We start from the raw sequence: 144,179 nt of genomic DNA, 5'->3' as shown, positions 1-144,179 counted from the left end.
CATAACGTTGGTCATTATGGCCAAACTGTTCTATTTTTGTTTCATCAGACCAGAGGATATTTACGATCTTTGTCCCCATGTGCAGATGCAAACCGTAGTCTGGCTTTTTATGGCGGGTTTGGAGCAGTGGCTTCTTCCTTGCTGAGCTGCCTTTCAGGTTATGTTGAAATAGGATTCGTTTTACTCTGGATATATATACTTTTGTACCTGTTTCCTCCATCATCTTCACAAGGGACTTTGCTGTTGTTCTGGGATTGATTTGCACTTTTCGCACCAAAGTAAGTTCATCTCTAGGACACAGAACATGTGTGTTTATACTTGCGTACTATTGTTTATACAGATAAACGTGATACCTTCAGGCGTTTGGAAATTGCTACCAAGGATGAACCAGACTTGTGGAGGTCTACAATTGGCTGATTTCTTTTGATGTCAAGCAAAGAGGCACTGAGTTTGAAGGTAGGCCTTGAAATACATCCACAGGTACACCTCCAATTGACTCGAATGATGTTAATTAGCCCATCAGAAGCTTCTAAAGCCATTTTTCCAAGCTGTTTAAAGGCCAAGTCAATTTAATGTTTGTCAACTTCTGACCCACTGGAATTGTGATACAGTGAATTATATGTTAAATAATCTGTCTGTAAACAATTGTTGGAACAATTACTTGTGTCATGCACAAAGTAGATGTCCTAACCGACTTGCCAAAACTATAGTTTGTTAACAAGAAATTTGCGGAGTGGTTGAAAAACAAGTTTTAATGACTCCAACCTATGTGTATGTAAACTTCCGACTTCAACTGTATACGTAGCTGTCTTATTTGTATTTGTTCAATGCCTCAATTGATTTCATAAGCTATATTGGATATATGGCTCTACTGGTTCGAATCCACCCAAGATGATGAACCCTGAAGATGGGACAAAGGACATGACAAGGTGGCCCAGAGGAAGACAGCTGTTCTCAACCCTCACTGAGTTTGATTGAAGACGTCTAGTGAGGTAAGTACACACACACACACACACACACACACACACACACACACACACACACACACACACACACACACACACACACACACACACACACACACACACACACACACACACACACACACACACACACACACACACACACACACACAACACCTGCTTGATATGTCCCTTGTCACCTATCTTTTTACCCACAGACTAACAGCCCTGGTGCTCTCTGTCTCTCGTTCAGTTCTTTCTTTTTCTCTGCCTGTCTTAGGGGTGAGAAGAGCTGACAAATCAAAACTGAGGATTGTTACAGCGCCCCATGAGGAACACCCGCTGACTTCTCTCTCCTGGATGCTCTCCTGCACAAACTGTCCCGTTGTGTTTCACTGCCTCTAAACACCGTTACACCAAATAGTTGCCCTGATTACCATAGATCTAGGATTGTACCCCACACCCCACACAAAATATAGTTTTTTAAACACCCCACACAAAATATAGTTTTTTAAACACCCCACACAAAATATAGTTTTTTAAACACCCCACACAAAATATAGTTTTTTAAACACCCCACACAAAATATAGTTTTATAAACACCCCACACAAAATATAGTTTTTTTGGTGTGTTTTAATTGTGCTCTTACTTGTTTAAATATGTGTTAACTGTTCTTACTTCTGTTGTCAATTCTGTTAATGTTGTTACCAGTTTGAATAAATGTATTTTATGCACAAATGTATTGTTTTTCTTACATTTATTGTAGCTTTCAGGGAGATTTTCACTGTACATTTACACCAGAGTTGTCAGCTTAATACTGCAATTTTGCTGACATTTATTTGACTGTACTATTTTCCTTACTGTAAAACATTACATCATCCCCTTACAGAAGGGATGCTGTAATATGTTTTACGGTAAGGAAAATAGTACCGTCAAATATCACAGCATCACGGCTGTAAAGCAAAATTACAGTATTCATCTGGCAACTCTGGTGCCAGTAAAATGCTGTACATTTACAGGGGAAAGTTTTACTGTCTATCACTTTAATAAGTGCTTCGTAATTACCTAGTAAGGGAGTTTTTTGTTATTTGACATCTTCCTATTTCCACCTGTCTGACAATAAAAACTGCTTAACAACAGGTGTCAAAATGTGTAATTACAGAAAAATGATCAAAACTATCAGAACATGTTAATACAATGTTACTAGGGTAATTGCAGCATTACTTACTATACAAGTTTAGAGCAAGTTAACGTAAAGTGTTAGCCCGCTTCGTAGTCCAAACAGTGATATTACCGCAGGAAAATAAATACTCTGTGGTTGTTAATATGATGACGCACGAATCATGTGTGACGCACAAACGCTTCAAAGGCCATGTCTGATTACGCTAGTGTGTTCAAGTGAGTGAAAACAGATGGTGGAGAGTTCATTTGCAGATGAATGTGTCATCCATGCGCTACATCTGTTGCACACACCCAGTAGTGTCGAATTCCTCATTAAAACATGCTGGGGAAAACGACTGAGTTTATTCTACCACATAAAAAAAAAAAAAACACTTTAGAAGTTGAAATATAGCATGCTGACATCTCAAGAATTGCCAACTTGATAAAAGTATGTTTTATGTATTATTCAGAAAATACTGTATCCGATTAAAGGTACACTCCATGATGTGACGTAGATGCAGAAAGTAAACAGCATAGTGGGTCAATTTCCTCAACAACGAAGAGCGTTGATGTGCGAGGCTCAGCTTCTCTGCTCTTTTGGTCCCGTGGCTACTGTGTGAGAGCGAAGTGTTGCATCTCGCCCATCTCAATATCTGTGGTGCTGCTTGTGGCAACGTCATTTCGCTGAGACTACCTTTAAATACATTGGATTAAGAATGACTAATGTGACAAATCAATCAACTCTCAATAATCTGACGAAAATATAGGATTGGGGATTATATTTTAAGAAGCAGGCCGTGGCCTATCGGTAGGTGTGGTGAATTGATGATCGCAATGGGGATGGGTAAGAGGCTTATTAGGCAGTGTCCTTGAGAAATCTGTTACCTTCTCCTGGTTTTTCCTCACTGACCCTCAATTCAGGAACTGTTGGATTAGTTGAGGATTTATACCTACTCTTAGAATTGTTTTGCAGTCAGGTGGTTTGATGGATGTCAATCTCTGACTACACATTACAAATGACATAAACATGAACTCTAACAAGGCTAATTGTTAAATGCTGTTCCCCAGATTTAAAAAAAGGTTATTTCCCATTACTGTACTTTGTACACCTCCTCAATAACACGAGGACTATTTGTGTCTCTTTCAATATATTTTATTTTGGTGTCTCAGACAACTGTTCCCGTTGTTCCAGTATGAATAACCTCCTAACCCTGCATAGTAAACTGCCTGTCGGTCCACATGAAAATGAAAACCATCATTCATTAACTGCATCCTGCTGGCTGCCTTGTAATCGAATTACACTGCCCAGGGGGGTTCTCAGCTGTTGGCGTCATTCACTCCAAGCCATTGCTGGCTCGTTGAAAACCAATAGCGGTGACTGATTGACTACATCATTGTAGTTGAATTGCTTATGATCCTAGCTCCATTACTCCCCACCGCTGCTGTGATCGTGTCCTGTCATCGCCATCCTATTGCACTGTACTGTTCAGTGAATCAATGTCTGATCATGCCCTCGCATATTGCTGTTGTTGTCTATTCACCGAAGTGATAGCATAAGGTTTAAAATCATTCGTATTTCCCAAGACTTAGTATTTCCAATGAATGACTTATCGCCTTTGTCTTTTCCTTCCAGATGAGATGGATGGATAGAAGACGGCTAGAAACAGATTCGTTTGGCTGCCGATCACAAGAGGCCCGCTGTGCCAAAAGGGATCACCGGGAGGTGGACACCTCGACAGCTATTTGTCCCGTTATGGAGCCAACGTGTATTGTTTGATACAGCGACACGGCGATGAAGCACTAACAGCTTTAGCAGAGAGACAAGGTCCTGCGCGCTGTAATAATTCTCTAAGAAATTGACCCTGTTGTACAGGGGATTTGGGGATTTTTTTTGCCATGTGTCAAATCAGCTTGCCAGCCGCCCCACGTGACAGACTCCCTTGACAGGAGAGAAGCGAGACGTCGACCAAAGATGGCCGACAACGCCATCCCACCCCTGATGCTTTTGTCTACAAGGCAAACGCGTTGGGGTGGAGTACTTCCAGGTTTCATCCTACCCTCTTTCCCTCTTTTTTCTCTACTCCTCTATACTCTCATATCTTCCTCAATGGCTGCTGTTAGTTTGCCGGGATTAGACTATGACTATGGAGCCCAGCCCAAGTTTGTTTGCACCCCAATTCCAGCGGACACAGACCCCAGCTGCTTCACACCAGGCGGGGCAGCACACGGACCTGTCCACGACAGACCCAGCAGTAATGGGCATCATGGACCTGCTGCAGGGGCGCCCAATGGTAACGGCAGGAGGCCGATGGGAATGGGGATGGGGATAGGAATATCAGACGAGGCCAAATCCACCATCCTGCACCTTCGCGAGAGCCTGGTGCGGCAAAAGGAGACCATCTTAGACCAACGGGAGACGATCAGGGAACTGACTGCCAAGCTGACCCTCTGTGAGGGCTTTGGCCGGGGAGTGGGTCATCACGATGACCATCACGACGACCACCATGGAAACGCGCGTCACAACTCCCATCACCCGAGCTCGCATCACTCCTACCATGACGCTGACCACCACGGGGACCCACACTACCCACTGAACAATGGGCACCGATCAGACCCACACCACCGAGGGAAGGATAACTCTGGGAGCAAGCATGGGGCCTTCTCCCCTGAGCAGACTAGGAAAACGCTACAGACACTCAAGGAGAGGCTGGAGAACTTGCAGGTGAGTGGGAACCGGATCAAAGGATGAGTAGGAAAAGGGATAGGAAGCTTATTTGCCCTATGTGTGGATAGAGGTCATCTTGTGCATCACTACGGGGCACTGTTTTTCTCGCTACTGACCTGAAATGAAGCACAACAAAGGGCGTTCCGGCTTTCTCCCACGCCGTGAGGATATAAGTGGCCTACAGCCCAAGTTCCATCCACGTGTGTGCGTATGAAGACCTAAATTGATTAGTTAATTATCCTGACTCTCACCATAGAGCCGTCTTGCACTAATGCAATGGGAATTCATGAAGCCTAGGAGAGGGTCCTGTTGAGTGATTGTATGACATATGACTGTTGAGACTAACAACCAACCGAACACAGTTTGTTTATTTTATTGCGTGAAGGAAGTTCCTTTATAGATACAAAAATCAAACTTAATTGACCACTATTTTGGGGGGGATTATGAAAGATGATTTTTTTTATTCTAATGAATTCTTTCTCATTATGAACCAGCTGTGTTATCAATCCGCTTAAAGTGATTCTAACACTCCATAATGAATTGTAAGACCTGCTATAAGACTTGGTATACAGTCTAAGACAAAAAGGTGCTATCTAGAACTTCAAAGCGTTCTTCGGCTGGCCCCATATGAGAACCCTTTGAATAACTATTTTTGGTTCCAGGTAGATCCCTTTTGAGTTCCATGTAGAACCCTTTACACAGAGGGTTCTACATGAACAAAAAGGGTTCTCCAATGGGGGCAGCCGAAGAGCCCTTTTGGAACCCTTTACTCTAAGAGTGTCGGCATTAATAACACTTATTAATACTGGTGGTTCATTGAAAGTAGATGCCGACCGATATAGTGTTTTACAGCAGGGAGAATTAAAAGTGAACATTTTTCACACTGAGTTCTCTTAGATTGCCAACCAAAAGAGCAGTTGTCCCCAAAAATTTCTTCAAATGTTGCTTGCTTACATTGTGACAATAATGACCATGAGAATGGCCGTAAGTGTTCAGATAACACTGAGATTCACTTTCTTCATCCTATTTATTGAATATCGGTTATCGGTGGATTTATCGGCCTATATCGAAACATCGGTTAAAGGCCAATATTGGCCAATAATATAGATGAAACGATATATTTGTCAGGCTCTAAAAATATACTGTTATCAAATATTCTTGCTATAAGACATCAGATAGGCTTCTAGTCTATGCGCGCATTAATAACACATAATAACACTGGTGGTTCATAGAGAAAGGGTTACACAGAAACCTTTGCCTTGAGGGTGTTAGACAAAGACAGTACAGCTGAGATTGGAGCTCCGTCACATAACAGGGACGTCTATGCCGCAAACCGGTTTCCAAGTGTTGCAGGGTTCTAGACACCTTCAATGCCAATTAGCATCATCCATGGTGATGAGCTAATAATCTTGGTGTGCTCTGGCACTGACTAAAGCCGGATTTGATCAGAGACACTGACAGAAGTAGAGGGAGGGAAGGAAGGAAGGTTTTCCAGGGAGGGAGGAGCCGACTTTAGTATTATTTCATTTATCTGCCCACTTGGAGAGATTAGCGGCAGCACAATATGGCCGAAGGAAGCAACCCAGAATGGGCTGAAGTAGAAGAGGTGTCTAAAGAACAAACAAAAAAATAGCTCTTTAAAAGTCATATTATGGAAATAAATTACCATGGATATGCTCCAGAAAGTGTTAATTACCAAGCACATGGACTAATAATAAGGTATGCAAACATTTCCTATCATAACTATTATTAATTCTCTCTCTTTCTCCAGGCCAGGAATTCCTCCAGCTCCTATTCAAGCTCACTGAGAGACCTCCTGCAACGTAAAATCAATGCACTTGAGAAGCAGCTCAACAATCACTACGGTGGGCATCATGATTATGGTCACCATGATGACCACCACGATGACCACCATGACGACCACCACGATGACCATCCGGACGACCACCACGACGACCATCATGAACCTGGTCACCGCGATGACCACCACGATGATCATCATGATGCCCAACATGGACCGGGTCACCGCGACGACCACCATGATGACTATCACGACACCCACACCCCCACCCCCACCCGCTACAACAACCGCCCCAACAACCGTCAAAACAGTCACCATGATGACCATCACTATGACCGACACTATGACCGCCATTATGATCGTAGCCACGGCCGCCATGACACACACCATAACGACCACCATGACGACCATCCTGATGATCATCACGACGACCACCACGATGATCTTCACGATGACCACCGTGAAAACGGTGATGACCACCAAGGCAATGACGACCATGGCCATCGTCCTCGTCCAGCCTATAACAGCAAGCCACCACCTCCATTACCTCTTGGCCGTGGACACAACAAGCTGGAAACTGTGCTGAGCCACCTTAACCACAGGAACTCTAACCCTGGTATTGAAACTCTCTGATAAATAACCCACTTTGCCATTGTATACTCTTGTCCGATTTATATCATGCATTCCAAGTTGTAGCTGTAGGTACAGAAATAGTCAGTGCAAGAGGCGCCACTACAGTCCCTGGTTTAAATCCAGTCCGTATCACATTCGGCCATGATTGGGAGTCCCATAGGGTGGCGCACAATTGGCCAAGCATCGTCTGAGTTTGGCCGGGGTAGGCCGTCATTGTAAATAAGAATTTGTTCTTAACTGACTTGCCTGGTTAAATAAAGGTTAAAAAAAAAAAAACATATACGCTACCGTTCAAAAGTTTGGGGTCACTTAGAAATGTCCTTGTTTTTGAAAGAAAAGCACCTTTTTTTGTCTATTAATTAAAATAACATCAAATTGATGAGAAATACAGTGTGGACATTGTTCATGTTGTAAATGACTCTTGTAGCTGGAAAAGGCAGATTTTTAATGGAATATCTACATAGGCGTACAGAGGCCCATTATCAGCAACCATCACTCCTGTGTTCCAATGGCACCTTGTGTTAGCTAATCCAAGTTTATAATTTTGAAAGGCTAATTGATCATTAGAAAACCCTTTTGCAATTATGTTAGCACAGCTGGAAACTGTTGTACTGATTAAAGAAGCAATACAACTGGCCTTCTTTAGACTAGTTGAGATCTGGAGCATCAGCATTTGTGGGTTCGAATACAGGCTCAAAATGGCCAGAAACAAAGAACTTTCTTCTGAAACTCAGTCTATTCTTGTTCTGAGAAATGAAGGCTATTCCATGTGAGAAATTGCCAAGAATCTGAAGATCTCGTACAATGCTGTGTACTACTCCCTTCACAGAACAGCGCAAACTAGCTCTAACCAGAATAGAAAGAGGAGTGGGAGGCCCCGGTGCACAACTGAGCAAGAGGACAAAAACATTAGAGAGTCTAGTCTGAGAAACAGACGCCTCACAAGTCCTCAATTGGCAGCTTCATTAAATAGTACCCGCAAAACACCAGTCTCAAAGTCAACAGTGTAGAGGCGACACCGGGATGCTGGCCTTTGAAGAACACAGACACTGGCAAATTACTTTAATTTCACTTCCTCAGCTGTTCGTTGCTCATATTTTGCTGTTTTGTATTCCAACAGGTACCCGGAAAAAGCCAAAGAGTCCGGATGCTTTCCAGATTGGCTTCCCTATGCGCACTAACTACATGTATGGAAGGATAAAAAAGACCCTACTCATTGAAATCTTCACCCTCACTGTCTGCCTCTGGATAAAAGGGGGTTCAGGGCCTGGCCTCGGCACGCCCTTCTCCTACTCTGTCCCGGGACAGGCCAACGAACTGGTTCTGATCGAATGGGGCAACAATCCCATGGAACTACTGGTTAACGACAATGTAAGAGCATGATTGCATATTTTGCATATTTTCACATTGTGCCCCTAGTGACCAATTTGTGAAGATATACTGTACATTCTCACTTCTTACACATATACAGTGCATTCGGAAAGTATTCAGACCCCTTGATTTTTTCCACATTTTGTTACGTTACAGCCTTATTCTAAAATTGATTAAATCGTTTCTCCCCCCTCATCAATCTACACACAATATCCCATAATAACAAAGCAAAAACAGGTTCTGACAAGGAGTGTTTGAACATTTTTATCAACATTTTAAGTAAGCATATGTTATCAGTCGGTTGTCCCATTGGCAGCACAAGTGGAAAATCAATCACCTCAAGGCAAGCAAGCTTACACTTCAGTGGCAGGTGACTCCATTCTCATCCAATCAGGCACCAGATTTCGATTTATCTCCTGTCCTCAAGGAACGAGGCAGGGGGCAGTTGTGACAGTTACAGTTCACCTGGATCCTGCTATCACCCCGTCTTTCCCCCTTAGAGACAGTGGCCCTATCCTCATCTATCATCCTCCCTAATGGCATAAGACCTCAGAGGGCAAAGGGCAAGCAGCTTACCTAGCACAGTCATGTGGAGAGGCGTCCCATGACAGGGTGGACGCGGGGATAGACACATGGTCCGGGCCCATACTATAACTGTGCATGAGTCAGGGTTTCTCTCAGACAAGAGGGGATTTGGTGGTTCAACCTGGGAGATGCCTAGCTATGGCACCTGAAGGCTATGTTGTTATGAGCTGACACAAAAGGAAAAAAATGACATTACTTGAGATGCGATGGCTATTTGTACCTATTCACAAAACCGGACAAATCTTTCATAAAATATCTCCCTAAAAAACAATATTTGTGTTGAATTTTTTTTAAATGTCCACGACAATGACACTACAGTCAGCCAATGAACCAATCAATTAACCTAGTAATAATCTCTTTCTCCGAACAGAACTTTGCCCTTTTCTCTCACGGAAATATTTTGTTTGGACTCTTTGGCTTGAGCCAATTAATCAATCAATCAGCCAATCATGCAATTATTTAATCAAGCCAGTGACTCTATTTCTCTGCACAGGCAGTGACATTGCCCATGGCTATGACGGATGGGAAGTGGCACCACCTGTGCATGACATGGTCGTCACACGATGGGCATTGGGAAGCCTTCCAGGATGGCGTCAAAAGGGGGTCTGGAGAGAACCTATCTGCATGGCATCCCATCAAGCCTGGTGGAGTCTTTATTCTGGGCCAGGAACAGGTACGACTATACGTTTTCTCGCTATGATTTTGCATTCTCAAAGTTCTGAAGAACATATAAAACGCTGGGATAGGAACTGAAATTTCAAACAGCAATACTGGATCCCACTGCTGCCCCCAAATGTTACCAGCAGGGAATTGCCTGTCACAATTGCCAATTTTGGGCTTTGCAGAATACAAAAAGTGGTTAATACAATCATGTTAAAGATGATTATCATTTAGCTGTGTCCTGAGAAGACACAGGCTATTGCCAAAAACTAAGCTTAGAAATCAACTTTAGCATTAATAAGCAACTACTTACTAGTTTTTCCCTACTTTGCAACTACTAGCATGTTAGCTAACCCTTCCCCTAACCCTAACCCATAGCCTAGCTAATGTTAGCCACCTAGCTGACGTTAGCTTTAGCCACCTAGCTAACATTAGCCACAACATATCATATGAATTGAAATTCATAACATTTCAAACTAAATGGATGATGGACATCCACAAATGAATTCATACCATATGAAATGTAACATATCAAACTAAATGCAGTGTCCCAGATTTACATTCACTATGTTACGTCTACCCCTGAGTCCAGGTTGGAGCATCTGCTAAATGACTCAAATGTAAATATAAAATGACTGATCCCTCTGAAACATATTACAGCTTAAACTGTTGCTAATGCTTCAAATTCATCACTCAGTTTGGTCTTCCTTGGGAGATCCACTCTGACCGGGGCTCTAATGTCATGTCTAGTGAGTTCCAGGAAGTGACTGATGATTTAGGCCACAAATAAAAAGTTACCATAAGACTAGGCCATGAAATGGTTTTAAGTACGAGGGTTGATTGATATGAACGGCCTAGTTTTAGAACGTAGTTGGCGGGTTAACCAACCTTGCTTTGAAGGGGTAAAAAGGTGGAAAACTCAAAGGCGAGACAAGTCTGTTGAAATAATTGTGTATTGATCTTTTATTGTGGTATATCTAGTACTTTTACATATTTTGTAAAAAATCCTGTGTTTTCCTAACAGGATACCCTAGGTGGCCGATTTGACGCCACCCAGTCCTTCGTCGGCGAGATGTCAGACCTCCAGTTGTGGTCCCGCGTTCTCACACCCAATGAAATCTATAGCCAGGCTTCCTGCGGAGGTCACCTGGCGGGTGACCTCATCTCCTGGACAGAGGCAGTGGTCGAGCTTCACGGCGGGGTCACCAAATACCCCTTTGACCCCTGCCACTAAGGACTACCCCACCCTGATGTTATTTAACGAGCTGTCTGGTGTGGCAGCAGGGCTCTGTGCACTACGCTGGAGACACATGACAGGCCCTTAGCAACAAACCAGGCTGGCCCTTAGCCATTCTGCAATTTTGCCATCCCTTTCCTCTCTGTTCTGCCTTCCCCCTCGCTGGGCCGAGGAACTGGGAAGACTTTAAAAGAGCAAAGGCTGGATTTAACTGAATGGCCATGACCGCTGCTGCTCCCGGGATCCAATACCGGTAATAGGATTCCCTGTCTTTAAATGGGTCCACCCATGTTTGCCTCGGGCCTTAGTAAAAGCCCTTCATCAGTCAGGTGTTCAAAGAATCATAACATTTTACTGGGACATATTATGCCGGGATATGGTTCTCAAAATCCTAACACTCCAGATGTTATTTGTTCGTCTTTCTGGGTTTTTTTTTGCTGGCGAGCAGGACGATACCAGTGACTAAAAGGAACGCACTGAGGCAGAATGCTCATAAACCAACTGTGGACAATATGGAATGAACAAACTAAAGGCACTCAAAACAGCCACATCGATGGCAAGTGTATGAGTTGGAAGACAATGATAATGATTTGATGATTGAATGTGATGAATGTGAGGTACTACATTGTATTTTTTTGTACATGAAGATGGAGGATCTCATCTATGGTTTTAGTTTTTTTTGGGGGGGGGGTTAGCCTGTCTCAACTCTACCTTTCACGCAAAAAATGTTAGAGAACTATTTTATACTACTGTGTTGTACACACGTGCAACTGATAAACGTTTCATTTTATTTTTCAGATGAATTTAGCTCTACCAATATCAACTGATCAACACTCAACTGGATTGTAATTTCTATCAGTGTGTCTGAAATGGCTGCCAGGTTTTATGAAACACCCGAGTTGAAGTTGTGGATATGAGCCCGCATAAATACAGGTTAACTGCCTGTCAAGAGGTCCTAAGCTAATGCTGACATCTCCATTGTAATCTTGTGGTTTTACAGGCAGATTTGCCTGACAAATAGAGCTCGGATCTAGATCCAGACTATTTCCGCGTTGTCATAGCAGACACATGCTCTTAAATACATTCACGCATGAATGCACATGCACTCAAAACAGCTTGGGGAAGACAAACAATTCTGTAATGCTCTAAAAGGCTTATATTCAAAGTCAATCCAATGTTGGTTTTTATTAATTGGGTCCTGTGTTTTTTATGCATGTAAAATGCTTATAAAAATAGGTTTAAAAAAAATATAGCCTGTCTTGAATATCAACTGTCAAAATCATAAACAAATACAAACCATTCATTTTTTTGTAAATATAAGGCATTTTACACAACAACACATCCTTTCCTTGTCTATCCTTTCACTGTGGTCATCCCTTTTCTGTCTGTAAAAGCATTCAAATTAGGAATTGATTTAGTTGTATTTGCTTACTCACCCCCATTTCACTGTGGGCTATTAAGTTCGGAATGTCTATGTCTCATTGAATCACATGAACACTGATCGTGAAAGGGTCATCTGTTGTTGCCATGGTGATAGTATAGAGCTTAGCTGGACATGCCCCCCTGACCACTAATAGTCATTACAACCATTACAGTACACAACAAATACAGTGGGTGACATTTTGTAGATATTTGTTAATGCACCTTTGTGAGAGGACATAGTGGTCTGTATTGTTGTGTAAGAGTTTATAATGCCAAGTTGAGCATTATAAAAACCCATGCTCCCATTTTCCTGTTAGTGGGCCAAATGTATGTGAAGTTTTTAAAAAACACAAAAAAAAACAATTATGTTTCTCAATTGTTACAAATAAAAAAAATACTATTGATTCATTAATGAATGCTAATATAACTGGATATAATTCAGGTTAAACAGCATTGAATGCAGTTGTATAATCTGAATCTATGTTGCTTCCATAACGTTTGCTTAATCTCGCCTTTGGTATACATTTTAATCTGTATATAAAGACACACTCAATAGTTTTTTTTCATTCTTGTCTGTAAATATTGAACAACCTTTTATTTATTCATTCTTGTGTGTTTGGTCAAAAGTCCCTTTCCTTTGTGTGTAAGCCAAAAAAAAAGTCAAATGAATTGTAAAACTTAAATGAGGAATACATGAATAAAACTCTGTTAAATATGTTTTAATAAAATCAAGATTTTGAATAAAACGACTGCGTATCTCATGAATGGATATTTCATGTCATTTCTTTCATTGCTGGTCAGTCTTACACTGCAAAGGCTGGTGCTGATCCAAGCTTGTGCTCCACTCAAGCAGTAACACTTCTAATTAAAACATTGAATAAAGACTGTTAATATTTGTTAAAACTGTGATTAAGTAGAATCAGATGTGTTACTGCTTTGATGGAGCAAAAGCTTGCGCCCACACCAGCCCTGTCAAGGTAAGATTTCCAAACACAGAGCATGCTGGGAAGGGCAGCTACTGCTATATTGCTTACACATATCCAGCCCCTTTACAGATCTGTGAACACCAAACAGGTAAAGGATGGGAGGCCTAAATACAAAGGAAGCAGAGGCATTGATGACCAATCGGAGTCCACCTTGTTGGCCACAAGAGGGTGTGAGTTGCCTTTGGAAGGTGTTCTGTATGTTCAGTAGCCTATATCAACATGACGGCTTAAAGACCAATAAAAGTCCAAGTTAGAATGCTTCAGCTTTGTTTTGTATGCTTTAAAGAGGCAAGCAGCACAACAACAAAGATCATATATCATATATAATCAACAAGATTAGAAGAACAAAGTATACGAAATACATTTACTTTTGGCAAGGCACAATATAGGCTAGGTTTGGAATATCCGCCAGCAATAAGGTCCTCATCTTTTTCAGGAATGAACTGTAGCCTATTTTAACTCACACTATTAGCTGTAGCCTCAGCTCTGTACGGTATGTTTGTCTTTCTTCGTATAGCACTTTCAAACCCCCAGGGATGTCCTATGCCTTGATATTTGCCTTGTGTCGAGAACCCGAGAGCTGATAAGTGTGCAGAGGGTGCGTGCTGTTGGAAGAATTCAAATCCTGTGGCTGCCGGTCTCAACTGGCTGGTGATTATCAGTTGGCAAAACAACTCTCGCACAGCCTACAAAATTGGTCCGCTTAAAAGCATAACCTAGCACCTAAGCCGCGTCAGTTGAAACAGATATGATTATGGATTATTGAGTTGTTGTTTTTTTAAATACAAGACTCTAGGTGTCGAAATATAGATAAGCTCTGCATTTTAAAACAATAGCAGTTATCGAAGCACGGAGGGCATTTGAATTAGAAGTCTTGTGGCTGGACATTGCATTCTGTTATGGCCTACATACTGATTGCTGACATCTTTATTTTGGGCGCCATGTTGAATTGACCGAGACAACACCTAGAGACCAGGGGCCAGGGTTTCCCAAAAGCATCTTACGGCTAAATTCAGCTTAGAACCATAGGATCCTTAAGATGTTTTGGGAAACGGGCCCTGGAGAACCACAGATATTCTTAACAGAAACGTTACAACAAGCTATGTAGAGTTTTTACAAGTTGTCCACAAACATCACAACAGAATAATGGTGTTTGACCATAATCAAAACTTTTCCTGCCTAACAGGTTTGCTATCAAATGTACTTTGCATGAAGCTAAGGGTGACATACCTCCTCAACGCTCATTTGGGAGGTGGAGCTCAGCAGAGCTGGATCTATTTTCAGTTTCCAGCAGTGTCCTACTGCTTCGGGGGAATGGGAGTCATAAGACCAGGGGAGAATGGGACATCTGGACCAGGCTTGCTACATCCTAAAAAGACGGAGTGGTCAACAGAGAGAGGTGATGCCATTATCATAAAGGGATAGAACATTTTTATCCATAGACAAAAGCTCAGCTCAAATTCAAGTCTGGATAATTGCCTGTTTGATGTCTAAAAGACATAATGCTGTACTTTTTTGTGTGTGAAATATGTCTATAGTGACGTTAATGTCTGTGGCTGAACTATTCCCCCTCTCAGATTGGTGGTACACCCAGTACAGACAGTTATCACATTACCTGGCCCTGCTCTGTTTTCTACTGACCATGGCCACACTCCTACAGGCATTTTACTGTGAGTTTTATTTGGTCATCATTTTGAAATGAACAGGTCCAAGGATCAGAAATAGGAGTCCACTGATTTACATTGTTATTGAAGGTCAAGACTTAAGGTTTTAACCCTAACTTGACCATTTAATTATAATTGTCTCCTGATGCTACCTCATCCTCACATTGCCCTTTCACTGTTTTGTGTCCATCGCAATGGGGTCGCGGTGGTGGGGGGTGCATGATGCAGTGGTGCAGATCACCTTGGTCTTCCAATCCCAGTCCGCCTTGCAGGAGGTCAGACTCAAAGACCTGACTCAGAAGCTGAACACCCTGAACCACTCCTACCTCCTCCTCTTCCACAAGTACCCAGCACTCAACCAGTACTGTCCCATCACCAATAGCAGCACCAATGGTGAGCACACGTTCAGGTTGATCAAACTCTTGTTATGAAGGCATTAATTATGAAGAGTTTTGCTTGAGTTTGCATAGTTCTGCGAGCTTTTAGCTGGGACATGGATGATGGCCTACTGGAAATACTCTCATCCAATGGCCTGTTTAATATATGGACAGGCAGACAAAAGATGATGAAGGATCACCAGGATCAACCTAAAATTCCAAAATGGCCGACACTGACAAGAGTGGTGCAAATGGTATACTATCACACTTAACAGCATTGCTTTAGCAGCATAACAGCATTGCTTTAGCTATTATTAGATCATATTGTAACATAATATATAATCACCACTTGATGGTTTTAAGAGTATTTCTATTGATGTATTTAGGAAATATTTTATTTATACAAGTGATCCTATAGAGATGTAAAAACATGTTACATGGGGGACCTGTTTCACCCCTGTTCATCTTTACCCCTATGACATTGACTGACCTTCCACCTGTTTCGCAGAGCGTGAGTGCAGGCCGTGCCCAGAGGGATGGGAGTCTTTTGGGGAGAGATGCTACCTCTACACCCATGACAGACTGGATTGGATTTCCAGTCAGTACCACTGCCTATCTGTAGGGGGCAACCTTGCCATGGTGAAGAGTGAGGAGGAGCAAGTATGACAGCCATGAACCCCATCACCCAATGATATGATACAGATTTAGGTTTCTTTGGAGGAATGCATTGTAGCCTATTTCTCAATTCTGTAATATCAAATTTGGATCTCATTTGAATCAAGAGATTATTGAGAACCTAAATCATGATAAATCAAAATCTTCACAAAAATCCTGTGCTTTGGCAGTAAATGGAGAACTGAGATTTACTTAGAATTACCTGGAACTATTGCCAATAAATAGGCTGCTTCGTCAACCAAAGCTGTGGTATTCCTTTATGCAGTAGGCCTAATACAGACACAAACCTAATCTAAGGTCAGTCATTCATGTTTAGACATTCACTGTGCAATTCAGTACATTTGACCCTCTCAGTTAAAGTTAAGAATAGATTTAGGAGTTATACGAAAGTGTGGGGCCGTGTCTATTTGAGGCATGCGTCTGAGTGTTGCATTTCTCTCAGATTTTTCTGTGGAAGAGAGCCAAGGAGTTGAGCCAGGGAGACTCCTACTGGATCGGCTTGAGGAATGGTAACCCAGGCGGGGCCTGGCACTGGGTGGACGACTCCCCGGTGGAGAAGGGGTAACTTAGAATCTTAACTTAAAGTTACAGAAGATTTGCCTCTGAGGATAGTCTTGGGCAAAAAAAAAAGAGGTCCCGTAAATTGATAGAAATATTGTCCAGAAATGACCTGAGTTTGGATCTCAATTCTATAGTTTGGCGTGGAGTCCTGAATCGAGACTGGATCACCTTACCTCAAATCACAGTACCATATGATGATACTTACTGTATGAGGTCTCGTTGAAGAGATATTGGCCTAGTTAAGCTCAAGAAGACAGCATATTTATTGCCATATGTCCATTTCATTTGATGAAATTCCATGTATGATGCATTACTGATGTATTACTCTGAATTGATGGTTATTTGACAAAGTAACCAAATGTATCTACAGTATATGGTAATTTTTTTAATGATTTTTTTTTAAGTACAAACTGATGGTGTCTGTGTTACCTCTACAGGTTTTGGGACTTATTTTGGGATCACGAGCCAGAGAAGGGGGACACCAGGGAACTGTGTGCCCGGCTGTCGCCAGGAGACAGCCACAGGGCCGGTTGGTACGCCACCATGTGCAAGAACAGCCTGAAGAGCATCTGTGAGAGGACCCAGGGCACCCTGCAGTGACAGACTCTATCTCAGGAGAGGAGAGAAAGGGGAAGGGAGAGGGTAGTTAGAGTCCGTGCCGTTTGGTTGCATTAAATATCTTTTAACTGTCTTTTGATGTATGGTATTGGTAATTATGCAATGTATGTACAACTGAAATACATAACGAAATACCTATGATTTGTCATTTTCTCTTGCTGGTGGATGTGGGGGTTTGCACATTGAAAATTAAGTTGCTGTAAAATTGCTAGCCTACGTCCATTTTTGGACTTTTAAATTAAGAATATAAACCCATTGATTCTCCAAGTATTCACACCCCTTGACTTTTTCCAAATGTTGTTGTGTTACAGCCGGAAATTCAAATGGATTGAAGTGTAGATGTTTTTGTCACTGGAATATACACAATAATTTTACAAATGATTTCAAAATGGAAAGCGGAAATGTCTTCAGTCAATAAATATTCAACCCTTTTGTTATGGCAAGTTTAAATAGGAGATAAAAAAGTGCTTAACAAGTCACATAATAAGTTGCATGGACTCACTCTGTGTGCAATAATACTGTTTAGCATGATTTAAATGCCTACAGTATCTCATCTCTGTACCCCGCACTCAGTCCCTCAGTTGAGCAATGAATTTCAAACACAGAGTCAAGAACAAAGACCAGGGAGGTTTTCCAAAGCCTTGCAAAAAAATGAAAAACATGAATATCCCTTTGAGCATGGTGAAATTATTAATTACACTTTGTATCAATACACCCAGTCACTACAAATATACAGGCGTCCTTCCTAACTCAGTTGCCAGAGAGGAAGGAAACTGCTCAGGGATTTCACTATGAGGCCAATGGTGACATTAAAACAGTTACAGAGTGGCTGTGATGGAAGAAAACTGAGGATGGCTCAACAACATTGTAGTTACTCCACAATACTAACCTTATTGACAAGAGTGAAAATAATTAAGCCGGTACAGAACAAAAAAATATTTCTAAACATGCATCCTGTTTGCAGCAAGGCACTAAAGTAATACTGCAAGAAATGTGGCAAAGCAATTAACGTTTTGTCCTGAATACAAAGTGTTATGTTTGGGGCAAATCCTTATTTTCAAGGATAGTGGTGGCTGCATCATGTTATGGGTATAATTGTTAAGGACTGGGGTGTTTTCCAGGATAAATAAACGTAATGAAGCTAAGCATCCTAGAGGAAAACCTAGTTCAGTCTGCTTTCGACCAGACACTGGGAGATGAATTCACCTTTCAGCAGTTGCTTATCAAGAAAAGAGTTGCCGAGTTACAGATTTGACTTAAGTCTGTTGTCTAGTAATAATCAAAAACCAATTTGACAGAGCTTGAATAATTTTTTAAAGAACAATGTGCACATATTGTACAATCCAGGTAGAGACTTTACCAGAAAGACTCAAAGCTTTAATTGCTGCCAAATGTGATTCTAACATGTATTGACTCAAGGGTGTCACTACTTATGTGAATGTTTATTTCTGTGCAAACATTTCAAAAAATATAATCACTTTGTCATTATGGGGTGTTGGGTGAGAAAACAAGTCTGTTGAATACATTTTGAATTCAGGCTGTAACACAACATCGTTTTGAATAAGACAAGGGGTATGAATACTTTCTGGTGGCATTGTAACTTATGAATGAATGCCTTATGAGCTCAATTACCCCATCAGAAGCCAAAATATAAGTTAGTTTTTTACTCCATTGTTTGTAACAATGGAATTATAAACAAACACTGTAGGCCTATAGCCGCGAAACATAGCTACATGTTGAAAGCTATCATTTTGATATTATTTCATTTAACCTTTATTTCAACAGGGAGTCTGATTGAGACCAAGGTATCTTTCACCATGGAGCTCTGTATTTTACAATTTCACACATTTTACAAGATATCAATATAAAATACAAGAGACTACAAAATCACTAAACTACAGACACACTCAAGAAAAACAATCACATTCTTCAAAAATATCTTCGATCAACATTTTGAACTGCCTGAGAGGCACCAACTTGTCTAGCTTAAAAGAGAACTCTGAAGATCGTTCAGAGTTCAGAGAGAAACTAAAGGCTGTTTTTCCATGAGCTGTAGCAACACACTGAATTTCCAGAGTCAGCATCCCTATGATTCCGGCAGGGTAGCCTAGTGGTTAGAGCGTTAGACTAGAAACCGGAAGGTTGTGAGTTCAAACCCCCGAGGCTGACAATGTACAAAATCTGTCATTCTGCCCCTGAACAGGCAGTTAACCCACTGTTCCCAGGCTGTCATTGAAAATAAGAATGTGTTCTTAACTGACTTGCCTGGTTAAATAAAGGTAAAATGTAAAAAAAAAAGTTAAAAAAATTCCGGTGGGTCAGAAGTTTACATACACTAGGTTGACTGTGCCCTTAAACAGCTTGGAAAATTCCAAGCTTCTGATAGGCTAATTAACATAATTTGAGTCAATTGGAGGTGTAGCTGTGGATGTATTTCAAGGCCTACCTTCAAACTCAGTGCCTCTTTGCTTGACATCATGGGAAAATCAAAAGAAATCAGCCAAGACCTCAGAATATTTTTTTAGACCTCCATAAGTCTGGTTCATCCTTGGGAGCAATTTCCAAATGCCTGAAGGTACCACGTTCATCTGTACAAAGAATAGTACGCAAGTATAAACACCATGGGACCACACAGCCGTCATACTGCTCAGGAAGGAAAAGTGTTCTGTCTCCTAGAGATGAACGTACTTTGGTGTGAAAAGTGCAAATTGATCCCAGAACAACAGCAAAGGACCTTGTGAAGATGTTGGAGGAAACAGGTACAAAAGTATCTATATCCACAGTTAAACGAGTACGATATCGACATAACCTGAAAGGCCACTCAGCAAGGCAGAAGCCACTGCTCCAAAACCACCATAAAAAAAGCCAGACTGCGGTTTGCAACTGCACATGGGGACAAAGATCGTACTTTTTGGAGAAATGTCCTCTGGTCTGATGAAACAAAAATAGAACTGTTTGGCCATAATGACCATCGTTATGTTTGGAGGAAAAAGGGGGAGGCTTGCAAGCCGAAGAACACCATCCCAACCGTGAAGCACGGGCGTGGCAGCATCATGTTGTGGGGGTGCATTGCTGCAGGAGGGACTGGTACACTTCACAAAATAGATGGCATCATGGGGAGGGGAAATTATGTGGATATATTGAAGCAACATCTCAAGATATCAGTCAGGAAGTTAAAGCTTGGTCGCAAATGGGTTTTCAAAATGGACAATGACCCCAAGCATACTTCCAAAGTTGTGGCAAAATGGCTTAAGGACAACAAAGTCAAGGTATTGGAGTGGCCATCACAAAGCCCTGACCTCCATCCTATAGAAAATGTGTGGACAGAACTGAAAAAGCGTGTGCGAGTAAAGAGGCCTACAAACCTGACTCAGTTACACCAGCTCTGTCAGGAAGAATGGCCAAAATTCACCCAACTTATTGTGGGAAGCTTTTGGAAGGCTACCCGAAACCTTTGACCCAAGTTAAACAATTTAAAGGCAATGCTACCAAATACTAATTGAGTGTATGTAAACTTCTGACCCACTGGGTGTCACACCCTGGCCTTAGTTATCTTTGTTTTCTTTATTATTTTGGTTAGGCCAGGGTGTGATATGGATGATTTATGTGTTTTGGCTTGTCTAGGGTTTTTTGTAGATTTATGGGGTTGTGTTCAGTTTAGGTGTCTAGATAAGTCTATGGATTGGTTCTAGATTGGTTCTCAATCAGAGGCAGGTGTTTATTGTTGTCTCTGATTGGGAACCATATTTAGGCAGCCATATTCTTTGGGTATTTTGTGGGTGATTGTTTCCTGTCTTTGTGTTTTATGCACCAGTTAGGACTGTTACGGTTTTTTCACGTTTATTGTTTTGTAGTTTGTTCATTTTTGAGTTTTCTTATTAAAGAACCATGAACTATAACCACGCTGCGTTTTGGTCCGCCTCTCCTTCCCAGGAAGAAAGCCGTGAAACTGGGAATGTGACAAAAGAAATAAAACCTGAAAGAAATCATTCCCTCTACTATTATTCTGACATTTCACATTCTTAAAATAAAGTGGGTATCCTAACTGACCTAAGACAGGGAATTTTTACTAGGATTAAATGTCAGGAATTGTGAAACTGAGTTTAATTGTATTTGACTAAACTTCCAACTTCAACTGTACTTCTATGGGTGCGTGAAGATGTCAGGAATTGTGGGCGTTTTCGACGCAACGTCAAAGAGACCTACTTACTGATAGAGCAAGTAGTGATGAGTACTTCCTGTCACCCGTGATAAATTGAAGTGCACTATGAAAACACTGCCTTCATGTAAATGATGTCACCATAGTCTGCAACAGGAAGAAATGTTGATTGCATTCTACTATTTAGTGATAGTCATTACCTATTTCTATAGAAGGGCATGTTTATCCTCAGTTTCTTAAAGTAACTGTCCAGTGTTTCCAGATTTCTATGAAATATGACTTAGAATTAATTCCAATACGAGTGAAATAGTTTTCATTACAAGAAAATGGTCATTAAATATGTTAAAAATCTGCTTTTCTATGTTGGAATGGTGAGGGCATATAACATTTATTAAAAAATATTCATGCAAGTAGACCATTGATTGGCCATTGACTGATTGGCCATTGACTGATTGGCCATTGACTGATTGGCCATTGACATCATCCTCTATGAGGAGATAGCAAGCATTTTAAAAACGTCTATTTGAGAAGTTTTAGTTGGGGCCAACAATATTATTTGGGTACTGGTTAAAAGTTCAATTTTCATTGGACAGTTATTTTAGCTAACTTATCAATATGCTTTATAAAAGACTACTTATGGTCTATCCACATGCCCAGATATTTGTAAGCAAGAACACAGTAAATGTGGTTATCATCTAAAGTACATAAGCTTAAATCATTAAACTCGTTTTTACAACCTCTAGAAAACCACATATACTTCATTTAACATGCATAATGGATGGTCAATCCTTGCATAATAGATGGTCAGTCCTTGCATCCATAGCTCTGTCTATCAATTTGAAACTGCTAACATTTCTCCAGCCCCATCCCTTATCCATTTACAAAAACAGTGGAGGGGTTGTGCCTTTGTTATTGTTTAAAATTGATTGCCCCTTTAACTTCTTAATCCAGCAAGCCCAAATCTGCTCAAACAATCCTAAAACAAAGCAGCTATTATCATCAGCGTTTCAGATACAAAATATACTTGTATTATTTCTCTGACTGAGGAAACAATAAAAGTTTCAGGCATTAGCTTGGTTTGAGATTCACTAAAAACATGCCACCTCGATACAGCTACGACCTGAAGTGACTTTTTCATACCAGGTTAGGAGAAGTTAAGCAACAGGTTAGGATAATTAATGAAGCAGGTTAGGAGTATTAGTGTAAGGTTAGGAAAAGGGTTAGGGAAACTGCTCTCTTATCCTGCTACGAAAGTAAACTACCTTCTAGCCGTAGCTCTAGCGAAGTGATTGCATCCTGGTCTCAGAGCATTTTGTATGATTATGTATGTAAATCTGAGACATTCTATTTAGTATGACATGTTTGGTTTCATATGGTATGTATTAAATTGTGGATGTCCATCACCCATTTCCAATGATATGTTACGAATTACAATACATATTATATGTAATGAATTTGCGAAACGTACAATATGTTACGAATATGCTAAACGTATGATATGTTACGAATTCTAACTAGTGGATAACGTTAGCTAGGCTAGGGGTTAGAGTTAGGGTTGTGTTTAGGAGTTAGGTTAAACGGTTAAGGTTAGGGGAAGGGTTAGCTAAAAGGGTTAAGGTTAGGGTTAGCTTAAAGGTTTAAGGCTAGGGTAAGGGTTGATACGATAGAGTGATTATGGAAATTCGTTGAAATTTGTGTAAATCATTGTTTTGATTGGTATGAATGTTTTGCAGATTGAAATCAGTCAAAATGTCTGCCGTAATCGAAGAGTAAATCAAGAAATACGAAACGGCTCCTTTTGAGGCCCGATTCCCCAACACTAACCAGACCCAAAACTGCTTCCAGAATCACCTGGGTAATAACCACAACACTTTCTAAATTTTTTTGCCATTCAGCGCCGTACACAGAGTTGCTTAGGCTAGGCCTATATGGCTTCAGTGCTGTTCTCCTTTCAAACGATAGACCTTATTCAAACTGGATATTCAAAGACTTTTATACATCTCACGGGCACCTCATACGTTCACAGGCAAAGTTATTTTCCTCGCTAAACCAATGTATGCTTAAATAATGTTTTTTGAAGAATGAATCAACTTCGGCTAGGGTTGGTCGATTTGTTTATTATCTGTGAGGTTGAACGTGAGGAAAGTTCAACACAGTTTTGTTTTCCATACACTTCTATAGACACTCCAGCTTCCCGTCCCACTAGCCTAGATTTCCAATCATCATGGACGTACTGCGAGGAAAGTCTGTAGCATCGATTATCATCAAAACACCATGACATAGCTATCATTAAATTCAGCCAATAGTTACAATGATAATAGTCTCCATGTTTTCTTGGGCCAGGCCCACTCTGGGTGGTTGCCATGGCACTTGCTGAATTCAACTTGAGCTTTAACCAAAGCAGGGAAAGCTAGAGGTAGGTTCATGTCAATAGGTGACAGCTCAGTTGTTTCGGTTGTTTCACTTGCTCCTATGGTTTTGCTGGGTTGATACGGGTAACTGTGGGAATGCTTTGTTAGGATTAGCCTAACTCTAGGCCTAACCCAAATGCTTAATGGGCTCCTGCTTTTGAGTATTTTTTTAATCCTTTGTTTTTGGATTTATTTGGGCCATTATTAATACACAACATAATTTGCAGTGTGCACGGTATAAGGCCTCACCTTCCCTCTGTATTATGTAGCCAAGTACAATGTGAACACCTTAATTGTCAACTGATATTTAATTGTCAACAGACATTTTCAACTGTCACTGACCATAATGAGCACTCATCTACTCAAAATGCTATTGACTACTGCTGTTGTAATGCTCCGGGTGTCGTGGGTGTGGAGTCAAATGCTGTGCGTTTTTTAATAGCACCTAACGCACCACAGGGTGCTCACAAAAGTTACGTTCCCAAACACAGGGAATCAAAATGTACAATGGAACAAAATCACGACCAGGCACAAAACACGTACCTCTACAACAGAGCCGAAGGTTACATAGAAATAATCCCGCACAACAACCAGGCGGGCCGGCTGTCTAATAAAGACAAACTAATTAACCCTACACAGGTGCTACCACTAAACATACAAGGAGGGGGAGGAAAAACAATCAGTGGCAGCTAATAGGCCGGTGACGACGACCGCCGAGCGCCACCTGCCCGGGAAGAGGAAACACCCTCGGTCGGACTCGTGACAGCTGTTCCCCGACTAACTTGAATACTTGAAGTATCCTTGCGTATTAACTGCAAAATACTGGCACTGTAAAGGCTAAACTAATGGAAATATCCCCTTCGTCCGTTCATATGCATTTTTGTTAGTCAGCACTATGTCCCTTCCTCCGTCCAGACTTCCACAGATCTAACAAGGCTCTGTCAGACAAAAGGCCAGGATGTTGCACCCTTTGAGTGGTACCAGAGAGTCTACAAGAGCCTGTGCCCGTTGAGCTGGGTCCGTGTCCCTCGTTCACTCGTTCTCTCTGCACCATACTGCCTTACAGTTAGCTTTGAACACTCTAGTGTATATTCGCTTTCAATCATGTGCCCGCTGAAGAGACTTCTATTCAAATCAGTGGTGCCAGTCATCATTGGAAGAAAAAAAACGTGCTTGTTAATGCAGGGTTAAAGGTGATGTGGCTGGTCACAAATGTCAAGATTAACTCCCCCATCTTCCTCTCTCATTTGTCATATTTTATCTGTCATTGTGTTCTCTACCACGGGACATTTACCGAGTTTCTCTCTCTCCATTTGGCAAAATGGGCCGATCAGATTGAAGCTGGAAGTTTCCCCGGAAAAATCTAAATGGACACATTCCATGACCTCTTCCACTGATCTCGCGCCCGTTCCCCCGACTTCCCTTATGCACATCTCATTGTCTCTGTTAAGCATTTTGATGTTTCTGTAAAAATTACTACTAAATATTTAATGTTACGATGATGTTTGGTCATGTTGAATTTGCTTTAGTGTTGGACAGTCCCATCAAATCAATCCACAAGACAGGATAGGTCGGTATATTTAAAAGGTACAAGGGAATAAAAGAATTGCTGACATTCACAAAAGAGCTAAGACTGGTAACGGAAGAGAGTTCTCATTGAAAAATGTCAAGAATATAGATATACATACTCTACTTCTGGGACCAACATCTATGGCAGCATTTTTGCCATTTGATTTGATTGCTAGACTACGTACTCTCACATGGTTGGTCACCAGGTGTCATTGTACTATGTGGGTTGTTCACATTCTCTCTTCGTCCCTGAGTAGTCCTGGATGTAGTATATTTTGTAAGAAGAATGAATAAGCCTCAGCCACTCCCTCCCAGCTTCTGTCTCCTCAGAAGTGTGTGGTTCGTTTACATTTTATGTAAAAAACTATTAGCAGCAACAGTTATGGTGTTTTGATAATAATGACTGAAAAGAACTATACTCTTGGCACCTTTTTTATTTATTGCCCTATCCACCAGTGGCGGTCAGTTCCATTTTTTATTCATGAGCATGGCCTTATTTCTATTATAGCATATTGGATCATTTTCCATTCACCCAGTTCATTGTAACAGAGATAGGTTTAGGCTACTACATGATACTCTAATTTTCCCTATACCCATCATGAGGTTGCTACAACTTAGCCTACGAATGACATTGTTGTTGAAATTCTTACACAGGGACACTCGAAGTCAATCTTAAATGAATCATTGTTTATTTGTCAACGCTCTGGGGAGATTCCAACCAACTCAATGCACCAAGTACACATGTCGATCAGGAGCTCAACCGAGGCAGTCCTGTTAGTTCCCTTATATACTGGTTACAGACACGTTACATGGGCATAGTTCATAGGGTTGGTTCCTACATACGGTCCTCCCCTTCCTCCTCCGAGGAGCCTCCACTGCTATCCACAACCTGGTGGCCATTGGTGGGAGGAGCTGTAGGAGGATGGGCTCATTGTAATGGTTAGAATGGAATAAATGGAACAGCATTGAACACATCAATCACACGTTTGACTATTTTCCATTCTAGACAGTATAATCAGCCCGTAATCCTATAGCTCCTCCCACCAGCATCTGTCCCAACCTGTTGAAGACATTCGAAAGGATACCACTATTTTCTTCCACTAACCCATCATAGCATGGGTTGAAAACAGTGTATATAGGCCTATGTGTGCCTATGGTTGAACATTGATTGGCATGTGCGTTGCAAAAAAAATATGTGAGTTATTATTTAAACAGAAACTACAAAATTAAATTGTTAGAACAATAACATTAAATAAAATCCCCAAATGATGCAACTGACCATGAGGGTTGTAGGAAAGGAATTGCAATGAGGAAAGGGTCAATTACAAAAGAAAAATGCTCAGAGACTAAATACAGGCACAACCAGCGGTGGTTTTAGGTATAGGCGACATGGGCAGCCGCCCAGGGCGTCATCTTGCCGGGGGCTGCACGGGGCGCCCGCACAAAAAATAATTGGAATTGCCATTTGCGCGATCTATTGTCTATTGCTCATTTGCACGTCACGTCAATGATATCATGTCATCGTGTAGGACTGTGGATCAATTAACCTTGTCGGAGTGGGCGCTCTGATTCTAATTTGTGAGTTAGGCAGGCTACTTACTGCCTGGGAAGGTCTCCCACATATAAGTACGAGATGGGGAGGGGGCGGGGGTAGGTTGACTTCAGGTCTCCCCACTGGAAGCCTAAGGTAGGGGGAGCGGGGGAATCTATCAAATAGCGCACCTCTAAATTTGTACAATACTAATGCAATTAGTAAAATCCGTCACACTGTCAAATGCTACCAAATAAACCACAATTCATTCATAATACTGTGAAAGTATAGTTTCACAGACATATTGTTGCATTTTTTTCTGGTTTGTGCTAAATCATTAAGAATAATATAAAACCAGTCTGCACACCACCAAGGTGAATTGGTTTAGTCTTGACTCTTGGTTGACAGTGTTGGGGGACGGGTAATGTATTGATGCTCGAGTGCCAAATGTCTTTGGACACTGTGCTATCTAACCTCCAAACAAGCTTCAATGCCATACAACACTCCTTCCGTGGCCTCCAACTGCTCTTAAACGCTAGTAAAACCAAATGCATGCTTTTCAACCGGTCGCTGCCTGCACCTGCATGCCCGACTAGCATCACCACCCTGGATGGTTCCGACCTAGAATATGTGGACGTCTATAATTACCTAGGTGTTTGGCTAGACTGCAAACTCTCCTTCCAGACTCATATCAAACATCTCCAATCGAAAATCAAATCAAGAGTCGGCTTTCTATTCCGCAACAAAGCCTCCTTCACTCAAGCCGCCAAGCTTACCCTAGTAAAACTGACTATCCTACCGATCCTCGACTTCGGCGATGTCATCTACAAAATGGCTTCCAACACTCTACTCAGCAAACTGGATGCAGTCTATCACAGTGCCATCCGTTTTGTCACTAAAGCACCTTATACCACCCACCACTGCGACTTGTATGCTCTAGTCGGCTGGCCCTCGCTACATATTCGTCGCCAGACCCACTGGCTCCAGGTCATCTACAAGTCTATGCTAGGTAAAGCTCCGCCTTATCTCAGCTCACTGGTCACGATGGCAACACCCATCCGTAGCACGCGCTCCAGCAGGTGTATCTCACTGATCATCCCTAAAGCCAACACCTCATTTGGCCGCCTTTCGTTCCAGTACTCTGCTGCCTGTGACTGGAACGAATTGCAAAAATCGCTGAAGTTGGAGACTTTTATCTCCCTCACCAACTTCAAACATCAGCTATCTGAGCAGCTAACCGATCGCTGCAGCTGTACATAGTCTATTGGTAAATAGCCCACCCTTTTCACCTACCTCATCCCCATACTGTTTTTATTTATTTACTTTTCTGCTCTTCTGCACACCAATATCTCTACCTGTACATGACCATCTGATCTTTTATCACTCCAGTGTTAATCTGCAAAATTGTAATTATTTGCCTACCTCCTCATGCCTTTTGCACACATTGTATATAGAACCCCCCTTTGTTTTCTACTGTGTTATTGACTTGTTAATTGTTTACTCCATGTGTAACTCTTTGTTGTATGCTCACACTGCTATGCTTTATCTTGGCCAGGTCGCAGTTGCAAATGAGAACTTGTTCTCAACTAGCCTACCTGGTTAAATAAAGGTGAAATAAAAAAAATAAAAAATAAATAAAATCAACACAAATTTGTTTCTATTTGTCTTTGTTACTTCTATTTGATATTTATGAGTCTTATTTTTTTTAAATATTTTAATATTTATATAGTTCTAATTGTTCTAATTATTTATTTGTGTTGTTCCAAATGTCTGAATAAAAATGACAGTTAGTGCAGAATGGTGCTTTTATTTGTTTGTTGAGGGGCGCTGAAGGGGGGGGGGCATAGAATGTAGAACCGCCACTGGGCTCAACCTTTGTTGTATGATCAGGATGATGAAAGGACACAACCTGGGCCAATACCATCAAATTCAACTGACATTGATGCTGCAACATCAACTATTTGTGCCATGTTACTCCAACACACATGTCAAAAGTATTTTGGGCCTGTATTGGCCAAAATATTGTAGGCCTTCTTTTATATTGAGAATAATGGGGCACTGTGTAAGGGAGCATTTATCTTGATCTCAAAGAATGGACAACGAATGCTTTACTTGGCCTATGGTCTGAATAATTACTAAGAGCGTTGCTCTTTATTTGGGAACAAAGCCTACAAGTTAACAATGTAAATATTTATGAACAATATTTGTTTCATTCTGCTTGTACATGTTGATTGAACAACCCTGAGGCATGGGCTACTCTGTTATTATTCTCACACTGGGTCACGAGATTTCTGACAGCCATGTGATGTGATACCCAACACAGTTATTTCGTTTCAGTCCCACTGGCTCTTACAAATTCTGCTTGAGAACAAGATACGGGAGTCAATTTATTCAGCATATATCTATAAACCTTATTGTCGAACTGGCCTATGTTACAACTTCATCCATTTAAACAAATATTAGATGGGAGGAATAGGTCGCACGAAAGCGCATCCAAATGGATGGATCCGTATCGCGTTCGGTGACCGGCGCGTGATGCGTTACTTTGGTACACGGGTAGCCGCAGCAGCATACATCAGCTGATCACTCTCAAGGTCGACTTCGCAGAGCATCATGGGGAGGGCACTGAATCCACTGGTTCTACCCGGGGACCGCTACATCCCCAACAACTAAAACAACGCTGGTTCACCATCACCACCATAATAGGAGAATCACGCCTTTGCCCATGACGGCATAGCTGTCACGAGATGCGGATGCAAAATAGCGAGTCACGGATAAATCAGAAAGGAGGTTGGTTACGCAGAGAGCATCTCGTTTTTCATAGGTTGATGGAAGCTGGGCTATTGTCGAAAGGGGAACGTGCGGATTGTCGCGCATCCACTCCACGAACCTGAGCTATAGGAAACGAAAAACGTAGACATTTTCAAGAGGCTGTTTTTACAGTACCGCATTGGTGCCAGTGGAATCGTTAAGGGTGAGAGAGGAATAGCAAGTCTGGTCACGACAGGTGAATTGCGCAAATTGCTTGATTTATGCTATTATATAACATATGTAGGGCATTGCTGACAAATCGTCCGTATGAAGGATTGATAGTTGGTCAAGTGTATTGCTTGTTTGCCCGTTAAGAAGGCACCCGGCATCGGGTGGTAATGGTTCCATTTGACGTCTCTTTTTTGCATTTCATTAGAGTAGTGATTTTTTAAGCGAAGTATATTGTTTGCTGCTATCGGATTCATTATTGTCTTTTACGCATTGTAACAATGTAGCCTAACAACTGGACATAAAATAAACTAATTGAATGGAATCGTAAACGATTGAATACATTGCTATCTATGCAGATGTTATAAAGTAAGCTAGTCTGATATGAAATGATAAAACAATGTTATTTTAGGGCTACTTGAGAAAAATTCGTATAAGCAGCAGGGCAACGTTGTTTTTCTACTTGTGACCAGTTTCAGCACCAAGGACAGCGACGAATCAGTTCCTTATTTTTTGAGGCTGCAGCTTTGAAGACTGGGCGGTTCCGCAAGGCTTTTCTACCTGAAGATCTTTTCTCTTGTCCTCCTGTCCTGTTTGTCAACTTCTTATCAAGAGCTGCTTTTTATTATTGAATATCGCACTGAAGATGGTGGAGGAGGAGGTAGGTGCTGCTCCCTAATATAATACTGTGGACATAGTAGTAGCCTATGCTGCTGTTATTATATGCTGACCATGTACTACTCAGCTATACTATACTTTGACCATACAATGTGTGACCCCTCAAAAGGTCCCTTAACCTTTTTATGAGTACAATCCACCAAATTATTTCCAATTCTGTTGCATGCAGTCAGAATGTCATGTGACTGTTCAAAACCCACTTCATAGTGGTGGGTGTTGTACTGTCTGATGCTGTATATCAGTGAGTCATCCTCATGTTCTATGCTGAGTTTCCATGAGCGAACCAGTGATATAATTGGACAGTTTACTGTTCTATGAATTATAGGGTCCAGAAATAGCCTTTTTTAGTATTGTTACGTCTTTCCTATAATTCAAATATGATGTCATTTTATTCAGTTGCGAGAGAGAGAGAGAGAGGTATTTCCCCTCCAACAATGCATTGGTGCAAGGAGCAGCAATGCCATGTTTTATCGCTCTGTGTTTTTGGTCTATTTTAGCAAGTGCCAATTTAACTGTCACCTCCAGGCAGTTGTTATGACAATGAGGAAGAGACAGATTCTCTTGGATGAAGGGGGCTATGGAAGAAGCCATGTGTGCATTCTTAGAAACAGGGAGGGTGAAAGAGATGCAGTCTGGGAGGGGGCTGTGGAAGAAGTAGTGTATTATATCATTAGACAGAAAGGGAGGGGAATAAAAAGAGGCACAAGAGAGATGAAGCCCTGAGACAGAATCAGAGTGTTCAGCTCACTCAGATCAGATGGATAAGTTCCACTTCTGTGACTCTGAAAAGGACTACAACCCTGTAGCATGCTTATTTTTATCTGAGCGTTTGCTCACTTTGCAAACAACTCTATTTCTAGGCTACTAGCACAGAGTTGCATTGTAAACATAACTGAGGTATGACGGTGTGTAATCGTGGAATGAACACCCAGCATTTGAAGAGCTCTTTTACCACAGTCTTATTTTAAAACTCTCTCAACTCTAATCTTATTTCATGACTTGGGTGTTCTTTTCAAATGACGCATTCAATATTGATCAAATTATTATACTAACCAAGAGAATTTTACAGATTAGTCACTGTTTTGAATGCATCTCATGGCTGCTTGTTTCTACTGAGTAATTGTGACTTGACAGGCAGCGAGGGGGGTTAGGGTAAGAGAAGAAGAGAGATGGGGAGTGGTGGAAGGTGCACTTCAGTATATAAACAGAGTGATAGGGGGAGGGAAGAGAGGGAGGGCAGGTATGGTGGGGGCTATAGTGTATTGCTCCTGTTTGTTTAGAGTGTGTTAAAATACCACAGACTGTCCTAGTGTACGTTTTGTGGACACGCGCTTTGTCTTGTGATACATCCCAGCCTACTTCAGTTCCTGTTTTTCATTGGGATGTTCGTTATAGATTTGTATGGCTTTTGTGAAAACAGTTCCACTATTTAATGGAGCCACCATCACTTTGCGAGACCTTCCCATCAAAACAGAGCGATACAAACACAGCAAATATATACCATTCAAATATGTTTGGAAATCTGAAAAATGGTGATTAGGAGAAGAGATGGAAAGGCAGTGTTTAGTGGACCAGAATTGCATCATTCAGCTATAGTTAGATGTAAGGTGATGTAAAGATCAAATAAATTATACTGATGCCAAGAACATTTTTATCAGGTATGAAGGGAAGACAAAGGGCTGTGAGAAATAGGTTTAACTCGGGACACATGAAAGGTAGGGTGTATACGAAGAGTACAGGGCAGCAGAAGACGAACAGCAGAGGAACTAATAATTTTAGAGATGGGAAACGGGCCAATAAACCGGGGGTAGAGTTTGCGGGAATCCACCCAGAGGGGCAGATCCCGGGTGGATAGCCATACCTTCTGCCAGAGACGATACCAAGGAGCCAGGGTCCGATGGCGATCCGCTTGTCGTCGATACCTGGAGGTGGTCTTGAGGAGGGCCGACTGGGCTCTCCTCCAGGTACGACGACAGCTACGGACAAACATCTGGGCAGAAGGTGCGCCGAGCTCTTCCTCCTGCTCGGAGAAGAGCGGGGGCTGCTACCCCAGTGAACATTCAAAGGGCGATCAGCCCGTGGCAGATCAGGCAAGGGTGATGAGTGTGTATTCCTCCCACACAAGCTTCTGGCTCCAGGTGTTGGGGTTGGCAGAGATCAGGCAGCGTAGAGTTGTCTCAAGGTTCTAGTTGGCTCGCTCCGACTGCCCATTGAACCCAGAGGACAGCCTGGCTGACGACCCAATGAGGGTGCAGAACGCCTTCCAGAACCGGGACGAGAACTGAGGGCCACGGTCGGAGACCATGTCCACGTGCAGTCCATTGAACCGGAATACGTGCTGCACCATGAGCAGGGCCGTCTCCTTGGCCAAGGGTAGTTTGGGGAGAGAAATGAAGTGGGCGGCCTTGGAAAACCGGTCACCCACTGTCAGGATGGCTGTGTTGCCCTCAGACGGGGGAGACCCGTGACGAAATCCAGGGATATGTGGGACCAGGGACGGTGAGGGACAGGCAGAGGTTGGAGTAGGCCAGCCGTAGCTTGCCAAGGAGTCTTGTTCTGAGCACACACAGTGCAAGTGGCGACGAATGCGCAGACGTCAGGAACAATAGTGGGCCACCAAAAGCGTCATCGCACAAACACCAGGGTTCACCGGGAGCCTGGGTGGCAGGCAAGCCTGGAGGAATGGGCCCACTCCAGGACCGCGGAGCGGACAATGTCAGGCACAAACATCCGGTTATCTGGGCCCCCTCCCTAGGGTTCGGCTGGGACCGCTGCGCCTCCCGGACCTGTTTCCCGTCGCCAGGCACTAGGTGGGAAGAATGGTCTCGGGCTCCAGGGTGGTAGCCGTAGGGTTATAGCGGCAAGACAGGGCAGCTGGCCTGACGTTCTTGGACCCCGGCCGGTAGGAGAGGGAAAGGTTGAACCGGGTAAACAGCGGGGCCCATCTCGCCTGCCTGGAGTCGAGGCGCTTGGAGGTGCGGAGATACTCCAGGTTTTTGTGGTCGGTCCACACAATGAACGGATGCTCCACCCCTTGGAGCCAGTGCCTCCATTCCTCCAATGCCATCTTCACTGCGAGATGCTTCCGATTCCCCACATTGTAATTCCTCTCCGTGGCAGTGAGGCGGTGGGGGAAGAAGGCGCAGAAATACATATTAAGGTCCATGGCACAACGTTGGGACAGATCCGCTCCCACTCCAAAATCCGAAGCATCTGCCTCCACCACGAACTGACAGGAAGGGTTCGGATGAGGTTGGAGTAAGATCTTTCAGATACAAAGGCCCAACTGACTGAAATAATTTACCTGATTCAATCAGGGCATTAAAATGCTTCCTATCCTAGACTCTGGTGACATTATCTATCAAAACACAACCAAGACCTTAGTTAACCCAACTGCTGCTTCCTATCCTAGACTCTGGTGACATTATCTATCAAAACACAACCAAGACCTTAGTTAACCCAACTGCTGATTCCTATCCTAGACTCTGGTGACATTATCTATCAAAACACAACCAAGACCTTAGTTAACCCAACTGCTGCTTCCTATCCTAGACTCTGGTGACATTATCTATCAAAACACAACCAAGACCTTAGTTAACCCAACTTCTGATTCCTATCCTAGACTCTGGTGACATTATCTATCAAAACACAACCAAGACCTTACTTTGTGAATTAGATGTCATTTATAACCGTATTTGCAGATTCATTCTTGGATGCCATTTTAACACTCACAAACAGAAGACAACTGCACTGGTACCACTTTATTTGTTACATGTATCAACTTAAATGTCCCTGTATAGGAACACCTAACTTTACAAGACTCGCACTACTCCTTTCGACAACAGCAGCAATTACAAATTCCAAGGGTACATCCTGAGGTTGGAGTAAGATCTTTCAGATACAGAGGCCCAACTGACTGAAATAATTTACCTATAGAAATCAGGGCATTAAAATCCCACAGGGAATCTCTTGTGTCCAAATGAAAAAAAATGAGGAAAAAAATTATACTTAGTAGCAAGAATAATATGTCAACTATTGTCTAATAATAATAACCATGAAATAACAACAATACAAATGTATATTGACAACATCAATGATGTGTTTTGATAGATAATGTCACCAGAGTCTAGGATAGGAATCAGCAGTTGGGTTAACTAAGGTCTTGGTTGTGTTTTGATAGATAATGTCACCAGAGTCTAGGATAGGATGTTGTCAATATACATTTGTATTGTTGTTATTTCATGGTTATTATTATTAGACAATAGTTGACATATTATTCTTGCAACTAAGTATCATTTTTTTCCTCATTTTTTTTCATTTGGACACAAGAGATTTCATCCTGCAAAATATTGAATAAATAATTAAATATTCCGTGATGGTACAGGTCGAGAGAAGAATGAAGGTGGTTCAGGAAACATGTGTAAACTTGTCTGAGACTTCGGGAGGTTTAGGCTTTACCTCAGTGAGCTAATGCACAACGTTGGGACAGAACCGCTCCCACTCCAAAATCCGAAGCATCTGCCTCCACCACGAACTGACAGGAAGGGTTCGGATGAACCAGGATCAGAGCCGTGGTGAAGTGATGTTTAAGGTCCCGGAACGCCCGGTCAGAGGCCATGGTCCATGTGAACGGAACCTCGGTAGAGGTGAGGTTAGACAGGGGGAGGCCAGGCTGCTGTAACCCCGGATAAAGTGGAGATAGAAGTTGGCGAATCCCAGGAAGCATTGCAGCTGCACGCTGGACGTAGGCTGGGCGCACGTAGGCTGTTCTTCTCCACGAAGAACAACCCTGCGCCAGCGGGGATTAGGCGGGATGGATAAATCCAGTAGCTATTGAGTCCCCAATGTAGGTCCCGACAGTGAGTACTGGTGCCCCCAGGGCGTCGTGGTGCTAGGGAGAAGGTCAATCCCGCAGTCATCGGGGTGGTGCGGCAGAAGGGAAGTGGATTGGGACTTGCTGAACACCTCCCGGAGATCCTGGTACTCCGCGGGAATGGTGGAGAGATCCGGAACCACCTCCAAGGACCCAGGAAGACGTCCCTGGGCAGGTTGCGCCAACTTCAGAAAATTGGCGTGACAGAACAGACTGCAACCCATGATGGCACCTATAGACCAGTTGATGAGTGGGTTGTGTTGCTGGAGCCAGGAGGCTCCCAGGAAGGAGGAGTGGCCGGTGGGGCGGCCCTGCTAACCGCCGAGTTACTGAGGGGCGGTGGAGTTACCACCGTGGCAGGCTGCCCCCCAGCCAACCTGTGGAATTGCTCCCGCAGCATGTCCAACGCCTGGTCATGGCAACCAGCCAATGCTTGGACCCCCTCCATCAGCCCTCGAAGCAACTCCTCGTGCCTACCAATGGAGGCTCCTTGGGAGTAGATGGCGTTGCACAGCCGGCCCGGGTCTGCTGGGTCAATCATGGCCAGTTCGTACTATCAGGTATGACACGAAGACCTAGATGTAGACCATGTCGAATAAACAATAATTTAATGTTCCAACAGAGGCAGGCAATAGACAGGTCAAGACAGGCAGGGGTCAGAAAACCAGTGGTCGGGCAACTGTACCGGACGGCAGGCAGGCTCAGTGTAAGGCAGAGGTACCGATCCAGAGGGGGGGGGGGGCAGCGGTACAGGTCGGCAGGCAGGCTCAGGGTCAGGGATAGGCTGAGTGGTCAGGCAGGCGGGCTCAGAGTCAGGACAGGCAAGTGTCGAAACCGGGAGGGCAATAAAAGAGAGACTAGAAAAAGCAGGAGGTGAGACACAAAACGCTGGTTGACTCGAACAAACAAGATGAACTGGCAACAGTCCAACAGAAAACACAAGTATAAATAAACAGGGGATAATGGGGAAGATGGGTGACACCTGGAGATGGTGGAGTGGAGACAATCACAAAGACAGGTGAAACAGATCAGGGTGTGACACATTTGCTGTCTTATTATTTAATTGTAGTCACAAGGCAATTTACAACCAACATTTGGGGCCTTAACATTTCCTACACTGGTCCCTCACATTTCTTCTCTCAACACCTCTTCAACCACAAGCTCTATAGGTGGACCAAAGGGCACCTAATCCGTGAGGCATGGCCAGTCCAGTATCACATAACCTCTAACAATATGTCTTCTCAGCAGTGTCTCTGCATAGTGTTCTATGTTACTGGATTCAAGAGAAAAGACCCAGTGACCTGATTTATGTATGTGGCCTTCAAGGAGTTTCATTCGAGAACTGGCTACAGGGTCATTTAAGAACACAGTCAAATGTAAATAGCCTGCATTTTGGTATCCAGCATGTACCCTTATGTATATGCATAAGGCTATAAAGTGGTCTGCTAATGTTATAATGTATACTCTAACAGGGGTGGGCAACTCCAGTCCTCCAGGGCCTGGTTGGTGTCACAGTTTTGACCCAGCCCCAGTGAACACACCTGACTCCAATAATCACCTAATCAAGATCTTCATTTTAGAATGCAATTTGATTAATCAGCTGTGTTTGCTTAGGGATGGAGAAAAAGTGTGGTGAAAGACCGGTGAAATACCTTTTGAATAGAAATGTCCCCGGGTGAGCCCTCTTCATAAAGGTGGAAACTCCCTAAATTGTATCAGCATATCGATTTCGCAACCAGGGCTGGCAAAACCTTGGATCACTGCTATTCTAACTTCCGCAACGCATATAAGGCCCTGCCCCGCCCTCCTTTCGGAAAAGCTGACCACGACTCCATTTTGTTGATCCCTGCCTACAGACAGAAACTAAAACAAGAAGCTCCCACGCTGAGGTCTGTTCAACGCTGGTCCGACCAATCTGATTCCACAGAAGACTGCTTCCATCACGTGGACTGGGATATGTTTCGTATTGCGTCAGACAACAACATTGACGAATACGCTGATTCGGTGTGCGAGTTCATTAGAACGTGCGTTGAAGATGTCGTTCCCATAGCAACGATTAAAACATTCCCAAACCAGAAACCGTGGATTGATGGCAGCATTCGCGTGAAACTGAAAGCGCGAACCACTGCTTTTAATCAGGGCAAGGTGACCGGTAACATGACCGAATACAAACAGTGTAGCTATTTCAAACAAAGTCCGATATCATGCTGATTGGTACACAGCAAGGAATAAACTCCACAGCTGACAATTTCAAAAATCATGGAACAATTGCTTGAAAGTGTTGAAATATCTGAATTATCTTTTTGAAAGCATATTGATTACATTGGAAAAACAATGAACTATAAGCGTGATTTACTGTATCCATTAGAAAGACCTTAGTTAAACCAACTGCTGCTTCCTATCCTAGACTCTGGTGACATTATCTATCAAAACACAACCAAGACCTTAGTTAACCCAACTGCTGATTCCTATCCTAGACTCTGGTGACATTATCTATCAAAACACAACCAAGACCTTAGTTAACCCAACTGCTGATTCCTATCCTAGACTCTGGTGACATTATTTATCAAAACACAACCAAGACCTTAGTTAACCCAACTGCTGCTTCCTATCCTAGACTCTGGTGACATTATCTATCAAAACACAACCAAGACCTTAGTTAACCCAACTGCTGATTCCTATCCTAGACTCTGGTGACATTATCTATCAAAACACAACCAAGACCTTACTTTGTGAATTAGATGTAATTTATAACCGTATTTGCAGATTCATTCTTGGATGCCATTTTAACACTCACAATCAGAAGACAACTGCACTGGTACCACTTTATTTGTTACATGTATCAACTTAAATGTCCCTGTATAGGAACACCTAACTTTACAAGACTCGCACTACTCCTTTCGACAACAGCAGCAATTACAAATTCCAAGGGTACATCCTGAGGTTGGAGTAAGATCTTTCAGATACAAAGGGCCAACTGACTGAAATAATTCACCTATATAAATCAGGGCATTAAAATCCCACAGGGAATTTTTAACTAATAAAAACATCACCATGTGAAGATATGTGTAAATATTGTATATACCTGTCTGTATGTATGTATTATAGGTACTTAGTTGTATTAGTAGTTTTTGCAGTAGTTTGTATTAGTTGAAAGCCTATTAGTAGTTGTACAACAACTTTTTGATGTTGTCAATATACATTTGTATTGTTGTTATTTCATGGTTATTATTATTAGATATCAATTTTTTTTTCATTTGGACACAAGAGATTTCATCCTGCAAAATATTGAATAAATAATGAAATATTCCGTGATGGTACAGGTCGAGAGAAGAATAAAGGTGGTTCAGGAAACATGTGTAAACTTGTCTGAGACTTCGGGAGGTTTAGGCTTTACCTCAGTGAGCTAATGATGTATGACGTCATGTAGGCTGCAGATGACTTGGGTTTGACACCCGGCCAGAGACATTATAATAACTTAACCTTTGACTGTATGATGTCATTTCCAGATAGTGCATTTACAGCAGTATTAATGCCTCTGACAGAGTTTCAGTTTTACACTGTAGGGGCTCCTTGATCCGAATGTAATGTGCATAAACCCCTGATAACATACACTATCCCCATTCTGTCTCTAACAGAAAAAGCAGGTGACAGGATACCTCCTTTTCTCCCTGGCCACTGCAGTCATTGGCTCGCTGCAGTTTGGCTACAACACAGGGGTCATTAATGCACCGGAACAGGTTTGTAGGTTTATTTTGTGTTTTCTTATAGCAGTTAAAGCATGTGTGGGCTTTGGTTTTGTTAAACTGTACGTTATGTTTACGCTATGTTTAATCACTTTCCATCGTGCCTGTGGATATTGTACTATTACACTGCGCTTCATCAAGCGTTAAATCAAGAGATAGTGTCTTGATAACGCTTTATGTCTAATCATTCTCTCCCTCTCTCCGTCCCTCTGCTTTTCTCTCCCTCTCTCTCCCTCTCTCTTCCTCCCCCTCGCCTGTTTAGAAACTGCGGGCTTTCTTCAACAACACGTGGATGGAGAGGTATGGCGAGCCCATCAAACCAGGAACGTGCACCATTGTGTGGAGCTTTTCGGTGGCCGTCTTTAGCGTGGGCGGCATGGTGGGCTCCTTCAGCGTCGGAGTGATGGCAGACAGATTTGGGAGGTGAGGGGGTCACCCAGTATTCACCTATTTCACCCCGGTGCCATTTTTCACTGACTATCGTTTGTTTTCTAATGTTAACATTTCCAAACAGGGTAGCAGGTGCAGTTGTCAAAGCAAAAAGCAAAAACGTTGGACATTTGAGTCGGGATACTTAGAATAGCATTGCTAGTGGATTGTCAGTCATCTGCACTGGTTTTAAAAGACACAACTATTTATCAGCTACCCACACAATGTCGTACAACAATCAGCTGTGAATAAGGTTTATTAAAAGTATTGGGAATGTTGTCCATAAGGAGTGAATTTCGTTACTCTCCAGTTCTGGTCCTTTCCTTGGTCTATTTCTGTTTCTACCTCTGCTAAGCTGTCAGAGCCAATGGGTCTCCAAGGAGTCACTGGAGTGTGATTGGAATCGCTGCAAAAAAATGTCCTTAAACTATTCCTCTGTTTCCTTCTCCCACTACTATCCTCTACATCTCACTCTCCCTCCCTCTTAACCTCTCTCTCTGTCTATCTCTTACTCTACATGCTGTCTCTTAACCCTCCAATCTGTGTGTGTGTGTGTGTGTGTGTTTCTCGGGGTATTGGGATAAAGGAAATTGTCCATGTTCCTGGTCAACATCCTGGCTGTGATTGGAGGCCTCCTCATGGGTTTCTCCACCCTCTGCTCCTCCTACGAGATGGTCATCGCCGGACGCCTCGTCATCGGCCTCTTCTGCGGCCTCTTCACCGGCCTTACGCCCATGTACGTGGGGGAGCTGTCCCCCACCCCTCTACGGGGCGCTTTCGGCACCTTGCACCAGCTGGGCGTGGTTGTTGGCATCCTCGTGGCTCAGGTCAGTCCTTGATGGCAGCCATCTTGATTTCTGCCCATTAACTTAGGAATAGTCTTGTACATTACCATACCATCTGTTTACTTGTAATTCTGGGAATAAAGTCCCCATATATAGAATATTATGTTTTATGTGCGTATTGGGAGTATTCTTATATGCAGTGATGTAGTGATAAAAAATTTGGTGGGTAAACGCTGATCTCCATTAGCGAAAATAAAGTTACGGACCCTATACTTTCAATGCATTTTGCCGCAAAAGGTGGGTAAATGCTCATGCTAAACAAAAAAAGGTGCATAAACGAAGTTTACTTGCGTTTACTCTCCACTACACCACTGCTTATATGATTAAGTTGTAACCGGCAGACATTCCGATTTCTGATCACGCACCCCTGCCTCTTAACATTGGAGTAATGTCTTTGTCGAATTATATGCTAATTATTGTAATTATTTAATGAGTGCTAAATTATTTTTTAATAGGCGACTACTTCTTGCTCTAAGAATGCAATTAGTAATATTCCTCCCCTTCATTTTCTCCAGCACACTGTCGTGAAACCTTTTCCATTTGAATCCCTTTATAGAACTGCCTCATCCATTCCATACCACCAATGGATTATTTTATTGTTTAATACTATCAACTGTGGTGTGTAACCCATCAGTGCTTCCCATCCCATCAACGTACAGTATATCCCATTGATGTTTGCATGTAAGCTGTGGTGCTGTGAATTACACATTCCTGGTAGTAAAGTTAATCCTATCCTCTGTGTTGTAGATCTTTGGCTTGGAGTCTCTGCTGGGGTCGGACAAGTTGTGGCCTCTGCTACTGGCTCTGACGGTCGTCCCGGCCATGCTGCAGTGTATCCTGCTGCCCTTCTGTCCCGAGAGCCCTCGCTTCCTCCTCATCAACCAGAACAAGGAGGAGCAGGCCCGCAAAGGTGGGTGCTCCAAACCATAGAAACCATCAAATTGTTGAGGTTTGAGGGGCTTTGCACATTCTAGTAATTCTATAGCTACGCTCCAAATGCAATCATTTACTCTGGATGGTCAGGAAGATAAATGGAAGCGCTTCATTTAACACTTCTATTTTAGCTTGATACCTGGTATTGTATCTATTTGAGGTGAAATAATGTAGTAAAATGTAGTAATTTGGCGAGTTGTACAAAGACGCTAATACCAACATGTCACAATAAAACATACACTCAATGGTCAGTCTATTAGATACACCACCCTGTTCATGAAAACTATATACTTTTGGTCATGCAGTGTCTGTTAAATACGATTGAATGTGAATTGTGCATGCCAAACATAGGCCTGTGGCATTAATGCCCTTCCTCTGACTGGGCATGAATTTAACGCATACAGTGACAGGCTTAGACAGGCCAGGAGAGACGGAAGCTTGTTGAGCCAAGAAAAGAGTCCTTGACTGACGCACAGCATAGGCCAACAGCAGGTTTTGAAATCCCCGACAGTAGTGATCCCCGACAGTATTTCACACTGTCGGGGGTCACCTGAGTGCATCTCCTAAGCTCCTTTACACTGTTTTGTTTCAAACACACTGCTTTGGTGAATAAGATAATAAAAAAGGGAACATATGTTTTGGTCAGTCTTTTATGTGATGGGTACCGTAATGAAAGAACTGGCAGGACCATGGACAGCTACTGAACAAACAACTACAACGTAGGCCGGTTTTAGTGTTGGTGCTACTGGCTAGTCTGCTAGAAAATGTACTCAACTAGTGTTTTTAATTAAAGGTCCAATGCAGTTCTTATCTCGTCATCAAATCATTTTTGTCTGACAATTAAGTGTCTTACTGTGATTGTTTTAAATGAAACTGGTCAAAAAGAAACAAATTAGCCTCTTGGCAAAGAGCAATTCTTTCAAGCAATAATTTTGCAAGGACTGTCTTGGAGTGGTCTGAGTACGGAAGAAAAAACTGAAAACGAGCTGTTATTGTCATCGAGGTTTGAAACTCTCTTATTGGTCTATTAACTCATTTACCGCCTGGTGATGTCACCAGGCAGACCAAAACTCTATCCCACCAAAACAGGCTGAAATGTCTGGAGTTCTTTTCAAACAGCTCTTATGCTAAAAGGGCATTATCATAATTTCACAATTTAGGGGCCTCCTGAGTGGTGCTGTAGCCTAAGGCACCGCGTTGCAGTCCTGAGGTGACACTACAGCCTCGGGTTCGATTCCTGGCTGTGTCACAGCCTTCCGTGACTGGGAGCCCCATAGAGCAGGGCACAATTAGAGGGTTTGGCGGGGGGATTTCCTTGGCTCTTTGAACTCTAGTGACTCCTTGTGGTGGGCTGAGTGCCTGCAGGCTGACCTCAGTCGTCAGTTGAACATTGTTTCCTCCAACACATTGGTGCGACTTGTTTCCGGGTTAAGCGTGCAGTGTGTTAAGAGCGCATGACTCGACTCGACTTGACCTTCACCTCTCCCAAGCCCGTTGGCGAGTTGCATGAGACAAGAACGTAACTACCAATTGGGAGGAACAAGGGGGTTATAAACATAAATATGAATAATTTTCATAATGTCACAGTATTATTCCAACCTCATAGTGTGGAAATATAAATAAAACACAGGAAAATCACATTTTTGATCACGCCGGGCCTTTAAAGATGCTTTGCGCTACATTTCTTACTTCATTCCTCAAAGAAAATGATATCTGTAGGATATCTTGTACAAAACAAAGAAAGCTGTATGCACCTAAAGTATTTCAATATTTTCTTTAACATATTGTCATTACCTAACGATTTTACAAATACATCCTCTCTTTTTACAAGTTGTATGTCCTTCACATTAAAGTATAACTTATCTGCCTCTCTCACTCCGCCATTTTCTCCCCCCAGCCCTGGTGCGTCTGCGTGGCTTTGACGACGTGAGTAAAGACATGCAGGAGATGAAGGAGGAGAGTTCCAAGATGGCCATGGAGAAGAAGGTGACCATCCCTGAGCTGTTCCGCACCGCAGCCTATCGGCAGCCGCTCCTCATCGCCGTCATGCTCCACCTCTCCCAGCAGCTCTCCGGAATCAATGCTGTGAGTGAACTATGACTCCCAGGAGGCCACAGTGCAAACACATTCTAAATAGTCACCAAGGATAGCTCAGAGGACAGCTTAACAATACAGGGTCGCATTCACTAGGCACAAAACTGAAGAAAAAAGGCAGTGACTGGAAGGTACTATCTGAATGTATCCAATAATAAAAGATATGCTACAGTCTGCCCTTATGAAGGCGACCCAGGCCTATGCAAAGTTGAATAGTTGAATAACAGCTGCATTCAACATGCCTTATACTCTCAATCATTGCATGTTTGGGAGATTTGTTTGGATTATTCGATGGATTAAACATGATTTAATGGACGTACGTTTTACAGTATGATAAAAATACCACTTTGATGTGGCTTCCTATTGATAGATTGTAGCCTTGTTGCAGATCTAGAGTCGGCTTTCTATTCCGCAACAAAGCCTCCTTCCGACTATCCTACCGATCCTCGACTTCGGCGATGTCATCTACAAAATAGCTTCCAATACTCTACTCAGCAAACTGGATACAGTTTATAACAGTGCCATCCGTTTTGTTACTAAAGCACCTTATACCACCCACCACTGCGACCTGTATGCTCTAGTCGGCTGGCCCTTGCTACATTTTCGCCGCCAGACCCACTGGCTCCAGGTCATCTATAAGACTATGCTAGGTAAAGCTCCGCCTTATCTCAGTTCACTGGTCACAATGGCAACACCCACCCGTAGCACGCGCTCCAGCAAGTGTATCTCACTGATCATCCCTAAAGCCAACACCACATTTGGCCGCCTTTCCTTCCAGTTCTCTACTGCCTGTGACTGGAACGAATTGCAAAAATCGCTGAAGTTGGAGACTTTTATCTCCCTCACCAACTTCAAACATCTGCTATCTGAGCAGCTAACCGATCGCTGCAGCTGTACATAGTCCATCGGTAAATAGCCCACCCAATTTACCTACCTCATCCCCATACTGTTTTTATTTCTTTACTTTTCTGCCCTTTTGCACACCAGTATCTGTACCTGTACATGACCATCTGATCATTTATCACTCCAGTGTTAATCTGCAAAATTGTAATTATTCGCCTACCTCCTCATTTTTTAAATTTTTTTTCTACTGTGTTGTTTTCTACTGTGTTTCTACTGTGTTTTTTTTCTACTGTGACTTGTTTATTGTTTACTCCATGTGTAACTCTGTGTTGTTGTCTGTTCACACTGCTATGCTTTACCTTGGCCAGGTCGCAGTTGTAAATGAGAACTTGTTCTCAACTAGCCTACCTGGTTAAATAAAGGTGAAATAAAAAAAATAAAAAAATTCAATTAAGAATCTTATTGTCGCCCTCCACCAACCCTGTTCAGGTGTTCTACTATTCAACTGGTATCTTTGAGTCAGCCGGTGTCACCCAACCCATTTACGCCACTATTGGAGCAGGAGCTGTTAACACTGTCTTTACAGTGGTATCTGTAAGTAAAACATGCTGCATTTATTCTGGTTTTTGTGTTTCTGTGATGTATGTTTACGGTACGATAACTCCATTCTCTGTCTTCGTCAGCTCTTCCTGGTTGAGAGGGCGGGACGAAGGACTTTGCATCTCGTCGGATTGGCCGGAATGGCCGTCAGTGCCCTGCTCATGACTATTGCCCTCCTGTTGGTGGGTGTCAGTTTCTATTGGTTGTCACTCAACATAACAGATATGTCATTAATACATTAATTCATTTTCATTGCTATTGTTGATGAATATCTCCATCTCCCTCCCTCCTTCCCTCCCTCTCTCCTTCCCTTCTTCCCTCTCTTCCCTCCATCTTTCTTTCTTTATTCCTTCCCTCTCTCTCTCTCTCTCTCTGTCTCTCTGTCTGAGTAGAAGGGCTACTCGTCTCTGAGCTACCTGAGCATTGGGGCAGTGTTTCTGTTCGTGGCCATGTTTGAGATGGGGCCTGGTCCTATCCCATGGTTCATAGTGGCGGAGCTCTTCTCCCAGGGTCCGCGGCCTGCCGCCATAGCAGTGGCCGGCTGCTGCAACTGGACCGCCAACTTCCTGGTGGGAATCAGCTTCCCCAAACTGGAGGTGCGAGAGGTTTCTCTTGGTTTTCCATTAAGGACGAATCCTAACTTCCACTTAGGTCAGAAATGTTATTAATCATACGCTGACATACGCTGAGGTTAATTACTGACTTCCACTGTTTTTCTCTCTCTTTGTTTGTAATTCTGTAGGAGCTGTGTGGGCCTTATGTCTTTATCATCTTCATGATCTTACTGATCTTCTTCTTCATCTTCACCTTCATCAAAGTCCCAGAGACCAAGGGCAAGACCTTTGACGAGATCGCCCGTGAGTTTGGCGGGGCCACCCTGCCCCCTGCCACCTCTGTGGGAGCTCCTCCCACTAGTATCAGCGTAACACTTCCTGCCTCGCCCATCAAGGAGAAGGTTCCATTGGTGGAGGCGGCAGCAGCAGAGGATAGGTCCAACTCAACTGTACAGGAGAGCTTGTAGAATCCTGTGTTGGGTCAATGCTTAAAGTACAAGGGTTGGGGGTCAGCTGGTTCAAAAACAGATCAAAGCTTAATTCTTTGGCAGTTCAGGTACATGGGGACGAGTGTTTGACGTGAAGGGAAATATACCGTTCGTGTACATGGAAAGCCACAACACACATTTTTGGGTGGATACAGTAGCTAGAATGAATTAGTGTTATTTTTTCACATTTCTTTCTGTCATGTGTAATATATTTCTCAACCTATAGGTCAAAATGTGTATTTTAATTGTGTTGCCTTCTTTTCCTGAGTGCATCATCATTTAAACAGCTTTTAGTAAAGCCAAAGTGGGTCTAGTCAAAGCAAACAACCTCAATAGTGTTTCTGGTAAACAATAGTTTTAACAGTGAAACAGTAGATTAGGGTCAATTGCATTAGTTGGCTTTCATGGTTTTAGAAATAGCTTTTTTAAATAACCCAATAATCCCAGAATGATCGTACTTGACATTTAATTTCAACAGTTGTTGTATTTGAGAACAAAATAATATGCTTATACCCTACTCAACATAAGAATCCACTGCTAGAGAGAGAGAGAGAGAGAGAGAGAGAGAGAGAGAGAGAGAGAGAGAGAGAGAGAGAGAGAGAGAGAGATGGTACTTATTTCACTTTAACTTGCTTTAGGTGCACCTTATTAACCAAATAGAAATCAATTAAAATTCCAAGATTGCTAATATACTATTCAAAAAGCGATTTATGGCAAATTAATCAACATAAGGAATAATTAGAGAAATATTTCCCTGGGGGAGTAGAATTGCATTAACTATATTGTCTAAGGGGACAGATAGTTATTTTGGATATTAGATTATAATAGATTGTGATATGAGTCGTGATGTTATGAACTTGGATTTGATAAGAATCAACCATAGAGAGCAAAGGATCCATCGGTTTTCCCTGTGGAATTGAGTGTAATTTAGAATTGTTCTGCTGTGAGAGCATTCAGTCAAAAATGTGACGGTTATCTATTCAGTCTGTATTTGGAATAACACAATGGGACTTTAGTTGTGACCAAATGTGAGGATTTGTGCACAATGCTTTTTAATGACTCCCCTTTAAGTCTATACTCTACTTTGTGACACTTTGTCTGAAGATTAACCTTGTGGAACGTTGTTAAAAATCGAAATTTATTTAAAGATTTTATTGTATTGATATACTGTAGTATATATATATATATATATATATGTGTGTGTTACAAAAAAAATATTTATTTTTTATTTGTGGTTGTGTAAATTAGACGTAGTTATTTTTCTCCAAGCACTTTCACAATTTATTTTGCCTAGAAAGATGACAGGGTCATGGCTTTGTTCTTTATTTCTATAACATATTGTGGATATGTGTATGTGTTGCACTGGGAAAATACATTCCTTTGATGGTAGTATTCAGTATTTGACCTCTCCTCCAAGGAAAAAACGTTCTTCAATGGCAGCCCTCCCTCACTACTGTTAACAAGACTGTGGTACTTTACTAACTAAACCATACTCAGTTACCTTATGCACATTCACTTATTGTAAAAAGTTAGGAGAGAATTTATTTGTAAATATGTATTTTCAAAATGATATTTATATGTTGACTGCAGTGGTTGAATGTGGGCTTGTTCTGGCTTATGGGATGCCCATCGTCCAATGAGTGAAAAAGAGAAGGAAAGAGAGAACAAGTATTGGATTGTTTCCTATTAATACACTGAAGCATTGACATACATTACTCTATTAACTTTGTGTTAAAGTATTATTTATGTCAAAATGGACACTGGATAATAAAAAAAACAGTTCCCTTACCACTGCTTCCCTCACTCTCCCTCTCTCTTCCACTTCCCACATGCCTTCCACTTGTTCAGTATCCACCTTATGCTGTCCCCAGTGTGTGCCTAAAAAAAAGTGTATTTATGAGTTGATGATCATTGTATCCTATATTGTCACAGAGATCTATTCCATTTTACATCAGAAAACCATGTTGTTTTGAAATGGATTTTTACCAATGTGGTTGGTATTGCTTTGATGTTTATTTTTGTTCCTGGCCTGTGTTTCATGGCTTTCCGTTTACTTTGGGGGATTGTGTTTGTGAGTTCCTTGTTTCTGCTGCTTATTTGTGCTTCTTCTTCAGCTAATGTGTACTGTATGTGTGTGTGTGTGTGTGTGTGTGTGTGTGTGTGTGTGTGTGTGTGTGTGTGTGTGTGTGTGTGTGTGTGTGTGAACACGTTCTTCCTGCTTCCAAAGTCTTGTACTCTTATTCTCCACGAGGCACCAAACAAAGGGGCATTTAAGCAAGGTCTATAGCCCAGCCATAAACAATTAAAATGATTAAATAATCAACATTGATATTGAATTGAAAAATATGGTCTAATTCATAAATATCGAGATCACGTAAAGTGTAGAAAAGCACACTACTGAATCCATTTTGTCATTTTCCTGTATTAAAAAAAAATGTATCACACAAGCAGTATAAATCTGGCTTTGAAATGCCCTATGAGACATTATGAAAAATTACAACAAACTAACAACAACTATACAGCCCTATATGTCACGTGTGTTTGTTTCACTTGTGTTTGTATATATGAATATACTGTCGTTAAATAAAACATCACACATCTAACAAACACACAACCTTTGATATCTTCTGTACAGATACTATCCTTGGCAAATACAAAGTCAGCATCTTGCTTGGTTTAATCAATCAATGTACTGTGTCTGTGTGTGAAAGTGTAATAAATGTTTTGTTAACCTCCTTTTTGACATCCACCAGCTGGCATTACACCCCGAAATACCTGTTTGTTTGTGTGTTTCATTTGGAAATAGTATTTTAACATGACTCGGGCTAGGTTGATGCTGGGAGAGACCATTTTGAGTGACAGGTTTAGAGCTTGAAGCTTGGGAGGAAAGCGGCCAAAGTAAGTACATTTTTAAACATGTTTTTGAAATAAAAACGCAACGGTAGCTTTACTTACAAATGCATCTTAGTTCATGGGAAGGTAAAACGGTTTCTTTCATTTTTACACACATGAAACAATGATTTCTGGGAAATGGGTTTATGATAGCAAAACTGGGGTAATCAAGTTCATAGTAGCGGATGCACCGGGCTGCAGGAGTATTTTCAAGATGCAGCTACAGTGTAACAGGGAGCAACACATACACTGTTGCAATTACTGACATATTAACCGTGTTGCCATTGCAGGTAGAGATGACATTGTAACTATGTTGTTGTGAAAACATTTTGGCACGCGACCTATGTGTGCCGTCATTCCTTTGCGCCGGAAAGGGACAAACATCAAAAGGAGGCGTAGTCCTCCGCACAATTTTATGCAAAATATCAACAACCTAATTGAATGTACTGCAATATCGTCGTGCAAAAGGAATTGTTGCATACTGCGACGCATTGAAGTCGAGAGAGAAACAAAAGTGGCAATAGACCGACGTCCACGGTGAGCAATGGATTGGCAGCATACGATGGGCACGGGTAGCTAACCAGTCACAGTAGCTAGCTTGTGTGCTAGCACTGGCTGCAACTAGGTACTGTAGCTAGCTAGCAAACTACTGTAATGGCTAGCAGCACTCAACTTGCTTCTAATTATAGTGCAACAAGTGAGCTGTATAGCAGGTTCATAGCTAGCCAGCTAATAATGATTTACCTTGCAAGCGACTAATAATGCATTTATTACTAGCCATTGAATTTATGTTGCATGACAATCAAATGTTTGCAAGCACAGCCAGGAGAAGGAGTGAAAGGAGGCATGACATTCTTGATTGATGGCTACAATATCGTGTCAACATGTAAATATCGATGTTAGTTATCCAGGCATGACAGATATATTCCACCTCTCCACAGAGCTGCAGTGTGAATAATCCTTTACCTTCCACCAGTGACTGATAGCCATGTCTTTTGACATGGTTTTCTAGTCAGCATTTGATTGAACGCTCCTCTTCTTTTCCTCAGTGATGGAGACAGATGGGGACCAAAACCAGGGCTCTACCAATGGAACCACTCCATCAGGGGTGAACTCCCGCCCCTCTCCAATGAACTCCATGTCCCTGTACGAGAGACAGGCTGTGCAGGTCAGTAACTGTGGGTGGGTGTGCATGCATATGAATGGGGATATTATGTATAGCCAGACGCCTTTTTCTGACATGGCAATCCCAACTTGTACTCCGTGTCACTCAGTGTCATCTGTAATCCTGCCTGTAGTGTAGTTATCGCATTATCACTCTGTAAGCGCTCGTATATATCAACCTGCAGGCTATTGACAGTGCAATGTCAACGACTCCCTCTCCCTGTTTTCTATCTTGTGCAACTGAAGGCCCTTCAGGCGCTGCAGAGGCAGCCCAACGCAGCGCAGTACTTCCAGCAGCTGATGCTGCAGCAACAGATCAACAGTGCCCAGCTACAAAACCTGGCTGCAGTACAACAGGTACAGAAGCATCCTTATGAACCACCCCTAATAATAATGCATGCTCAGAATAGAACGGCATGGGTGCTTTTTTTTGTGTTGTTGTCCTGGTCAGGTTGCGAATGTTTAGGCTATAGGATGACAGCACACTATGTTGAAACATCATCACGAGGTTTGCTACATGGTCTGTTTTTTGCCGCTCTAAACTCGACTAGGACAGAGCTTCTGTCGATTGCGGTATGGCAATGGCTTTTGACATTAGTCCCTTTCGTCCCTGTTCTAGGCCACCCTTGCTGCCAGTCGTCAGTCCAGCCCTCCCGCCAACAGCACCTCTCAGACCACAAGCACCACAGTCACATCTGTACGTTTACACATCTATGACAACTAGTAGGCGTGCTACCCAAAATCACTGATAAGAATCCAGATTCAAAGAGGCCACTCCAGTAATATTGACTTAAAACCACAATTTCCTGTTTGAGAATGATAATGACATTCTATATATTTGAAATCACGGGCACCTGCATTGTTTGATCGTCTCCAAAATAGTCAATACAGTTAGCTATGATTTCTCTCAAATTCACTTTTTTCCCTTTCCTCTTCAGGTGAATGTAACCACTTCTGGGGGTGGTGCCATAACCAGCACCCGCGCTATAGGCCCAGGCTCCTCCGCGACATCCACTATAAGCCAATCAGTGCTGCTGGGCGGAAACGCGGCAGGACAGGGACAGATGTATCTGAGAGTGAGAACCCATGCACTATTGCCTGATTCACACTATAAGGCCGACCCGAACAAAACTTTGCTGGCTTAGTTCCATTATTGTGGATGCATAACCAGGTCAGCACAGTACAACTTAGGGCTGTGCCGGTCCCGAAATCTAGTCAGCCGATGATTGTCAAGCCGATAACTGTTGATCTCACGGTAATTAAAGCCAGCATCTCCTGGCTTCCACACATAGCCTACAAGCCACTGAGGCAGACCTTTGGAACATCTACATTTGAAAAAGTCTAATAAATCAATGTAATATAGCCTACACCTTCACAATAAATCCAGTATTTATTTTAGACAGGTCTAAAGAAACATGATATGAAGAAAATGTAGTCTATTTCAGAAGAACAGAATAGCAAACTCTAGGGCCCCCCCTAGTGGCGCAGCGGTCTAAGGTACTGCAGAGGTTGAGGTGTCACTACAGATCCGGGTTGAATCATGCGATGCATTGCTCTCGACTTTCGCCTCTCCCGAGTCCGTACGGGAGAGCAGGGATGGAACAAGACTGTAACTACCAATTGGATATCACGAAATTGGGGGTATTGTTTTTTGAGAATAGCATACTCTGAGTTGTCCTTAAGTTAGGACCTGATCTGGCTATGCCATATGGCTGTGGGCTACACTAGTTCATTTAGCAGACAAGATTGGCATAGAATTCCATGGCATTATTTTATAGTATGAAGTATACAATTGAACAAAGCTGAATAAAATAGAAAGTATATTTTTGCCGAAGGATTTGAGGGAGTGCGCACATGCGACTATTCTTTGTTGAGCGGTTAACATATATACATATACAATATGCTTAATTTAGAGTTATTAATGTATCTTTAATTGGTCTACCAACTTAATGTTTTGATGCGACAAATAATGATTTGAAAAAAGTCACTTGAAAGGCATGAGCTCTGCTTTGTTTTTTTGCGCAGACTATACACACTTCGTCAGTCTCTCGTTCACAATTTGAGAAACACTTGATAATGCCTCTAATTTCTGGCACAATCCCCGTTGTGTGGCCATAATTTGCACCCCTTCTCCCTGAGTACTGCCTGTTCCAAAGCACTTCTCACTCACACCACTCTCCATCATGTGATCTGGTCTTTCTCACAGGCTACAAGTGAAGACAGACACATTGAAGATATTGGAAAAACTGTCCACATTTACTTTTCGTCAGCCAACAAGATGAGTAGGCCTAATGAACAGAAAAAGCACAAGTTTATATCAATCTACTATCCCCATAGTACAAAAGTTGACCTATTCTGTGTGAGAAATAAATATTCCAAACATAGACTGGGACAGTTGTGGGATGAGATAGATGCCAAATGAATTAACTGCTAGCATTAAAAAAAGTGTTATGCAATGTGGCTGAAGCAACAGATCAGAACATTTAACTTAAAATGTTGATAAACTATTTGGCTATTTCTTCACATTATAAGCGCACACAGCAGTAAGCTATAAGTGTGAATGTTCCATTAGTGGGAAAACACCATTATTAAAAGTGCTTTTATTATAAAGGTGCATTTTTATTTTTATCTTCCCCAAACTTGAAACTCGAAACTCACGCGCTGCTTATGTATGCCAGTTAAGCTCTATTTGACCACGTTAGTTGTGATACAAACCTTATAAAAACATATAGGCCTTTGGGCTACATGAGGTGTGGACAGTGATTCGAAGAGAAAAAGGGGCATTGTTTCTTGCCTTAAGATGGGCATCAAGTGATAATATATAATTCACAAGTGATAAGCTAATATTGTCACCCATCAGACTATTCTTTAATCTTGTCTTTACCTATACTAAATAATATATGTGTGAAATCCGTTTTGATTTAGAATGGACCATTATCATGCACATGTCTCGAAACAGGGGCAGGGGAAAAAATACATGTCATCTCTGCACTTAAATAGCGAATGGAGGACACTCATCCCAGCCAGGTAGGCTATACTCCTGTTGTAAAGATAAGCAATGTGCTTAATATTTGCTTAATATTAGGAAAGTTGAGAAATAAATATAGTAGGCCTAGCCTATGGAAAGCTGATGGGATCCTCCTCTTTTTAATAGAGGCCATCACTCTGTTTTCTCGCGCAATTGCATAGCCTATAGAAATGTTGCGCAACATGAGCTCATGGGCTCTCATTAAGTGTTTCATTAGATTTTTGATGACATTTACATTGATGTCAGAGTGATTAGAGGGACAATAGAGTGCTGAGTACCAGGCAGTTAGCAAGTTTGGTGGGCTACTAATGACCATCAGCAGCGTCAGAGAAGCCTAATTACTGTGACTAAACGGTCACGTGGAATTTGACTGCCTTCATGACTGGTATCCGCCGGTGTGGCGGTAATACGGTCACCACAACAGCCCTAGTACAGCTTAGCTTGGTTTGGTTTGGGCTTGGCTCAAGAGTATCAGCTTTTGTCATTTGCCTCCATGAAAGGACTCTTTGATTGACAGTCTCTTTTGTTATACTGTAGGTGAACCGGTCTCTGAGGTCTCCCCTCTCCTCCCAGCTCATCTTTATGCCTGGTAGCACGGCAACCACTGCCATGGCAACAGTCACCCAGCAGCCGCAGACTCAGCAGCAGCAACAACGGGAAGATACACCTACTTCCTCCAGCAACCAATCAGACAATGACCAGGTATGGATCAACTTTGTATTCGTGACTGAGAACATTGGAGTGAGTCCTGCTTTCGTGATGTAATCTAGAATAGCTCGTTCCCAGTCCTGTTGGTGCTGTCTTGCCTGTTCCTGTGGCCATTACAGCACAAACAGATCTGGGACCAGGTAAAATCTTGAATATTTGTGCAGTCAAACTACAGTATTGGGCTCTGAAATTGGTGAAACTAGATTTTTCTTCTCTTGCATCCCTCTCTCTGGCCTCTTCTTTCCATCAATCGTTGTACACTCATCTCCCCCTTTCTTTCTGGGCCAGGTACAGAACCTGGCTCTGCGATGTGTCAGCAGTCCCAAGGGGGTCGGGGTCAAGACTGAAACCCCAGAGAGGGGTGAACCAGGTGGGGAGTGAAATCGCAGCATACCTAGCCTTACATACTTAGCATACTTCCTTACCTGTAAGTTATTAATTTCCTTCCTCATTCTTTCCCAGCGACCTACTCCCTTGTCCAGTCATCTCACCAGCAGTTCAACCAGTCCACTCCACAGTCTACCACTAAACCAACCCAACATCAACAGTCCCACATCAAGATCCCCACCTACATCCAGAGCTCCAACGCCAACCTGTCCTCTCTCAACCTCAAGACGGGCAACCACCACTCCAACACCCCCTCCTCACCCTCCACCTCTGTCCCACTCTCACAGCTCCTCCTCTCTGGACCCAACTTTGGCCGGGGCGGGGCTATCACCACGGTTACCTCCGCCGCCACGGCGACGCACATTCTGGTGCCCACCTCCAATGCGCCCGCCCAGCCCCACAGTTACCAGGTGGCTGCTGCCACCATCAAGCCCAATGTTAGTACTCAAACACTGGTGGTTCAGCCTCTGCAGAAAAGCACTGTTAATGACAAGGGAGGCCACGGGAACGGTCCCGTTCCAATCCAACCCAAAACTCAACAGGGTCTCCGTATGCCCCTGCAACTGCCATCCCGCAACCCGCCTCCCATCCTCCCCGCACCCCCCGCCAACAATCAGACTAGTGCTGCCCAGCCTCCGCCGCACATCCCAGTCCAGATAGTAGGAGCCAGGCAGAGCTCCATAGGAAGCCCCCAGGCTTTGGCCTTGGTCCAGGCCCGGAACACCTGCTCCCAGGATGGAGCTACTCTTCTGAGTAGTTCCAGCAGAGCCAGCATTCTCACCATGGTGGCCTCCATCACTTCCAGAGAGGGAGGGGTGATAAACCGACGGACGGATTTAAAGAGCCTTCAATCAGCCCAGGAAACCCTCCCATTGGCCCACATCTCTCACGTGCATGCCCAAGCCAATCAGAATCAGAGACCTGGGCTGAAGCCAAGTCCAAATTGCACCTTGGCCAGCAGCAACTCCTCTCAGTCCCAGTCAGCCATCTCTCCTCCCACCCTCTCCCATTCCTCCCACACTTTACCCCTGCCTTTGGTTGAGGCGAGCAGCACCGTAGTGGCTGCCAATGGAGAGTCTGTGTGTTCTCAGCCTCCCCAGGTGAGTTGTTCATTACTAATAGCACTGATAACACTACAATTTACTGATGTTTCTAAACAACGTAGTGGTTGTCGATTCCATTTGTGAATTAATGACATTCCTCTCAGGGTAAGTCGATGAAGAGGAAATCCGAGTCAGTCGCTACCAATGACGAAGATGGTGCCCCTCCTCCCCACCTTGTTCCAATGAGTGAACACTCCCCTGCCCTCTCCTCCTCTGCCACGGAAGCAGGTAAGGAATCCGCTAATAAATGGGCCCATTTGTCTTCAATACTTTGCCTTTCTCATTCCTCTCATTTACGACCACTGAAAGGAGGAAAGGATAAGAGTGCAAGGAGGCAATTTTCCACCTTGGCCCAGCCACCAAGCTGACAAATCCCCTTGGATCAATACCTATGCATGATTCCAAAAACCTCACGTTTGCACAGATTTAACCACAGTGGCCAGGCAGACTTGGTTAAAATTGTTCAAAAATAAATTATTAAATTATTTCTCCCCCCCCACCCTTCTTTTCTTAAGGCTCTGGTCCACTTTCTCCCTCCCCCTCTCCCTCTCGTTCCCCTGCTCTCTCGATGTCCCGTATGGGGGGTGGCCAAGGGGAGAGAGCCCCCCCTCAACAGGCTGTGGTCAAACCCCACGTCCTCACCCACCTCATAGAGGGCTTCGTCATCCAGGAGGGAGCTGAACCTTTCCCTGTACATACAGTATTCACCTTGGGATTTGTAGTTTTTGGAGAAGTTGTAGCTCTCATATACAATACAACATTAATTCGTACCCTTTTCGGATATATACCACCTGATATAAATAATGACATGTACTGTAGATGTAGTGACATGTACTGTATAATAACGACATGCACTGTAGACACTATTCTCATTAATTCCCTGTAATCAGTAATGTTGAACACCACACATTTTGTTCCTGTATTTTGATTGACAGGTGAGTGGGCCAGTCAAGGAGCCAGCTGGAGAAGATTTGGCCATGGACAATCTAGACTCTAGTCAGCCTGAGACTGTGACTACAGCTACAGGTTCGACTCAGACCACATTCCCGGGTCACGTTTCCATCGAAGCCTCTGGTTTGACCACAAACTGCAATTGGTATCGTTCTTTAAACCTTTTCCTGTTCTCTCTTCCCAGTGCTGAAGTGTGAGTACTGCAAAAGCTTCGCCCCAGCCAGACAGTTTAGAGGGACCAAGCGCTTCTGCTCCTTGACCTGTTCCAAGAGGTACAAATTCCCTGCTGTATGTCTACTATTTGTCAGTATACACCTTCCTAGTATTGAGTTGCTCCCCCTTTTGCCCTCCGAACAGCCTCAATTCGCCGGGGCATGGACTCCACAAGGTGTCAAAGGTTTTCCACTGGGATGCTGACCCATGTTGACTCTAATGTGTCCCACAGTTGTGTCAAGTTGGCTGGATGTCCTTTGGGTGGAGGACCATTCTTGATACACACTGGAAACTGTTGAGCGTGAAAAACCCAGCAGCGTTGCAGTTCTTGACACACTCAAACCGATGCGCCTGGCACCTACTACCATACCCCGTTCAAAGGCACTTAAATATTTTGTCTTGCCCATTCACCCTCTGAATGGCACACGTACACAATCCATGTCTCAATTGTCTAAAGGGTTGAAAATCCTTGACCCTGTCTCCTCCCCTTTATCTGCACTGTTTGGAGAGAATTTACGTGACATCAATCAGGGATCATAGCTTTCACCTGCATTCACCACGTCAGTCTATGTCATGGAAAGAGCAGGTGTCTTTAATGTTTTGTACACTCAGTGTATGCCTACTATATTCCTCCATGTTGCTCCAGGTATAATGTGAGCTGCAGCCAGCATTTCCGCCTGCGACAGGGGGGTCACCTCTCCCAATCTGACGAGGACGGGGTCCTGAGGAGGAGGGTCCCCCACAGGACCAGCTCCGAGATCGCCAGTGCCAAAATAGCCGGGAGACCCTTACCAGTTAAGGTAATGGTCAGTTGATCATTGATAGTTGTACACTTGTTTATTTTTTCATTTCACCTTTATTTAACCAGGTAGGCAAGTTGAGAACAAGTTCTCATTTACAATTGCGACCTGGCATGAGCTGGCATGGATGACTGAAGAGACCTGTATCGCTGTCTGTCCAAACTAGAAAAGGTGGAAAGTAGGGTGGTTTCTAGATGGGTTTAAATCACTAACCCTAATTTAAACGTTTACCTTTCTGTCCTCAAATAGCCTCAAAATCTGCTTGTCAAACGGTAATGCCATATTTGTCGTGTTCAAGCGTGGCCATGTTGTGACTACCCTGTTGCACACGCACCTCTCACAAAGTCCTGGTTCACTGTCTACAGTGCCGCTCCGAGTCCAGCCGATCGGAGGACGTCTCCAGCTGCGGGGAGGACGAGGACGATCCCATGTCCCTCTCCCCGGCCTCCTCTTCTTCCTGCCACCAGCCTCCGCCCACACTCCGATTGGAGGGCTCGGAGGCTCCCCACTTCTTGCCCGGCAGCCCCGCCCAGTGGAGTGTGGAGGAAGTGTCTCAGTTCATATCATCTCTGCAAGGTTGGTACCACAGAGATGAGCTCTATGTTGTACTTCACTTACTATATACATCATTGGTTGATACCGTCAGCTTAGAAGGACATGCGTTGTCATGCAACAACACCCAAATGCTACTCTGTGTTTCTGTTGCTTTTGAAATCTCAAATTACAGTTATCTTGCATGTTTTTTTGTGTGCTTTTTTAAATCCCTCTTATTCTATGATGTTGAGGTAGCAGGCCATTGCTATTAGATTTTCCCCATTGTAAATGCTGTTCATGTTATTGTCTTGCTTACCGTCTCCCCTTCCCTCTCTCTCTTTCCCGCCCTCTCTTACTCCCAACCTCCCTCTTTCTCTCCCTCTCTCCTCTCCTCCTTTTCTCCTCACCCAGGCTGTGAGGAGCTGGCGGACCATTTCCTGTCGCAGGAGATTGATGGACAGGCCCTGCTGCTACTCCGAGAGGAGCATCTCATGTCCACCATGAACATCAAGCTCGGTCCCGCCCTCAAGATCTGTGCCCATATCAACAACTTGAGAGACTGAGAGGAAGAATGAACGGAGGAAAGGAGAGGTACTCCCAAGAGAAAAAGGAGAGAAAGAAGAGAAAGGAGGTGACAATATGGCTGTTGAAATACTTTTGAACCGTAACCAAGTGGGGTCCCTGTTGGTTTTACTATGTTTTGTCAAAACAAACATAGAATGAAAAGCGGAGAAAATGAGCCTTCTATCCACAAAATGTGGACCTTAAATGTGGAGTATTATGTTATATTATGTGAGTGAGTGAGCAAACCCTTTATGTGTGTAATATTTGCCTATATATTTAAATATACCTTTGTTGGCTGGACTGCCTTTGTTTACGCTGTAGAAAATCATTGTGGAAATTGTGGCCTTTAAGTAGTTTTGATGATCGAAAAAATAGTACTAGAACGGAGTCGTCCGTTTAAAAAGAAAAACGTGTTTCATATCATTCCTTATTTTTACGAGTTGTTATGAATGGTAAGGTCATGTAAAGCAATTACTGGGGAGTAGCAAATATATTGGCCTAAGAAACTTGACAAATAGAGGGAGTCGTGTTCTGTCCGCTGAATTGAGCAAGTAATTTACAATTGGTGCACAGGATTTATATTAAAAAACGTCCTTTTTAAAATGTCTGTGAAGTGGCAACAATAAGCTATGCGGATCTGAAGTACAGGGATACCCGATCCAAGTGATACCATCCCATAGGCTACTTCAGTTTTCTCAACATGTTTTAGATTATATGCCCTCCTGCTTATTTTAAATGTTAGTTTTTTTTTACCTAAACGGGGTCGGTGTCCCTTAACCGGGATGGTTGTTGCTCAATATGCGATAATGTGACTAGAAAACATTGTATACAACAGCAAACTTTCCGGGACATAGACATGTCTTATATGGGCAAAAAGCTTAAGTTCTTGTTAATCAGACTGCAGCGTCCAATTTACCGTAGCTATTAAAGGAAGAAAAAAAATACCATGCTATTGTTTGAGGATAGTGCACAACCACAAAACACTTTTATCATGGCAACTGGTTTGATACATTCACCTCTGAAGGTAAATAATGTACTTACATTCAGTAATCTTGCTCTGATTTGTCATCCTGAGGGTCCCAGAGATAATATGTAGTGTAGTTTTGTTTGAAGAAATCCATTTTTATATTCAAATGTAGTAAGTGGTTTCTACAGTTTGACCCCACTGCTGTCTCTAGCACCACACCCACCCCGCCCGGCAATCTAGATGTGTGAAGGTTAGGGTCTTGATCCGTGATCCATCGTGTATGACATTCCTGGGAGTGTGTACACTTAAATGTTTTATTACCATAGCATTTTTGTATATCCTCTATAGTTATGTACTTGAACATATATAAATTGACCAATTCGGCACATTTGGGAAAACACCTGGCAGACTTGATGCAAAATATTGTGTAGCCAGGTAATTCTTGACTGGACCAGTCTGAAACTTTGCATACACACTGTTGTCATCTTGTGGACAAAATCTAAATTACACCTAGGATCCAATCTTAATGTATGGCCTCTTGCATTTCAGAGATGAATAATGAAAACGCATGTTTTTTGGTTTGTATTATCTTTTACCAGATGTAATGTGTTATATTATCCTACATTAATTACACATTTCCACAAACTTCAGTGTTTCCTTTCAAATGGTATCAAGAATATGCATATCCTTACTTCAGGTCCTGAGCTACAGGCAGTTAGATTTGGGTATGTCAGTTTAGGTGAACATAAAAAAAAAAAAAAAGTCCAATCCTTAATCTTAAGTAAGGTCTTTGCAGTTTTACACACAGGAAGAGCTATTTACAGTAGGGATAGAAAATGTCACCAAGGTCGTGCTCATTAGGCATCAAACGGAAGGAAACTGACTGAAACAGAGAGGGACTACCTGGACTTATCCAATAAGAATCAGTCATTTTCATGCTGTGTGCCCTAATGAACATGTCCCTGGGTTGTGGTCTTCCTCATAGCTTTCCTCATAACTTGCACCTATCCAAGGCTCTTGTGACAGTAGCAATGACTGTGGCTATTATGAATAATCAATACACACAGGAAGAGCTATTTACAGTAGGGATAGAAAATGTCACCAAGGTCGTGCTCATTAGGCATCAAACGGAAGGAAACTGACTGAAACAGAGAGGGACTACCTGGACTTATCCAATAAGAATCAGTCATTTTCATGCTGTGTGCCCTAATGAACATGTCCCTGGGTTGTGGTCTTCCTCATAGCTTTCCTCATAACTTGCACCTATCCAAGGCTCTTGTGACAGTAGCAATGACTGTGGCTATTATGAATAATCAATCATCTTATGATTAGGTGCTCTGCTAATTGTGTGTTTTAAATTTAAAGCTTGGCGAAGGCTAGGTCAATATCATGCAAAAAAAATAATAAACCAACTACTAGGACAACAACGCAGAAGTGGTAGTGCTTTTATTTTGCAACTGAAGTGATGAGTGTTGTGTAGACTGAACTTATGTGTAATAGCTAGTAGTGCTCTTCACGTGACAGTCTTGGTTAAGACTTCTGAGTTTGTTAAGGCACGTTTGTTAGGCAGGGATCCCGGTTCAACTAAGAACATAAAGAAAGGATCACTTTGCTTTGTGGCACGACAGATACCTCAAAGGGACAATCAAGTGATATATGATATCACACTTCTTGAATATCTTCAAAACTGCTGACATGCAAAACATCTTGGGACTGTATTAAAAGTGGACTAATGGGGGGGGGGGGGGGGGGGGATTTTCCCTTTAACTTACCTTCCCTGCTGGGCTAGATTTTATGATGATGAGAAACTCAGCCATTTCTATTTGACTAAATTGCAGACTGATGGTTGTTTAAAGGGTTAAAGTGTGAGTGGCCACAGTTTACATGTAGAATTATATATCTGCTAGTGTGGGAGAGGGACCCAAGTGGGGCCTTGGAAGACACTGGCATTGTAGCCTGCAGGGAAGGTTCATTTGGTTTTCCGTTGGAGCCACTTAGATATTCAGTATATAGACAGTGGATAAATATATATACATACATACACTGATTATACCAAACATTAGGAACACCTTCCTAATATTGAGTTGCACCTTTTTCCCTCAGCACAGCATCAATTCGTCGGGTCATGAACTCTACAAAGTGCCGAAAGCGTTCCACAAGGATGTTGACCCCAATGCTTCCCACAGTTGTCAAGTTGGCTGGATGTCCTTTGGGTGGTTGACCATTCTTGATACACATGGTGGAAACTGTTGAGCAAGAAATACCCAGCAGCATTGTCGTTCTTTTATTTTTTTGTCATCTTTTTAAAAAACGTTTACCCTTTTTCGTGGTATCCAGTCTTGTCTCATCACGGCAACTCGGTAGAGGCGAAGGTCGAGAGCCGTGCGTCCCCCAAAACACAACCCAACCAAGCCGCACTGCTTCTTGACACAATGCCCGCTTGACCCGGAAGCCAGCCGCACCAATGTGTCAGAGGAAACACCATGCACCTGGCATCTGTGTCAGCATGCACTGCACCCATCCCACCACAGGAGTCGCTAGGGACAAGGACATCCCTGCCGGCCAAACCCTCCCAAACCCGGATGGCTCTGGGCCAATTGTGCACCGCCCCCGCCCCATGGGTCGCGGCAGGCTACGACAGAGCCTGGACTTGAACCAGGATCTCAAGTGGCAGAGGTAGCACTGCAGTGCCTTAGACCATTGCGCCACTCGGGAGGCCCAGCATTGCCAGTCTTGACACAAACCAGTGCACCTAGCACCTACTACGATACCCCATTCAAAGGCACTTACATTTTGCGTCTTGCCTATTCACCCTCTGAATGACACTCATACACAATCCATATCTAAATTGTCTCAAGGCTTAAAAATCCTTATTTAACCTGTCTCCCCTTCATCTACACTGATTGAAGGGGATTTAACAATTGACATCAAAGAGGATCATAGCGTTCACCTAGGTCAGTCTGTCATGGAAAAAGCAGATTGCTTTGTATATACATACATACTGAACAAAAATATACATTTGTTTACATCCCTGTTAGTGAGCATTTCTCCTTTTCCAAGATAATCCATCCACCTGACAGATGTGGCTGATTAAACATTATGATCATTACACAGGTGCACCTTGTGCTGGGGACAATAAAATGCCACTCTAAAATGTGCAGTTATGTCACAACACAGATGTCTCAAGTTCTAAGGGCAGGTGCAATTGGCATGCTGACTGCAGGAATGTCCACCAGTGCTGTTGTCAGATCATTTAATGTTAATTTCTTCACCATAAACCACCTCCAATATAGTTTTAGAGAATTTGGCAGTAAGTCCAAACGGGCTCACAACTGCAGGCCACGTGTACCCACGCCAACCCAGGACCTCCACATCTGTTCACCTGTGGGATCATCTGAGACCAGCCACCCAGACAGCTGATGAAACTGAGAATTATTTCTGTCTGTAATAAAGCCCTTCTATGGGGAAAAACTCATTATGATTGGCTGGGCCTGGCTCCCTAGTGGGTGGTCCTATGCCCATCCATGGCTGTGCCCCTTGCCAAGTGATGTGAAATCCATAGATTAGGGCCTAATTAATTCATTTCAATAGACTGATTTCCTTATATGAACTGTAACTCAGTAAAATCGTTAATTGTAGCATGTTGCGTTTATATTTATAGTTAAATTTATAGTTTATACAGTATAGTTATGTCCTGATACCTGAGTGTTTCTTCAGTCTCTCACATTGTATTGAGGATAGTATGGCACCAAAAACAAGATTTGGTGTTTTGACATTTGAAACGCTCTTCCAGCAGTCTTCACGGTAATGTGAAAAAGCGACACTGAATTTATGACCTAGATTTAAACAAGAAGCCCAGGAGCCAATCAGAGAACAGTGTAATTGTAGGCCTCTCCATATCCCGCCTCGTGCAGGTACTTCTCAATGTCCAGTGGCCCAGGCACTCGAAGAACTGGCCTATCGTTGGCACTCTTCTCTCCTGATTGAAGCTTCCGGACCACTTCAGCCAATGCAGGGCGCTCGTGTGGAGCGAACTGGCCACAGGACTTGATTATGGAATACCTGAAAAAGGTACAGTAGCTTTTGGAACCAATTTTAACTGGTTTTGTGGGGATCATTGTGGCCACTTCTACCACTGTCTAAGAACTAGTACTGTTATATGTTTTCTGTGGTATACTAGGTCATTAACGGATTATTACTTAATGTGGTCGCTTACAGTGAGTTAGAACAATTAGCAGGTCTCTTCTGAGTCTTTCCTCTCTGGAGGTATTGGAGAAGATCATTGGCCATGACTTTAGGGAATGGTGGGTCACCTACAATGTGGAGGATTAAATGAGATTATTAGGGTGCGTGTACATGATAAACACTATATCCGTGGGATAACATTTGTGATGGTTGTAACAGTTTAACAGACCGGTAATGATAGATTATTTATTTAGAAAAGCATTTACCTAGTGTCACCATTTCATGGAGCAGGATACCAAAAGACCAGCTGTAAAAAAAGGATGGTTGGAGAGATCACTGTCAACGTTAAAAGTCTCATGACTTTTTCATTATTATATGTCCAATCAGATTGGCGACCTACACGTCACTGCTTTGACTGACAAGTCTCCTTGCCAATACTTCTGGAGCCTGCCACTTCCTCGTCTCGGTGTTCTCCAGCTCTCCTGGAGTTCCTGCTTGTGTTTTCCTGCGGTATGCTGGACCCAATCCCCACAGTTTAGCTGTCAGGTCTCTGCCAACCAACACGCTCCGAGCTCCAACATTGCCATGGATACAGCTCTGACCATGCAGGTATTCCTGAATGCACAAATAAATAGGATGCTGTTTTACAATGGCTATGGGACATTCAAGCATGTAAAAGCCATTCATACAGACAAATCAAGTAGGTCAAGGCCATGAGTTTTTCCTAAACCCACGACTTGATGAGGTAAAACTATTGGCTCTACTTATAAATTAAAATGATATGCATGCATTAACCCTTTTACATCAGCAGTTGTCCCAAAGTGCTGACACAGTTCTGAATAAGAATGATGGAATCGTTAGATCGACATTTTCATAGCATATGCACTCAACTTGAACTATCATTTTCAATTGTAGACATACGGACAGAGATGGATGGAAAGGAGAGAGAGAGAAAGACCAACCAGAGCAGAAGCCACTTGTCCTCCCATGGTGAAGATGCGCTTCTCTGTGATGTCGCATGGGGACTCCCCGCCTGTGTCCTGCCAAGAAACAGCACTGTGAGTCTCCATTCTCACTATCACTAATGGTCATGTCCATATTCACTGTAGTCTAAATGATTACAGAGTGTTTGCGCAGCCTCTTGAGATCCACGTACAACTCGAATGTTCAGGCAAACCAAGCGACAATTCACGATTTACCTAAAGGTTGTGCAAGGCAGATCTCTGGCTAAGACCCGTCCCTAACACATCAGCATCATGCTCAGTATACTCCAGTCTGGAGCAAAATGTTTTGGTGAAACAATCTTTCTTCGGGACAAGTTCAAGTAGGCTACCTCTTCGTTTCACTCTGTTTAAAACGGTGTTCTCCCTATTGAACATCCCCAGCTATTTGGCAATGTAGGAGTACCCATAGAGTTATATAGAGGACTCATCATGGAAATAAGCCATTTTAGCATGGGCATTGCCATTGAGGGCTTCCACTGTGCTTCACCCATTTTAAAGTAGTCAACTGGGTGGGGATTTCTATGGGCGGTAGCCTCAATGGCGCTGCCCATGCGGTCATAGATATAAAGTTGAGTCCTCTATCCATCTCTATGGGAGTACCATACCTGTCGACACCTCCATAGGAACCCCAGCAGGTCCCTGTGCTCCAGTTCCTCCATCACGGTGATGAGGGGGGTACGTAGGGAGAGCACGCCTATCAGACCAGGCAGAAAGGGGTGGGGCCCCAGCTCAGACAGAAAGGAGGCAAAGCCCAGGAAGGACTGGCGCTCGCTGGCATCAGCGGTCTCTGGGGGAGAACAGGTGCATGTTGAGATTTACTACATTGCAGTTGGACTGCGTAGAATCACTGACCTACAAATTACCTAACATCCCTCATAACTACTCAATATGTTATCAAGACTAGTGATTCTGTGCCTCGCTTTGCTCAAACGGATCCCCTCAAACACTGAATGTGTTATATTTTTGCCCCTTCTATATCTGTCAGTAGGCTACTGAAGGGAAATGTAGTCATTTTTGTTATGGGTTGGCCTAGGTCTATTGATTTGAATATCGATCAGATGTCATAGTGACACCAAGACCAGGTAACATCCCCAACATTTCAGGTTTTATACTCATAAGCCTGAAGGTCTTACAATACACTGACTGTCAGTCTCTGGATGGGAGCGTCTATTTTATAACTCCAATGTATATCAAAGAATGTTACCTTTAAGTGTCCGTAGAATCACATCTCTGTTGTCCATCCTTGCCCGGCAGAGGGTGACAGAGTCGTTCGGTTTGACAAAGGACAGGGGCAGCGGAGTGACTAGGTTGAAAGAGCCATGCTGCCTCTCTCTGGGCGTCTCCGGTACTGCAGAAAAGGTGTCTGGGGCGTCACGCCAGGTCGGAGTGCCCATAGGTAACTCCTCATGCTCCAGTGGGTTCAGCTCAGGAGGAGCTGCAGGTGAACAGATGGGTATTACACATATCAAATTATATATATGAAATTCCTCAGACCTAGAGATGCAACTCATGCATTATAAAACAAAAATCAGTCTCTGCCTATGTACGCTTTTTAAAGTAGATAAATACACCATAATCCAGTAGATAAATATATGCCAGGAGTTAGTCTAGTTTTGGCAAACATTTACATTAAAACAGTGGTGGAAAAAGTACCCAATGGTCATACTTGAGTAAAAGTATAGATACCCTAATAGAAAGTTACTCAAGTAAAAGTGAAAGTCACCCAGTAAAATAGTACTGAGTAAAAGTCAAAGTATTTGGTTTGAAATATACTTAAGTATCAAAAGTAAATGTAGTTGCTAAAATATAAGTAGTAATAATAAAAAATCCTTATATTAAGCAAATGTCACATTCGTATGTAGAGATGGACCAAGGCGCAGCAGCATATGTTGAGTTCCACATAATATTTTAATAGTGAAACTTAGCAACAACTAAACAATAAACTAACAATGAACTGTGACTAGAGGTGCTATGTGCACTAACTCAAAACACAGTAACTCAAACAATATCCCATAACCCACAGGTGGAAAAATGCAACTTAAATATGATCCCCAATTAGAGACAACGATTACCAGCTGCCTCCAATTGGGAATCATACACAAACCCCAACATAGAAAATTAAACCTAGAGCCCCACATAGAAATAATAAACTAGACTAATACCCCTAGTCACGCCCTGACCTTCTCTACCATAGAAAATACAGGCTTTCTATGGTCAGGATGAGACAGCAAACCAGATGGCACATTTGTATTTTTATGGATAGACAGGGTCACACTCCAATACAATTGACAAACAAACATATGTTTAGTGAGTCCACCAGATCAGCGGCAGTAGGGATGACCAGGGATGTTCTCTTGATAAGTGTGTGAATTGGACCATTTTCTGTCCTGCTAAGCATTCAAAATGTAACGAGCACTTTTGGGTGTCAAGGAAAAATGTATGGAGTAAAAAGTGAAAATACTTTTCTTTAGGAATATAGTAAAGTAGTTGTTGTCAAAAATATAAATAGTAAAGTACTGATACCCCAAAAAACGAATTAAGTAGTACTTTAAAGTATTTTTCCTTAAGTACTTTACACCACGGCATTAAGTCTAATATAAACAATATGGCAATCATTGTGCTTTAGCAATTGACTAAGTATGTGCTTTACAAAGTTTGTAAATGCTTACTACTGTATTTCTAGTACAGAGTTAGTCTGGGATATCCCAGACCTAAGAGCATCATAACCCACTGGGCACAAACTGGTTGAATCAATTGTGACGTGGAATCTACTTGGACAATACATAGAATTTGAAAAAGTAATCAACGTAAACTGTTGTTTTGAGGGTGAAATTTCAACCACAGGATTATGTCATCATTGTGGCCCATTTTCAACACAGACAAACCTAAAATATGTTGAATTTGTACCTTTTGTAACAACGTCAGCTGTTCAACTATATTCATTATAATTTTTTTTAAATCAATTTTTGTCAATGACTACTTCCAATGTGCTATCGTGAGAATGATTATTGAGATATCCCTTAATAACTAAATATATTCACTGTTGCTATTTGTCATTCTAAAGAGTAGGTTTAACAGAGCAAATGAAATGTAGCCATACTTCACAAGTTAAATAGAGTGTCATCAATTACACTATTTAGGCCTATATAGCATTTGCAATGTCATCAGCAGCTATTGTTTCAATTCAACCCAGAGTTCAACGACAAATAGACAATACATATAGGCCTAGGGTTTTAAGCTTTGAATTCAAATGTAATCTTCAAGTTAATCATGAATACGTTGGATTCACTTCATCCATCTCAACCCAAAATCAAAGTTGAAGAATAGTGCATTTAAAGTTGAATTAGATTTAGTCCTGTTCTTTAACTCAGATTTCTGGTTGAGATGGAGATGTGGATCCAACGTATCAATGATTCATTTGTAGACAAACTGGATAGTTCCATCTGTTCCACTGACTTAGTCTGCCTTTTTAATTCCCGGTTTGTCTACAAATGAACAATCGATACGTTGGATTCACGTCTCCATCTCAACCAAAAATACAAGTTAAAAGACTGACTAAATTGAATTGAACTTTAAATGCACTTTAAATCAAGTCTGATTTGATTTAGTCCTATTCTTTAACTTTGATTCTTGGTTGAGACGGAGAGGTGAAGCCAACACATATGCATTTTGAATTAGAGCCAGACTAAATCGGTAGCACAAAAGATACAGTACATATCCTTCAATTGTTTGATACACAATTCAATTACATTTTCTCAATACAGTAAATAGCTAATTAAATAGTCGACAAGTTAACAAATATGTTACGACCTCTTAATGCTCGGCTATGAAAAGCCAAATGACATTTACTCCTGAGGTGCTGACCTTTAGCACCCTCTACGACCCCTGTGATTATTATTTGACCCATCTGGTCATCTATGAACGTTTGAACATCTTGAAGAACAATCTGGCCTTAATGGCCATGTACTCTTATAATCTCCACCCGGCACAGCCAGAAGAGGACTGGCCACCCCTCAGAGCCTGGTTCCTCTCTAGGTTTCTTCCTAGGTTCCTGCCTCTCTAGGGAGTTTTTCCTAGCCACCGTGCTTCTACATCTGCATTGCTTGCCGTTCGTGGTTTTAGGCTGGGTTTCTGTATAGCACTTTGTGACATCTGCTGATGTAAAAAGGGCTTTATAAATACATTTGATTGATATGTTGGATTCACATCTCTAACTAAAGCAAACATTTAAAAAAGTTAAGGAATAGGGATTAAACCAGTGGCTCAGATGAAACTATGCAAGCTTTAGAAATCCTTTAAAATGTTGATATTTGGCTGCATTGTCAACCAAAACACAACTCAATATTAGTTTTGCAATACACTAAATAGCCTATCTTACAAAGTAATGTAGCAGTATTTATTCAACCTTTTAAAATGAGTAACACATCCATGGCCACATTTTGAAGTTAGCCTGCTGTAACTATAAATGTCTTATGAAATGATAGAAAGTGCGCATGTTCAAGATAGCATGCATTGCTCGCAGGTCTGTGGAGATCTATAATAACCTGGGAAGAATCTTGAGCAGCATTGATCACTCGCACTATTGTATTTGAATGTAATCTTAACTGCAATCCATTTGGTTGTGCTGTTAGAGGAAGCACAGTGAAAAGACATTAAGTTGTTGTATAAATGCAAAATATCTGACATTGTATTCCCATTTTTAACTTTGTTCTGTTTTTAAATGGTTGAAAGTGCAGTGATAACACATTTAGATGACAACTAAACCCCAAAAAATCTGACAATGTTTTTCCATTGGAATTTGATCATGCTTTTAGATGGTTGAAAGCATAGTGAAAACACATTGGGAATTCAACAAGCTTTTGTCTTTTTGATTGGGTGAATACAGTTTCATCTCATTGATCAACGTCTCAACCAAATATTACCCACATTTCCATGTTGAAATGAGGCAACAATGGCACAAGTTCTTGGGAGGATGTCGGCTTCTCTATGACATTTCGAAGGGGGGGGGTCCACTTCAGACAAAAGAAAAACTCCCAACAAATCATGAGTTTGGGTAGGAGGGGCTTAAAATGCAGGCGGGAATTGTGCTCTTGTTTAAAATAGGGCAGTAACGTTACCGGTGACACGCATCCTGTTTCTGACTCATCCTCTCTGTCCCAACTGACAACACAACTTGTAAAGACGCATTGAGCTGGAGCGTCAATACATTGCCGGAAGCAACCCATCTGTCTAGAAAGACTTGTACAGAGTGAGAAGATACAAGTATGCTGACTCATCAGTCAAGCTCACTGGCATGACATCAATGTGCACACCAACTTACCCGCAATGCCCTGTACGTTCTGTCTGGCACTTTGCCTCAGTGTGTGTGCGCTCAACCTTCTGGTGCTGTGTGGTCGGGCTAGGATTACGCTGGGTCGTCCGCGGATTCCCTTTCCAGGGCAGCACCTCATCAGGAGAACGATTAGCAGAGTGACCAGGAAGCTCGCAAGGAGCAGGATGGGCACGATGATGACTTCCTGTTTGTACACTGTGATCTCTGCGAGACGGAGAGCGAGAGAGAGAGAGACCAATGTCAGAGTTAGAGTATTACTACCGTTGGGCACTTTAACAAGGCACTTAACGTCTAACCTGCTACAGCTGACCCTGTGCTGGGAAAGGACAGCATTTCTGAATCACATTGGGCAACAAATAGAGTGAAAAAGAACCAAAGAAGTATAGAATGGAAATGGTTGAGGATAACTTTTCAATGCTATTCTTTATGTCTGTCTCCCTGAAATGGTGATCTTTGTGTTCTGTAATGTCTATGTCAACACTATAGTACAAAGCAAGCAGGTGTGGTCTGGCATTTTGTTTTGATAGTCAGAAACCTGAGTATGATACACTTGAAGTAGCAACAACAGTACATGCCAATACGAATGCACAGTATTTGTCAAAAGTTTGGACACACCTACTCATTCAAGGGTTTCGAAGAGTCTCAAATATAAAATCGATTTGGATTTCTTTAACACTTTTTTGGTTACTACATGATTCCATATGTGTTGTTTCATAATGTTGATGTCTTCACTATTATTCTACAGTGTAGAAAATAGTACAAAATAAAGAAAACCCCCTGGAATGAGTAGAGGTGTTCAATCTTTTGACTGGTACTGTATTTCAGACACATAATTACTGTTTGTCAGGGGTGATTTAGTGCTCCTCATTCAGATCATCTTATTTCGTAAGCTACTTACAATATCTACACTGCCTTCATTTAAAGATCCAATGCAGTGTTGTTTTTTTTATCAAATCATTTCTGGGTAACAATTAAGCAACTTATTATGATTGTTTTCAATTTAAAAAATTGTCAAAAAGCAACAAAAATAGAGCAATTTCTCAAGCAAGAATTTTGCTTGGACTGTCTAGGAATGGTCTGAGTGGCGAGGGGAGAGAGGTTTGGCAGAGAGATTTGGAACTCTCTTATTGGTCAATTGAATTATTTATCAACCTATTTTTCTATCCTCGTAGTGTGCAGATATATTGTTAAAGCACAGGAAAATCTAGTTTGACTGCACTGGGCCTTTTAAGTGCAACAGGAAATAGCATGCTGAAAAAGGTATAGATTGTGGTACAACGTGTTTGCTCCACACCGTGATTGATTGGCTAAGTCTACCTACAGTGTGCCGTCCCAAAGCAACTGGAATGCTTAAAGCCAACTGTTAAGAAATGAACAGTCTGTTTTCTTTTTAAATTCATTCTTCTTGTTCCTTCAAATCTTCCGGAGAGCCTGAACTATCTTTCCCCTAAGCTGTGCTGCTCTGTAGACTGACGACGTAGCGGACAATGCGGCAGACCCTGTGCTGTTCCCAGCCGTTCTTGTGTGCATGTTGGATACGAGTACTGGGACAGCAAATGCAACACATTTCTGTTTTCGCTGTATAACGGATCAACGGAAAAAATATGGCACAGTGTTTTAATAGGCCACGCAAGTGGAAAATGAGTGTTTCTTTTAATGGACAAATCTAGGTTGTGTCCTTTTATATTCATTTGGTACCTAATAAAACCAGTGCCTCTAATCTATATTTCACAGGTCTGATGCCATCTATGTAGCGTTTTATGTATCCTGATGCCATCTATGTAGCGTTTTATGTATCCTGATGCCATCTATGTAGCGTTTTATGTATCCTGATGCCATCTATGTAGCGTTTTGTGTATCCTGATGCCATCTATGTAGCGTTTTATGTATCCTGATGCCATCTATGTAGCGTTTTATGTATCCTGATGCCATCTATGTAGCGTTTTATGTATCCTGATGCCATCTATGTAGCGTTTTATGTATCCTGATGCCATCTATGTAGCGTTTTATGTATCCTGATGCCATCTATGTAGCGTTTTATGTATCCTGATGCCATCTATGTAGCGTTTTATGTCAAATGCTTTCTAGACGGTTGAAGTGGCTCCACCATGTTGGTTGCAGCTCCTTTTGATTACAGCTCTGTTTGGTAAAGGCTGGGAAAGGAAACAAGTCTCCACCCTAGGCAGATTCAAATGGAATAAATATGGCACAAATGATCTTTACATGGCATGCCCCTTGCAATGTGTGTTTTGGTTAAAACACAAAGATCCTGTGTAAAAATTGACTGTGATGTTGATCATATGTCGGCACCAATAGAATCTCAGTAAATGGACAACCAGTTTGTGACAGAATGTTAAAGCCCACTTTTTACACTGGTGGGAAGATTAGCAAAACGCCCCTGAAATGTATCGGTGGGCAGCTAAATGTATCCTGGTTAAACATTTCCTTATTATTTTGAGAACATTGTCCTACGAGTATCCCCATCATTACTGGAGGGCCAGTAGGAGGCACTCTTTCCTCTGGTCTAAAAAATATCCCAATGCCCCAGGGCAGGCATTGGGGACACTGCCCTGTGTAGGGTGCCGTCTTTCGGATGGGACGTTAAACGGGTGTCCTGACTCTCCGAGGTCATTAAAGATCCAGTGTCCTGGCTAAATTCCCAATCTGGCCCTCAAACCATCACGGTCACCTAATAATCCCCAGTTTACAATTGGCTCATTCATCCCCCTCCTCTCCCCTGTAACTATTCCCCAGGTCGTTGCTGTAAATGAGAATGTGTTCTCAGTCAATTTACCTGGTAAAATAACGGATAAATAAATAAATAAAAATTACAAATCTTTGTTGTAACCCTGGACAAACACCTTATTGAGGGCTTGATGATTAGTTGACAAGTTGAATCAGGTGTGCTTGTCCAGGGATACAATAAAAATGTGTGCTGTTGAGGATACTGGAGGACCAGGGCGGGGGTAACACTGGTCTAACGGATCTAAAGAGTCCAAGTTCATGGTTCGTGTTTTTATGTCAATACCTTTGGCTTGGAGACCCAACAGCTAGTGGGTATAAGTTGTAGAAGGTGCAAGACAAGGCGACACAGGAGAAGTAGAGAAAAGGGATCATGAGAGAGGAGCACTTACCACAGATGGTGTCCCCCGGTTGACACTGATTATCAGCATCAGAGTAGGACGACATCCTGAGGAGTGGGAGCGAGCAAAGGCACAGATATCATCATTAGATTACCACCGGTCAGCAGCCTCATAAAACCCTCGGCTGTAACGACACAGCAAGGAGTGTTCAACACGTTCTACTGTCACACAAGACACATAAAGACATCTGGAGTCCATTTTCTCCATCTCAAAGTTGATTCCACTACCACTTTTTTTCATTGTTTCACTCTGATCAGAGACTGATTTAGACCTGGGACACCAGGGGTGTGCAAGTAATGATCAGGTAGAACAGAAAACCAGCAGGCTCCGGACCTCGTAGGGTAAGAGTTTAGTACCCCTGATCTAGGCTAATCGATGTCTACTTTAGGAAAAGGAAAAAGACTGTACAGTTGTACACTTGTCATACAATTTCCATGTCTTGCACTTTTCCCCCCATCGATAACGATGACAATGTGAGTATTTTGAACGCTGGTACATGTTTTTGTTATTCTGTGTACATGTGTTTTGACTGCGCTAGTATTATTGATGTAATCTCAGCGAGATTGCTTTCTGAGTGAATAACCTAGATTAACTCTCGATATTGGAATCCCAAGTAACTATGGTATCTGGTTAGATCTGATGCTGAGGCAATTTAAGATACAGTAATGTGACTATGGCTACAGTATAATCACACTGACTGCACAATATGGCAAGGTTAGTGTTATACCACGCTTGGCATTTGGGATGTGTCCTAATCACGTAAAACCCTGGATGCCGGATGATGTAAAAAAATCTTCCCATCGTGAAATAGTTCTGATTGTGACGTCATGTTGTAAAACATTTCACAATGTCAAAATGTTCCCGGTCAAAAATTGCATGCGCGTCTGTGTGGGTGGCTGAGCTCATGCAGATGTTTCTCACAAGCCCTCGCCCTTGATTTAGCTAGCTAGCATAATTAGATGTAAACTGGTCGAGATGGGTTGTTCTAAGAAGGGTGCAGTTCACTTTTTTTGTTTAGCTACCAAACAAACAGATATATATGCACTGTCAAACGAAACATAGCGGCCAAGTCTTTACAATCACAAAAAATATATATATTTGACCCACGAGTCCGGGACCTCACGCCTCAACAAGCTTCTGATTGGTCAGAGTCAATAATCCTGGTCACCGTTGATTGGCAGATGTGTGAAGCAAATGCGTGTGGTCACAGATTTTTTATTTTTTTTTGGTCTAGGGAGGGTGTGAGAGAACATCCGCACGAGCTCAGCCACATAAAGAGATGCGCGTGCAAATATTGAAGCGGGAACATTTTCACGCTGGGAGAAATTTTACAGCATCATGTCTCAATCAGAACACGTTCAGAACGATCGTGAAACTATTTCACGCTGGGAAGATTTTTTACATGACACACAGTCTGACATTAATTGGTCACTATTCATTCTCTGATGACACCGCTGTTTGAAGTTATTTCCATATGATTTGGGCATGACATTTGAAAAATGCTAAGACAGACTGGCTGGCTGACTGACTAGTATTCTCCAATGGAATCGTTGATAACCTCTTCCTGCCAACAGTGGAAGTGGACAGAATATTGTTGTTCAAATTTAGTAGGCAGGTTCAGGGCAGGTCAATGGGACAAGTCATTATTAGGGGCTATAGTAGGAAGAGACTGCATGTATCTGAAATGGCACCCTATGCCCTATATAGTGCACTACTTTTGACCAGAGCCCTATGGGCCCCACTACATAGTGAATAGGGTGACATTTCAGACGCATCCCCTGTTTTTCGTTTGTCACCACAGAGATAAAACAACAACCGGTTGTATGGAACAGGTAGAGGTCCCGTTGACAGTTCCCTGGACATTTTGCTTCTTAGATGGAACTACAGTTGGAGTCAACTTGAGACGACAGAGATTGGGACATTTCTCTTTCGTCTTACTTGAGGATAAATTGGCTGCTGGGCAATTGTAAAATGTAAATGTTCAAAGGGACAAAATTGATCACACCGTCACCATAAAGAACCAGTTGCGTTGTCTATGCAGTCATATTTAGTATTATAATACTATAATAACATCCTTTACTCACAACATGGCCGCCTAGCTTGGGGGACCTGTATTTACTCAACAATGTTATGTCATTGTCTTGCCAACTTTCTCATACAAGGCAACAAGTTGACTGTGGTAGAAACGAATTGGTTAGCCATGCTATGACCTTCTCACCTTACTTTATTTCAGGTCACAACCTGTCTAGATGAAGGATAAATCAAAGGGAAAGTGATAAACTCAACACTTGAAAGTCACCCGACTCTACTACCGTCTACCTGGATGTGGTTCAACCAAATTATATATAGGCTTAGGGTGTGTTTTGTTTTGTCACATATTTCTGTCACTGTCCTCAGGTAACAATAATGAGTCGCGGTCACAGTACACTCCTCCACATAGTGTTGTTAGGGAGCACATCCCTTTACAAGTATGTGTGTCACTCAACCGGCCTGGCTGCATTTCTCTTTGACATGCATTTCTCACACACAACCCATACACAGCACATAATACAAAACATTACACTTTTACGTTTCAATATATTGGACCTTGTATTTTAGCCGACAATGTATTTGACCCTTTATTTGAACCGTAACTGCACATTTCTTCACAAATTGTATTGTGTCAACCTACGTGGCATGTTCCCTGTGTAAGGCTGAATCTCATTTATTGTGTAATGGTATTATGTCCTCAGCATCCAAAGCTCAACATAAGAAGCAGTAGAATACTCACGTTTGATGTGAACTCCTCATAAGAAGCAGTAGTATAATCACATTTGATATTAGCTCCTCATAAGAAGCAGTAGAATACTCACGTTTGATGTGAACTCCTCATAAGAAGCAGTAGTATAATCACATTTGATATTAGCTCCTCATAAGAAGCAGTAGTATAATCACATTTGATATTAGCTCCTCATAAGAAGCAGTAGTATAATCACATTTGATATTAGCTCCTCATAAGAAGCAGTAGTATACTCACGTTTGATATTAGCTCCTCATAAGAAGCAGTAGTATAATCACATTTGATATTAGCTCCTCATAAGAAGCAGTAGTATACTCACGTTTGATATTAGCTCCTCATAAGAAGCAGTAGTATAATCACATTTGATATTAACTCCTCATAAGAAGCAGTAGTATAATCACGTTTGATATTAGCTCCTCATAAGAAGCAGTAGTATAATCACGTTTGATATTAGCTCCTCATAAGAAGCAGTAGTATACTCACGTTTGATGTTAACAATGGTCTATTATAATCCCCATGTGATAAATCCAGTTTGTGATATTTGCCATCTCCCACTTTCCCAGCCTCTGTGTCAATCTCGCTCTTCTGTTGTTGTGTGTTTCTTTCCTCATGTCTCTCTGCTTTGTAATTCTCACAGGTTAGCCCTGCCCTTTGCTGCACCTTTTCCTCCTCAACCTCATCACCTCTTCACGGTGAGTTCTGTTTTTAGACTTTTGGTGTGTGTGTGTGTGTGTGTGTCCTTTAATTGTGTAAAGTGCTACGGTGTGTGGGTTTGCAATGCCCTCGCAACTATTTTAGTCTCCTCCTAATCACCGGTGTCCGTCAAAGGTGTTGTCGATTCACGATGCCTCCCAAGTGGCCACTCAACACCTGCGATTTCCATTACTTTTCTACAAAGTGAAACTGCGCGATCCACCCCTATCAACAATCACAGGCACTGAGGGCGTTGGGGAAGCAACTTAGGTAGTATTAGGCTTTTGGTGCGCTGCCACTGTAGCTCATGAATGAGGCAATAGAAGTTTGCCCTGCCTTACAGTGGTATGGTACTGTATACAGGGTGAGTGGCTTTGCAATGGCATGTTGGGGTTTCTTTTGTGTTTTATAATCACTCATCAGCTTTCCAACACCATCGGAAAAACACCCATGGGAACTGCTTGCTGTCCATCTGTTAACTGTTAAAGTAACTGTCCAGTGTTTGCAGATTTCTATGAAATACGACTACTAATTGCTTAAAATATCAGTGAAATAGTTTTCTTTCCAAAACATGTTAATTATGTATGTTAAAAAAGCAGCTTTTCTGTGTTAATGGTTTCGGCGTATTCGTCATAAAAAATATAGTAATGCATGTTGACCGCTGATTAGCCAACTGAGGCGTAATGACGTCATACTCTGAGGAAATAGCAAGCATTTTTGAAATGATCTATTTGATATACATGTTTGAGGTGCATTTAAAAAATATATATAAAAATCTCCAATTTATGCTCTGGCTACGAATACGAGTGTAGAATGAGTCAACAACATTATTTGCGTATGAGTTATTAACAGAATATGAACTTTTAAAAGTGAAGGGGCTGTTTTAAAATGCTCTGATAACATCTTGTGATGTGAAAACCCCTGTGCTTTCCCTGTCTCTACCATAGTAGGTCATTGTCCCCTTTCTGGGCATTTTAATTTAATTTCAAATGCCAAGATAATCAAGTTTTTAATGAAGTTCAGTATTTATTTATTTTTTATGGTATTTTATTTTTTACCCCTTTTTCTTCCCAATTTCGTGGTATCCAATTATTGTAGTAGCTACAATCTTGTCTCATCGCTACAACTCACGTACGGGCTCGGGAGAGACGAAGGTTGAAAGTCATGCATCCTCTGATACACAACCCAACCAAGCCGCACTGCTTCTTAACACAGGGCGCATCCAACCCGGAAGCCAGCCGCACCAATGTGTCGGAGGAAACACCGTGCCCCTGGCAACCTGCGCCCGGCCCAAAGGAGTCACTGGTGCACGATGAGACAAGGATTTCCCTACCGGCCAAACCCTCCCTAACCCAGACGACGCTAGGCCAATTGTGCGTCGCCGGTTACGACAAAGCCTGGGCGCGAACCCAGAGTCTCTGATGGCACAGCTGGCGCTGCAGTACAGCGCCCTTAACCACTGCGCCACCCGGGAGGCCCGAAGTTCAGTATTGCCTTAAAGTTGCACTATTCAAAAATCTCTCTGCTATTTCCTGGTTGCTAAAACTCTAATTTCAGTTTGACAAAACAAGATGGGACAATGATTCTCTACTGTACACTATCTAAACCGTTCGGAAATATACTTGAATCTGGTGTACAATCTGGTGTACAAAACTGCCAGTAAAAGACTCAAAAACCAAACATAAGAATGGGATGCATAGAAATAGCACACATAGAACATATCTACTGCTTCTTAGACTTGCTTTCAAGTAGAATGATAGATCTATAACTCACATTTCTCTGTGAATTTGGATCGGGTCGCCCAAAAAGTGACATATTTCCACTTTGAACTTCTTGGAGATACGGATGTTTTTCTATTTGACAGGCACCGCATATCAACATCTGTTTTCTCATTTTTTTTTCTCATTTTTTCATCTGCTCTCTATATAGTGTACTGTTCAATACTGTACAGTAGAGTTGCTGGCCCAGATAGTAGCAGATGCTAGACCCTGAACCTTGCTGGACCCTGAACCCTCCAAACCAAAGAAGCCAAAAGTACAGTCTGTGCCATAACTATGCCTTCATCATATTGCAGTGCCAACTCCAATGAGGAACATCCCTCACAGCAGGACATGCCCAATGAACCTCTCTCCCCTTCTGTCTTTCCCCTTTTACCTGCTCTACCTCTATTCTAATTAACAGGTGCTCAAAGTCTTAGGGGGTTTCCCCAGGCAACAGGGTGGGTACGCCATTAGCCCATCTAATGTTCGAGGGAGAGAGCGGGATAGAGAGAGGGGAGGTTAGGGATGTGTGAGGTATCTGTTAGTTCACACGCACTGCTTACCGGGGCAGAGGTGGGCAATCCGAGTGGTGGGGAGATCTGCTGCAAGGGCTCGCTTACACTGTGTGAGAATGTGTGTGTGTGTGTGAGAGTGTGAGAGTTTTTCTCTCTGTGTGTGTCTCTGGTGTGTGTGTGTGCATGCGCACACTCTCCGGCGCGGGCGCAGAGCTGGAAATGCTGAGACAGACAGCTGGTTTATTTTTGGGTCAGTGACAGTGTGTCAATGGCCGCAGATGCGTCGGAAAGGAAGGCTCTGAGATACCAACAGACCCTGGTCAGTTCTTTCTCCCACGCTCTCTTCCGCTCTCTCTCTCTCTCTCTCTCTCTCTCTCTCTCTCTCTCTCTCTCTCTCTCTCTCTCTCTCTCTCTCTCTCTCTCTCTCTCTCTCTCTCTCTCTCTCACTACCTATCTCCTCTTATCTTTTTCCATTTGCTCTCATATTGCGTTTCGCAGCAGCAGACTATCTCTCTGACTTTATCTCTATCTCTATGACTTTAATCTCTATCTCTGACTTTAATCTTGCACAATCTCTTGCATGACATATCGGGTCGTCTCTGCTCTTTATGGTCTGTGCATAGGGAGCATGGACACACACACACACGCTGTCTGGTAACGGTGGTCACGGAGACCTCTTAGCAGGTCCATGACTGTGGCAACAGGTGTCTGTGTGTCCGAGGACCCCACACCTTCAGTCTCCGTCAGGGTCTTGACTCTCTCTCTCTCTCTCTTTCTCTCTGTCTGGCTCTCTCTCTCTCTCTCTCTCTCTCTCTGTCTTGCTCTTTCTCTCTCTCTCTCTCTCTCTCTCTCTCTCTCTCTCTCTCTCTCTCGCTTGCTTTCTCAGCCACCTGTTCATTATCCTCTCCACCTTTAATTCCTTTCATTTATTACCAAAAAGCATAATGCATTATTACGTAGAAATAGATTGCTGTTCAACGACCTCCTTGTAAGTGCCTCTCCATGCTCTCCGATAGACCTGGGAGGAATGTGTTTGTGGGATTTCATCCATGGAGATAAATCTAGGTTTACAGCAGTGTGGTGTGGGAAGGGGGTAACCCGATCGTGCATGTGGAATATATTTGTTAATCTCCGCTCGTCACGTAGTCTAAGATGACCCCGGGGTCCAGAGTGTTCCAAAACATCTGGAGGGACTTAAACCATTAGACTTTCAGTATGTTTTTTTTGGGGGGGGGGGGGGGTTTGTAAGAAACACCCGCTGGAAATTGGTGTGGCGTATTGTATTTAACAGGGTAGTACTATACCGTGGGCCTTTGGCTAAGGTCATAGGCTGTTAGTCTCTCTGTCCACATGCTGATGGTTGTGTGTGTGTGTGTGTGTGCCCACTAGTGTACGCATGTACTGCATGACCTGTGTGTGTTAGTACAGGCCATGTGGACTGTGATAACCGTGTGTTTACACTGTCGCCCAGGGAGCCGGGCTATATTGAGAAGTGTCACTTTTTTTGAGCGGGAGTTTGTTTCTGTTCTCTTTGTCATTGTGCTGTGGAGGATCAAGAAATGAGATCACAAGGGGGCCTCCCGTTCCAATTGAACTAGATGCCATTGCCAGGCACAATAGCGAGTTATGCGGAGAGTTGTTGACAGACGTGCGGAGAATGTGCGTGGTTAATACTCCGTAAGACTGGAGGATATTTTCGAAGACCTTCGTGTGTATTACATTTGACTTTATATGACATAAGAGTGGGGACACACGACACTGTCCAACCTTCCCCGTCATGTGACCTATTGCTGTAGATGTCATGTGTCTTTAGGACAAACGGACTAGCAGATGGACGGACCTGCATATAGGCAGAGGAAAGCAGACTGGTAGGCAGGCAGACAGTGCAGGTTAGGAAAGTAGATGGGTAGATTCGTATTTGTTACTAATACTATTGCTTCTACAGTGGCCTCTTATGTTTGTCTCTTCTGCTGCCATTGGGCTGTCACTTGAGGACATGCAATACTGTGGATACAGTTAAGGGTATTGTCAGGCCCGACGTGCAGTGGAGGGCCCTGCAACCGCTAACCGTGATTTACTCTTAACAGGACCGTTATGAGTTTGATCTATCCAAGCGATCAGTAACAGCCTGACGCTGTTACAGAACACTCCCTCTGGGGCGTCTTCATCTATTCTCATGTTGTTATCTCTGATTTTCATCCACTCTACCATCCACCTCACAGGTGTGTCCAGGGACTGGTCTTCCTTGTGAGAGGTACAAAAAGAGCCGGTATGAGGATTACGAGCAGATGCCTTCCTTGAGGCGAAATCTGTTTTGCAGTGAGTTGATCAAATCTGACACTGGCGTTATGTCGATTTCTCTCGCCTGCTTTCCACTTGACGAACATGCTCAGGTGTCGCGGGCCGCCCACACGAACCAAACTCCCCTTGCAGAAGTCCTTACGGGCCAGCGGGACGGACAGACAGGCGGATAGTGAGAGATCGAGAGGGAGTAAGAAGTGTGTAGCGGTGAACGTTGGGCCAGCGGGACGGACAGACAGGCGGATAGTGAGAGGTCGAGAGGGAGTAAGAGGTGTGTAGCGGTGAACGTTGGGTCCCACCGGTGCTAAATATAACTCCCAGGGTAGAGTTACACCCGGTGAGAAAGGGGGGAGAGAGGGAACGTGTGTACGAGGTGCATGATGTGTAGAGCGCGAGAGGGGAGGAGAAATCTGGAGAAAGAGGGGGATTACACGGACTGGCAGAGGTAGGGAAAGGCAGAGGATGACTGAAATAGACTGATGGAGGGCAGCAACGTGATGGTATGTGACAAAACGGGTAGATCAGGCGCACGGGTATCATTTCACATTTGAATGGGTTGACTGCTCAAAAATGCTGAACGTTTAAATCAACCAGCTTGTTGATAAGGTGTTGATACAGGCACTTTACAAGACTAATTTGACACAATGTGTAGGCAAGCAAATTGATGGTGAGGTTAACCATTTTGTAATAATATTACAATGCTTACAAAACCTTTAGCATATGACCTGTTGTGTAGTATATTAGCAGTAAAATAAGTAAGTACTATAGTATATTGTGTAGAATAGCCATATGATAGGCATGCATTACATCCATTGACCAGTTAGTTGATACCATGACTGTCCGGAGTGAGATCCGGTTAGATGCTAGTTAAGCAAATGCCTGGTAAATGTTTGACTATTTCTGTGTGTTTACTAGACATATATTTGGTGAAGTCTTTAAGATTCCAATTGACATCAGAGAGATTTTCCTTCCTGTCCCTGTGGTTTGCCAAGATGTTGTGTTACCAGAGGTATATCCTGAATATGAGAGACAGCCTCGAGTTTGTGCAGAAACCACAAGGCAAAAGAGAAAGGAGTGGGTCTTTCAGTACACCTCTCCTCATCACGAATCTGTAGGGGGAGAATTTCCTCAAGTTCCCCCAGATTAAAAATAAATAAAAACATATTTTTTTTAAACATACTGTATGGAATTCCTTAGAATAAAAACAAATGTTTATATAAAACATTATTAGACATTTAAAAAAATTATCTCCAGTATTTACATTATTATGTTTTGAGTATGGTGTGTAGAGGATTTCCACTCATTTGCAGGCTGGTGTTTCAGCTATTTGCCAGGGGTGAGTTGGTAGAGAGAGATTTCCTCTTCCTTGGTATAGTAGAACTAGTGCCATAACAAGCCGTTACTGCTGTACTACAGGGAACTGAAAGTATTTCAGACTCCTTTTCCCGGAGGCTAGTATTTCCCAACAGATCCATGACTACAGTCATATGGATTTTGTGGACACGTCTCTTATAAGCCTGCTACTGATTTGATAACTGTGTTGAATTCAGCCATTCAAATCCAACAGCACACTGTTATAAAACATTCACGGTCAGTAAATCCTGTCCACAGAATCGGCAGACAATAGCTGGCAAAGTGCCCACATGAATATAAATAGTACAGTTTACTATAGAAGACTACAGGACTTACTGTAGTAAACTGTAGAATACTATACTACACACTGTTGGATCCCTCAATCGTGATGTGCTTACTATATAATTGTGTAATATACTGTAGAATACTATATTACACACGGTTATATCCCTTGATCGTGTAGTGTTTACTATAGAATGTTGTAGTATACTATAGTAAATGCTACAATATTATCCACAACAACAAAAAACACTGTAGTAAATACTACAGTAATGTCCGCAAAAACACTACATTTGTTTAACTATAGGAAATTCTACAGTATTTAACTCTGCCCATTCCCCTTCCCCATATCGCAATTTGTGCCACCCAGAAGTGAGAAACTTACATGCCAATTATAGACCATATATTGTGTTCCCTACAGGTTATAGAAAAGGGCAGAAGCTCTGAACTATCCGTTCAGACCCCAGCCCTACATACCTACCTACAGGTTATAGAAAAGAGCAGAAGCTCTGAACTATCCTTTCAGACCCCAGCCCTACATACCTACCTACAGGTTATGGAACATTTGCTCTTTTGGTATTTCTCCAGTAGATTTCCTGAAGGTTAGTCTACTTCTATGTCAAAGATAATAAAAAATTAACTTTATAGTAATGTCTGCAAAATCACTACAGTAAATACTACAGTAACAAAAACACTACAATAAATACTGCAGTATAGTTTTGCCAGCAAAGATACTACAGTAAATACTACCGTTCTTTTACTACAGTATTAATACTAAAGTGAACTGTAAATATGACAGTAAAGTCAGCAAAAACACTACAGTAAATATGAGTGTTTTTACCACATTATAATATGGTAAATTATAAATGTATTTATAAATTATAAATTCGAGCCCTGAATGCTGATTGGCTGAAAGCCGGGATATATCAGACTTTATACCACAGTAATGAAAAAACATGACTTTTTACTGTTCTAATTACATTGGTAACCAGTTAACAGCAATAAGGCACCTCGGGGTTTGTGGTATATTGGCCATATACCACACCACTTTGTGCCTTATTGCTTCAGTATACTATAGTATTGTTTTATGTGGGTGTTGATTAAAGAAAATCCCCACATATTCTGTCTGGCTCAATGTACACTGAATAAAAATATAAACTTCTTGGTTTCATAAGCTGAAATACAAGATTCCCAAAATATTACATTGACACAAAAAGCTTATTGCGCTTCAATTTGGTGCACAAATTGAATTACATCTCTCGTAGTGAGCAATTCTTCTTTACCCCTTTGCCAAGATAATCCATCCATCTGTGGTATATCAAGAAGCTTGATTAAACAGCATGATCATTACACAGGTGCAGCTTGTATTGGGGACAATAAAGGCCACTCTAAAATGTGCAGTTATGTCAGACAACACAATGCCACATATGTCTCAAGTCCTGAGCGAGCCTGCAATTGGCATGCTGACTGCAGGATTGTCCACCAGACCTGTTGCCAGAAAATGTCATGTTCATTTCTGTACCATAAGCAGCCTGGTTTGCTGATGTCAAACTTGTGAACAGAGTGCCCCATGGTGGCAGTGGGGTTATGGTATGGACAGGCATAAGCTATGGACAACAAATACATTTGCAGATATCATGACAAGATCCCATTTTCGTGCCATTCATCCTCTACCATCACCTCACTTAAAAAAAAATAGAAAAGTATTTGTGACCAACAGATGCATATCTGTATTCGAAGTCATGTGAAATCCATAGATTAGGGCCTAATAAATGTATTTCAGTTGACTGATTTCCTTATATGAACTGTAACTCAGTTAAAATCTTTAAAATGGTTGATTGTTGCATTTATATTTTTGTTCAGTGTGTATAATAGTGCCTATATTCCTCAACATGTTGGTAACCAGTAAGAGTTTTGTTGGACACTGAGAGCTAATACAGGTATGACACTTATCATCAATGCATCCCATGGTAAGCCGAGCTGTGACATGTCTGGTCCAATGGAAGTCATGGCGTGTGTGCAGCTCATGTACGTGTTGGTGATTTTATTTGGTACACATATCCATGTGTATGACTGATGTACAGTACTCTTTCTAGGACCCACAGAGACAGACTTGTACATGCACACTAAATTACGAGGTGTTGAAAGGTTATTGAAAGGCAGCCCAAAGCGTAAATGGGGTGCCAGGTAGCCCAGTGGTTAGGTTGCTGGATCGAATCCCCGAGCTGACAAGGTAAAAATCTGTCTTTCTGCCCCTGAGTTAACCCACTGTTCCCCGGGCGCCGGAGACGTAGATGACGATTAAGGCAGCTCCCCCGCACCTCTCTGATTCAGAGGGGTTGGGTTAAATGTGGGAGACACATTTCAGTTGAAATATTCAGTTGACGAGGAATCCCCCTTTCCCTAAATGCTAGGCCTGACTGATTCCTAGTGTGGTGTTGTTGACTAGAGGTCAACTGCACTGTGCAGATGTCGTTTGTATCTGAGCACTTATAGTATACAGTATACTTCCGATTTCAACTGTATATCAGAAGGTTTTCAGACTTCCCTCAACAAGTTGTTGGTTTCCCACAAAAGCTATTGTTTCACAAATTCAATTATGTCTGGTGTATGACGTCAGTATCTACATTATGTGATAAAGATCCGTTTACCACTTCATCAAAATGTTGATTAAACAATAAAGGTACAGTTCAAGGTGTAAGTTTACATACACCTTAGCCAAATACATTTAAACTCAGTTTTTCACAATTCCTGACATTTAATCCGAGTAAAAATTCCCTGTCTTAGGTCAGTTAGGATCACCACTTTCTTTTAAGAATGTGAAATGTCAGAATAATAGTGGAGAGGATGATTTATTTCAGCATTTATTTATTTCATCACATTCCCAGTGGGTCAGAAGTTTACATACACTCAATTAGTATTTGGTAGCATTGCCTGGGTCAAAGGTTTCGGGTAGCCTTCCACAAGCTTCCCACAAGTTGGGTGAATTTTGGAGCATTTCTCCTGACAGAGCGAGTGTAACTGAGTCAGGCTTGTAGGCCTCCTTGCTCACACATGCTTTTTCAGTTCTGCCCACAAATTTTCTATGGGTTTGAGGTCAGGTCTTTGTGATGGCCACTCCAATACCTTGACTTTGTTGTCCTTAAGCCATTTTGCCACAACTTTGAAAGTATGCTTGGGGTCATTGTCCATTTGGAAGACCCATTTGCGACCAAGCTTTAACTTCCTGACTGATGTCTTGAGATGTTGCTTCAATATATCCACATCATTTTACTTCCTCATTATGCCATTTACTTTGTGAAGTGCACCAGTCCCTCCTGCAGCAAAGCACCCCCACAACATGATACTGCTACCCCCGTGCAAACTTTTGAACGGTAGTGTATGTATATTGCTTTTACATTCTTCTATGATAGATGAATGTTCCCTTAACGTAGGTTTCTTATTTTCATATTTATTTATTTATTTTAAAAAATATATATATTTCACCTTTATTTAACCAGGTAGGCTAGTTGAGAACAAGTTCTCATTTGCAACTGCGACCTGGCCAAGATAAAGCATAGCAGTATGAGCAGACAACACAGAGTTACACATGGAGTAAACAATTAACAAGTCAATAACACAGTAGAAAACAAAGGGGGAGTCTATATACAATGTGTGCAAAAGGCATGAGGAGGTAGGCGAATAATTAAAATTTTGCAGATTAACACTGGAGTGATAAATGATCAGATGGTCATGTACAGGTAGAGATATTGGTGTGCAAAAGAGCAGAAAAGTAAATAAATAAAAACAGTATGGGGATGAGGTAGGTGAAAATGGGTGGGCTATTTACCAATAGACTATGTACAGCTGCAGCGATCGGTTAGCTGCTCAGATAGCTGATGTTTGAAGTTGGTGAGGGAGATAAAAGTCTCCAACTTCAGCGATTTTTGCAATTCGTTCCAGTCACAGGCAGCAGAGTACTGGAACGAAAGGCGGCCAAATGAGGTGTTGGCTTTAGGGATGATCAGTGAGATACACTTGCTGGAGCGCGTGCTACGGATGGGTGTTGCCATCGTGACCAGTGAACTGAGATAAGGCGGAGCTTTACCTAGCATGGACTTGTAGATGACCTGGAGCCAGTGGGTCTGGCGACGAATATGTAGCGAGGGCCAGCCGACTAGAGCATACAAGTCGCAGTGGTGGGTGGTATAAGGTGCTTTAGTGACAAAACGGATGGCACTGTGATAGACTGCATCCAGTTTGCTGAGTAGAGTGTTGGAAGCCATGTAAACAAATATGAACTGTTACATGTAGATATACTGTATGTATAATAATAGTATATACTGCATGATGTATTTTCTTTAAAATATACACATTCGGTGTGAAATTAAAATATCTTAAACTATTCTTATTTTCCTAAAATAACATTTTTGCACTATAACCTTACCTGAACTACATTTTCAGCGGGTCGTCATTGTCTTTTGCTCATGAACATATGGGTAATGTAGTCTCTCTTCCTCCTGTCACTTTCAGCTGTATGGGGAATACAGCGAGCACCCGGGTGGGTCTGGCCGCCGGAGAGAGGCCACCCGACTGCTAACAGAGAGACAATGGAAGAAACACGACCACCATCACCATGGTCACCATCCGCAGCATCGCCATGGCCACCATCACCACAGCCACCACCATGGCCACCCCCACAGTCACACACATGGACACGGGCACCACAGCAGGCACAGGGGTCGGCATCACTCGGATGAGGCAGGACATGCACATATGGCTACAGAGCAAGGCAACCCTTTGACTATAAAGAAACGCCGCTCCTACTCAAAGTGCAGAGGTGAGGAGTCCATGCTCCGTAAAGTCTGTGGTGGTTAATTTCTTTACTATCAAATGAGGAGAGAGACAAACTTATCACACAAGTCAGTCATACTTGTACTAAATCTTTATTCACTTATTAATATGGGAACAGGTCAATACAACACACACACATAAAGTGAATCGATTGAGCGCTGTACGATATTGATGTCTGGTGAAAGAATCACCCTCAGATGATTCGTTGAGAGCCCCGAGACAAAGGTACAAATGTATTTTATAGCCAAGATACACCCCTTTCAGTCTACATCACAAACAACAGATGTATGGAATGGGTCATAAGGTTAAGATTTGTATGAAAGATACTTATAATTCTCAGCAGACGTTATCTGCTGTAAAAAGCAGTTATCAAGGTCTGGCCCTGGGGTCATCTCTCCCTGGTATCCATTAGAACAAAAACATTAACTCATGCTCTGGAATGCGCTAACACCCAAAGGCATCGTAAATCTTCCAGAGGCCCATCCTCAGTAGAACACACACAGATGAGCATTCTAACCTCTTATTCTGTTGCATAAAACAACCATTTGATGCAATAAACGTATTATAACATAATCTTGCAATTTTGCTTTCACAAGTTGCTAGTGTTAAATGAACTCGAACAGTGTTAAAGTGAATCATGTCTGTCATGTTGTTTGCTCAGACTGTGTAGCGCGGGTACAGAGGTTCCTGGTCACCAAGCTGGGAGAGGACTGGATCTTCCTGGTGCTGCTGGGTGTCTCAATGGCGCTGGTCAGCTGGACCATGGACTACACCAGCGCCAAGAGTCTACAATGTACTACAATACCCACAGTGCAACACATACTAAACAATCTTGTTTTATGATGACGCAATATGTTTTTATAATGCTTGCGTTTGAGCCACTGAACCATACAGTTGCATGAATGCTTTTACACCATAAATAATGATCTAGACTAGACACCTGGTTGCTTATTGTCAGAGGGTTAGGGTGAGTGGTTATCGAAAAGTGTTGCAAAATGGTTCCGTGGTACCCTTATATGCAAAATTCATTTTGCAAAACAAACATTACAAAACAGTATACTTAAAATTATGGTTACAGTCATTACCCATATTAGGGAGTTTAGAGAAGTTTGTATGATGGAGTCCCTCCAGGCTCTGTTCTTGCACCGCTACTGTTCTAATTTTATATGCTACCTCTCAGTGATGTTATTCATAAACAGAGTCTATTTTCACTGATATATGGACGACACATCTGTACATTGTAAAAAAAACATTTGTCGATTCAACTTACAAATTTAAAATTCCATGTCAAGTCCAGTCCAGATTTTGTGTGGAGTTGAGGTTTTTCTTCAACCTAGTAAAGTTAATGGAACTGACAAATGTGAATTGAATAACTTGTTGAATGAACTTCATACATTTTAGTCAAATTAACAGATTTAAAAAAAGTTGTGCTAACAAAGCTACTAAAGTTGTTTTGACAAATTCCCTAAGTCTAGAGGACAAGTATTTGCTAGTCAGAAAAGCTAAACTAAGTTTTTTTTTACTTACTAAAGTTTCTTACCCGGCTGCCTTAAATCTTAAGTTGTGTCAACTTCCAGGTGAAACAACTACTTTGAAAATGACCCATTTCAGAACTGAGGCTTTGAAATTATATAATATACACTGCTCAAAAAAACAAAGGGAACACTAAAATAACACATCCTAGATCTGAATGAATGAAATATTCTTATTAAATACTTTTTTCTTTACATAGTTGAATGTGCTGACAACAAAATCCCACAAAAATGATCAATGGAAATCAAATGTATCAACCCATGGAGGTCTGGATTTGGAGTCACACTCAAAATTAAAGTGGAAAACCACACTACAGGCTGATCCAACTTTGATGTAATGTTCTTAAAACAAGTCAAAATGAGGCTCAGTAGTGTGTGTGGCCTCCACGTGCCTGTATGACCTCCCTACAATGCCTGGGCATGCTCCTGATGAGGTGGCGGATGGTCTCCTGAGGGATCTCCTCCCAGACCTGGACTAAAGCATCCGCCAACTCCTGGACAGTCTGTGGTGCAACGTGGCGTTGGTGGATGGAGCGAGACATGATGTCCCAGATGTGCTCAATTGGATTCAGGTCTGGGGATCAGGCAGGCCAGTCCATAGCATCAATGCCTTCCTCTTGCAGGAACTGCTGAAACACTCCAGCCACATGAGGTCTAGCATTGTCTTGCATTAGGAGGAACCCAGGGCCAACCGCACCAGCATATGGTCTCACAAGGGGTCTGAGGATCTCATCTCGGTAACTAATGGCAGTCAGGCTACCTCTGGCGAGCACATGGAGGGCTGTGCGGCCCCCCAAAGAAATGCCACCCCACACCATGACTGACCCACCGCCAAACCGGTCATGCTGGAGGATGTTGCAGGCAGCAGAACGTTCTCCACGGCGTCTCCAGACTGTCACGTCTGTCACATGTGCTCAGTGCGAACCTGCCTTCATCTGTGAAGAGCACAGGGCGCCAGTGGCGAATTTGCCAATCTTGGTGTTCTCTGGCAAATGCCAAACGTCCTGCACGGTGTTGGGCTGTAAGCACCCTCATGGAGTCTGTTTCTGACCGTTTGAGCAGACACATGCACATTTGTGGCCTGCTGGAGGTCATTTTGCAGGGCTCTGGCAGTGCTCCTCCTGCTCCTCCTTGCACAAAGGCGGAGGTAGCGGTCCTGCTGCTGGGTTGTTGCCCTCCTACGGCCTCCTCCACGTCTCCTGATGTACTGGCCTGTCTCCTGGTAGCGCCTCCATGCTCTGGACACTACGCGGACAGACACAGCAAACCTTCTTGCCACAGCTCGCATTGATGTTCCATCCTGGATGAGCTGCACTACCTGAGCCACTTGTGTGGGTTGTAGACTCCGTCTCATGCTACCACTAGAGTGAAAGCACCGCCAGCATTCAAAAGTGACCAAAACATCAGCCAGGAAGCATAGGAACAGAGAAGTGATCTGTGGTCCCCACCTGCAGAACCCCTCCTTTATTGGGGGTGTCTTGCTAATTGCCTATAATTTCCACCTGTTGTCAATTCCATTTGCACAACAGCATGTGAAATTTATTGTCAATCAGTGTTGCTTCCTAAGTGGACAGTTTGATTTCACAGAATTGTGATTGACTTCGAGTTACATTGTGTTGTGTGTTCCCTTAATTTTTTTGAGCAGTGTATTTCAGTGGGGAACATTATGCTCCTATCTGTCTCTTGCTTTTCCGGCAGTGTCGAAACTGACAGTACACTCAACCAACCAACAGATCACTTTACCCACAATGGCATTCTCAGTAACAGTAGGCAGGTTTCCATTGACCCAGGTTTATTCAACAAAAGCAATGTGGCAAAAAAGATCATTGCAACATATGTAATGGAAACGGCAGATATAGGAGAAACTTTATTTTTTCGAACTGTCTTTATTGCGACAAATGATGATGGAAACTGTGTTTTCTAATTAAATGATGATAAACTAATATTTTTGATGGTACATGGGGCACGTGATGTCACCCCATAACTCTAAAGCGCCACATCACAATTAATTCTAAATACCAACTGCTTGCAAAATCTATTTTTTTCAACTATAAAAATAATGTTTCTTTGCAGGACAAGGATTGTTCTGACTTTCAAGAGTGCCTGATTTGCTTCAACTTGCTTTTCTGGTTGGCTGACGAGGTTCACCATCCAATTGTTTTAGATCTACAGGAGTGCAGTTTTCACCATGAGACAGACCATGGCGATACGTTGGCACATGATAATTATTTGAATATGGCAAATATTAGTAAATTATACACCGGGTGGGTCTACCCCTGAATGCTGATTGCTTAAAAACGCATTCCAGCTGGTGTCAATTCCACAAGTTACCACCGGCTAAATATATGAAGTTAAAATGCCTATTTACTCTGTTCCATCAGACTGCCCAATCCACTGTCTCATCAGCCCAGCCAGGCAATTTATAAACTTTATCTCCACTATAAAAAGCATCTTCACATTATCTCAGATTTCTTTTAGACTAACATTTAGTTTTCGACAGCAGAGATTTGTATAAACCTTGCTGTCTGTCTCGCCGACATTTGCAACATTGTTTCAATATTCAAATTCAATCTCCAGCTCCATAGTAATGACCGTGTCGGGAGTCGGGACGATACAGAAAGACATGCAGGTAGGGTTTCTCAGCCAGCCGAAAATCATGAATCAGCTTGCATAATTTTTATGGATATTATACAAAGAAATGTAAAATTGAAAAAATATCAAACAAAACGAAGTGCAGGTAGTTTGCAATCTTTCCAGCTACAGCTTGAAGTATTGTGTTAGCTGTGCTGTGTCGTCTGTTGGCTGTACTGTCTGACATGACTGTACGTTAGCCATAGTTAGTTGACATGGCTAGCTAGTAAGCTATTTTCTTTCTAAATGTTGACAAAAAAATCACTGGGCAAGTTAATGGAAACAAAACTACTGACAGAAATGTTTTTCTTGTTTTCTTTTTACATGAGGTTGTTTATCTACCTACGTTGAATGCACTAACTGATAAATGCGTCCAAATGTAAATACACAATGCACGGATGCAAAACATGCTGGGTATTATACTAATGAGCCCCCCCCCCAAAAAAAAAAAAATCATCTGAACTTGACATGTTCAGTCAACACTACTGTTATGTTGCTTCTGTTGATTTGACTTCATGGTTGTGAATTTGATTTAATACATTTTGAAATTTAAGACATTTTTTGTCAACCCAACACATTATTCAAATGTAGTTTTCTTGACTAGACAAAACGAGTCATTTTGACTGAATCTCAAGATCTTTTTTTCACTGTGTCCATTTCAATGAAACATAGTGACGCTCAACAAGTCAGTGCCCCTCTTATAGAATACCACTAATGCCAAGAGAAACGTCTACAAGTGAAAACAGACATCTGTCAGTCCAGATGGATTGACAGTTGCCCCTCGCAAACCCCATCTTACAGTGTTTTTTTTCTTTGTAACTGTCTGTGTCAGTGTCTGCCCTGTCACAACCAACTTCCCTTTCTCCTCTCTTCTCACCTCCATTACCTTATCCTCCACCCTCTTCCCTGATCTTCACCCCGTGTTCTGTCTCCCCCCTCATTTCCTTCCTCCCTCTTGCTCTTCTCCCCCCCCCCTCCCCTGTGTTTTTCTCATCTTCTCCAATACCTTCCTGCTTTTTCTCACATTCCTTCTCATGCCTCACTTTCACCCCCCTCCTCAATCCTCCTCTCCCATCCCTCTGTCCCTCCCTCTGTCCCCATGTCAGTGTACAAGTGGATTCACTGGGAGCTGAGGGGTAATGTCCTGCTCCAGTACCTGGCCTGGGTCAGCTATCCTATGGTGCTCATCATGTTCGCCTCCTCCTTCTGCCACCTGGTTGCCCCACAAGCCATCGGTGTGTACAAGCTCAATGCTTACTGCTTACTTTCCCCACCACCCGCCTCCCCTAATGACCTGTTACCCGCAATCTGTTATCCATTGATTTTTCTCCCCTCTCTGCTTGCGTACCTACCTAGCCCTGGCCTGACACACGGATGTCCTCACTATATATCTAGAGTTATGACCCTTTTATTGTTGTCGAGTCAAATGTATCTATATTTTTTCCTGTTAAACAGTGATTTTGTAATTATTTTTCTTCCCCGACCTCTTTTCACCTCACCACCCTGTTTGTCTTTGTTTCTCTCTGTCGCTCTCTGTCTGTGTGTGTCTCTCTCTCTCTCTTTTCAACTCACCACCCTGTTTGTCTTTGTTTCTCTCTGTGTCGCTCTCTGTCTGTCTCGCTCTCTCTCTCTCTTTTCAACTCACTGCCCTGTTTGTCTTTGTTTCTCTCTGTGTCGCTCTCTGTCTGTCTCTCTCTCTCTCTCTCTTTTCAACTCACCGCCCTGTTTGTCTTTCTATTTCTCTCTGTGTCTCATGCTCTCTCTTTCTGTCTCTCCCTGTGTCTCACGCTCTCTCTTTCTGTGTCTCCCTGTGTCTCACGCTCTCTCTTTCTGTGTCTCCCTGTGTCTCTCGCTCTCTCTGTCTGTCTCTCTCTGTGTGTCTTTCTCTTTCAGGCTCTGGTATTCCTGAGCTGAAGACCATTCTCAGAGGCGTAGTGCTGAAGGAGTATCTGACTCTCAAGGCTTTTATTGCCAAGGTCATTGGTCTGACTGCAGGTCTGGGCAGTGGGATGCCAGTGGGGAAAGAGGTGGGTTACACACACTCACATCTGATTCCCTGATTACAGCTGTCTAAAAAGCCACTAAAAGTTTCCTTGTTTCTGACCCCTTTCTATTTGTCCTTCATATTGCTTCCCAAGGGCCCATTTGTTCACATAGCCAGCATTTGTGCTGCTGTGCTGAGCAAGTGTATGATGTTCTTCTCAGGAGTCAATCAGGTAAGCAGTTACTTGACCAGCATTGAGAATAAGGAGGACATTACAGTTTTGTCAGATCACTTCGCATTATACTTTTAGGCGTTTTTCATTGACTCTCTCTTTTCCTCCCTCTGTTCCTTACTGGTATGGGATCCTCTTATCCCCTTTCTCTCTCTCTCTCTCTCTCTCTCTCGCTCGCTCTCTCTCTCTCTCTGTGTGTGTGTCAGTAGAGCCCATACTGCTACACAGACATCCTCACAGTTGGCTGTGCAGTTGGGGTGGGCTGTTGTTTCGGTACCCCTCTTGGAGGTACAACACTATATTCCTTTTTTATTTCTCTCAATTCACCTTCCATTCATCTAGTATAAAGCAAGCTATGAAATCAGCTGAAACAATTGTCATGTGTCTGACAATCAATATAGGCATGGTGCTGAAATATCCTTTAAAAAGAAATTTGATTTGTGACCGGGTCATCATAGCAAGCCTTCAGTGTATAGTAAATATGCAATCTAGACTTTGACTGCATGCCACATTTTGTAATATCACATCTGAATGATATTTTACCAGTCTTTTTTTGATCCTGCCGTTCCACCAGGGGTGCTGTTCAGTATCGAGGTGACGTCCACTTACTTTGCTGTGAGGAACTACTGGAGAGGATATTTTGCCGCCACCTTCAGTGCCTTTATATTCAGAGTGCTCTCTGTGTTCAACAAAGATGCAGGTGGGTCAATGTACTATGACATCGGTATGGGATGCACGCTTTTTGGTCAACACATAAACACTTTGTGACGGCTGTCGACAAACACGCTTGGCTCGAGGGAACCCTTTCCCATAGAACCGTATCTGTGAAATGATATAGGCCAATTCCGGTCTGATAATGAAAGCAGAGATTCTGCTCGGTGTTGCCTTCTGGTTTCCTCTATGTTGTATAGTATGCATGTATACATTCTAACACTCGATCTGCCTCTTCCCCTGTCTTTTTGTCCACCACAGTCACCATCACTGCTCTCTTCCGCACCAAGTTCCGCATGGATTTCCCCTTTGACCTCCAGGAGCTGCCAGCGTTTGCCATCATCGGGTGAGAGAAAGGGTCGAGAGGGGGCCCCAGGAGCGTGGTGAGGGCACGGTGACCACACTGTGTGTAGTTCTTTGTCACAACCCAACATGAATGCGTAATCTCAGTTTATGTGCCACGAATCTCTTTATATTGGTAGTTATCACAAGAACGGAAATGCTGTGAATGGTTTTTGCTTGCTGGTGCGCTTGCTTCAGCTTCCTAGACTACAGAGCTGGAAATAAATATATTATAGGCTAGATCAACACTAACTAAATGAACAGCTGAAGCAAGCGCATATACACTGAGTGTACAAAACATTAAGAGCACTTGCTCTTTCCATGACACAGAATGACCAGGTGAATTCAGGTGAAAGCTATGATCCCCTGTTGAGGTCACCTGTTAAGTTCACTTCAATCAGTGTTGATAAAGGGGAGGAGACAGGTTAAAGAAGGATTTTTTTAAAGCCTTGAGACAATTGTGTATGAGTGTCATTCAGAGGGTAAATGGAACAGCAACTCTGCTGAGGTTTTTCACGCTCAACAGTTTCCCATGTGTATCAAGAATGGTCCACCACCGAAAGGACATCTGGCCAACTTGACACAACTGTGGGACGCTTTGGAGTCAACATGGGCCAGCATCCCTGTGGAACGCTTTTGACACCTTGTAGAGTCCAAGCCCCAATGAATTTAGGCTGTTTTGAGGGCAAAAAGGGTGAGGGATGTGCAATTAAATATCCGAAAGGTGTTCTTAATGTTTTGTGCACTCTGTGTATATTCTTCAGAAAATGTACCTTTTTTGTTCTTATTTGGACCTTGAGAGTGGAGTGAGGTAAAGGTCCTGGTGGTTGTCTCTTCAGGATCTCCTGTGGGTTCCTGGGGGCCTTCTTCGTCTGGCTGAACCGCCAGGTGGTGCTGTTCATGAGGAAACCCAATGCCATGACACGCTTCCTCACCAGACAGTGAGTTACAGGGATTGGGGAGGTATTTTGATGAGACACTTGAGAAAAATGCACAGCTGAATTGGAGAGGATCAGGCTAGGGACATGGATGGGAATATAAATCGAATAGAATCATTCATTGTCCTCCTCCAAATAAATGATTGTTGCTGACTGGTAGATTTTTACAAAAACAGACAGAGAATCAAACCATCACCCAGACATTGAACGATCCGTCTATAAGCAATCTGTGGTCCCTGAAAAATCAATTAGTTACACACACTCGCTCTAATACAAATGAATGATTTAACAGCAACCAGGCAGCTGCTTTTGTCAGAGCTGCACATATTTACACTGTAGATTATGGACGGGAACACTGAAATTAGACCAACAGAGAGCAGGACGGGGTAATTATATTGTCAGCTTTGAAAGTGTTAAATTGGTGCTTGTTCTTAGGCCTGTCCTACAGGGAGACATCTTCTAGGAGGAGAAGCAGGACATTTTTGAAGAGGGTATTGTGGCATATGGTGCAGTTATTTCGAAAAGGTTATACGGAAAAGTATTACAAAATATTAAAAGTATCAGAAAGTATTCACACTCTTTTGTTGTGTTACAAAGTGGGATTAAAATGGATTTGTCATTTTTTTTGTCAATGATCTACACAAAATACTCAAATTGGAAGAACATATATACAGCGGGGCAAAAAAGTTTTTAGTCAGCCACCAATTGTGCAAGTTCTCCCACCTAAAAAGATGAGAGAGGCCTGTAATTTTCATCATAGGTACACTTCAACTATGACAGACCAAATGAGAGAAAAAAAATCCTGAAAATCACATTGTAGGATTTCTTATGATTTTATTTGCAAATTATGATGGAAAATAAGTATTTGGTCACCTACAAACAAGCAAGATTTCTGGCTTTCACAGACCTGTAACTTCTTCTTTAAGAGGCTCCTCTGTCCTCCACTCGTTACCTGTATTAATGTCACCTGTTTGAACTTGTTATCAGTATAAAAGACACCTGTCCACAACCTCAAACAGTCACACTCCAAACTCCACTATGGCCAAGACCAAAGAGCTGTCAAAGGACACCAGAAACAAAATGTAGACCTGCACCAGGCTGGGAAGACTGAATCTGCAATAGGTAAGTAGCTTGGTTTGAAGAAATCAACTGTGGGAGCAATTATTAGGAAATGGAAGACATACAAGACCACTGATAATCTCCCTCGATCTGGGGCTCCACGCAAGATCTCACCCTGTGGGGTCAAAATGATCACAAGAACGGTGAGCAAAAATCCCAGAACCACACGGGGGAACCTAGTGATTGACCTGCAGAGAGCTGGGACCAAAGTAACAAAGCCTACCATCAGTAACACTCTACGCCGCCAGGGACTCAAATCCTGCAGTGCCAGACGTGTCCCCCTGCTTAAGCCAGTACATGTTCAGGCCCGTCTGAAGTTTGCTAGAGAGCATTTGGATGATCCATAAGAAGATTGGGAGAATGTCATATGGTCAGATGAAACCAAAATATAACTTTTTGGTAAAAACTCAACTCGTCTTGTTTGGAGGACAAAGAATGCTGAGTTGCATCCAAAGAACACCATACCTACTGTGAAGCATGGGGGTGGAAACATCATGCTTTGGGGCTGTTTTTCTGCAAAGGGACCAGGACGACTGATCCGTGTAAAGAAAAGAATGAATGGGGCCATGTATCGTGAGATTTTGAGTGAAAACCTCCTTCCATCACCAAGGGCTTTGAAGATGGCTGGGTCTTTCAGCATGACAATGATCCCAAACACACCGCCCAGGCAACGAAGGAGTGGCTTTGTAAGAAGCATTTCAAGGTCCTGGAGTGGACTAGCCAGTCCGCAGATCTCAACCCCATAGAAAATCTTTGGAGGGAGTTGAAAGTCCGTGTTGCCCAGCAACAGCCCCAAAACATCACTGCTCTAGAGGAGATCTGCTTGGAGGAATGGGCCAAAATACCAGCAACAGTGTGTGAAAACCTTGTGAAGACTTACAGAAAACGTTTGACCTCTGTCATTGCCAACAAAGGGTATATAACAAAGTATTGAGATAAACTTTTGTTATTGACGAAATACTTATTTTCCACCATAATTTGCAAATCAATTCATTAAAAATCCTACAATGTGATTTTCTGGATTTTGTTTTCTCATTTTGTCTGTAATATTTGAAGTGTACCTATGATGAAAATTACAGGCCTCTCTCATCTTTTTAAGTGGGAGCACTTGCACAATTGGTGGCTGACTAAATACTTTTTTTGCCCCACTGTATATATATTTCAAGTTTTTGGGGAGAATAGAACACTAATATATTTTGATTAGATAATTATACAAACCCCTGAGTCAATACATGTGAGAATCACCTTTGGCAGCGATTACAGCTGAGACTCTTTCTGGGTAAATCTGTAAGAACTTTGCACACCTGGATTGTACAATATTTGCCCATTATTCCTCAAGCTCTGTCAAGTTGTTTGTTAATTATTGCTAGACAGCCATTTTCAAGTCTTGCTATAGATTTAAGGCGATTTAAGTCTAAACTGTAAATAGGCCACTTAGGAACATTCAATGTCGTCTTGGTAAGTATTTGTCCTGCTCTGTGTTCAGTCTGGAAAGCAGTCTGAACCAGATTTTCCTCTAGGACTTTGCCTGTGCTTAGCTCTAGTCCTTTTCTTTTTATCCTAAAAAAGTATGTTGCCGATGACAAGCATACCCATAACATGATGCAGCCAACACCATGCTTGAAAATATGAAGTGGTACTCAGTGTTGTGTTGGATTTGCCCCAAACATAATGCTTTGTATTCCGAACAAAAAGTTAATTTCTTTACCACATTTTCTGCAGTATTACTTTAGTGCCTTATTGCAAACCGGATGTACTGTATGTTCTAGAATATTTTTTATTCTGGACAGGCTTCCTTCTTTTCACTTTGTCATTTAGGTTAGTATTGTGGAGTAACTAAAATGTTGTTGATCCATCCTCAGTGTTCTCCTATCACAACCATCTAACTCTGTAACTGGTTTAAAATCACCATTGGCCTCATGGGGAAATCCCTGAGCGGTTTCCTTCCTACCCGTCAACTGAGTTAGGAAGGACGGCTGTATCTATGTAGTGATTCCAAAGTGAGATTAATAATTTCAACATGCTCAAAGGGATATTCAATATCTGACTTGTTAAAAACATTTTTACTCCTGAAGATATTTAGGCTTGCCATAACAAAGGGGTTGAATACTTATTGACTCAAGACATTTCAGCTTTTTATTTTTTATTCATTTGTAAACATCTCTCAAAACATCATTTGTAGATCAGTGACAATCTAAATGTTTAAATTCAGGCTGTAACACAATGAAATGTGGAAAAAGTTGAGGTGTGAATACTTTCTGAAGGCCCTGTAGATCCTATTTAGCAGATAATTTCATCCAAAACGATTTACAGTCACGCGTGCATACATTTTACATACGGGTGGTCCCGGAAATCAAATCCACTGTCCTGGCGTTGCAGGCGCCCTCTACCAGCTGAGCTACAAAGAACCACAGGGATATAGGGTTGTAACGCAGAGTAGAAAGTAGAAAGAGAATGGCTGTTTTTAATCCTTATTCTCTCACCAGCCGACTGATTTTCCCCGGTGTTGTGACCTTAGTGATAGCCACCTTGACCTTTCCCCCTGGATTTGGACAGTTCATGGCTGGAGAGGTCAGATTTCAAATCCAATTCTGTTTGCCCATTTACTGTTGTTGTCTGTCACTATGTTAAAATGACTATACTCTGTGGAAGACCCTGTTTATCGGGACTTGAAAACACTTCGGTAACACTTTATAACACGTTTATGAATAAGCTAAAATTATTATAAAGTGTTACAAATATTGTTACGCTTGGCTAAAATGCGACTTATCTACTATTCTCAATCATGAACAATTTAACTGCAGAGACACGTTCATAGGATCATCTAAAGAGTACGACTATATACCAAAATGTGTGGATTGTTAGCTCTCCGCGTAGTTTCAACCCAAAACATCTAAGTGGTGACTTTGAATCTACGTTGAACTCATTGGATTTGAATACAGTCATCAACCTAAGTGCGTTTTTATTTATTTTTTATTTAACCAAAATCCAATCACATGGTGTCATTTTCTCACATTGAATTCAAGTTAGTTGACAACTCAACCAGATGTAAATCGAAGCTAGACGTTGCCCTGACATCTGTGCCTAGTGGGCTGGCTGCCAGTACCAGTATGTTTCTGCTTTCATGACAATTCCACCAGGAGTTGGCACCCAGGCTAACACTGGACTGGGTAGAATCTAGATGGTCAATATTAGCTAGATATTCATTGAAGAGGCCTCTTTGCCCAGCTATGTAGAAACAGCCCAGGTTAATCATGTGTTTTGAGACCCCTTTAAAATAGCCTCCTTAGTTAGTGCCGAATGAGGTGTGTTTTTAAATCAGCCAGAAACACCTGTGTGTGGGTGACATCTTCACCCTCAAGCTATAATGTTTAACACCTTTTTAAGATCTGGCTTGTGCCCCGTTTCTACGGTGCTAAAATGCAGAGGTATTTCTGAAACCGACCATTCTGCTCACAGTACAGTATTGGCATTTATTTCAAAACCTCTGTTTTGGCAATATATTGAATAGGCCTATGGGTTGACATATGTGATGCACACAAAACAATCTTCATCTGCAGTATTTTGAACAAGTTCTGACTACAGTACAGTTGGGTTTTGTAAAAATATCACTCTATATATTTTAAACTATTCATTACACGGTTTAAAACAATTTATCCCAAACTCTTTTAACACCAACACTTTTTAACAAAATGTTTCATTAAAACCTTTTTAACAGTACTTGCCATTACTTTCCCCTCATCCTTTCCCTTCTTTCATGCCACATACAGCTGATGCCCAGAGAATGCATCAACTCACTGTTCGACAACTTCACCTGGACTAAAATCTGGGGCTCCCCCCTTCCCCCCGGCCTGGGGCGCTCCTCTGCCTGGCTGCACCCCGACGTCAGCATCTTCGTCATCCTCCTCCTCTTCTTCGTCATGAAGGTAACCTTCCTCATTCCCCTGCTCCGTTTGTTTTTCCTTCTCCTCCACCCCGTAGTGTTTCTCCGTATAGTCACACATTGCACATAGCGTCACTCAATGACAATGACAGACTCCTGGTTGAGTCACTCATCTCAGTAGAATAAGAATCTCCTACAGAGAAGAACCCTGTAGTGGAGATGTAATCCTCAACACACCATCAGTATCACACTTGACATAGTTGCCGAGAGATTTCCACTGTGTGTACTGGAGGAGAAGAGTGCAATACTGTGAGTGTTAGCGTCAGTATGTTTAGTGTTTCCCATTGAGAATAAATAGATTTGTATCTGGTCGTAATGGTATTGTTGGATTGGAGAACTGTCATGGAATAGAGTGGGTCAGGAATGTAGTCTGTTATGTGAAAAAAAAAACTTTCAAGGCCAAGTACTAAGATGCGTTAATTCTGCTCAGTTAGTAATTTAATTCCACCCATGTCTCAGTTTTGGATGTCTGCTGTTTCGACCACGATGCCCATCCCTTCTGGAGCCTTCATGCCCGTCTTCATACTCGGTAAACAGAAACGCAACGTTATGTCATTAGTCTAAACATGAACACAAATTCCATATCAGTTTTAAATATTTTGTCTCTTGGAAATTGACATTATCGTTCGGTGGTGAAATAATCTGATCGAGCGATCCAATGTAGGCCTACAGTACATGACTATGGTATAAAGCATCATGGATAATCATGAAGTAGAGCATTCTGGGTAGTTTTTAAATCGGTGTACCTTCATGGATGAGATGTCATATATAAAGAGTGGAAAATCATTAGTGAGCCACAGAGATAGATGAGTGCTTAGAAGAAGGTCAAATTAACATTGAGTGGTCGCAGGAGGGGGGATAAATGTCTGATAGCCAACATAATAGCAACGTAAACATGACATTCCACCTCCCATATCCCCCATCATCTCTTTCTCCCCAGGAGCCTCTTTCGGCCGACTGGTAGGGGAGATCATGGCTACCCTCTTCCCCCACGGGATTCTGTTTGATGGAATCTTGTACCGCATCATCCCAGGAGGGTACGCTGTCATTGGTCAGTCTCCCTTTCCACCTCCTCCTCTCCCTCTCTCTGTCAGTGCCTGCCCGTCATCCGCCTTTGGTGTGATAGTGAAATGTCACTGTCTGTTCTCTCTCTCCTGTCCTCCGCTGTCTCGGTGGCCCATAAACCTATACGCTACCATTAATCTCCTTCATCTTCCCTCTCTCGCCCTACACATCCCCCTCCTCCCCTCTTTACCGCCGCTCCTTTAATTCCATCCCCCTTTTCCCTTTCTTCCTTCGCTATTCCCACGTGCCGTTCTGTACATCAATCATCCCCCTGCTTTTCAGCCCTGAGTCCCTGATGTTTCTCCTCCTCATCCCTTGTTCTTTACCCCATGCCTCATCTTTTCTTTCCTTCCTGCCATCCCTCCTATACTTGTCCCTCGACTGTGAGTGCCGCGTTGCCTCTTCCCATTAATTACTCCCATTGTTTTCCCATCCACCCATCACCCCCCCTTTTCATATCTCCCTCTCCTGTGGATCATCCAGCTACACATCCCTTCCACCTGAAAATGATTTATTTCTCCCATTTTTTCTTTCTCTCCCTCCCCATCCCTCTCTCCCTTCCTCTGTCTTCCATTTCTCCCTGCCTCCCCCCTTTCCTTGCTCTTCTCCCTCCTCTCTCCCAGGAGCGGCTGCACTGACCGGGGCGGTGACCCACACGGTGTCCACGGCGGTGATCTGCTTCGAGCTGACGGGCCAGATCTCCCACATCCTGCCCATGATGGTGGCGGTGATCCTGGCCAACATGGTGGCCCAGGGCTTGCAGCCCTCGCTCTACGACTCAATCATCCAGATCAAGAAACTGCCTTACCTCCCTGAGCTGGGCTTTGGACACATCAGGTGTGCAGAGAGAAGCTGCAACCGAGGTGACATGTTGGCTCTGAGGGACCCAGTTGCATTGAGGGTCCCATGCGAAAACAATGAGTTGTTTGCGTCAATATGGCCTCCTCCGCATGCTTGATTCTTCAACATAGACACACCAGAAGTACACAAGTGTTGAGCATGAATGAATGATTGCCATTTCCTTCTGACTTACAGCCAGTATAACATCTTTGTGGAGGACATCATGGTTAGGAAAGTGAAGTTTCTCTCGTTACAGTCCACCTACAGGGAGTTGATATTTCTCCTGGACTCCATTTCTCTCAAAACAATACCACTAGTGGATTCAACAGGTAAAATGAATGTGTTTTTCGTGAACGTGAGGATATATTTCAATGTCTTCAAATAATTTCTTGAGTGGTTCATCATGTGACACTCTCTTCCCCGTAGATTCTATGATCTTATTGGGCTCCATCGACCGCTCAGAGCTCCACGCTCTCTGTGATTGGTGGCTCTCTGCAGAGAGGCGGATCTTCAGGCAGGAACAGTGTTTACAGGAACAGAACCAGTATGCCAAAGACAGCTGGGAATCCTTTGCCTTTGTGGATGAAGACGACGAGGAGAGTGGAGATAAGGTTTGTCAGACAGAGAGGGTAAATGTTCATAAGGAATCAAAAACACTCTTAGAAAGTCTATCAAATCAAAGTTTATTGGTTGTGCACACATATTTTCAGATGTTATCGCAGGTGCAGCAAAATAGGGTTCTGAAAGGGTTCTTCTACAGGGACTAGGTTCTACATGGGTCTACATGCAACTTTTTTTCATCCAAGAAGGTTCTTCGGGGGGGGGGGTTCTAAAATGATTCTTTGTTTGGTGACAAAGCTCTACCTGGAACCAGAACCCCTCTTCTATAGGGGCAAGCTGGAATAGACTTACTGAAGCGTCATGTGGCAAGGAACTTATTGTATTATGTCATTATTCAAGCTGTGAATGTGATGAATTACTGTTTTGTTAAATTTCCCAGAGCACCCCAGTTCAGGAAGAACGAAATGGCCCCCTGCCGTCCCCTAAACCGCAGGAGCCCTCGTCCAATCACACAGCTCCTGGTGAGTTGAACCATCTCTCTGGAACAATAATTCTATGGGTGCCTGGCAACAGTCCCTTATTATAATTCAGCTTATTGCATATTCATATTATTATACAGCTTTGAATTATTTAGTTATCAATCTCAACATCAAGATACCTTTGTAGAAGACTTTTGACCCTTGTCCATCAAATCTTTTATCATTTGTCCTTTTCAGACAAGGGTACTCTTCAGTCCGTTAGGAGAACTCTATGGAATATATTCTCCTCCCAAGACAAACCGGCAGAGGGACAGTCACAGGTAGTTTATAACTGTGTGTGTACAGAGTTTCTGATTCTGTACCTGTGCGTGACTGTACGCTGGTGCTAAATGAATAACCAAAATGTTGGTTGTTTTTCGGTAATTGACCAACTTCAGTTAAACTACAATAATTTCATTTCATTCAGTTTCATTCAGAGTTCAATGCACATTTTCTCTAGTGATATAATCAGATCAAGCCCGAACTGTGCGATGTAGTGGGGAGTTTCCCACAGGCCAATATTCTACTTAGTTAAGCGCAAGAAAACATGGTAATTAACTACAATTACCATAATCCATGCGCCTACTTCTTCGGTCCATGTGGTAGAGATGAGATGACTTGGAATTATATAATAAAGTCAACAACAAAAAAACTAATGTAATATACACTGAATATACAAAACATTAGGAACACCTGTTCTTTCCATGACATGACCAGGTGAATCCAGGTGAAAGCTATGATCCTTTATTGATGTCATTGATGTTAAATCCACTTCTATCCATGTAGATGAAAGGGAGGAGACAGGTAGAGAAGGATTTTTAAGCCTTGAGACAATTGAGACATGGATTGTGTGTATGTGTGCCATTGAGAGTGAATTGGCCAGACAAAATATGTAAATGCCTTTAAACGGGGTATGGTAGTAGGTGCCAGGTGCACCAGTTTGAGTGTGTTAAAACCTCTGCAGGGTTGGTGTCCCCCCCCCCACGGGACGGTTAATCTAACGTAGGCTAATGTGATTAGCATGAGGTTGTAAGTAACATTAACATTTCCCAGGACATAGATATATCTGATATTGGCAGAAAGCTTAAATTCTTGTCAATCTAACTGCACTGTCCAATTTACAGTAGCTATTACAGTGAAACAATACCATTATGTTGTTTGAGGAGAGTGCACAATTATGAACTTGTATTAATAAACCAATTTGGCACATTTGGGCAGTCTTGATACAACATTTTGGTCATTTTGAACAGATATGGAATGGTTCATTGGATCAGTCTAAAACGTATCTTTTACCAGATCTAATGTGTTCTATTCTCCTACATTAATTTCACATTTCCACAAACTTCAAAGTGTTTCCTTTCAAATGGTATCAAGAATATGCATATCCTTGCTTCAGGTCCTGAGCTACAGGCAGTTAGATTTGGGTATGTAATTTTAGGCGAAAACTGAAAAGATGGGGCAGATCCTTGTTAAGAGGTTTTATGAACTACAATGCTGCTAGGTTTTTCACACTCAAGTCACCCATGTGTATCAAGAATGGTCCACCACCCAAAGAACCTCCAGCCAACATGGGCCAGCATCCCTGTGGAACGCTTTGGACACCTTGTAGAGTCCATGCCCCAACGAATTGAGGCTGTTCTGAGGGCAAAAGGGGGTGCAACTCAATATTAGGAAGATGTTCCTAATGTTTTGTACACTCAGTGAAATGGGCATCACTGCCGTCATGGGACTTTTATTATTTGTTTTATTCTGTGTTGTTATAGCATTCAACCCACATAATGCATTTAATGTGAAAAATTATAATAATTTATAATTATAATAATAATTTTTTCATAATCGAATCAAAACCAAACCAACCTCAAAAAGCACTAATCGCTCAGCACTACTGTATGCACACCAAGGTCTTCCTAATGATCACTAAAGTATTTATGGAGTCGAGAATTTGAACAGCAAATGAATTACTGAGGTAATGAGCCGTTGAGATGTAGATGGCGTCTCTCCTTGGCGGTTCCATTGAAAACCATATTTCAAGGAAATATGAATATATCCATTATATTTGCATGGGATGAATCTTATTACTGGGCTCTGTTCTTTATGTAATCACACTTCTTTATTCATTTGTGACAAATGAATTCACAGGACTTGCAAATGGAGATTGTTCAGAGAGGCTCCCTAGTCAAACATATTTCCTCGTAAGTTCTCTCATATGGAAATCAGCATATGAAATATGGTTATTATTTGCCTGGTATGGCTGGTTGGCTTTTCACATTTACCAATTTATACTGCAAATATGAAAAACAATGTATGTTAATGATACAATTCAATCTCTCTATTCAATGGTGATCATAATATTTTGCCACTGATTTGTAGTTTTACAGTTTTCTACTGGATAGGCCAGCCTTTGGTTGGAATTGTACACCCCAAGCTTGTGACTATCTCATTCTGAAAAGCCAAATCCATGACTATTTTATACTCAAGGATGCGCTTGTAAGTATTGGGAATTGAATTGGATTCATACTTTTCCTGCTGCACAAATGACTGTCCCATCAATTTTCCCACACAAACCCTTTGTTGTTGTAGTCTTCCACTGGCTAGCACAGCTACTGCTGGGGTTGAATTGTGCACCCTAAACTCATCTGAAAAGTAATGTTTCACACACACAACCAGGCTTTTTAAAAAGTATATAGTATATCCACGAACATGCAGCCCACACAAAACATGTTATTCTTGACACTGTACTCAACCAAATACGGTACATAACTCCATATGTTTTGAAGAGACAAATATGAGCGATTGGAACAGCGACAAATGGAACAGCGACAATCAGCTAGGTTATGGGACGAGGGAAAATGTGTGCATGACGTGAGTCAGAAAGTGTCTTATCTTACCCCCCCCCACACTATTTTCTCTCATCAGGAGCCTTGCGCCAACCCTCTCCTGTCCGATACGATGACACCAGAAGAGGTAACTGATCTCATTTAGGTCGACTTGTGAGGTCCCAAGAACTTTTACATCCCCTGATGCAATACCAAATGATTAGAGTAGGCTGCCTTGTACATTTTCAAACACTTTTGTCCTTGTCAAAAGAGTCTGGCCTAGAATGTTGCAACCCATAAGAAGGTTAAAAGGTGTCAACAACCCTAAATCTCTTATGGAGGCAGTTGACGTTGAAGGTTGCGCTTTAGAGGGAATTTAGCCAATTACAGCGATGTGTTTCTTCAACTTGTGTCTTATTGGCTGGTGCAGATCAAAGAATGGGAGGAGGCTGAGATGGACAAGCCAATGGAAATTGATCAGATCCGAATAGATCCTTCCCCTTTTCAGCTGGTGGAGAGGACCTCGCTACACAAGGTTGGTTTGAAGGGCTGCCAACTCATACCAATTTGGAGATACAGTATATGACATCATGTCTAGACACAACTGAAATACAACCGATAGTAGATTTGCTCAGAACAGGAGCCATAGCAGAATGCTGAACCTAAAGCAGTTAGAAGTGGGGTCTAATTTGACGTCTGACCTTTTATGCCTGTCCCAGACCCACACACTCTTCTCATTACTGGGCCTGAGTCATGCCTATGTCACCAGTATCGGAAAACTGGTGGGTGTCGTGGCACTTAAAGAGGTAAGAAAATGTCATCTTCTAATTTTCACTTTCTTTTATCGCTCTCTCTTTCTATTTTACAGTTTTTCCATTCTCTTTTGCTTGAACCTTACAATTTAGTAAGGGTTGAGTCGGTATTGCCTTATGAGTCTAACTTAACATGCTATTTTCATGTAATTCAATGTTGTGTTCTTCTGTGTCCCCTCTCTTTCCCTATCCCCACTACCCTATTCTCCCCCAGCTCCAGAAGGCCGTTGAGGCCTCTACGCATAGCGGGGTCCGGCTACGCCCCCCCCTGGCCAGCTTCCGCAACATCAGACGGAAGTCATCCAAGCCCCAGACAACCTCAGCCCCCGCCTCCCCCACCGCCCCCTCCTCTCCTCTCTCCCCCGCTCCCGTCGTCCCCCACGCCCCTGCACCGCCACCTCCCCCGACACAGGAGGAGGAAGAGATGGCGGTGTGGATCGAGGGCACGAGGCGGGAGGTAGCGGAGGTGAACAGCAGTAGTAGTAGCAGCAGCAGCAGCGGAACAGGGAGCAGCAGTAGCAACAGTAGCCCTTCGCTACCCCACTCGTTGCCCCTCTCCCTCCCGCTCACCTCACCCCTCTCCATTCCCCTCACTGTCGCCCTCTCCGTCCCCCTTGCTGCCTTCTCCACCCCCCTCCCCGCCCTCCGGGCTGCCTCAGAGCAGCAAGTGGAGGAGGAGGAGAGTAATGATGAGGAGCCCATCTAGCCTTATGAGTGCTGTTTTTTTATAACATGTTTTTTTTTAATATGGTGTGAATTTCTCTTTTAGTCTTTCTCTATCCCTTTATTTTCTCTCTCTCACTATCGAGCTTTCCTTCTCTTTCCTCTCTCGGTGAATGATGTCTGTGAATCCACGAGGAGAAATAATCTCCATAATCGCTCACTTGATGATAACACAAAACAAACACATGCTGAATGATTTTATGATGGTGAATTTTCCTAACCCCCCCCCCTCAAAAAAAAATACAAACTGGGGAGTGGTCTTTAGGCATTAGATGGAGGAAAATGGACTGAAACAGGAGGGACTGCCTCAGGAAATAAGAAATGCTCATATTTGTTTTACGTTGCGACATATCGTAAAATGTTACTCTTTGCATGCCCTAATGAACAAAACCCGATGTTCTTCTGACACCACTGAGCACAGAAGAAAAAAGAAACGGTATGACACAGGGTTTTATGTGAAAAGTAGTTGAATTATGAATGAACCTCTTTCTCTCTGGCTCTTTCTCTCTGGCTCTTTCTTCGCTCTCGCTCTACTTCAAACAGTTTCTCAGGTTGCTCCCTATGTCTTTAAACCTGCAGATTTCGGACAGAGGAATCTTTGCTGTCTGTTAAATGAAAAGGATTTCTATTATATTTGGTCAGTCAGTTTTTTTATGTCTGAATGTACAGTATGTATGTTTGTCTGTCTTTAGTCGTGTATTTATTTATCTTTTGTAGAGACGATTTTTCTCTGAATGTATAAAACGATGACTAATGTAGCTAATAAAAGGTTAGTAACTTATCTGCCAAATGATTTATTGTTGTGATTATTCAATGCATATGGATATAGAACAAAAAAAACAACAAATACAACTATTATACAACTATTACTACAAAAGTGAATGCTTACTTACATTAAATGAACATAGGCTTTTTTGAGTAAACGTTTTACTGAACGACATGCCTGTTAATTTAAAGCAGCAGAGGCATCTTTGTCATATTGATGAATTGGTGAACAAATTGATGGTTCCCAGCTCCACTCCTACACTCCAGTCTTTTTCTGTCTCTCACTTCCGTTGCCATCAACGTTACAGGCAGTTAAACAATGTCCTCCAACAGAACAATTAGTCAGTTATAAAGAAACAGACAGAGGGTAGTGAAGCCTACAGTAAGGCGCCAGTAACGAAACCAGAAAAGCCATAGTGTTTACAGGACTGTAAAACGCTCCAGATTTCATAGCATTCTGGGCGAAACTGATGGATTCCAAAATTCGATGAATAAATGTTGCTCCCTTTTAATACTTTTCAGCTCTGTCAGAATTTATGGGATATTTGAGTTGTCCTTTATCCATGGTGGATGTGAGTGACCCAGTATACTCTAAATCTTAACCCAGCCTGGCAAGCATACAGAATTGAATTGAGAATGTCTAATAAATTCCAATTAAATTATTGCATTTGAATTGAAGTAGTAAACAGGATACAGAATTGCAATTAAAAAAGTAATTAAAGGAAATGTAATTGAATTCAGTGAAATTCAAATGTCTCTTCAATTCTATATTTGGTGTAGTCTATACAAAAATACAGTGTGTACATAACATCAATCATGAAAATAGATTTGGCTATTCTAAGCACTAAGGTTAAAAGAAAAAAAATCTTTAAACTAGGCAAGTCAGTTAAACATTGACCGCCAAACCCTAACGATGCTGGGCCAATTGTGCGCCGCCCTATGGGACTCCCAATCACGGCAGGTTGTGATACAGCCTGGAATCGAACCAGGGTCTGTAGTGACCCTCTAGCATTGAGATGCAGTGCCTTAGACCACTGCACCCCACTTTTCCAGAGAAAAGTGTGACCTGTCAGACTCAATGAAACTTTATGATTGAGTGGAATTTCTTTGAATTGCACTGAATTAAATTCTACTTCCTGTCACTCAAACTCAAGTTCAAATTCTAAATCCTGTGGGATGTGGCCAATTCAATTAGAATTTAAACTTATGAGTTGAATGGGAGTCAAAATTCTAAATTGAGCCCAACCCTGGCATACAGTGGCCAAAAAGCATCCCACCAGAGCTTTAAATGGTATATGTGACCAACCACCTCGATTCGGTCTAATGTGGCAAAATTTGAAATTGTGTTTTTTACATTGGATAAAAGTAGAGACTCAGAACTACAAAATGGTATATCATACGCTGAAGTTGAGGAACAATGGGAAAATAATTCTGCTTTGAAAGTTGATAAACTTGTAACCCACACTTTTGAGAAAATGGACCTTGAATGTTCTGGTACACCTACTGGAGATCTATTTTTTATCTGCAACTATTCAGCATCGTTCACACCCTCTTAGGCCTTAGTACCACCCATCTCTTTAAGGATTCACATGTGAGGCATGTAGCTAACTTGATGGGTCATGTAAACATCTGGAGAATTGGAGACTTGTTTAGACATGTAGCTAGCTAGCAAACAATAAAAACAGATTGTCATAGCTTGCTACCATGCATGAAATGCTGTAGTATGAATCTGTAGGTAGCTAAATGTGTCACGTCTTCCGCCGAAGTCGACTCCTCTCCTTGTTCGGGCGTCGTTCGGCGGTCGACGTCACCGGCTTTCTAGCCATCGCCGCTCCATTTTTCATGTATCCATTTGTTTTGTCTTGTTCCCTGCACACCTGGTTTTCATTCCCCAATCAATTCATATGTATTTATTCTTCTGTTCCCCATCATGTCTTTGTGTTGGATTGTTTTGTGTTATGTGTATTTTGATATTGTGGATATTGTTACGGGCATTATTTTTTGTCTATGTTCCGTGTTTTGGGCACATTTTTATGTTACTTTGTGCTGTCATTTTGACCTGAATAAAAAGTGAGCCTGTTCACAACTGCACCTGACTTTGCCTCCAATACACAATCCTAACACTAAAGTTAACCAACTAAGTTCAATGTTAGCAAGCTATCTAACATTAGGCTATAACTAGCAATGCAAATTACTTTCTGAGATACTAATAATATTACTACACAGATCATACATGTAACGTTAGCTAGTGAGCCAGCAAGCTAATGTTCACTAGCTAGCTAACCATACACTTAACTTGCAATGAAAACAACTAAATTTGAAACTTATAATATCCAAAAATGTAGCTTAATGTAGCTTAATAATATCTGAAAATGAAAATATCTGAAAATGTAACTAGACTCTTAGCCGTATACATGGATGAAAGCTACATGGCAGACTGGAACCCCTTTAAGTAAGAAATCCTGTGTCATTTCCGTTTTGTTTGTACATCTTGTTTGGCCCGTTGTGTGAAGTCACTCCGGTTCACACTGACCGTGTGCAGAAAGTAGTCCATCACAACTTTTTCCCACTGATCTTTGTCCAAAGCACCTGTTAAATTCAGGGCAGCAATGTTGTTGAGAGCAGAAGCAACAGTTTTGCAGTTCTCCATGGCTAACATATCTTTCAAAAAAGCTGTGGTAGCAACGATTATCTACACATACTAAGCAGCTCATGTTATAGACAGAAGCGTGCTACATGACAGACCAATCCGAGCTCATCTCTCGGCATGTCCAGCCTATCCATTATCTTAGCCAATCATATCCAGAGCAGCTTACAGTAGGGACTGCATACATTTGAGTAGTTTTCCCATACTCGTCCTCTGTGGGAATCAAACCCACAACCCTGGTGTTGCAAGAGCCATGCGTTACTAACTGAGCCACATAGGAGCTTTGTCCAAAATGATCAGTGACAGAAATCTGGACAAAGCCGCTTGTTGGTCGCGTCCCACAGTCTGTTGAAAGACGTTACGGTACCGTTTATGTTACGTGCGTCTGAGATTAGTTTGTGTGTGAAACTATTGAACACCACACACAATACCACTGCCGACAAGAATATGTTTTTCGAGAATATATATTTTTGCATACATACATAAATACATACAAACTGTACATACATACATTCGTACATTTGAACACTCTCACATACACATACATGCAAGCACACGCACACACACAGAAACACACACGGATAAATATTACTTTATTTCCTTTTTTGTTTTTATAAAAAATCATAATTACACTACCGGTCAAAAGTTCTATAACACCTAGACATTCAAGGGTTTTTCTTTATTTCTACTATTTTCTACATTTTAGAATAATAATGAACACATCAAAACTATGAAATAACACATGGAATCATGTAGGCACCACCAAAGTGTTAAACAATTCAAAATATATTTGAGATTCTTCAATGTAGCCACCCTTTGCCTTGATGACAGCTTTGCTCACTCTTGGCATTCTCTCAACCAGCTTCACCTGGAATGCTTTTCCAACAGTCTTGAAGGAGTTCCTACATATAATGAGCACTTATTGGCTGCTTTTCCTTCACTCTGCGGTCCGACTCATCCCAAACCATCTCAAGTTGCTCGAGGTCGGGATTGTGGAGGCCAGGTAATCTGATGCAGCACTCCATCACTCTCCTTCTTGATCTAATAGCCCTTACGCAGCCTGGAGGTGTGTTCGGTCATAGTCCTGTTGAAATCCAAATGATAGTCCCACTAAGCATAAACCAGATGGGGTGGCATATCACTGCAGAATGCTGTGGTAGCCATGCTGGTTAAGTGTGTCTTGAATTCTAAATAAATCACAGACAGTGTCACAAGTAAAGCACCCCCACACCATAACACCTCCTCCTCCATGCTTTACGGTGGGAAATACAAATGTGGAGATCATCCGTTCACCCACACCACGTCTCACAAATACGCGCCGGTTGGAACCAAAGGACAGATTTCCACCGGTCTAATGTCCTTTGCTTGTGTTTCTTGGCCCAAGTATCTTCTTCTTATTGGTGTGCTTTAGTAGTGGTTTCTTTGCAGCAATTCGACCACAAAGGCCAGATTCACACAGTCTCCTCTGAACAATTTATATTGAGATGTGTCTGTTACTTGAGCTCTGTGAAACATTTATTTGGGCTGCAATTTCTAAGGCTGGTAAATATAATGAACTTATCCTCCGCAGCAGCAGAGGCAACTCTGGGTCTTCCATTCCTTCTGTATACCCTCCGTACCTTGTCACAACACAACTGGTTGGTTCAAACGCATTAAGAAGAAAAATAATTCCACAAATGTACTTTTAAAAAGGCACACCTGTTATTCGAAATGCATTCCAGGTGACTACCTCATGAAGCTGGTTGAGAGAATGCCAAGAGTGTGCAAAGCTGTCATCAAGGCAAAGGGTGGCTACTTTGAAGAATCTCAAATATAAAATAGATGTTGATTTGTTTAACACTTTATTGGTTACTACATGATTCCATATGTGTTATTTCATAGTTTTGATATCTTCACTGTTATTCTACAATGTAGAAAATAGTTTTAAAAAATAAAGAAAAACCCTTGAAGGAGCAGGTGTTCTAAAACTTTTGACCAGTATTGTATATATTATTACTTTGTATACATTTTACTATTAATGTTAAATTACTTTCAAAAGCATGCACTTTCTTTTGGTTGTCTTGTGATTCTCTGTAATGCACTGATCTTTTCACAGCGTCCTTTTTCTTTCTCTATACTCCATTCTTTCTATTATAATTCATTAGTTCAATATTACTGCAAAACAAGTCCTCACGTTTCTGCAAAACGACAGATTTGTCTTTAAAGTTCCCTTTTATCATTGTCGTATCCAATACTTTCTCCTCCAGGAAAAGTCGTTCTGTTTTTTTTCTCAGTCCCAGAGTGGGTAAATAGCTGGATGTGGAGTAGAATAGCTTGATTGGTGGATTATGGATAGGTATATCCTGTTTGTCACTCTTTCTGACTATCCCCCTCAATTGGTCGCCACGGCAACAATAGACCCCTTGGCCACCTCTTCGTCCTTCTCCTCCAACGATTGGACAATGCAGGGTGTGACCACAAAGGGTATGCGTTCTGCCATTGGTTCTGGGCGTGCTAGTTGTGGACCGGTGCCTCCAATCGGGGTGACGTCTTCTCTAAGCGGGGACGGGGTCAAAGTTGGTTCTAAGGTTAACGTAACCTCATCGTCCTATGAAAACAGTAAATGGATGGTTTACTGACTATACTGTACTTACCAAACTGTGAGGATCAGTCAAGAGGCACTACCTATGGGTACATCATAAATCCATAACCCATGTGTTACCTTTGAACGACATCTTGTGGCTGGAGGACTTTGAAGTTAATCACTTGTAGTAGCCAGGACAAACATAAAATCAATAAACCATAGTACCTTTTTTTGGGGGGGCTTGTTCAATAGTTTTACCTGATAAAGTAGAATCCTGTTAAAATCTAATGTTAAATGTACCATTTATATTGCTAAAATATGTATTTTTAAATATTATTGCTGCTTCCTGTTGTCATGGCTTTTAGATATATGGCCGAGTGTCAAAATACTAAATTCACCAAACTGAGGTAAAAAAAAGGATGTGTATTTCCTGGAATTCTTGTGTGGTTAAAACGTTAGTCTGTGTAATGTAGCAACACGTTCTGTTCACCATAGGGAACTTAGCGTAATACAGTGGCTTGCAAAAGTATTCACCCCCTTGGCATTTTTCCTCTTTTGTTGCCTTCCAAACTGGAATTTAAATAGATTTTGGGGGGGTTTGTATCATTTGATTTGCACAACATGCCTACCACTTTGAAGAGGCAAAATATTTTTTCTTCTGAAACAATATTACACACACACACACACACATACCTTTTGCAGCAATTACAACTGCAAGTCTCTTGGGATATTTCTCTTGGCACATCTGGCCACTTGGATGTTTGCCCATTCTTCAAGGCAAAACTGCTCCAGCTCCTTCAAATTGGATGAGTTCCTGCTGGTGTACAGCAATCTTTAAGTCATACCACAGATTCTCAATTGGATTGAGGTCTGGGCTTTGACTAGGCCATTCCAGCACATTTAAATGTTTCCCCTTAAACCACTCGAGTGTTGCTTTAGCAGTATGCTTAGGGTCATTGTCCTGCTGGAAGGTGAACCTCCGGCCCAGTCTCAAATCTCTGGAAGACTGAAACAGGTTTCCCTCAAGAATCTCCCTGTATTTAGTGCCATCCATCATTCCTTCAATTCTGACCAGTTTCCCAGTCACTGCCGATGAAAAACATCCCCACTGCATGATGCTGCAACCACCATGCTTCACTATGGGGATGGTGTTCTCGGGGTGATGCGAGGTGTTGGGTTTGCTCCAGACATAGCATTTTCCTTGATGGCCAAAAAGCGACATTTTTGTCTCATCTGACCAGAGTACCTTCTTCCATATGTTTGGGGAGTCTCACACATGCCTTTTGGCAAACACCAAACATGGTTGCTTATTTTTTTCTTTATTAAGCAATGGCTTTTTTTTCTGGACACTCTTTCGTCAAGCCCAGCTCTGTGGAGTGTATGGATTAAAGTGGTCCTTATGGACAGATACTCCAATCTCCGCTGTGGAGCTTTGCAGCTCCTTCAGGGTTATCTTTGGTCTCTTTGTTGCCTCTCTGATTAATACCCTCCTTGCCTGGTCTGTGAGTTTTTGTGGGCTGCCCTCTCTTCGCAGGTTTGCTGTGGTGCCATATTCTTTCAATTTTTTTATAATGGATTTAATGCTGCTCCGTGGGATGTTCAAAGTTTCAGATATTTTTTATAACCCAACCCTGATCTGTACTTCTCCACAACTTTGTCCCAGACCTGTTTGGAGAGCTCCTTCATCTTCACGGTGCCGCTTGCTTGGTGGTGCCCCTTGCTTAGTGGTGTTGCAGACTATGGGGCCTTTCAGAACAGGTGTATATATACTGAGATCATGTGACACTTAGATTGCACACAACTGGACTTTATTTAACTAATTATGTCACTTCTGAAGGTAATTGGTTGCACCAGATCTTATTTAGGGACTTTTCAGTTTTTTTATTTGTAGATTATTTGTTTTACGTTTTTCATTTCACTTCATCAATTTGGAATATTTTGTGTATGTCCATTACATAAAATCTAAATAAAAATCTATTTAAATTACAGGTTGTAATGCAACAAAAGGGGGATGAATACTTTTGCAAGGCACTGTATAACATCATTACATATGTCAAAGTAATTCAATATTTGAATACATTATGATAGTAAATGTACCACACTCACACCTTTTTACAACAATGACATCTATTTCTTCCTACTTTAACCATGCCTACTTGTAAGGCCTGCTGTTAATATTGACAATGCTTAGTACCATTAGGCATCAATGTGTATGATAATATTGATCATATCTAAAACATTACAAAAACCACTAGTCTTAAAATCAACACATTTTCTTCAACCACATTTTCTTCAACCACATGGCTCACCTTAGTCTCTTCCTCTTCCTGTTGCTCTGAAATGCATTCGCTCTCCTCCTCTGGCTCCTCCCCCAAGGTCTCGACCACACCAACAACCATGTCAGCCATTGGCCCGCTCATGTGTCCGACAATCTCCACCTGCGCAGAGCCCCACAGGTCAGCCAGGCGAGGATGAGTGGGCAGGCCTAGACTGTGAATGGTGCTGTTGGGTGTGGCTTGGAGGGAGTGGTTTGCACTGTGTAGTCTGTGTTCCATTGCCTGTAGATAGGGAACACAGTTCATTCACATTTTTTTCATGACACAAAAAACAACATAATCAAGAAACCTCACCATGACCCGATAGCTCATGGCTAGTGGGAGGAATGAGTCATCTGTTGCTCTTGGCTACAATTATTTCTGTATTTAATTAGTAGGACTGGCATTGGTAGCATTACATTAGTAGTAAGAAGGTTAAAAACATTGCAGACATTTTTTACTAATAACCAGTGGCGACCCGTCATTCAGGGCAGAGCCCCACCTGTTTTGAGACCCACCAGTTTTGAGCCCCACTTGTTTAGCGAATATTTGTTTTCCTGTCTTGCATATTATTTTGGTATTAATACGTGTCACATATCAGTTTGCAAACGATGTAAAAAAAACATTGAGTTAATAAAGGCCAAGTGTCAAAACACTAACAATACTAACGTTACCAAACTGAGGTAAAAAGGATGTGTATTTCCTGGAATTATTGTGTGGTGAAAATGTTAGTCTGTGTAATGTAGTAACATGTTCTGTCGTGGACTCTTTTTTTGCTTTGTTGAGTAAGGCAGCTCCAAAATGCATTTGTTTCAGCCTAGCTAAATGCTTTCTGTGGTGGAGAGGCAGCCAGCGGAAAATATGGAGTGTAAGGAGTGGTAATGTTCCCTAGTTGCACCGTGATTGGCTCAGCGTTCTGTCACTCATGGGGACACTATGTCAATGCCAAATCTACGGGGAGAGCTTGAAAATGCAAGCCCCTTGGGTACTCCATATAGTTCCATTAGAAGTGCCCATCCAAGAAGGCGGTCATTGACCACAGACAAAATTACGTCAAATTATGTTATATTTACAGTAGCTTTGATTGGACTGACATCATACTTTCAAAATCTTAGCTAGCAAGCTAGCAGTCATCATCATGAATCAAGTTGACAATCTACTGGCAAATCCTTTTCAATCCTTGTCATATGAAGAGAAATTATGAAGAGAAATTCTAGATAAAATGTAGCGGTGCTCATCGACCATTGGACATAAACAGTACACAACAAGTTGGAAATCGCAAAATTCAGTGGTTTGGAAGCAATCCGTGGCTAACTGCAACCATTGCAAAGGAATCCCTAGCCTGCTATTCAGTGGAGTGGATGTGTGGTCCTGGGTTTAAGGGTCTCTTTTCTAAGCTTCAAAGGATAATCATTCAACATTGGCCATTCAGTCAATATAGCATGACTTCTGTTGCATTCAAAACAACTGTAAACATGGAACTGGGAAATCTCAGACTTCAGTGAGTTCAAGAAAACTGGGAAAACATGTTTTGAACGGTCATTCAACTCGGAATTCCAAGTCGGGATCTCGGGCCTCTTTCTAGAGCACTAACCTGAAGATCAATTACGTCATGATTCAACCTTTAGATGGTGGCAGAGAAGAAGGGTGACGTTTTACGTGTTCCTATCTGTTAAAAGATTTTATAAAGGTTTAAGATAAATGATTAAAGAATTATACCCGGAAACTTAACCATTAGGTATTAAAGGTTATGTAGCATGGACAAGGAGTAATTAAAAATAATAAACACAGGTCCAACTAAGCTGGGAAGAGAGGAATGTATGAGTGTCCCGAAAGTAAACAAAGAGGGGCCTTAACCTATGTTTGAACCGAACCGGCTATAACTCTGGGGAGATATGATAGGACAGGGAGAGCCCCTCCAGGGTTCCCTTATCTGGGGGGGACTGGAACTGTCAGCTGGGTAGTGATCAACTGTGGTGAGAATTGTAGCCTAATGTTAGTGTGTTTGTATGTGTGTAGGGTAAGAGAATGTTATAAAAGGAACGTCTTTGTACAGTATATGCACAGGAGAGCTCTCGCTAATAAACTTGGATTTGACCAATTGTGAGCTGGGAATTCTGTCTGTTTCATTTAAAACCAGAACTTTACAAACTCTGGTTTGCAGACCTATACGGATAATTGAAATTTATGAACATTGATTACAAAATTCTATATCACTATCCAATTGTGTTTTTTGTTTGTTTCTTTGCGTTGTTTGTAACTTCTTTTTATTTACTTATTTGGTACATAATGTTGCTGCTACCGTCTCTTATGACCGAAAATAACTCTTGGACATCAGAACTGCGATTAGTCACCACGAAAAATAATCATTATTTTCCTTTAAACAGCTGGCTGGTTACACACTGTATCGGCAGGATAGAACAGCACTGTCTGGTAAGACAAAGGGCGGTGGACTATGTATTTTTGTAAATAACAACTGGTGCACAATATCTAAGGAAGTCTCAAGGTTTTGCTTACCTGAGGTAGAGTATCTCATGATAAGCTGTAGACCACACTATCTACCTAGAGAGTTTTCATCTGTATTTTTGAAGCTGTGTACATACCACCACAGACTGAGGCTGGCAATAAGACCGCACTCAATGAGCTGTATTCCGCCATAAGCAAACAAGAAAACGCACACCCGGAGGTGGCGCTCCTACTGGTCAGGGACATTAATGCAGGGAAACTTAAATTGGTCTTACCAAATTTCTATCAGCATGTTAAATGTGCAACGAGAGAGAAAAAAATACTCTGGACCACCTTTACTCCACACACATAGACGCATACAAAGCTCTACTTCGCCCTCCATTTGGCAAATCTGAACATAATTCTATCCTGCTGATTCCTGCTAACAAGCAAAAATTAAAGCATGAAGCACCAGTGACTCAATCAGTAAAAAAGTGGTCAGATGAAGCAGATGCTAAACTACAGGACTGTTTTGCTAGCACAGACTGGAATATGTTCCAGGACTCCCCTGCTGGCATTAAGGAGTACACATCAGTCATTGGCTTCATCAATAAGTGCATCGATGACGTCGTCCCCACAGTGACATACCCCAAACAGAAGCCATGGATTACAGGCAACATCCACACTGAGCTAAAGGCTAGAGCTGCCGCTTTCAAGGAGCGGCACTCTAACCCAGAAGCTTACAAGAAATCCCGCTATGCCCTCCAACGAACCATCAAACAGGCAAAGCGTCAATACAGGACTAAGATCGAGTCGTACTACACCGGCTCTGACGCTCATCGGATGTGTTAGGGCTTGCAAACCATTACAGACTACAAAAGGAAGCACAGCTGAGAGCTGCCCAGTGACATGAGCCTACCAGACAAGGTAAACTACTTCTATGCTCGCTACGAGGCAAATAACACTGAAACATGCATGAGAGCACCAGCTGTTCCAGAAGACTGTGTGATCACGCTCTCAGCAGCCGATGTGAGTAAGACCTTAAACAGGTCAACATTCACAAGGCCACAGGGCCAGACAGATTACCAGGATGTGTACTGCGAGCATGCGCTGAACAACTAGCAAGTGTCTTCACTGACGTTTTCAACCTCTCCCTGTCCGAGTCTGTAATACAAACATGTTTTAAGCAGACCACCATTGTCCCTGTGCACAAGAACACTTGGTAACCTGCCTAAATGACTACCAACCCGTAGCACTCATGTCTGTAGCCATGAAGTGCTTTGAAATGCGGGTCATGGCTGACATCAACACCATTATCCCAGAAACCCTAGACCCACTCCAATTTGCATACCGCCCTAACAGATCCACAGATGATGCAATCTTTATTATACTCCACACTGCCCTTTCCCACCTGGACAAAAGGAACACCCATGTGAGAATGCTATTCATTGACTACAGCTCAGCGTTCAACACCATAGTGCCGTCAAAGCTCATCAATTAGCTCAGGACCCTGGGAATAAACACCTCCCTCTGCAACTGGATCCTGGACTTCCTGACGGGCTACCTCCAGGTGGTAAGGGTAGGTAACAACACAGCCGCCATGCTGATCCTCAACACAGGGGCCCCTTAGGGGTGCATGCTCAGTCCCCCCCTCCTGTACTCTCTGTTCACTCATGATTGCATGGCCAGGCACAACTCCAACACCATCATTAAGTTTGCCGATGACACAACAGTAGTAGGCCTGATCACTGACAACGACGAGACAGCCTATAAGGAGGAGGTCAGAGACCTGGCCGTGTGGTGCCAGGACAACAACCTTCATCGTGATCAAGACAAAGGAGATGATTGTGGACTACAGGAAAAGAGGACCGAGCACGCCCCCATTCTCATCGACAGGGCTGTAGTGGAGCAGGTTGAGAGCTTCAAGATCCTTGGTGTTCACATCACCAACAAACTTACATGGTCCAAGCACACCAAGACAGTCGTTAGCAGGGCCTGACAAAACCTACTCCCCCTCAGGAGACTGAAAAAATTTGTCATGGGTCCTCAGATCCTCAAAAGCTTCTATAGCTGCACCATCAAGAGCATCCTGACTGGCTGTATCACTGCCTGGTATGGCAACTGCTTGGCCTCCGACCACAAGGCACTACAGAGGGTAGTGCGTATGGCCCAGTACATCACTGTGGCAAAGCTTCCTGCCATCCAGGACCTCTATACCAGACGGTGTTGGAGAAAGGCCCTAAAAATGGTCAAAGACTGTTCTCTGCTACCGCACGGCAAGTGGTACCGGAGCACCAAGTCTAGGTCCAATAGCCTTCTAAACAGCTTCTACAGCTCAGCGTTCAACACCATAGTGCCGTCAAAGCTCATCAATTAGCTCAGGACCCTGGGAATAAACACCTCCCTCTGCAACTGGATCCTGGACTTCCTGACGGGCTACCTCCAGGTGGTAAGGGTAGGTAACAACACAGCCGCCATGCTGATCCTCAACACAGGGGCCCCTTAGGGGTGCATGCTCAGTCCCCCCCTCCTGTACTCTCTGTTCACTCATGATTGCATGGCCAGGCACAACTCCAACACCATCATTAAGTTTGCCGATGACACAACAGTAGTAGGCCTGATCACTGACAACGACGAGACAGCCTATAAGGAGGAGGTCAGAGACCTGGCCGTGTGGTGCCAGGACAACAACCTTCATCGTGATCAAGACAAAGGAGATGATTGTGGACTACAGGAAAAGAGGACCGAGCACGCCCCCATTCTCATCGACAGGGCTGTAGTGGAGCAGGTTGAGAGCTTCAAGATCCTTGGTGTTCACATCACCAACAAACTTACATGGTCCAAGCACACCAAGACAGTCGTTAGCAGGGCCTGACAAAACCTACTCCCCCTCAGGAGACTGAAAAAATTTGTCATGGGTCCTCAGATCCTCAAAAGCTTCTATAGCTGCACCATCAAGAGCATCCTGACTGGCTGTATCACTGCCTGGTATGGCAACTGCTTGGCCTCCGACCACAAGGCACTACAGAGGGTAGTGCGTATGGCCCAGTACATCACTGTGGCAAAGCTTCCTGCCATCCAGGACCTCTATACCAGACGGTGTTGGAGAAAGGCCCTAAAAATGGTCAAAGACTGTTCTCTGCTACCGCACGGCAAGTGGTACCGGAGCACCAAGTCTAGGTCCAATAGCCTTCTAAACAGCTTCTACCAACAAGCCATAGGACTCCTGAACATCTAATCAAATGGCTACCCAGACTATTTGCATTGCCTCCTCCCCTTTTACACCACTGCTACTCTCTGTTGTTATCATCTATGCATAGTCACTTTAATAACTCTACCTAATGTACATATTACCTCAATTATCTCAACTAACCGCTGCCCCTGCACATTGACTCTCTACCAGTACACCCCAGTATATAGTCTCGCTATTGTTATTTTACTGCCACTCTTTAATTACTTGTTACTTTTATCTTTTTTTTTTACCTTGTTTTGTTCAGAGTTTCCAGTTGTCTTGAAAGCACAATAAATCCAGAGAATGCATTGTAAACAAAGTTTGATGCCAAAATTTGCCCACGAAAGACCGCTGCACCACCTTCCTGTTCAAGTTAGCACAGCACAACAAGGTGAGTCCAAAAATGTATTGTAGGCTGCTGCATAAATGATGCAATATGCCAGGGAGATATGTATACTGTAGCTAAGAAAGTCATTCTAAGTGTATGTCGTGTGGTAAACTGTTAGTAGCCTATGTGCCTCACCCTAATAATTTGATCCTTTTTCCCCTCATAACGTAGCCTATTGTTCTGACTTGGTGGTGCACATGTAGCCTATAGCCTCTTTTAGAGAAATGTTATCAAATATTGTAAGAGCTTTCATTGTCTACTTTTAAATGCCCCTTTATTTATCCTACGGTTCTGACTTGGTGTACAGGGAGAATACTGTAAGAACGGCCCATGTTCTGAATTCTGTCACTGTACATTTCAAAATTGCTGAACAAATAGTTACATTGACTATGTCTGTCCTAGCTCACTCATTAATGTCTTAGTCAAAATTACGGATTGCCGGGCCTCCCGGGTGGCGCAGTGGTTAAGGGCGCTGTACTGCAGCGCCAGCTGTGCCATCAGAGTCCCTGGGTTCGCGCCCAGGCTCTGTCGCAACCGGCCGCGACTGGGAGGTCCGTGGGGCGACGCACAATTGGCCTAGCGTCGCCCGGGTTAGGGAGGGCTTGGTCGGTAGGGGTGTCCTTGACTCATCGCGCAACAGCGACTCCTGTGGCGGGCTGGGCGAAGTGTGCGCTAACCAAGGTGGCCAGGTGCATGGTGTTTCCTCCGGCGCATTGGTGCTTCCGGGTTGGATGCGCGCTGTGTTAAGAAGGAGTGCGGCTTGGTTGGGTTGTGTATCGGAGGACGCATGACTTTCAACCTTCGTCTCTCCCGAGCCCGTACGGGAGTTGTAGCGATGAGACAAGATAGTAGCTACTACAACAATTGGATACCATGAAATTGGGGAGAAAAAGGGGTCAAATTCAAAAAAAAAAAAAAAAAAAAAAAATTACGGATTGCCTCTTATCCCCTTATGCCATCGTTTGAACGTATCAATTGTCAGTAAAAACCACATTTGTTTAAGCTATGTTTTTTGAAAGGACGTGAATGAGGCTGAATGAACTGTTTCGCTACAAGACAAGGCTCCGCTGATAGCCAGGTGTAGCAGTTGTAAGGTGTTGGGACTCTGCTGTTGGGACAGCTTTGTGTAGGCCATAATAGTTTGTGGGCACCGTTTGTCACCATTATAGTCCAATTAATGCATTGTTCAGTGTTGTTTTGTGTAGTGGTTTTGCTGGCATGCATCTAATTATATTTATTTGAGTTTTCCCCACCAAGATTTACATGTTAAAATCACAACTGCTAATAACACTAGTGTCTCAGCAAACTGCTAACATACAATGGTTGTCAGTTAGACAGTTCCATGTTGTACTGTATTTGTATTTTATTAGGATCCCCATTAGCTGTTGCAAAAGCAGCAGCTATTCCTGGGGTCCACACAAAACATGAAACATAATACAGAATGACATAATACAGAACATCAATAGACAAGAACAGCTCAAGGACACTGAAACACTCACTCCACCAGGTGACAGTGATCTATGAGGCAGTCCATTCCAGTCTGTCTCACCTGTTGCTGTTGGTAGAGCATTAGCTGCTGGTGCTGGTACAGCTGGATCTGCTGCAACTGCTGGAGCTGCAGCTGGCTCTGCTGCTGCAGGGTGAGCTGTTGGGGCTGCTGCTGCTGGATGTAGCCCCCCACATTGTCCACATCACCGTAGCCCTCACCGGGCGTCCCTCCTCCCCCACCTGCCATGACGTAGGCGGCCGGCGAGGCCACGCCCGAGGGGTCGTTGCTAATTGGCTCCCAGGCGTCGGAGGAGGAAAGGCAGTAGAGGCCCTGGGCTACGTAGGTGTTGGGCCATACGTCGGCTGAGGAGTGATGCATCGCCTGGTCTGTTGTGTTAGGAAGGGATGAAGGGAGAAGTATATGTTTACATTTTTGATTACATACAAGATATACACCGAGTGTACAAAACGTTAAGGACATCTGCTCTTTCCATGACATAGACTGAACATGTGAATCCAGGTGAAAACTATGATCCTTTTTGATGTCAGTTGTTATATCCACTTCAATCAGTGTAGATCAAGGGGAGGAGACAGGTTAAAGAAGGATTTTTAAGCCTTAAAACAATTGAGACATGGATTGTGTATGTGTTCCATTCAGAGGGTGAATGGGCAAGACAAAATATTTAATTGCTTTTGAACAAGGGCATTTTAGTAGGTGCCAGGTGCACCGGTTCGAGTATGTCAAGAACTGCAACGCTCCTGGGTTTTTCCCACTCAACAGTTTCCCGTGTGTATTAAGAATGGTCCACCACCCAAAGGCCATCCAGTCAACTTAACACAACTGTGGGACGCATTGGAGACAACATTGGCCAGAATTCATGTTGACACCTTGTAGAGTCCATGCCCTGATGAATAGAGGCTGTTCTGAGGGCAAAAGGGGGTGCAACTCAATATTAGGAAGGTTTCGTTCTGTATACTCAGTGTGTACTGTAATCTCAGAGCGCAAAGCAGAGATTTTGTAGCTTTACAGCAAAGGCCCTTGAAGCAGCAGTATCACCAGATATCAGAAGATATTTACAGCAGTATCACCATTTCAACCAGAAATACACTGGCAACTTACTTAAAGCTCAACATATCGAAAGGTGAAAATTAAAGCTCGCTTGACGATGAGCAAACCGTGTCTTAGTTATTACAATGTCTATACTAAGCAGATTTTATTTGGTCTCTGACTTGATAATAGCAGAGAATAGGCCCGTATGGTGCTGTTAATGAGAGCAAGGCTAAGTCCCGGTGTTAACCGACAAGCTCCCCCAGGGTCTTCTGTTACATCACAACACTACCCAACCAAACACCTCAGGGCCACAGCTGCCATCTTGACTTTCTCCGCAACATTTCTTCATACAGCCCTGATGCACCTCTAGCTGGCCTGTCAAATGAAGTGGAAAGGACATCAATCAAACCGGAGTAAATAAGCTCAATCAAAGTGTCTGGAAGCCTTCTACAGTAAAATATGGAGCAGCACAGTCCAGTCCAGAGTGGTTGTGGAGCTCACAAGTCAATTACGATCCCTCTTCACAACTAAATAAGAGCTAAGTTATGTGGTTTTTGCATTTGGAACAAAAATTGTTGTTTAAAAGTATATGCTTAATTTAGTATACATTTTTGTTTTTATTCATTCATTAAAAAGCTGGAATCCATAGCGGTGAAACTGCTATGTCCATTTTGCAATATTACAACAACAAATATGTTACTTCGAACAATGAACACGGTCTCTTCCCCTAGGACATCATTGCACACCGTTGCACGCACCACAGAACAACAAAGTATGTACTTCGATTTACAGTGCCTTGCGAAAGTATTCGGCCCCCTTGAACTTTGCGACCTTTTGCCACATTTCAGGCTTCAAACATAAAGATATAAAACTGTATTTTTTTGTGAAGAATCAACAACAAGTGGGACACAATCATGAAGTGGAACGACATTTTTTGGATATTTCAAACTTTTTTAACAAATCAAAAACGGGAAAATTGGGCGCGCAAAATTATTCAGCCCCCTTAAGTTAATACTTTGTAGCGCCACCTTTTGCTGCGATTACAGCTGTAAGTTGCTTGGGGTATGTCTCTATCAGTTTTGCACATCGAGAGACTGAAATTTTTCCCATTCCTCCTTGCAAAACAGCTCGAGCTCAGTGAGGTTGGATGGAGAGCATTTGTGAACAGCAGTTTTCAGTTCTTTCCACAGATTCTCGATTGGATTCAGGTCTGGACTTTGACTTGGCCATTCTAACACTTGGATATGTTTATTTTTTAACCATTCCATTGTAGATTTTGCTTTATGTTTTGGATCATTGTCTTGTTGGAAGACAAATCTCGGTCCCAGTCTCAGGTCTTTTGCAGACTCCATCAGGTTTTCTTTCAGAATGGTCCTGTATTTGGCTCCATCCATCTTCCCATCAATTTTAACCATCTTCCCTGTCCCTGCTGAAGAAAAGCAGGCCCAAACCATGATGCTGCCACCACCATGTTTGACAGTGGGGATGGTGTGTTCAGGGTGATGAGCTGTGTTGCTTTTACGCCAAACATAACATTTTGCATTGTTGCCAAAAAGTTCAATTTTGGTTTCATCTGACCATAGCACCTTCTTCCACATGTTTGGTGTGTCTCCCAGGTGGCTTGTGGCAAACCTTAAACAAAACTTTTTATGGATATCTTTAAGAAATGGCTTTCTTCTTGCCACTCAGATTTGTGCAATATACGACTGATTGTTGTCCTATGGACAGAGTCTCCCACCTCAGCTGTAGATCTCTGCAGTTCATCCAGAGTGATCATGGGCCTCTTGGCTGCATCTCTGATCAGTCTTCTCCTTGTATGAGCTGAAAGTTTAGAGGGACGGCCAGGTCTTGGTAGATTTGCAATGGTCTGATACTCCTTCCATTTCAATATTATCGCTTGCACAGTGCTCCTTGGGATGTTTAAAGCTTGGGAAATCTTTTTGTATCCAAATCCGGCTTTAAACTTCTTCACAACAGTATCTCGGACCTGCCTGGTGTGTTCCTTGTTCTTCATGATGCTCTCTGCGCTTTTAACGGACCTCTGAGACTATCACAGTGCAGGTGCATTTATACGGAGACTTGATTACACACAGGTGGATTGTATTTATCATCATTAGTCATTTAGGTCAACATTGGATCATTCAGAGATCCTCACTGAACTTCTGGAGAGAGTTTGCTGCACTGAAAGTAAAGGGGCTGAATAATTTTGCACGCCCAATTTTTCAGTTTTTGATTTGTTAAAAAAGTTTGAAATATCCAATAAATGTCATTCCACTTCATGATTGTGTCCCACTTGTTGTTGATTCTTCACAAAAAAATACAGTTTTATATCTTTGTTTGAAGCCTGAAATGTGGCAAAAGGTCGCAAAGTTCAAGGGGGCCGAATACTTTCGCAAGGCACTATATTTGTACCACGATGCTGGATGCTCATTTCCTTAACAACAACAAAAAACATTAACAAATGCCACTGGGGCGGCGAGTCCTGTACCTCTGCTGGTGATGCTCTCCTGGTTGGTCTCACTGAGGTGGGCCACGCTACCTTGTTTGGAGCCAGCACAAAGGCCATCTTCCTCCATAGATCTCCAGCCCAGCAAAGTAGCCTCAGATAAGGCAAATTGTGCCATTAATCCTGGGAGAAGCAAGGGGACAGACTTTGTAAACAACGTAAAATACATGGTTCCAAATCTAATTTATTGACGTGTTAATCTGTTTAATTTGAATGGGTTCTTCTGTTCACTCTTACCTGCAGTGAAGCGGGCCTCCTTTTCTCCTTCACTGAGTTCACTGTACATTTCGCTCTCTATCCGCCTCTCCTTCTCACGTTGCGAGGTTGGGATTTTGGTGACCACAGCCCCTTCAGTCCCAGTGGATGGTGTGTTCCAGCTCTGCCATTCGATCATGTGAGCCACTTTGCCCGAGGCCATGGCAGTGGGCTTAGTTACTTTATCCTTCATGGAACGGGACACGCCTAAATAAAGAATAGAGGGGGGGGGGAACACTGTTTCACAACACATTCAATTTGTGAATATGGCACCTCCCACAATGGATTTGGGCTCAGGAAGTGAAATGGGCTGGGAACTGTGGAAAATGCTTAATGGCTTGTGTTTTCTTTCTGAGAGGCAACGGTACAGTAGCCGAATATGAATTCGGTACAAAGTGGCTTCTTCCTCTTTCATGCATGTCTCTCAGGAGCTATGGATGGTTGGAGATTGAAGGGAGTGTAGATGGGGCTTACAGCATTATTAGAAGCTGTCTATTTACTCATCAAGGCTTGTTGACTTGATCAATCTTTCAGTCGTCTGTGGTGAGCAACAAGGGTGAAATACAGAACTTATTGTGCCACATTAATATTCTGAGTCTTTACTCATCAAATTAATCAAGAAGATGAGATTCATTAGACTTTAAGCATTTGTTTGTAATTAAAATGTGAAAAAATGCTTTAAACATAAATCTCAAAAGGCCCCACTGCAAATCCTTAATTAAAGTGCAAATATCTGACGATAACAAAGGATGTATTCATTCAGAGTATGTAACAATAAAAATCTAATTAAATCAATTGAGTGTGAACTGAATCCATTGGGCAATAGCAAATATGCTGGGATGAATGAAGCCTTGCTGATTTATTAGTTAAATCAGTTAAAAAATATTGTTGTTCTCATAAAATGCAAATGTCATTCATAAAATAATATTAATTTTAGATGTGTATTCAATGTTATGCAAAGTTATTTTGAGAGTAAGGAAAGTGGTTTTGGGGTCTTTATTATTCCAAGGTCGATATAATCTGACTGTTAAACACAAACACGATATCAATCAAATGTACTTCAACTTCACCAGACACAACCACAACACAGTTGTATGGCTCTGTGCACAAACAAGCACAGAGCCATAAAACTGCCTTGCCACCACAATAAACAATCACCACCACCACAAATACCACACTACAAAACACTACATTTCCCAGCATGCCTGTGGAGTTGCATTGTGGTTTCTGCACTTACTTTAAAACTTGTATATATATATATATATATTTAAATCTGATTGGATTCCATCAATTGCCCATAACCGGCCATTGATGTGTGCATTAGGTATCAATGGGGAGGCAGGAAGTGAAACAGGAAGGGCACCCACAGGGGCGACCATGTTGGCTCCATCTCCTCTTCCTGTCTGGAGCCAACATGGGGCTGGTTTACCATCTACCAGGACAGACACACACCTGACACACCTGTCAGTGAGGACTTAGCCAGAGCACCGATCCCGTAGGCGTTGGAGTTCCTTTTCAGACGAGGCAGGATGGAGGAAGTGTCCTCCATAGAGAGCTGTAGAAAGGGACGAGGGGAGGAAATAAATAAATCAACAAATAATTGTGGAGGGGCAAAGGGAGAGGAATGACCAATTGTTGTGAGGGGGTAAAACAATATTGTTGGTTGAGGATTAGATATGCAATAAAATAAAATAGGGGAAAATCCTGCTTAACAAATGATCAAATACAACTACCACCATATTAACCAAAAGATACATTACATTATCCAACACATCACAAATCATATCAGCACTTTGGTTAAACCAGCGATTGTCAGCACAGTAGTGTAGTAGTTCACTGTGCAGTCAGTGTACTGTACCTGTAAGGCCTGTGATTCATATGATTGATACATAAAGGAGCAGCATGCTAGCAGCTAGCGTTAGCTACTGTAGATGAGGTAAAGTTATTACAGCTTGTTATCTCCCAGCCTGAGATACTATGTAACACAGGCAGTACAGTAGATTAGCAGCAACGCTAAGATAGAGAGATGGGGAAAGAGGGAGGGAGGGAGGTGGGATGAGGAGAGACTGAAGGGAAAAAAAAGTTGGCTTATCTACAGACAGAGAGAGCCAAAATACGTGGAGGAGTGGAGGAAGAAAAGGACGAGATTAGCACAGGACTTACATTGATTCCTTCCCAGGAAAACTCGGCACGCCCATGCTGAGAGTGAGAAGGAGGGAGAGGAAGAAAACCAGGAGAGATATAGGTATGTTTGTAGAGGAGCCAGGAAAAGGAGAGGGGATAGGATTAAAAGAAGAACACATACAACAACAACAACAACAACAAAACTGACAAATAAGGTGTGTAAAAGATACACAGGATGAAACCAGTAGAGAGATTTGGGTGGCGGGAGGAAGAGAAAGCATCTGAGTAAAGAAGGTGGAATACAAAAAGTGCAAGAGAGATTTGGATGATGTGGACGATTGAAATACTGATCAATTGAGGATAGAATAGAGATGAGAATCCACTGTCTGTATGTGAATAGATTCTCTCATATCAGCTTGACCATAGGCTTTGGAAACCAAAATAGAAAAAGTACTGTTTATTGCCATTGATGTCAGGGTTTGTGTTTGTAATGCTTCCCTCGCAATAATAGGATACAACTCATTATTCATAATTGAATAATATCTTATAGTATCATAATACATCCTTATAAATAGGACAATCCATTACATAAATGGTGCCACTTGTGAGGGAAAATCCCTACATAAAATGGTGCCCCGTGTGAGGTCATTCTCCTACAATACTCTGATTCGATATTCACTTCATTAGAAGAAATTACCCTTGACCACACACCCAAATTGGGGGAAACCAATAGTATTTTCCATTTACTCTCATTGTAAAAGAGCTAACTTCCTCGTTGATTTGTTGTTATACAGAAATAACAAAACCTGCAGAAAGATAGCTTAATCAGGTCAAAAATCCCGACCAACGGTTCAAAATGCTCCAACATAGGGAATTAGACCCTGCGAGAAGAGCCCTGTAGCTTCAGGCTATTCGGGCATGGGAGAGTGGGAAATTGTGGGAACCCGGTGTCTAAGTAGGCTACACGTAGCTATGTGTGTGGAAAAGACTTTTGTCACAGATAAGAAATTTATCTCGTTTAGTATAGTCTGCATGTTTGTGTCGTTGGTCTTGTCCGGGCCGGTAGCTACCTAGCACTCAAGTGGCTGCTAGCGTTGTCATAAAAAGGGGCATGAGGGAAGCCCCATGTTGTCACAGTGATTAAGCAAGCCCCATGAAGTCCAAGCTAGCCGCCCAGAGGATTTCTGCTTTAGTTGGGATGGATAAAAATAATCCCACTAAATGTTGAATTATTCACTGAAAAAAGTGACTGTGGTCAGTGCTTGCTCTTTATTTATGAGGGCTTGCGGTGTGGGGTTTGTCACTAGAAATGATTTATCATGGTTAAAATGTGCATTAACAGGAAGGGCGAGCAAGAGCAGCACGGCGTCAGTGTCCTTGGAACTTCTTCTGCCAAGCAACAGGCCCAGTGATTTCTGCGAACAGGTTTCCCCTGGTGAAACACTTTTGTCTCAATCGGCCAATCAGACATCGGTGGTCTTATTGTTGCCATCAAGCTCTGGTCAGTCCAGAGGAGTGCATACTGTCTCTCTAACCGCATGTGTTATGAGGCTGCTGGCTGCATCTACCTCAGCTCAGCTGCCACTGCTGTGTTGACAGATTTCTGAAAAATAGGTGACCCCTGGCCAATCCATATCCATCCATCATATCCAGAACTATATGGGGTGAACATTTTTTGTTGTTGTTGCTTGTCAGACATCTAACAGAAATGGAGATGGGTTGCCCCACAAAACATATTCAAAGAGCATATTAAGCGTAGTAGACTATGTAGCCTACACGCTCTATTCATGTTTAAACATCTGTGGCGGTCTTGTTGGTTGTCATTGTGTAGGGTCTTTGTGTTGTTTTAAAAGACCCCATTGTGTATTGCAATTCAGCCGTGTAGCCTCTTTAAAGAGAGAAAAACTCAACAGCAACAGTGGTAAATGAGTAAGATGGATCGTATGCTATGTCCCTGGAGAGGGAGATTATATACAGTACATAATGGTTTGGGCTCTCGAGACCTGCTCCAGTGGCCTTTGTGAGAAATTCAATATAAACCATCTCTGAGCAACATTAGATCATTGCACTCTCAGTATAGGGAGCAGTGTGAGCGAGACACGCTCAGTTTCACTACTAGATATAATAAAATTTAAAAAAACATGAAACTACACTTTTCCTCAATGGCCATCTTGGCTCAAGGAAGAAATGCACTCGAGGGTAGAGCTGGAATGGTGTACGATCCAGACAAATTATATTTCACTTCAGGGGGATAAAACGTACATTGAAATGTCATCCATACCTGCTCCCCATCTTTCCGTACAGGAACAGCGTCCGCTGCTGGAAAAGACACAAAGGAAAAAAACTGAAAGAAGAACATGAAGCCAACCTCATGCAACCTTTACTGAGTAGAGCTGACAGCACCCTCGAACATGTACGCTGACGTTCAGACAAAGCACTAACATTGTACGATTATTTGCACCAGCTGTTAGCGTATTTGGGGAAAACGAGCATGTCATCATTGGCCACGATCTTTAGGTTCCTCTGCTGATTGTGTTCAAGAAGGTCTCGAATGACACCTTTGTGTGGTATATAACTGCATTGTCATTAGGATGCATTTGATAGTAAGCCTCCTAAATCATGCATTGAAAAACTGTTACGTTTTAACTTAGTATTAAACTAGTAGTAAGACATATTATACTATTATACCTAAAATACAGAAAATACAGTACAGTAATATTATATTGGCACATACTGTAAATTGACACTGCATCGCGTGCCCTCTTCTCCACACAGAAATAAGCTGAAAAAAGTCAAAATCCTTAAAACACTTGTCTGTAATGTTCTATATCCTAACATCTCACTTGAATATTTTTAACAGTTAAAGTGTCATTTAAAAGGGCAACCCACATAAAGGAACAGAATCCATCACAAAAGGGGAGTTCTGAATTGAAACACGTCCTCGTGACTATCTAAGGGCCCCGTCTGAATGTGGGCCCTTGAAAGTGTCCTTTAAACAAGCAAGAGCCAACATAAAAGAAAGTCAAATTGAGTTCTAAGATTTGAATTGAAACGCTTCTCCTCTCTTTAACTACAGCTGAGTTGACACCCGGGGGAACCTGGAGGCCATTTTCCTCCATCAGACACACCGGAGACCTCTACAGCTGATGGAACTCCAAGATAACCGAGGGAAAATGAGGGTGAGGAACAGGTGGTCTCGAAGAAAAAATAGAAAGGATGACATGGAGGGGAAAAAAACGGAGGGTTTACTGAGATGGGGTAGAGGGAAAAAAAGGACAAAACTTCGAGGAGGATGGGGCGTTCCAGTAGAACAATATCCTGCACCTTAACCAATGGAATGAGAAGGTGGTGAATGTTTTATTGTTGGTGTTAAAAGAATCTTCGCCTAGATTATTTTAACATTGAATTGTGAATCGTGTCCACAGTTGATAAGACTTCATTTTTTGTTGTTGTTGCCACATCTCACCACATCTCACCACATCTCACCACATCTCACCACATCTCACCACATCTCACCACCTCTCACCACATCTCACCACATCTCACCACATCTCACCACCTCTCACCACATCTCACCACATCTCACCACATCTCACCACATCTCACCACATCTCACCATCTCACGTGTAAGATCTATCCATCTGTAAAACAGGCCCAAACACACTCATCTTAACCCCACACTTGTCTCCCTGGCCTGTCAAGAGGTCTTCAACAGCTTGGAGTAAACAGCTGTCATCTAACAGCTCGGAGTAAACTAGACAGACATACCTCTTGACCTTATAGAGAACTAAGCCTCCTTCACTTTGCTGTGGAATTTGTCTCGTTGTAGAGAATTTTCTTTCCCGCATTCGTTGTTGAACAAAAAACATCAGAGTCAGATATTGAACCTTGTGAGAGGAGAGGTAAGGTCTCAAACGTGACAGGAGTCTTATGATACAACTGTACAATTACAAAGGTGTGGGGGGGGGAAAGCTTTGTTCCCGACCAATTGTGTGGGCTGGGGGAAGGGTAGGACTTTGTTCACAAAGTGGGGGAAACAGCAGGGGCTTGCCGCTCGCGCTGCACTGAGCGAGTTCCGTTGCGGAGCATTTATCCTACTGTGACCGACCGAGCGGAAGCCAGAAGCCGGCGAGGGCCGTCAAAGCAATAGGCGGGGGAAGGGAGCATCGTCAGACACTGCCGCGATCACCTCCTGACAGATCTCGTCGTTCGAAATGTTTGGGACCATCATCATCTGTCTTTTGCGATCGCTTGGAGCCGAGTGGGGCGTCTTGGTGGTGACACACAGTGGCTGACGTGCGCCTTGACACTGATTCAGGGTGAAGGGCAAAGTCTGACTCACCTCAGCTCTAGTACCAGTGCCGAAGGGCGTTCTAGCGGGACACCGCTTCATTGTTTTATTTTTAAAAAACTGTTGAGATACCACAAATACTGTCAACCTAATTTTGGGGCCCAAAATACATACCCACTGGGCACAGAAATCAACGCAGCATCTATTCCATGTTGGTTCCATGTAATTTCATAAAAATTCTTCATTTGATAGTAGATAGTTGATTCAAACAGGGTGTTCCCAGTGGGTAACTATGAGGTAAAAAAAAACGATTCCAAGCTATTAATGGCAGACAAATCACTGGATATAAAATGACCAAAACAACATGCTACTAATTCAAATGGTATGTCTCAGAGATTAAGTGAACACTTAGCCACCCAAAGCCATTGATGCCCAACTATAGCACAGCCCATGCTTCTCTCTGTCTTCTTTTCTCCGTTCCATATTTACTCTTCTCTCTCTTCCGAATTCCTTCCTCCCATCCTCTTCCCTCTCTCTCCGAGCCCCTCTCTCTCCCCTCTTCACCTATTGCCTCTAGCAGTCTTCCACACTAAAGGTCAGTACAGTAGCAGCTCAACCGTGACCACCTGTCAAGCAAACTACACCGACCAGTCACCTTGGCCCCATGTCCGTCAAACTTGCGAGAGTCGTCAGTCAACTCCCGTCATCAGCCATGCTGTGTGTGTGAGACACAGCGAGTGTACTCCGCTCAATACAGAGCATCCGTCAGTCAGTCTGTCAGCACTTTTAAAGAAATCAATATTGGGGGGGGGGGGGGGGGTTGGGGGGGGCAATTCCTGTGTAATGCAATATCTCATAGACACTCAATATAACTGAATAACAAACAAGATGAGTGATGTTAAATAGTGCACAACAAGCTACAGCATGCTTCAACAGACTGTTGAATAGTGTGTTTGTTTCTGGGTAATTGAAGGAGACCTATGTAAGAAAGTGACAGTTTCACCAATCACATGAACACTGTGGTAGCAGAATCAGAATTAGTTAGGTAACATGCATAAGTAAGATGTTTTATTTACATAATAATGCTTATGTGAGATATGTCATTAGGATAATACTGTTGGCAGTTTGCACTTATCCCTTCTCTGCTAGGGCTTAGTCACTTGGGGCCCAGAGAGGGGAGAGGTCAGGCTTGTCTTCATATGTCAATATATCTGTTAAACTATGTGATGCTATGAATAATATCAGAAGGGGAGGAGGACAGAATGGGAATGTGTCTGTAACTATTGTATGTCCCCTCTGAGGTTTCCCTTATCTTGATCTAGTATATGACCTAAGAGGTTCATTGTCTTTTCTGATCTTGTCCAGGAGGGATTGTATTTGAGATGGGAGTATCTAGAATTGACAATTGATATATGCCATTGGATGAGGTAATGTTTTGGTCCTAAGTGGTACCAAGAACGAGATTAGAATCTCGTCTAAAGAGACCAAACTGAACGATAATTTATAGCTAATGCTGTCTGGCTATGGGATACTCCTCTCTCAATTAAAGTCTTCCTTTGTAATGTTCCTAAGATCTGTGTTTCGTCATGTGAGTTGAGATGGGTATGTCTTGACTATAAATGATGCTAAGAACTGTTTTGTAAGGACTCTCAGAGAATTAATTTATAGACACTGAATTGATCTGAGAGTCAAAAGGGGCTATGGTGAAGCTCATGTAATTAAAGATGGACTTTATAATATAACTCTGACTTGTGTGTGGTTTGCTCTCATTATTTTGTAATACAGGAAATTACCACGACAACACACACTTTCAGTACAGATTAGAAACATAAACACCTTCAGTATACAGAAACATAAATACTTTAACATAAATACTTTCAGTATACAGAAACATAAATACTTTCAGTATACAGATACATAAATACTTTCAGGATACAGATACATAAATACTTTAACACAAATACTTTCAGTATACAGATACATAAATACTTTAACATAAATACTTTCAGTATACAGATACATAAATACTTTAACATAAATACTTTCAGTATACAGATACATAAATACTTTAACATAAATACTTTCAGTATACAGATACATAAATACTTTAACATAAATACTTTCAGTATACAGATACATAAATACTTTAACATAAATACTTTCAGTATACAGATACATAAATACTTTAACATAAATACTTTCAGTATACAGATACATAAATACTTTAACATAAATACTTTCAGTATACAGATACATAAATACTTTCAGTATACAGAAACAGAAACACTTTCAGTATACAGAAACATAAACACTTTCAGGATACAGAGACATAAACACTTTCAGGATACAGAAATATAAACATCAGTATACAGAAACATAAATACTTTCAGTGTACAGAAACATAAATACTTTCAGTATACAGAAACATAAACACTTTCAGTATACAGAAATATAAACACTTTCATTATACAGAAACATAAACACTTTCAGTATACAGAAACATAAACATCAGTATACAGAAACATAAACACTTTCAGTATACAGAAATATAAACACTTTCATTATACAGAAACATAAACATCAGTATACAGAAACATAAATACTTTCAGTAAAGTTTAGAAACATAAATACTTTCAGTATACAGAAACATAAAAACTTTCAGTATACAGAAACATAAACACTTTCAGTATACAGAAATATAAACACTTTCATTATACAGAAACATAAACACTTTCAGTATACAGAAACATAAACATCAGTATACAGAAATATAAACACTTTCATTATACAGAAACATAAACACTTTCAGTATACAGAAACATAAACATCAGTATACAGAAACATAAACACTTTCATTATATAGAAACATAAACACTTTCAGTATACAGAAACATAAACACTTTCATTATACAGAAACATAAACATCAGTATACAGAAACATAAATACTTTCAGTAAAGTTTGGAAACATAAAAACTTTCAGTATACAGAAACATAAATACTTTCAGTATACAGAAACATAAACATCAGTATACAGAAACATAAATACTTTCAGTACAATTTAGAAACATAAATACTTTCAGTATACAGAAACATAAATACTTCCAGTATACAGAAACATAGACACCTTAGGTACAAATTAGAAACATTAACAGCTTCGGTTTAAAAGAAAATCCAGGCAGCAGGTAGCCTAGTGGTTAGAGCATTGGGCCAGTAACCAAAAGGTTGCTAGATCAAGTCCCCAAGCTGACAAGGTAAAAATCTGTTGTTATGCCCCTGAACAAGGCAGTTAACCCACTGTTCCTAGGCTGTCATTGTAAATAAGAATTTGTACTTACAGTTTTTCTCAATTGCTAAAACACTAAAACCCATTGGCTGAACAGAGTTCTCAGTTGCCTGGACTCATTTAGGCTAATTATGCAGTCTGTTGTCAATACCTTAAACCATTTCACATGATAAAACACAATTTGTAGATCTCACGTAGACTTTTCAGCAAAACTCTAAACATATTCTCATTCTCAAAACACATTCTGCACTCTAATGCACATGTCATCCATACTGGTAAACACAAGTGGCAGCAATCAAATACAAATAGAGAACATATGTCATTGATTGAACACAACCACTCAAAATTGATTTAACCTGTTTCAAATGATGCGATACAACCAATATAAGCCAGTTCAGAGAGCAAACAGGTTGTTGAAGGTGGGAAGGAGAAAGTCTGAGAATGGATACTGTAGTACAGTGCATTGTAGGCTGTATACTGTACAATGGATGAATTGTATGGCCCTGAACATGCTTTCCATTTATTAACAGTACTGACTGCTCAATAGATTTTGACTGGTTGCAGGTTCATATCAACAAAGAACAAGAATTACAGTATCACAGAGACAAAGGACAAGTTTGTGAGATGCAGGGTACAGTACTGTAAAAATAGGGGTACAAGGAGGAGGAAGAACAAAAAACAAAATTGCAAAGAGCATAGCAGAGTAGTAATTTCTGATCAATTTTGAGCTACTATGATAGAACATGTTTTCGTTCATCAAAGGACAATGACGGAAAAATATGAAAAATGTTTAAATTAAAAATGTACTTCTCCCTGAGAATTGTATGTTTTGAACAATGTGTTTTCTATTTTTCGGTGTATTGTTTACTGATTGCTTGAGAGTGTATATCATTTTGATCACTTTGTTTATGATTTGAGAGCAGTGTTTGATTTTGAACACAGGTAAAACTGTTTTGAGGGCGAATGTTTCATTTTGCAAGAGGAGTCAGAGGTTATGTAAATAGTGCTTGAAGATGAGGATTTGTGTTTAATGTTTTCAGGAAATGGAGCAAGGTTTCAGTAATTGTGTTTTAGCAATTGAGAAAAACTGTAACTGACTTGCCTCGTTGAAAAATCAACACCTTCAGTATACATAAACAGACCTTGGCTTCTCTCCTGATATATTCACACTCATGTCATTTCCATGATCCAGTTGATCTATTTACTAGTATTTTAGTTTCACACTGTATAATTTACATTCTAGTAATATAAATACACAACACCTCTTCATTGTACTCAATGGTACTATGAGTAGGCTTAGCTACTTCTCATTTCCGCCTTACATTAGGCCTACTTTCATCAGCATATTTTTGTTGTTGTTGAAAAACCTACAGACCTGATCTGGTACTTCTAAATATACAGTATCTCATTGTAATACATAGTGTATCTTGTATGTTGAACTATGCAGTACATCACAGAGTTTCAGCTAATTCATCAATATTTCCAATACATGATTTCCCCCTTAAAATGCAGGCTTCAACTCATTATTTTATTTACTGTAATGAACCATTACGGTGTTAAAAAAGGGTTACAACAAACTATTGTTAAAAAATGCAAATGGCCCACATCCATTGGCTTTCAGTAATTGGAAGAGAAAACATGACATCAGCGTCCGATATTGCCATTGCCACTGAGGCTTGCTAAGTGTCTCGCCACCCATGAAATTAAGTCAATTCCAGATATGTGATGGATGAAGGCCTAGGGATATTTGGAAAAGGTCACAGGAGACATGTCATGGCTACACACAGGAAAACACTACGTGGAATGAACTGTATTCCTCCATTTCTCAGCTGTGTTTCTCATTGCTTTTCACTTGCCCTGTTTTCGCCTCCTGGAAAATAAGGGAATCTAGGACTAAATGCAGTCCGGTAACCGTTCATCATGAACAACATCCGTATTGAACATAATGGAATATAATAACTAAGGTCCGGCACTCTACGCAATACACTGGAATAATACCTCCGGCAAAACAGTAGAATACAGTAGAATCAGATCATGGTGTCTTGTTATCATGGCATGGTTCCTCTGGGGAACATGGTTCCTCTGAATGTTTCCCAGAGGAGCTAAAGACTGTATGGGGATGTGCTGTTGACCCATGTGTACTTGAAGCATCTCTTCTCCACTCACATCCATCAACCTCACTCCCATACCAGAAGCTATATATAGCAATATATGCTTATTATAACAACGGAGCTCTCAATAATGGGCTGTTGTTGTTGGATGCGAGTCAACCTAAGTTCACACATGATAACAAACGGCAAATTGAATGTGATAAGATGCACTTAAATGCCCATGTCTTGTTATTGGTATCACTATAGTATTCTATAATACACATTTTACAGCATTTTGCTGGCGAGAGACAGAGAGAGAGAGAGACAGAGAGACAGACAGAGAGAGAGAGAGACAGAGAGAGAGAGACAGAGAGAGAGAGAGACAGAGAGAGAGAGAGAGAGAGAGACAGAGAGACAGAGAGAGACAGACAGACAGACCGAAACAACTTCTTTATCAATCTTGAGTGATTTCATCTCTGTTTGAAGGGACTTTACATGGACTTTCGTATTAAAAAAATGTTGTAGAGAGACCTTGTCAGAGGGAAAACTCCAACTCTAGTGTTGTTTACTGCTCCAAAACGCTACATCCAGACTAACACCTTCCCTAGCTTGATTTCACACACTCATTTGTCTCTAAAACGCCAGGCTGGCTTTCATCGCCACGGTCAAAACACGTGCTACACATCCTCTACCGGCTCAATGACAATCAAAGGTCAAATTTTCATCCATCCCTTTATTTATTTCATTCACCTCCGACCGCGAGCCTCCACATTTGTTTTCATGAAGGAACTGACCAGGCTTGATGAAGTGTTTAATAGAAAAGGGCAATCCCTCTCCATTACGTATGAATCCAAAACAAACGACGCACCACGCTTGAGCTAATCTCCCGTTAACACTGTCTACAGTATAACACACTACATAACATCCAATCCCATCGGAGCCCGGTCGACTTCAGTGAAATCATCCACGGCCTATGTCACAGCCAGATGGACCGTACCAGTTCCACAGACCATGAAATTCCATTCAGTCTACAGTATGCTCCATGGTACTGTCAGCACTGAGGCTCTTTTGAGCCATACACCTCGACGTAGCTACGCCGGCTGTATTAACCACTGGCAGCGTTGCCTTTGCTCAATTGACCTACATGTGTAGCGCATCCAGGCTCACACCTGGGTTTGCCGCGATCGGTTCTGACTCATCCAATGCGGGTCATAGTCTCAGCCGGGTTTGTGTGTGTGTGTGTGTGTCTCCGTTTTATTCCTCCTAACCTGAGCACTGCTGCACACATGCTTCGATTCATTACCCGCCGGTCATGACGCACTCCGACGGAGGAGAGGGGAGCATTTGATATTTGCTCATACACAGCCAGCGGTTACCTTAGCTCTAAGTCATGGCTGGAGGGCGGTTTAACAAGAGGGAGTGCGCACACACACACACATAGTCAAACTAAGTCCATTTCCTCATGACTTTCCCTTCATCCATCCATCCCTTCATTCATCCATCCCTCCCTCCCCCGATCCGATCCTTTCATCCGTCATGAAATTCTGCTCTCTGCTCTCTTTCTCTTTGCTTCCTTCTTTCCCTGTTTTTTCCTCTCTCTCCATCACTATTTCTATGTGCAACAGTACACCATGCAGACACTGCTAACAGGATTTCACATCATTCCTTTCTCTGTCTCTCCTCCTTTCTCTCTATTTCTCTCCTTTAATACGTCTCCCCTGACATCATTGTAAACAACCTCTACTGTCATATTTCATTCTCTCTGTCTCCTCAGAGCCCTCTGTATATCTCTCTCTCTCTCTCTCTCACACACACACACACACACACCTATCTCCATGCGCACATGGTCGTACAGTCCATTAGGCATATACATTTGAAATGTCAACCGAGTCGGCCCGTATTTCAGTCCACTAGAAATTGCCTTCACTTCCATTGTCACGCCGTCGTCTTGCCATTTCTCCCTATTCCCCACATTCAGCATTCACCATGCAAAACAAAAACCTCTCCTCTCTGTCTAGCCTCAGACGTACGCTGCCGAGCCCCATTAACCAACACATCTCCATAGAAACGTACTTACGGCTTCAGAGGAGAAATTCAGAGTCCCCCCCCAGAGTCCCCCTTCCCCCACTCCCACCCTCCTCCATCTCCCTCGTCACTGGGGGAAAAGCAGATGGGAAAAAGATGGGGGTCTGCTTACTGATGGTCCGGGAGCCGATGCAGCCCATGGTGTCTGTCTCTCACAGAGGCCCTGGAAGCAGCAAGCGAGGAAGCGCCACCCTTTCGCCAGGCATTCTCTCCACTCCTCTTCTCTCCTCCCGTCTCGCTCCGTATGTGTGTGTGTGTGTGCACGTCTCTCCCTCTCTCTCACTCCTTTGCTCCCTCTCTCTCTCTCCTCTTGCTCTGCCTTTGTCTCGCCCGCTCCCTCTCTCTCCTTACCTCCGTCAAACCCACTGGCACACACACAGAGAGACACAGATAGAGTGCAGCGTCGCGATGCTGGAGCATCCCCGGTTAGTCAGTCAGTAAATCAACGTGTCTGAGAGGGGGGGGGGGGGGGGGAGACTTGACATCGTTGAAATAATGACAAGCAAGTACTAGTTCCTTCAATGCCATTAATATCCCAACTCTCCAAGTGATTGAAGTATAACTCATTTAGCAGAAATGTTGACCTATTCTGTCAACTGGAAACATCCTCTCTGTCTTCTGACGGTGTGATAAATGTGTCTAGTATGTCTCTATTCTCCCTCTCTCGCTCTCTCTCTTTCTCTCTCTCTTTCTCTCTCTGGCAATGCAGTACAGCTCTTTTCCTCTCCTTCTGCCCCTCCCTCCTTCCGTCTCTCTTCGTCTTACTCCCACAATATACATATAAACACAGACAGTGATTCAATTGTGTGGAGGCGAGGCAGGAGGACAATGGATGAGTCCTTGAGCTCTCTGACTCTCTCCTACTCCCTCAGTGACTGCTTTTATGAGCCGAGTCAAATCTCACACATTGAATACTGGCTTTTCCCCCTATGGAGCTCAATGCTTTGACAGCATTGGCCTGTCGAATTTGGTCATGTGGACAGTCATAAAACTATTTGTTAATATAGAGTAGACTAGAAGAACTAGAATATGAACGTGTGGGCATTGGCTGAATAAGGGGAGAAAGAGTGACATCTCTTCTTGAACATATTCATCTTACACCAAGAGAGAGAGACAGATGGAGAGACAGAGAGGGGGAGCTGAGGAGGTAGGAGTGAAGGGGGGAACGCGTTGAGTCATGTTAAAGAGGGGTGACGCTGAGATGCACAAATTAATATCCTAGGAGGGAGGGGGAGGGTGACAGGGGGGGAGAGGAGGAAGGGTGACAGAGAACAGAAAAACAGAAATAACCATACAGCCATGTTTCTATGTATGTCTCTCTCTCTCTCTCTGTGTGTGTGTGTGTGTGTGTGTGTGTGTGTGTGTGTGTGTGTGTGTGTGTGTGTGTGTGTGTGTGTGTGTGTGTGTGTGTGTGTGTGTGTGTGTGTGTGTGTGTGTGTGTGTTTGTGTGTGTGTGTGTGTGTGTGTGTGTGTGTGTGTGTGTGTGTGTGTGTGTGTGTGTGTGTGTGTGTGTGTGTCTGTGTTTGTGTGTGTGTGTGTGTGTGTGTGTGTGTGTGTGTGTGTGTGTGTGTGTGTGTGTGTGTGTGTGTGTGTGTGTGTGTGTTTGTGTGTGTGTGTGTGTGTGTGTGATGTGGGTGCGTTTGTATGGCTGGCTGGTAGGCTCGCTGGTTGGCTAGCTGGCTAGCTATTGGTCTTTCCATGTATTTGGTGTTTACTTTACTTGTGTGTGTCCATATTTGTCCATGCACATCATGTCTGCAAATGTATCTCTCCACATGCATGCATCACACATGTGCATATTTATTACTTCATCACTGAAGGGGGTTAGGGGTCATAGAGAGGTGATCACAAAGAGACATGCCAAGAGGAGGGGCTGATGGGTAATCCTATTCTTGGCAATGAGTTGGTCTATCACAAGATGAGTCTCATGGTAGGACAGTACTTAGATATTCACTTTGACCTCACTGGTGCCTGAACTATATTTGAGAGAGAGCATTCTAGCTAGGTGGCTAACGTTTGCTAGACTATGGGTTAAGTTTAGGGTTAAGTTTAGGGTTAGGGTTAGGGGAAGGGTTAGCTAAAAGGGTTAAGGTTAGGGGAAGGGTTAGCTAACATGCTAAGTAGTTGCTAAAAAAGTAGTTAAAAAGTAGGAAGTAGTTGAAAAGTTGCTAATTAGCTAAAATGCTAAAGTTGTCTGTGATGAGATTCAAACTCGAAACCCCCA

The 144,179-nt window shown here is 42.4% G+C and overlaps 7 protein-coding genes across 11 annotated transcripts in view; 5 read left to right on the top strand and 2 right to left on the bottom strand.

Annotated features, from left to right (window-relative positions):
* Positions 1 to 13,323, top strand: part of LOC109906926 (neuronal pentraxin-2-like) — a 23,933-nt gene extending 10,610 nt beyond the window's left edge. The window contains exons 2-6 of the mRNA XM_031793677.1: positions 3,758 to 4,846; positions 6,621 to 7,266; positions 8,404 to 8,654; positions 9,733 to 9,912; positions 10,924 to 13,323. Of these exons, the coding sequence (XP_031649537.1) occupies positions 4,097 to 4,846; positions 6,621 to 7,266; positions 8,404 to 8,654; positions 9,733 to 9,912; positions 10,924 to 11,133 (2,037 nt within the window). The 5' untranslated portion in view covers positions 3,758 to 4,096 and the 3' untranslated portion in view covers positions 11,134 to 13,323. The remainder of the gene's footprint in view (positions 1 to 3,757; positions 4,847 to 6,620; positions 7,267 to 8,403; positions 8,655 to 9,732; positions 9,913 to 10,923) is intronic.
* Positions 13,324 to 14,736: 1,413 nt separating this feature from the next.
* LOC109907122 (C-type lectin domain family 6 member A) lies at positions 14,737 to 17,709 on the top strand. The gene is made up of 6 exons (XM_020504900.2): positions 14,737 to 14,943; positions 15,122 to 15,214; positions 15,437 to 15,601; positions 16,094 to 16,245; positions 16,703 to 16,821; positions 17,259 to 17,709. The coding sequence occupies exons 1-6, from the start codon at positions 14,754 to 14,756 to the stop codon at positions 17,419 to 17,421; spliced, it is 882 nt and encodes a 293-aa protein (XP_020360489.1). The 5' UTR covers positions 14,737 to 14,753; the 3' UTR covers positions 17,422 to 17,709.
* An 11,990-nt stretch (positions 17,710 to 29,699) lies between these two features.
* LOC109907560 (solute carrier family 2, facilitated glucose transporter member 1-like) lies at positions 29,700 to 48,907 on the top strand. The gene is made up of 11 exons (XM_020505600.2): positions 29,700 to 30,116; positions 30,562 to 30,749; positions 39,278 to 39,379; positions 39,648 to 39,808; positions 40,401 to 40,641; positions 41,407 to 41,569; positions 43,490 to 43,677; positions 45,019 to 45,123; positions 45,213 to 45,311; positions 45,522 to 45,725; positions 45,872 to 48,907. The coding sequence occupies exons 2-11, from the start codon at positions 30,735 to 30,737 to the stop codon at positions 46,148 to 46,150; spliced, it is 1,557 nt and encodes a 518-aa protein (XP_020361189.1). The 5' UTR covers positions 29,700 to 30,116; positions 30,562 to 30,734; the 3' UTR covers positions 46,151 to 48,907.
* Positions 48,908 to 49,273: 366 nt separating this feature from the next.
* On the top strand, positions 49,274 to 60,285 carry LOC109907559 (polyhomeotic-like protein 1). Its single transcript, XM_020505596.2, has 15 exons — positions 49,274 to 49,600; positions 50,113 to 50,231; positions 50,474 to 50,584; positions 50,847 to 50,924; positions 51,166 to 51,303; positions 53,793 to 53,957; positions 54,252 to 54,333; positions 54,426 to 55,450; positions 55,558 to 55,681; positions 55,969 to 56,144; positions 56,389 to 56,479; positions 56,589 to 56,676; positions 57,264 to 57,417; positions 57,783 to 57,993; positions 58,363 to 60,285. The coding sequence occupies exons 2-15, from the start codon at positions 50,115 to 50,117 to the stop codon at positions 58,512 to 58,514; spliced, it is 2,712 nt and encodes a 903-aa protein (XP_020361185.1). The 5' UTR covers positions 49,274 to 49,600; positions 50,113 to 50,114; the 3' UTR covers positions 58,515 to 60,285.
* A 626-nt stretch (positions 60,286 to 60,911) lies between these two features.
* On the bottom strand, positions 60,912 to 76,859 carry LOC109907109 (tyrosine-protein kinase STYK1). The gene is made up of 10 exons (XM_020504890.2): positions 76,409 to 76,859; positions 73,138 to 73,193; positions 69,992 to 70,207; positions 65,876 to 66,106; positions 65,277 to 65,458; positions 64,630 to 64,707; positions 64,068 to 64,282; positions 63,934 to 63,974; positions 63,699 to 63,795; positions 60,912 to 63,544 (listed from the first exon to the last, which is right to left on the bottom strand). The coding sequence occupies exons 2-10, from the start codon at positions 73,190 to 73,192 to the stop codon at positions 63,349 to 63,351; spliced, it is 1,311 nt and encodes a 436-aa protein (XP_020360479.1). The 5' UTR covers position 73,193; positions 76,409 to 76,859; the 3' UTR covers positions 60,912 to 63,348.
* A 2,270-nt stretch (positions 76,860 to 79,129) lies between these two features.
* On the top strand, positions 79,130 to 109,216 carry LOC109907558 (chloride channel protein 1). Of its 2 annotated transcripts, XM_031793675.1 has the most exons (23): positions 79,130 to 79,212; positions 87,339 to 87,645; positions 88,321 to 88,452; positions 92,929 to 93,057; positions 93,716 to 93,849; positions 93,961 to 94,038; positions 94,248 to 94,326; positions 94,613 to 94,738; positions 95,011 to 95,095; positions 95,931 to 96,032; positions 99,635 to 99,719; positions 100,919 to 101,074; positions 101,551 to 101,620; positions 102,032 to 102,142; positions 102,780 to 102,993; positions 103,192 to 103,325; positions 103,423 to 103,607; positions 103,997 to 104,078; positions 104,274 to 104,356; positions 106,992 to 107,039; positions 107,322 to 107,426; positions 107,611 to 107,697; positions 107,918 to 109,216. In XM_031793675.1, exons 1-23 carry the CDS (start codon positions 79,162 to 79,164, stop codon positions 108,407 to 108,409), a joined length of 3,075 nt encoding a protein of 1,024 aa, XP_031649535.1. In that variant the 5' UTR covers positions 79,130 to 79,161; the 3' UTR covers positions 108,410 to 109,216. The 2 variants fall into 2 exon arrangements, with proteins under 2 accessions (XP_031649535.1, XP_031649536.1); XM_031793676.1 differs by lacking the exon at positions 106,992 to 107,039.
* A 4,351-nt stretch (positions 109,217 to 113,567) lies between these two features.
* LOC109908678 (protein FAM131B) lies at positions 113,568 to 142,391 on the bottom strand. Of its 4 annotated transcripts, none has more exons than XM_031793674.1 (9): positions 142,068 to 142,251; positions 132,487 to 132,524; positions 130,245 to 130,280; positions 129,543 to 129,636; positions 128,064 to 128,288; positions 127,809 to 127,949; positions 124,331 to 124,656; positions 116,711 to 116,959; positions 113,568 to 114,425 (listed from the first exon to the last, which is right to left on the bottom strand). In XM_031793674.1, the coding sequence occupies exons 1-9, from the start codon at positions 142,093 to 142,095 to the stop codon at positions 114,210 to 114,212; spliced, it is 1,353 nt and encodes a 450-aa protein (XP_031649534.1). In that variant the 5' UTR covers positions 142,096 to 142,251; the 3' UTR covers positions 113,568 to 114,209. The 4 variants fall into 4 exon arrangements, with proteins under 4 accessions (XP_031649534.1, XP_031649533.1, XP_020362919.1 ...); XM_031793673.1 differs by having other exon boundaries at positions 113,757 to 114,425; positions 129,534 to 129,636; positions 142,068 to 142,391; XM_020507330.2 differs by lacking the exon at positions 130,245 to 130,280 and having other exon boundaries at positions 113,757 to 114,425.
* Positions 142,392 to 144,179: the final 1,788 nt, after the last annotated feature.

This window comes from Oncorhynchus kisutch, linkage group LG17, assembly GCF_002021735.2.
Source record: "Oncorhynchus kisutch isolate 150728-3 linkage group LG17, Okis_V2, whole genome shotgun sequence".
In the NCBI taxonomy this organism is placed as follows: Eukaryota; Metazoa; Chordata; class Actinopteri; order Salmoniformes; family Salmonidae; genus Oncorhynchus; species Oncorhynchus kisutch.
Note: the sequence above shows the minus strand (reverse complement) of the source record. Positions and strands in the feature narration are given on the sequence as shown.

Excerpts from the sequence above, each read along its gene's own strand:
- LOC109907122 (XM_020504900.2), top strand. The coding sequence starts at position 14,754 with ATGAAGCTAAGGGTGACATACCTCCTCAACGCTCATTTGGGAGGTGGA. Across the intron at positions 14,944-15,121 it reads GGAGTGGTCAACAGAGAGAG|ATTGGTGGTACACCCAGTAC; the intron begins GTGATGCCATTA and ends TCCCCCTCTCAG. Across the intron at positions 16,246-16,702 it reads TGAAGAGTGAGGAGGAGCAA|ATTTTTCTGTGGAAGAGAGC; the intron begins GTATGACAGCCA and ends CATTTCTCTCAG.
- LOC109907560 (XM_020505600.2), top strand. Across the intron at positions 40,642-41,406 it reads TTGGCATCCTCGTGGCTCAG|ATCTTTGGCTTGGAGTCTCT; the intron begins GTCAGTCCTTGA and ends TCTGTGTTGTAG. Across the intron at positions 45,726-45,871 it reads TCAGCTTCCCCAAACTGGAG|GAGCTGTGTGGGCCTTATGT; the intron begins GTGCGAGAGGTT and ends GTAATTCTGTAG.
- LOC109907559 (XM_020505596.2), top strand. The coding sequence starts at position 50,115 with ATGGAGACAGATGGGGACCAAAACCAGGGCTCTACCAATGGAACCACT. Across the intron at positions 50,232-50,473 it reads ACGAGAGACAGGCTGTGCAG|GCCCTTCAGGCGCTGCAGAG; the intron begins GTCAGTAACTGT and ends GTGCAACTGAAG. Across the intron at positions 50,925-51,165 it reads CAAGCACCACAGTCACATCT|GTGAATGTAACCACTTCTGG; the intron begins GTACGTTTACAC and ends TTTCCTCTTCAG.
- LOC109907109 (XM_020504890.2), bottom strand. The coding sequence starts at position 73,192 with ATGTCGTCCTACTCTGATGCTGATAATCAGTGTCAACCGGGGGACACC. Across the intron at positions 70,208-73,137 it reads ACCGGGGGACACCATCTGTG|AGATCACAGTGTACAAACAG; the intron begins GTAAGTGCTCCT and ends TCCGTCTCGCAG. Across the intron at positions 65,459-65,875 it reads GATTCTACGGACACTTAAAG|AGACCGCTGATGCCAGCGAG; the intron begins GTAACATTCTTT and ends GTTCTCCCCCAG.
- LOC109907558 (XM_031793675.1), top strand. The coding sequence starts at position 79,162 with ATGGCCGCAGATGCGTCGGAAAGGAAGGCTCTGAGATACCAACAGACC. Across the intron at positions 96,033-99,634 it reads ACACGCTTCCTCACCAGACA|CCGACTGATTTTCCCCGGTG; the intron begins GTGAGTTACAGG and ends TTCTCTCACCAG. Across the intron at positions 99,720-100,918 it reads GACAGTTCATGGCTGGAGAG|CTGATGCCCAGAGAATGCAT; the intron begins GTCAGATTTCAA and ends TGCCACATACAG.
- LOC109908678 (XM_031793673.1), bottom strand. The coding sequence starts at position 142,095 with ATGGGCTGCATCGGCTCCCGGACCATCA. Across the intron at positions 124,657-127,808 it reads GGAGAGCATCACCAGCAGAG|ACCAGGCGATGCATCACTCC; the intron begins GTACAGGACTCG and ends CTAACACAACAG. Across the intron at positions 116,960-124,330 it reads TGCTCTACCAACAGCAACAG|GCAATGGAACACAGACTACA; the intron begins GTGAGACAGACT and ends CCCTATCTACAG.